This window comes from Athene noctua, chromosome 8, assembly GCF_965140245.1.
Source record: "Athene noctua chromosome 8, bAthNoc1.hap1.1, whole genome shotgun sequence".
Classification (NCBI taxonomy): Eukaryota; Metazoa; Chordata; class Aves; order Strigiformes; family Strigidae; genus Athene; species Athene noctua.
In genome coordinates, this window is record NC_134044.1 from 6,648,295 (window position 1) to 6,770,190 (window position 121,896).

Here is a 121,896-nt window from a genome sequence, read left to right on the forward strand (position 1 = left end):
AGACCAGCACCAGCCCCTGTACAATGTCCTTTCAGGTAGTTGTAGAGAGTGATGAGGTCTCCCCTGAGTCTTCTCCTCCTTCCTTCTCCTGGAATTAAACAGTCCCAGCTCCTTCAGTCGCTCCTCATAAGATTTATTCTCCAGGCCCTTCACCAGCTTCGTTGCCCTCCTCTGCACTCGCTCCAGCACCTCAATACCTCTCTTGTATTGTGGTGCCCAAAACTGGACACAATACTCAAGGTATGGCCTCACCAGTACAGAGTACAGGGGGACTGTCACCTCCCTACTCCTGCTGGTCACACTATTTCCAATACAAACCAGGATGCCGTTGGCTTTCTTGGCCACCTGGGCACACTGCTGGCTCATGTTTAGCTGCTTGTCACTTAGAACCCCCAGATCCTTCTCTTCCAGACAGCTCCAGCCACACCTCCCCAAGCCTGTAGCCATTCAAGGGGTTGAATCATAAGGTATTTAAATTTTTTCAAATTATTAAAGATTTGAACTACACTCTTTTTCTGTGATGTGATTGCACACTTCTTTAACACAAGCACAGCGTAGAGAGCAGCACTAAAGTTGGGGCATGTTGAAAGCCGGTCCCTAAAGGACAGAGCATGTAACGCACACTCACTGCATGACAAGACCTGGCACATAGCTTCAGTCCAATTCCTTTGCAAAGGTCAGTAAGACAGAAAAATACATGTATTATAAAACAATATAAATAAACCACTGTCTGTTCCCCATCACCACAGGCAGCCGAGCTACCAGCACACACTGGTAGAGTGATCCCAGGAGCACTTTCAGTCTCTCAGCAACTGCAGAGTTTCCTATGGGACAAATGCTGGGCTAGCTGTGCTCTTCAACCAAATTTCTTTTCATTTAAGTGGCTGTGCCATCTAGAGTACCAAATACATCATAATCCTCTTCCAGGTCCTAAGGTAATACCAATTACTCCAAATTTTCACATTCTGGGCAATATGTTTCTGTCCCTGGGCATGGCCTCAGCTGAAATGCAAACCCTCTTCCATTCCTGAGCCTTGCACATTTGCCTCCTTAACCTTACATTTCAGTTCTCAAAACGGGTTTGTGGCTCGGTTGCTTAAACTGAATAAGGTTCCTTACCAAATTTTCCCACTTTGCTTGTCCTCTAACCTCCATCTATAGTAACCTCCATCCCCCGGGCCAGGGAAAAGCAGAGCCATCCCTCCAGCACCACGGTGGTCACCCCGAGCAACCATACCCCTCATCCTGCCTTGCAGGCGTCCTCTGCCTTCTTCCACCTTGTGGTGCCCATTCAGGGAGTCACATGTCCGCAGAGCTCTTAACCCAGGCTTGATATGTGATAGAAAGCCACAGCTGGGACTCTTCAGAGAATCTGCCCCAGATTTCCCTCAGCAGTGAGAAAAGGCTGCTTTTTCCTGTACATTGAAAAGTGTGGGATTGAGTCACCATTCTTCTCATTTCTGTGAGCTGGGAGACCTGAAGATCTTGTGTATGCCTGGGGGTGGAGAACATGGTGCTAAGTAAAAAGTGAAGAACTGGGGTAGTGAAATGACTGGCATGCAACATGAAACAACATGAACATGAAAACCCTGCCTAGGTTTCCTTCTTGCTGGGAGGTTCGCTGCACAGCACCAAGACCCTTCTCAATTACTCACCCAGGTTCACCTTCAGCAGCATGATGCAGCCCAAGTGTCTTCCGTGCCTTGGTAAGAGAGACAGACCCGTCCAAAATGAAATGAAACACCTTTAAATAATGAAAACACCTTAAAACACAGCACTTCACCACAGGCAGAGAGATTTCTGAAGAGGAGATCACCCATCTCCGAGTGTGGCCCACCAGGAGTAAGCTGCAAGGTGGCAATATTTATGTTCCCTCAGAGCCAGCACTGGGGGCCTACCTGCTTTTCCTACCCTTCTGTTGGGCAGCAACTGGTCCTTGGACCCCCTACAAGCTGGAGCGGGGCTAAAAGCAAGCTGTGCTTCCTCCATGCCTGCGCACCACAGCAACGCACGACCTGGCTGTGAAAACTCAGCTGAACGCAAAATAAAACCCAGCACTCACATTCGCTCGTGGTTCCAGTATGTACAAAAAGAAATGTCATGGTATAACTATCATCAAGTTAACAAATACAAATCATTTTACCACAGCATCATGTACTCTTTTTTTTTTTCCTAGCCTGTTGCTTACGTGTTGTTAGGACCAGGCTGTAAATCTCTGTCCTGCTGAGTAACAGCTTCCTCTACCAGGGGTCGCTTGGACATTGGTGTGGAAAGTGCTATTGAGCAGAAGAGTGCTAAGCCACAATTACATAGTGTGTCCATTTGTTGGGGGAGGAATTACAATTAAATTGGCATGTGTGAGTTTTCCTCCAAACATATATCATCTCCTCAATCCAGAATCATAAACAAGAATTCCTCTACACAGAAACGGTCAATATTTCTTAGTTTGATGAACCAGATCAGGTTAAAAGAGGAAGAAAGAAAGCACAACAAATACTTACTTTAGGATTGTTACTCTCTTTTTCTACTCAAGAGGAACAAATTTTAAACCCCTATTTATAGTTCCAGGAAGAGATTTGCCTGAAATGTGGCAGGCTATGTACATGCTATTAAACTGCAGTTTTAGAAGCTTGGACTCATTGTGATCTCAAATTTGATCTAACTTTTCACAAGTTTATGAGATACAGAAGGAATAGAAGAAACAATGTCCTGGAGCCTAGAATAATTTACTCAGAGAACCAGGTGTCAACACTGCAAAACATGAACCAAGCACCAACTCTGCAAAACCTGAATTATGGTAGGAATATTAAAAAACCCAACAAACTATAGTTGAAGATATTCTAACACTTTCTCCCCCTCCCCCCTTAATTCAGATCACAAGTCTGACTGCTAAATCAGCAACAAAGGTATAGCCCTAGTTAGTTTTGCTTCAGTGGTTGTGGTTATTTACAAAGAAATGCTCCAGACCAAAGAAATTTTATGCTAAAATGTTTAAATACTTGACTTTAGAACTGCTTACCAGGAAAACAACAGGAAAAGGATGTGGCCTGATAAATGCTTGTGACAACTTCATCAGTGTTATATTTATTCATATGTATTTGATTTCACTAAGAATTAGTAGGTGTGAGAAGCCTGAAGTGTAGACATACCATGATACAAAATTACAGTTAAATAATCTCCATTTTCAGGCAGGAAGACAGACATTTTTAAACTCACAGCAAATGCTGTCCACTAAAAGCCCTTTAAATCTTTCAATGAAGGTGCAGGAAAAAAGAAAAGGTACAGAAAGGTGCATCCTCAGCCCTTGCTTACCAACCCTCTGAGGAAAGCAAGAGATGGCCAGTGGAAAGTGGAGGGGGGAGATGCCATGAAGGAGAGGGCAAGAGCCGGGGCTCTCACTTCATTTGGTTGAAACCCAGGCTGTGGTGCCATCTGGGTCCCTTTCTATAGGGACTACGTATCTAACTATGCATACATACTGTAGCATATAGTTACATATAGATGTAAGGCTACCTTAGAGTACAGGTGGAATGAATTTCTCCCTTCCCTAGTTCTGCAGGGCAGGAACACCCTGCACACACCTGCAACGAGAACAGATGGAAAAAAACTTAAAGAAAGCCCATAAGGACAAAAATCCTTCACAATTTCAGTTGAATCCCTGTGAAAAGGTGAAAGGCCATCATACTCCTTTCCTCCATCTTTCCTCTCCCTCCCATTGTGTCCTGTCTCTCCACACAAGTATGTGCAGGCAGACAGCAAGCTATCTTAGAGAGAACAAAGTAAAAAATGACCCTAAATTTGACTGAACATTTAGGAGTGCAAGAAAGCATAATGGAAATATTAGCATAAGCAATAATATGGAAAGCCTTTACTTGCAAACGTGACCGAAAGCCACCACAGTGTAAGAAAAGCCCAAACCACCACACAAAAAAACAAACACCAAAAAAACAACCTATTCTATTAAATCACATTTCTTCTTGTCTCAAAGCCGTGAACTTAGTGATTCTTTCCAACCCAAACAATTCTATGATTCTAACTTAGTAGGATTCAATGGAACAATTCAAAGATGCAAAACAACGGGTATTAGGAAGAACTGCTTCCCTAAAATCAAGTTATTTTATAGATTTGAGACACTGCTTGAACCCCGGACTCAATAGTATGAAGTGCTCAGAGGATTAAACATGCCACTTGCTGAGTGCTTTTCTGAACATACTTTTACATCTGTTATGTTCTGAACATGCTTCAACAAATGCTTTCCTAAGGACAAACAAAAGCAAAACTATTCTGTATGCATCACCCCACAAACATTAAACCTCGCACGTTTCTCATTTTACAGGTAAACCAACACTGAGGGGATTATTCATATTGCTGAACCATAGGTTGACCAGCTTTTTCAGGCACTTTCATCCGCTGCTTTAGTTTACAACAAGCACTGGTGGTGGCCTGCAGGACAGGATCAAGGTAACTGCTCAAACTGCCTTTCAAAGTCCCGGACAACACATTTGCCAGGGTCCCAGCAGAAGAGCCCCTCTGTGCCCCATCCCACGAGGAGCTCTCCTTCCATCAGCCTTGATGCCAGGCAATGGAAAGATGTCCATGAGGTCATTGGTAGCCAAGAGGTCAAAACGCATCCTGGAGTTCATCAAACAGTATAAACAGACAGTCAAAAGAGGTTATTCTTCTGCTGTATTCAGCATTGGTGAGGCCTTACCTTGAATACTGTGTGCAGTTCTGGGCCCGACAATTTAAGAAGGATGTGAAGGCCCTTGAATGCATCCAGAGGAGGGCAACAAAGCTGGTGAAAGGGCTGGGAGGAATGTCCTATGAGGAGCCGCTAAGGACTTTGGGCTTGTCTAGTTTGGAGAGAAGGAAGCTGAGGGGTGACCTCATCACTCTCTGCAGCTTACCGAGGAGAGAAAGTGGAGAGGGTCTCTTCTCCTTGGGATGCCCAGACACATGGGAATGGTTTAAAGCTGCCCCAGGAGAGGTTTAGACTGGATCTTAGGGAACATTTCTTTACTGAGAGGGTGGTCAAACACTGGAACAGGCTTCCTAGAGAGGCAGTCGATGCTCCAAGCTTGTCAGTGTTTAAGAGGCATTTGGACAAGGCCCTGAATAATGTGCTTTAACTTGGTTAGCCCTGAAGTGGTCAGGCAGTTGAACTAGATGATCATCGTAGGTCCTTCCAACTGAAATTGTCTATTCTATCAGTCAACGGCTTTTAAAGGGATTGGTGTTAAAAATAGGGCTGGAAATGCAGAGTTCCCTTTCTGCACCCAAATGTAGTTATTGCACAGTAGCTCTTCTGAGAAGAGAGAGCAGTTCAGAAGCTGGGTCTTGCAAAGGTATCTAATGCCAGAAGGTAACAATGACAGGGGACACAAAGCTATCACAAGTCTTCCTCTTCCTTTCATCTGAACATGAAAGGAATGAGGGAATGAACTTCCTTTTGCACAAATTTCTCACTGTGAGCATATTATAAATAACATCTCCCCAGGAAAAAAAAAAATGTAAAAAATACTGTATCAAAGGTAAGCGAATTACAAAAGTGTGAAAAGGAAACAAAAATGTGCAGACTATTTACTATGGTTGGGAGACGTGGGATGCTGCACGCATGTTTCACATAGAAGAAAGCAAATGCTCAACACCACTGCTTAACAGTAATCTAAAAACCATCAGCAGCACTGCAATAGGCTTTAGCGTAACCAAACTGGTGTTTCAACACCTGTACTCTTTGTAAGAAAAATTGTGCTAGCAAGGCAAGGTGGAAAAAAAAAAATCCTTCTGCTAAATGCACAAGAGATGCTTGGCCAAAGAAACCAAGTATTTAGAAGTACAAATTCTTTTTCTAAGCTGAATCATCTTAAAAGGAATAATAACGGAAAAATAAATTATGAATTAGGAGTGCTCAGCAAATTTCCATAATTTAGGTGACTAAATGGTAAGTGCTTCTGCAGACACCATACCACCAACACACAACAGCACAAGATCTGCTTGAAGGCCACCACTTCCTGAGTTCAGCTACAAAGAAAGGAGGGAAAGAAAGATATTCTTCTCCTAATCCTTGCTGAAATCTGCACAGAGCATACCTGCAGAGACGTTATGTTTTTATCACATGTACACAGCCTCACTCTAACTAAAATGTTATGGAAATTAAATACAAAGACTGAAAGATTCAAATTAAGTGATCACATGTATATGGAAAATTACATTAAATACACATCATCATATTCTTTATTACTCCTTTTGCATGTTACTACATAGCTTCAACACAGTTTCAACACTTACCAACTGAGAACAGTTAATTCTGAATATGAAAGGGCAGACATACAAATTATTTCTGAAGAATGTAGGACTTCTAGAAGGGGTGTGAACATCCAGACCCGATTGATGCAATGCTGTCTCTCCTGGGTTGCAGACAGGGAGCCAGGAAGGAACTGACTAAAACCAGAGTGTTGGCACCGGGAGGGAGGCATCTGAATTTGGGAAACCACATTCCTCTGATGGTGTCTTGTATCACCTCTGGAAAGTAATTTTGCTTATCTCTGCTTTAATTCCCCACATGTAAAATGGAAAAGATAACAGACCCTCCCTACACCACCAGATTGACTCCAGAACTGTTACATTTTAGAGAGGATGGAAAACCCCAGACCTGAGAGCATCAAGCAGGCAAGCCTGCCATGGTGCATTGCAATGTTTTGTGTAGACACACAAATCACCCTAAAAGCGGTGTGGTTAGGCACAGCAAATACCGCACCTCATCAGCACAATGCTCGCAGAGCTAACAGGTTGTAAGGCCAGTGAAGCACCAAACTGACATGTCCAACTATGCCTGTAACAAGAAAAGAGATTTTCATTAACAGCCAAATCACCTGTGCACTCTACCTCTGGTGATAGCAAAGTTAAATCATACTAGCATGTCATGATATAATAAACATATGCATTGCTGCTGGCCTGTTAATATTATAGTAGACCATGAGATGACGTTTGCCACAACAATGGTACACAGTTTACCTAATGAATTAATAGAGCTGAACACAGAGAAAGCAAAATGAATTCCAAGAATAAATTATTTTTTTTTAAGTTTCCTTTTTTCTCCCCCAAGTAAATCTTTTGAAAATGTATCATTTTGGAAAAATATTTTCTTTGAGGAATATGCTATCAATATAAATTCAGGGAAAAGTAGCGTTGCCAAATTCTGACTGCTGTCAGTGCATCTATAACTAATTCATCTCCTCACACTAATTATCTAAACTCAGAAGTTTTCTGTCTTTCAGTTCCTGCTACCTTAGGAAGACCAGAAACCATGATTCAGCAACCTACCTGCTTTTTCTGTTGAGCAGTTGTAACAAATAAACTACCTCTACTAAACACTGGAAAATTTAAGTTGTAGGATCACACAACTTGTTTGGGTTTCCTTTTAAGAAGCAGCAGCAGTTGTTAGGTAATACAGTTCATCAATATCCAACTGGTTTCCTAAAATACTCAAGATACATGGATAAAACACTTTGGCATTTTCAGTATAAAGATGCTAGAATTGTCTGCTAAACAGACACATCAGATCTGTTCAATCCATGGCACTTATCTGTATGGCCTCAGCAGAAAAACACTTTGGGATACAGGAAGAGGAAAGTCGGGAACCTAAGGGACGCTTTATGATCGAACTTTCCTCATTTTCTAAACCGCTTATTACTGAAAGCATTATCAGCAATGGGAATGCAGTTTCTTATGCTCTTCCCCTAAACATCCACTGCTGGCTTCAGCCTAAGGATGCTGTATTAGATGAACTTTTTCTCTTGCCTAAAATGGCTCTTATGTTCTTCTCCAATTCATCTTTTTTTCTCGTAATGAAATTCAATGAACTTCCCTCCCTGCCATGAGAGCTGCCATAAAAATATGCCTAACAATTTCTCACAGACACACTCTGGACCATTACACAGGCTCCAGAAACAAGGCAAGGAAAACTGACCTTTCCCATTAAGAAGGAATGGACCAGTGAGCCATGTGTGCTCTCCCAGTCACCATGGGGTGCACCCCAGAAGGACACTTTTCCTCAGCCATATGCGTAGCCCAGTTGGCTCACAATGTGTATGAGTGCTTTTGGAAAGAATATCTAGTTATGCAGTTACTTTCCTAGAGTTATACATGCATTTCATGTGAAAAATAAAATGAGATCTTCTTGATCATCTTCAGTAACTTTTTTTTTTCCCACCTTGCAAAATTACAGCTGAAGTTCCTGTCTCATCATGTCAGGGGCGCGGGGGTGTCATGGTTTGGAGGTTTGTATGACCTGTTGGGAAATAGTTGATTTACGAAAATGCTGTCTCAGGTCTTTCAAAAGTAATTATGAGTTGGAGATCAGTGTAGCTAATGATTTGAGTAGGAAAAAAAATATAAAAATACCTTAGAAGTGTCAGAATGACTCAGTCATTAGGCTGGAAAGAGGCATACACTGTGATGTGGTATGTAAGGCTCTCAGCCAGGGTGCATGAGCCCCGCTTGAAGGTCCTGGTCTGCAGAGTTGGAGAATAACTAGAAGCACAAAAGCTGCAACTCAAGAGACAGATCTCCACCAAGTTGTTGCTGTCAGTGCTGCAGCTTGGGAGATAACAGAATAAGGACATAGGGACATAGGAATGAATTGCCTGGGCCTTAGATCAGAACGTAGAAGATTTGGGAAAAAGAGTTTATTTTCCTTTAGGTTCATTCACACACATTTCACCAGTTTCAAATTTCACCACTCTCAGGACCACTGACACAGAAAATACCCACCCTGCTGACCTGGCCTCAGGAGTCCCACAAGAACATCCCCAACTGATTTCTCTGTGGAAACTGAGACGCATCTCTCAGCAAATACTAGATCACTTCAAAGCTAAACCTGTCAGGGCTCAAAGAGAGAGATCAAGTTCACCAGCTCTCCCAAGATGCATATTTAGCTCCTCCAGCATTGAAAGAACCCTTCTTCGCAGGGACACTCGGCCCTGGTGCACAGCCAAGGTTTGCTGGTGCCTCCCTCAAGCTGTAGGGTCCCTTCAGAGGACACTAAACACCCGTGAAAAAGCCATGGCCTGGGGTCAGACCTCTGTACTGGCACAGCAGCTTCCCAGCCCTGGCCTCTCAGCCTCGCAGCAGCCCACAGGCAGTGCTTATGGTCACTTGCTCTGCAGAGAACCTTCATGTCAGCTGTTCCTCTCCAGCCATCACCATGAGAGCTTTTGGCTCTCCCTTTTCTCATCACCCCCGGGATGTCCATGGTGTAGATGCTGGAGCAAACACAGAGGCCGGTGAAGACAAGTCTGGTGCGCGGGCTGGTGAAGGCAGGTTGTGGGATAAACTGAGCTACAGGATAAGCTGTTCCTCCTGGTGATCAACCACAGAGACAGAGACATCGCAGGGCTGAAGCTGCTTCTCATTTTCCCTGTAGCCACGAGGTGGAGCAGCTCAATAACAAACAGCTCTATGGAGCCACTGGATTTACGGGACGGGACATTTCCTCGCAGTTCTGTCTCACCCAGAGGCTGCCGGCAGCCCTGGTGGGATGCTGCAATGGCCCGAGGCGAGTACACGGCCCATGGTAGGCAGAAGCAAGCTCCAATAGCTTTCTGGCCCATGTCCCAGGTGGGACACCAGGAGAGGTTGGTGTTCCTGGGTGCCACACAGTGAGGCCTCATGGCAAGGCCAAAATGCTCAGAGATGCTCTCAGCCCTCCATGGCAATCCCAGCTAAGCACATTCTAGCAGTAAAGGCTTGTCTGGGACCATCCCATCTGGTTGAGGCCTCTGTTGCCCAACCTCATGCTGTTTCCTTCTGGCTGGCTTCCAAAGCCTCCTCCCCAGCACAGAGCTAGAGCAGCCCTTCAAAAAAGAGAAAATCCAGGGACCTTGGGATATGGGAGGGCAGGGGGCAGGTGAATGAAACTGAGAAGTGGAGAAGACCTGAAGGACATCTGGGGGAAATCAAGGGAGAAAGCACAGGGATCACAGCAGTGGATGCTCTCTTTTCTCAAGCAGAGCAAATATTTTTCTCACTGGTTAGACTCTGATTTAGGTCAAGAAAAAACCACCATGTCTCCACTGCACAACCCTGTGTGGTGCAACAGTTACTGATTTAGCTCCTAAACTGGAAAGATGTCAGCAGCACCCATACTGACACTCTTCCTGGGAGCCAGGACTGGCAGCTGAAGAGCCAGGACCACGACACTGCAGTCTGCAGTGTGGTCCGGTGTCAGGGCACAGCAGCAGACTGGCAGTGCCTTGGGATGGCTGGCACAACCTGGCACTGCAAGGAGAAGGTCAGCCCCACGGGCAGGCACAGGGAGTCAGCAGAGCTTCACTGGCTGCCACCCAGGGATGCGTGCATGGCCTGAAGGGGAGGGCTGTGTGGCAGCGACCATACGGCAAAGTCCTCAATACCAGCAAAAAAAAAGTGTGTGAAACAGCTTCTTCATCAGGAAAAAGGAACAAGATGATGCACTCAGCATCTGAAATAGCAGGAAGCAGCAGGTGCTTTGCGTGCTGGTGGCATCAGTGGCACACACAGAGGTGCCAAGGGCAGAGCAGAGTTTGCAGCATGTGGCCCTCTTCTCCCTGGTCTGCAAGAAAAGGGACAGCACACTTGGTCTTGAGGGCTTCATGAAGAATCATGTCCCATTAGCACAAAGTAGGGCCTGTGTCAAGAAAAGAAAGCTACCTTGGCTGCCCACAGGTTTCTCACCCCTGTATCACAAGTTACACTATTAATCAACAGTCTGAAAGTCCTTCATGGACTATCCCAGCCTTTCCATTATGCTGCTCACTCGGTTTCAGTTTCCCCTTTCCATCAGCCCTCAGCATCATCCTTTTTCACCCTTTTGATCTTGAAGGGAGAGGAGGCTTCACACCTTGTCCCAAGTACATCTGCACACCCTGCAGGCCTTCCTGACCATTTCTCCTCAGATCCCCCCCTAAAAAATTCATGAGGATGTTTGCTGGAAAAAAAAAAAGATCAACTGCTGGTGGTGGCTAGACTATGACGTGCCAACCCTGGCATTGCTGCTTCCTCATCCTCCCCTTTCCAAAGCATCTTTCTCCAGACACGTAGCCACACAGGGCTTTGTGTAGCAAGCATGCTCAGGGGGGCATGATTCTGGGCAGCCTCTGCCGAGGTAGGCAGTGCTTAGGTGGCATGCAAATATGAGTATCAAAGAGAAAATGAGGAAGAAGAGAAAGCTCCAAGTTTGTGAGTGGAAAACCTTGAACGGGGAAGAGAACATATCTGCTCCGACCATTGGTGGCAGTATCAGAACTGGCACGTGCAAAGCCCGGACCAGGGCAGGAGCACAGAGAGCACTCTGGCAGCTGGGCTTACATCCCACGCTGACAGCAGCCTCCATTCCTGCCACCCAGGCTGGCTCAGGCCCCAAATGCCTCTCCATGGTAGTGGTACTTTCCCATGTTGTGTGGGTTTTTTTGTTAATATCCAAAATGCAGTCATGGTCCCAAGATCAGTACTGGATACACAGAAGTGAAACCTAGGTGAAGAATGCGATGAGGTATTGTTCACTCAGACCTTCTGTCATGATTTTTCCCCTTGGTGGTATTTCTTTTTTTTTTTTCTAAAGTAATTTCAACTGAAATACCATGGGGAAACCCCAAGTACTATTTTTTCTCTCATCTATCCCCCACCTCTTTCACAGATGCACAGTTTGAATTCAGCCAATATAATCCTCACTTTTGATATTTAAGGGGTATGCAGAGGACCAAGCAAAACTACCCCTCTGGCCTTTCTTTCCCCCTTTGGTAAGAAGATTGCAAACATGCATACAACAGGCAAAAAATCTTTTTTTTCCCCTTTCCCCCTGAACAAAATCAGCACCTGACACTCTCCATGTGTATATTCCCTGCTCCCAAGGAGTATAAACAGATTGAAGAGTAACTCTTGTCTTCTTTTAAAATACCAGCTTGAAATGAACATATCAGATGACCACTGAAAATCAACGATCTCCTTTTCCTTTTTGGTGTCATGAAAAGTAAGGGAAACAATGACAGTGATAGCTCAGGATTTAGCTTAAATTTTTGACAGCTAACACTCTACCCACAGATGTTACATACAATCAATAAAATCATGTCTTGTAGAAAAAAAAAATAAAGAGAGAAAGGTCTGTAGGGCCTTCTCTGTTACTGGAGACTATTTTGAATGGGTGACTCAGAGAGACGCTGGCCCCACAAAGCCATGTATTTACATCCTTAAATGAGCTCTGTGTGACATACTACGTACATAGTGCGTGTATGCAGACACAGTGTGGGGAGCCCAATGTTGTAATGGAAATACGTGTTGAAACAAAAAGCAGCAGCACTTCATGCTTTATGACATCCTGACCAGCAGTTACTTTGCATGCAGCTTACTCCACCGCCTTAAAAGAAAACACAGGACTTGAGAATTCTACAAGCTGAGGAGAAGAAGTCAACAACCAGAGCTAGGTACAGCCCAAAGGTAAGATGACAAGAGAGAATATTCCATTGTAGCAAAACCTTGCCTTAAAAGCTTGCTTCTTGCTACAGGATCTGAAAACTAAGTATATTTTACATAACTTGTTTTGCTTATAGCATATCTACTTTTTTTTTTTAAGAATGAACAGAGCTACCCTTTGCATTTATGCTTTAAATAATATTTTTTTTTCCTGTTTAGTTTATAAATCTACACAACAGACTAGTCTAAAATGCCTTTTTATCATAACTAGATTTTTCTTAGGTAAAAATTTTGGTTAGAAGGTGAAATTCTATTTCTCTAGACCCAGAAATTCCTAGATACATTATCAAACAAACAAATAAACAAAAGACTAATGAAATCTCCTACAGAGTCAATGAGGTAAGAACTTTGTCAATATTTATTACTTTTCAGTAATTCTTAAATTAACTTTTGATCATTTTGGCTCTCAGTAATGGTCCCCTCCTGGCGTTAGACTCACACTGCTTCGCTTAATGAAGGGAACTCAACAGGAGAGCAGTATATTGGGTTAAGCCTAGGCCATCCTCCTGTACCAGGCAGTATCTCTGCCCAGGTCATCAGTGTAACCCCTCGTCTGCCATGGCCCACCTGAATTCAGAGGTTCAGGGACCCAACCCAGCTCCCAACAAACTCCCCAGCCCCGTGGCTGTGAGAGGGTTTAACTCCCAGGCAGTGAACAACCTGCAGCATAACAAGGAGTGCTTCTCCCCTCCAGCCACTCCGATCCCCAAGCACTTCAAAACTCAGGCTTTTCTGTCCTTTTCTATTTGAGCGAGCGAATTTCATTATTTCCCCTCAAACAATCCCTTGCAGACAACAGCAGAGCAGGTGCTGGTGACAGGGTTGCTGCCCCCTCGGCCATGTCCCCCCACACCTTAGGGGCAGCAAGGAAGAAGGCTGTTCAGTGCTGTACACAGCCAGCAGCACTGCCTTCTGGGGGGAACTGAAGAAAACCTGTACCTGCTACAGCAGGACAGAAGCTGCAGATGGATCCCTGAACCTGACCCTGCCAGAGGTATGCTCTCCTGCACCCACAGCCCTGCCAGCACCCCACTCTCCTCATCAGACTGGGTTTCTGGAGCTGGTTTTCTCACTTCTGCAACAGAAACTAGTAACTTACAGAATCATTTGCCAGGCATCACTGTGTCCTTAAGGAGCAAACAGCCAACCTGCTCTGGCTTCCTAACAATAATTGCTAGGTTTTTCTTAAGTAAGAAATTTCCTTTTTTTGCTAATCCTAATCTCTCTCGGTTCGCAGTGTGGGAGAGCTTACCTCTGAAACACTGTGGGAGCGACTTGGTTTACAGAATGGGAACTTTTACTGCACAGCTGAAAACTGGTTGACAAATCTGAAATGAAACAGCATCAAGATCAGTAACTCGTGTAGGAGGGGCACTAGGTCGAAGTAATAACAATTAGAGAACAGCAGACAAAAGTAATTTCTAGGTGCTGACGAAGATCTCTGACAGGCTTTATTTACAGGTTACATTTGCTGTGACGGAACTGGCTGGAAGAAAGGACGAAGTATTCCTGTGCTTTTGCATTTGTAAGCAATTCTGGCTGAGACCAGCATTGCAGAAACCAATGAGAGCTTTCCTGGTCCTTATCAGGAGAGTGTGAGGGCAGGATCAAGCCAGCACCCTCCCTCTAAAGAGAATTACTTCATGACCCCTGCTCAGAGGGTGTCTACCTCAACATTTTTAGCCCCCTCTTTGCAGAGGAGAAACCAGCTGCATGTTTTCTGAAACCCCTGTCTGCAGATACAAATTTATCCACTGTGGTAAGTCTGGCTGATTTAGACAAAAGCTTGGGTTCTTAAATCTCATTCTTCTTCTAAAGACTTAACCTCTGCTAGAAATAGCCTGCTTGAAACTTCCGCCTGCTGCTTTTAGCCAGCTTGTCAGAAGGGCCAGAGGTAACCAGAGCCCCTCTTCGTTCAGTGGTGGTGGGACAGTGTGCAGGTTGGCAGTGACTCCTTGGGATCTTCACATTAATAAACACGGGCAACCCTTATGCTCTTGGGTCCCCAAAGTGTCCTACGATAGCTTGATTCAGGAAACCTGATCCAATTAATTGCCTCCATCCCCACAATCCAAATAACCCTAAAATCAGGGGCTACTCCCCTGCCTCTGCAGAGATCACATCATTCCAAGGGGATGGAGCAGTGACATCTATACTCTTCTGAGCCTAAATTATAGGGCAGCACAGTTTGGGGTAACAGGTAACAGTGCAGGTGAGGCTTGGACCCCAAAAAGCCTCAGTCCTCCTTGAGGCACCACTTTGCCCCAAGATCCCTTAGTGCTGAGCCACTCCATGTTAGCGGGAGCTGCAATTCAGCACACAGCAACCTGAGAGGAAAAAGCGTCTCCAGGCCTGTGGACACATAGAGACCTCACTGGCCTTTATACCGTGTCTTAAACGTGATCTTCATCCTTCCCTGTGGTGAAGGTGATTTCCTTCTCTTCCAGCATACCCGGAGATATGAATGACACCCGTGTCAAGAGCAATATCAGCACTACCGTGGAACTGTTCCAGCTCATCATGTACACCCCCACATTTACCCTGGGATTGCTGTTCAATGTGATGGCTCTGTCATTCCTGTTTTTTAAGGTTAAAAAGCTCTCTGAATCTACAGTCTACATGATAGCTCTTATTTTCCTGGATACTTTGCTGTTGTTTACTCTTCCTTTTAAAATCATTTCCTACCACCTTCAGGATAACTGGAACTTAGGGTCTCTGTTTTGCTCCACCTTGGAGAGTCTTTACTTTGTAAACATGTATGGCAGCATCCTGATCTCCCTCTGCACCTGTGTAGACCGGTACCTTGCTATCCGACACCCTTTCAGAGCTTCTGCCCTGCGATCCACCAAGAAAGCTGCTATGGTCTGTGCTGTCATCTGCCTGGGCACCTCAGCTGGGACAATCTCTACTTTCCAACTGCATGGAGAGGGTCACAACATCTCATCCTGCTTCCATAACTTCTCCAAGAGCACATGGGAAAACACAGGCCTGTTGAGCACCTTGGAGATTACCTTCTTTGGCAGCATGGCAGCCATGACCTTCTGCACTGTTCAGACCATCAGGTGTTTGAGAAAGCACAGAAGACCAGACAACCCACAGACAGACACCACCAGAGCAGAGAAGATAGTGGTGACAAACCTTGCGGCGTTTTTGGTCTGTTTCACGCCTTACCACGTGGCATACTTCGTGTACTTTTTGGTGAAGAATAACATCATTCACACCAGTTCTCAGCAAGTGCTCCGAGACATTGTTCAGGTCACCCTCTGCTGGGCAAACCTGAACTGCTGTCTTGATGGGGTGTGTTATTATTTCGTTTTAAAGGAGTCCTTGGAAGACACAAAACAGTGAAAAAACAGCCACGAGAAAGCCTTGATTCATGTGCTACGTATTAGTTACTTGGGATGATGTGTGGAGATGATTTCATGGAAAGTGCAGGGTCCTGAACTACTTATCTAAGCAATTTATTTTAAATATTCAGATCTGAAAATAGTTCATAAAACCAAACCTAAGTCCATTACCAGGGGACTGCTCCTAACTTTTTTTATTTCCGTCCATAATGTCTTGTGTTAGCATTTATGGGTAAAGAGAAATGGAAATATTTCCTATAAATGATGATGCATATCTCTTTGGATGTGATTCCTCCTTACATTGAAACAAAATTTGTTCACTTATATGCGATAGCATCTTTCAGCCTCCCCATCTGTATGGCACCTGCAAACCTCCCCAGGCATTTAGTTAGTACAGACTTCAGCTCCTGAAAGACTCAGAGTTTATGGTAAAAAACTTCAGACTAAGTTCTATTGCTTCCCCTGCCCTGATCATGTACAGTCATGATCACATACATAAACACCTGTCAGGTTTAGTTTTGCACATGCTACTTCAAATAATAAACTTATTGTAGCTCTAAGTCCAAAGGTAGTTTTAGGTTAACATAGGTACAGCAAGATCTCCATGCCACTCTTCCACTGGCTGACTTGCTCTGCAAGGTACAACTCTTGTTCTAGCAACAGGTCCTGTGCCTACCACATTGCACTTCCAATATTTCCACTGGCTCAAGTGACCAGATAGCTCAGATTAATTGACTATTCCAGTTCCAGGCTTCCTCACCAGGTCCATTCCTGCTCACAGGCTTTTCATTTATCTGTTCCTTCCAGCTTGGTTACGAACCTAGTTTCATGAACAGAGCCAAACAAAACAAGAGCATGGAAAAAAAAAAAGCCTGAGTCCAATGTAGTAGCAAACACATTAATCTGAAGAAGCAACCCCCACCTTACTGGGGGATAAGATAAGAGCAGCCCTGATCCCTAAAGCAGCAGCCGGCAACACAGGATCCCAAGGGGAAAGCAACTTTTTGGACCTCGGAGCAAGCTGAGCACTACCATTTCCCAAACAAAAAAGGCAATAAAAAATAATCCACCAGCAGGAGCCTAACATGCCTGTAAGTTACTTCTTATCAATGCTCACAGGCATCTAGATAAACTGAATGACAACACGCTCCCAGCCTGAAGAGAGGTAGCTCACTGCTGGGGAGGAGCCCCATTGCTGCCTACCGCTACCCTAGCAGCCAGCTGCCACTTTCCTGAGCAACGAGGATGATGACAACCAAAGCAATTGTTTTCATATTCATGTTGAGCTAGAACCTTGCAGTATATCTTCTAGGCAGAAAATGCCAAAGTATATCAGGAAACTGGTCTCAGTTGCATTTTTATAGCCCAGGGCATCTCCATTAGTCTTATTGACATGACTTTGGGCTTACACTGCTATGATTGAGACTAGAAGCTCACCTGTAGTTTTATGCTTCCTGTTGCTCAGCATTTTTTCCATTTTTAAGTATGCCTGTTCTTATTAATTTATTATCCTGCTGTCCTTGATCCCACAGATCATAAAGTAACTTACATTGTCATTAATTTAGAGCACTGGTAAACAGAAAACTTAGGAATTTTTGGCTTGACTACCTCCTTCAGCAACAACACACTGCTTAGAAGAGGCAGGGATGTTGACCAAATTAAGCATAGTTAAAACTGTATGAAGGACAAGTTAAAAGCATTTGAGGCATTTCTTCTTCTCCCAAGCCTCTCACCTAGGTTTTTCCATCATTTCTGGCCACCGATTTTTTCCTAGAGACAGACTGATGTGTGGAAAAGCTACTACCTCCCCACAGACAGGATACAGCCCAACACCATCTGAGGTCCCTGACGCTACACATGGCTCACAGTGCCTCTGCCAGCTCTAGAGAACACTATCAGAGCAGGGTAACAACTTTCATTCTAGATTTCTGGGAGAAATTATAATTTGCAAAGGCAACATTTTCTACTTAAAAGCTCTCTGCTGGATCTTACTGCTTCTAGGCCTCTCATCATTTACTTTCCAGGTCAAATCAGGTGTGGTCTGATCCATTCTCTTTGCTCAGGTGGATCGCTGTAACAGTTTTTTCATGGGCTTTATATACAAATCATGGCACTGGGTGTCTAGTGAGACTAGTGAGATTTCTGTTTGTACCAAGAGAATTTATTAAAGACAGAGTGCTGAGAAATAAAAAGAAAAAAAATCTGAAAATATGCAATCTAAAGCCATCACAGGTTTTCCAGAATACAGGTAATGAATCATCCGAGGGAAAAAAGAAAGCAAAACCCTGGATTCAGGATTTGTTTGGAAATTATTCACCCCTAAGAACAGAGGACTTATTCCTAGCACATACAGTTCTTAGTTAAAAATCATTAGTTTGTTCTGAAAGAATGAGAATGGGGGCTAGAGAGATGTTATGGAGTACTTTTCCCACTTGTGCTTGTTTCTGCATTTGGATAGTTAAAGTGTTTAAACGAGCACTGAAAGCATAGTGGGTCATGGGGGGTGGTGAAGCTTCTCTGCCAGGGAACTTCACCCTTTGGGCCAACCAACCCATTTCATCTGCCAAGGCCTGTCTTGCAGACATTTATGCATGTGTCATATTCACATAAGTGACTTTCCTATTCCTACTCACTTATTTGCAGGTTTCACTAAAAGACTGGGCATGTGTTTGTTTCAGCAGCTTTGAAGCCACACTTAAAACAAGCCAAATGTCCTATTTCCTGCAGACTCACCCAGGAAAGCAGTGAAGCTCAAACTTAAGTATCCACTAACTGCACATCTGTCCTTTGCTTTTCAAATTTCTTCTAGTACAGCTATTATTTTCTGTTTCAGGCTCAGGAAGTATCTGTTTGGATTGGGAAGGAAAAAGCTTTATAAGAAAACAACACTGATGATATTTGCATATAACCATGGAAATCTCAACCAGAGCATTCATCTCCCAAAAAGAAAGAATCAGCACAGGTACCTGGCATCCAGCATCTCCTGCAGATTTCACTATTGCCTTTTATGTTTTATGAAAGATGTCCACATACAATGAATGGAACAAAATATTTACCATGAGCAATACTACATCTGTGGTCAATGATAATGAGAAAAACCTCAGAAAAGCAAGTCCCAAGAGAAATGCGTAGGCTTTTATAGAAATTTTCATATGTATATGCTCCTCTCAAAGTGTTTTTAGCATTTCTGTTGCCACTAGAGAGGGTTAAAATTGTCCTTTGTTTTCTCTGCTGAAACCTCTGCACCACGAGCTAAAGATGAATTTATAGCACTCTAGATGCTAGAGGGAAGCCCTCTGAGAAAACTCACATAGACAAGAACTGTGGAATAGTTAATTTTGCTGTAGAGTACTACAAATAGGCACATACGGAAATCGCACCCCAGCTCATTTCACAGTTATTTATTTCCCCACACAGCAAAGCTGTTTGTGTGCTCTTTTCATCTGCTGTATTTACTGGTAGTATGAGATGGAAGTCTCAGACACAAGTAAAAATGTCTTAATTGACACAATCAAGTGACAGAGCACTCCCATTGCTGACCTTGATGCAACAGAGACAGACAGAGTCCTGGGCGTGTCCAGTTTTGGTGGGAGGATACTCTGACTCTCAAACTCGACGTGTGCAGTTTGCTCCTAGATTTGCAACTGCAAAGCTACAGTTCAAATCAAGTGCTGCAGCCCACCTTACTCAGCCCTGTCTTCATCCTTCCTTCCCTTTCATATGCCTCTGTCTTCAGCTTTTTGGAGACATCGCATTCTCCAGAAAAGCTGAGACTTTATCAGGTTTCTTGCTCACCGAGAAACTTCTACCATAGCAACAAACTCTAATGAATCAGTGTCTTTAGCTACTGTGAAAGGCAAAGGACACCTACAACCTCCTTATCTCATTAATTCATTTTATTCTGATTTTTATACACTGTCACTCCATAAGAATGACATTTACCATATCACCTAATGTAATAAAAAGTGTTACTGTGGGATACTGATACAACCAAAAATCTATGAGGAACAGAAATACTTCCCAAGAAGAAAAGCTGAATCAGTGCCATTTACAGACACCAAAGGATGTGAAACCTAACGTCTGCTGTATGCTACAGATTCCTATTAATCCTCTCTATTCCAAGACAAAAAAGGCATTAAACTTGGATTTATTTGAGACCAAGTATCAGCAGTTTAGAGTTATAAACACTGTCAGGCAATTGTTAATCCAAACCAAAGCATTACAAACCCAGGAAATCCAGTTTAGATTACACTTCAGTGTACACCAACACAATCCTGACCATTCCCTGTTAAGCATTAACTTTGTGACTACAAGTAAAGCCACCTTCTAGAGACCATAATCTAACCTGGTCCCACTCAGCCAGTCGTAGTGTCTGAGACAATGAAGGACACTGAAATAGCTTTACTCAGTTTAAAGAGGAGCTTAGGAAAGCATGAGAAGTTGCAGACAGCAGAGACTAGTCTGACTTCATTCGTGCTAATAGGAAGTGCAGTGGCTCGAAAACATTGGAGCTGGAAGGGACCAGAAATAAAGGAATGGGACTTTCGACAGACCAAGGTTGGCATGGTTGTAAAAACCCTGCAGATAGATTTGTTTCCCTAATGCAGTGTAAAATAATGATATTAATATGTTTATGTAGACCATTTTATATGAGTAGTGAGAAGGTAAATGAAAGCCTGAGCTATGAAATGCTCTTCATCTCACTCTGAGCTCAGGCTCTTGGTGCCGCTCCTGCGTGCAGCTGCACAGAGACCTGTTGGGACCTTGGGGCAGGACTCTGCTGTGCAATGAGGGGTGTTTGCTCCCATTTGAGATGTCCTGGGGTATCCCACGCAGCCTCCAATGCCGAATTGAATGGGGATGGGCTATTCCAGGCCCTTCCCACCTCTGCCTGTCTCTCACTGCAAAAATCATATGAAAGGAACCAGATCACACTTCATTCAAACCCACAGCCTGACACACCTTGCCTTATGGTTCCTCAGAAAAAACACACTTAGGCTATCAGGAGCGGGAGGAGGTAAAGCGATGGGCTGGACACATTTGCATTTGTAACCAACTCCATGCTATAACAACAAGACAAAACTTAACCCTACACTCAAAAGCAGTAGTGAGACCTTTAATGCCCCTCACCTTTGCAACACAAAATACAGAAGCAAAAATAATATGTCCCTTGCTTTGGAACAATTAGGCAGAAATCAAGCAGTATCACTGAGTCTTATTCTAGATTTTGTTTCTGGACATAATCACATCATTCACATTGTTATTATTCTTCATGCCATTATGGGTTATTGCTCTCTCAAATTAGCCTGTGTCACTTGCCTTGGGATGCCCACATACACCTATCACAACATGTCTTTAAGACACCTCCCAAATCTCTCTCCTACTTTTTGACAATCAAAAATCTGATCCTGTGTGTAAATTTACCCATTCTAATATTTAGTCCATCAGGCTGTCTAACCTGCACAACAGAGCAGTCAGCCTCCCATACCAAGAACTCTTTTGTTTGCATCAGATTGTTTGTTTTTCTAGAACTCCACTGCATACCTCCAAGAATCTTGTTTTCAACATTCTTCCTAGACACATTAGGGTTACAATCCAGCTCCCACCTCATGTTTACATGTCCTTTAAACACAGATGTAAACAGGACCACATAGTTTACAATCTCTCTTACCAACGTTTTGGCAAAACTGTTCAGGATACAAGTTATTTTGATGGGGGGTGTGTGTATGTGTGTGTATGTGTGTGTGTGTGTGTGTGTGTGTGTGTGTGTGTGTGTAATACAAAATGTCAAAGCATCAAAGCTTGAAGGTCATCCTGGCAGGGAGACAAGAGGAAGGAAGCACTTTGCTGGTCAGTTTGAGGACACCTAGAAAAGTCTTGTTACATTTTGATTACATTTTGAGTATTAATGAAGACAGCACAAAGTATCATTAGGCAAGTTTCCCAAATCGAGATGAAGAAGCAGCACCATAAGCCTATGGCAGGTGACAAACCAGCCGTGAAGCAGAGCTCTGTTGCATTTGGCCCACTGGAGCGAAGGGAACAGCAGATCAGGCACCTGTGGCTCAGACTCCAGGGAAGAAGTAGAGTTTCAAACATGGCTGGAAACAGCACATGCAAATTTCAATTTTTTGAAAAGCTACATTTTCCCCTTGGAGGACTCTGGGGAAGTATACATGTCAGAAAAGTACTTCACAGATATAACTTACATTTTCTGTATTACTGCACCCCACTCTTCATTATAACCCTGTTCGCTCAGCTTCTGCTGCATACTTAATCCACCTGAAGTTAGAAACCTTTTTCTATATCACAATCAGTTGCTGCGGAAATGAGCCCAGTATCCCAGACAATTAGAGTCTGGAGGGTCTGATTTAATTGCACTCCCTGGACAGACTCAGACTCTAATGGTCAATGTCCAAATGAGGAATAAGTAATAGGGATGGATCAACTCCTGAGAAACAAAAGATCTCGTTTTCATGCAAATAGCATTCACTAGGAAGAACAATGAAGGAGAAATAAAGAAAAGTCAGAGACAAAGCAACAGAATCCTTCTGGGCTGAAGGTTTTTCAAGAGGCATCAGCTGCTCCTTAAACTGTAAACAGAATTTCAGAGCTTTTTTAGATTTGCTTTTGCATCCCTAGGTGGAAGTTAATAGATGCAACCAAAAGCAAGGGTCTGATTTGCTTTAACTTTCTTTTTATCGCTTAAATCCTATTCACAACCTTAGATGGGAACAATTTTCAACATCTGTTACCAAACTTTTAAAGGAGAAAGAAACTCCAAGAAAAAAATAATTTAAAAAAGAAGGAAAGAAATGCAGTAAAAAGAAGAGTGGTGGCAAACAACAGCAACTCTCCTCAGCAGGTGCCAGCTGTGAAAAGCTCTTTTTGGAAGATCTTGGCAACAGCATCCCTGCCCCAAGGCGAGCTAGTGCTGGCGAAGGCTGCAGTGGGCGATGGGCTCAGGGTGCATCTCGGAGCAGGCACGTGAGCTGACAAGCAGCGGGGCAGCAGACGGGGACCCCTGCAGCAGAAGGTGGAGAGCATTCCAGACCTTGTGCAAAGCATCATCCATGGGGAAAACTCCAGCCTTAAGCTGCCACAGAGAGAAAATACCAAGAAAAGGCATATAGAGTGACAGTTCTTCGTGTATTTTGCATGTATTTCTCTCAACAGCTTTGCAATTTTTTTTCATGTTAAGCCCTGGTGACATGAGACAGCATTTTTCCTTCGCCTTTTTTTTTTTTTTTTTTTCAAACTACACCATTGACATCAGAGCACAGCAAGAGCAAGTCACACTCAACACCCACATTGATGACGCCCAGCGTTTCACTCTGACCATACCAGCTACTTCTTTTACATTTTTAAAAATGACAAAGTAACGACAAATTACAAAGAAATGCCGACCCTGGTGGGGTCGCACTTCCCCCAAGAGCAGGGTGCAGCGCCAGCCCTTTCTCCTCTTGCTGCCCTCTAAACCAGCTGGTTTGCTTTGTTTTAAAAAAATAAGACAAAACAACCCCAACCACCCTCAAATACTTTCCTAACTACACTATGACATATGGGATTTTGTCTCCACAAGATCCTGTTTTTGCAATGGCCCCTGACAAGAGACCAAGGGACCAGGAAGGCAAGTCCAGCTGTGGGCAGACTACCCCTCGAGGGTTCGTTTTAAATACTGACAGCAAAGGATTTAACTTCTTTCTCCTCAAAGCCATTTGCCAAATTCAAAACTAGTTTCAGACAGAAAAGCAGTAATACTTTAAAAGTTTCCTATACCCTGGGACGACTTTGCATAGAAATGCTCACAGCCCCAGTGACAAAATGCTGCCCATGGGGCCATGTTTCTGTGAGGAAACAATGTGGTTTTCAACATTAAACGGCTTGTTTAAGCTTCCCCCACTTCGAATATAAAACCGTGCGAGGAGGATTGAGGTGCGAGGTGTGCGGACCTGAGACGGCAGCTCCTGCCTTCCCTCAGCACTGCCACCGCAGCACATCCCTCAGCCAGCTGAGGCGAGTCACACCACCACAGCCAGGAAACCTGTTGAATCATGGCGGGTCATTCGATGAGCTAATGACATGCTAATTTATGCAAGCAGCCCCATATGCTATGGCACAGGTGCCAAGCAGCCCTCAGCCCCACTTGCTGTCTGGGACTGGAGCCATGGTGCCGGTGGCTGCTGAACCCTCAGAGGCAGGTGTTGAACACAGAGAGCCTTCTTTACTCAGAAAATCCATTTTTTGGCCAAACTGGTGGCCACAAGCAGTGGCCACCCTGCCCTGTTACAGCTGCAGACTAAGGTTACACTGCCCACAGGTTTCACAGAAAACAAACTGAACGCACTGAGAGGTGCGAATATTAGAAGGCATTATTCGATTTTACAGCTTCTGCAAACAGCCCCACATGGAGCTGCCCTTCCAACAGTCATAACTTAAAAATAGTCGAGCACTTGCTGCTAACGAAAAATCTGGGGAAAGAAGTGAACTGAGAATGTAAAACCCACCAAGTCCACAGAAGCAAGCACAAAGCACTGCTCCGGCAACGAGGCAGGCGTTTCAGAAACAGCTACGCTGGATGAATTCAGATTGTCAAGAAGATTAATACCAAATATTTACCTTTTAGTGCAATTAAACAACTTCATCAAAAGTACTGAATGAAAGCAAAGTGCATTTCCTTTGCAAACCTCATTACAGAATTGACATGCCTTCCTCTCCCCACTTAACATTTCAACCAATTCAATATTCGGTACTCACTGTTATAAAGGCCACTAGGTCTGACTTCATTTGTTGTTTGCTCATGCATTTCATGGCCTAACACTAAAATACTGGGGCGGGGAGAAAGAAAAAGTATTTATATCCATGACATCTTAATTGAATCTTTTTTTAAAAGCTGTAACAAAGCTCAGAGAGAGATGGTCTAAAAGCTTATTATTGCAAACCTGTCTTTGTGTTTCAGAGGGGCCCAAGCTACATTACAACTGTTTGTACTTTTGTAGCACTCATGTTCATTGGAGAACTGGATGAGTATCAGTTTTAAAGGCCTCCTGTCTTTTCAAAACCATAACATGTTTCTCAAAGCAATTTTACCAGGCAATTTTTTTTTCAGCAACCCAGCCTACTGCTGCCGGGTGAAGAGCACCTCCTGGCAGTGCAGGGGACAACTGTATGGAGAGAAGTGACCAAAATAGGGCAGGAGACAGAATACGCTTAGTTGGCCCTTATTTCCTTCTCAGGTCCCGGGCCCAAGCAGAGGCAAGACTGACAGCTGTGACCCCTTGAATATGCAGCTGTCCCCCAAATACAACTAAGCACCTGATAAGCACCTTGGGCTGTCTCTGTGGCTGGCGGGCCAGGGAGGGAGCACGCAGCCGGCCAAGGCACGGGGGCTTTGGATGAGCGCAGCGCTCATTCCCAACAGGTCGTCATCTGACATGACAGAGGCAAATGTCACAGTCTGCCCCCAAAGGCTGCCATTTCACTGTGACCGTCCAAGCCCATCCCAGGGGCTAACTGCATTTGCCCTGACCCAGACCCTGGACTTAGGGGACAGTTTAAGCAATGACCTTGCCCACAAAGGAAAACACAGCACATTTAAACAGAGTTACTGCCAGTGGTGGAGTGGGAAATCACCCGTCTTCTGTTCCCAGCCACATTCATTGCCCCAGGGAGGAGCAGGTGATCCCTCCCGCTCCACGTCTCCCTCATTTACACTGCAGGGACCTGTGCACAGACAGGTGCTGTGTGTGGTGCCGTGGGATTTTTCCAGCATTGCTCAATAACTGGGTGTGCTGTTAGTTTTTAAGGAGGAGGCTGCATTAGCACCTCAGACCCCAGCAGGCAGCCTCGTAGGCAGCACGCTGCAAGCCCTTTGCTGTATGGGGACGTTAGACTGCCAGCAAACTGCATGCAGCCAAGGGGGTATTTGAAATACATATTAAAAGCTCCTTATAATGCAGGGAGTCTTCAATAGCACTGGGGAAGGCCCAGGATGGGAAGCGTGTTCTAAAGTTTCGAGCCCATACACTGAACACCCTACTCCCTTCCCCCACAGCTAGTCTGACAGCCCTGACTTACTCTGAGATCTTGCTAAGATCATTGCAAAATCAAAACCCATCAGCTGCACAACCTGCGACACGAGCGAGCCGGCAGCGTGGGGCTGCCAACCCACACAGACCCGCCTGCTTCACCCACCAGGAGCTGGGGCTGCAGGTGGCCACACAAAGATAGTCACAGATAATTTTAAAGCCAGCCTGCAGATTAGATGTAGGTGCCTGTGCATGGTTTACTCCACCCTGGGCATTTTTTTTTTTTTTTTTGGACATTTTTATGGTGACCTCCGGTGCTTATTTTCAGCTTATATAACAACACATTGTCGTGACTGCTCCCAGTGTTCAACCTATGAAATGATGTTCATGTGAGGACCAAACTGAACTCAGCCAAGTCATATAAAATGCTGCCTAAAGTTGCTACTTTCAGTACTCAAAACTGAAAACAACAGCTCTGTCAGGTCCAAACCTTTCTCTAAAGGGTAATTCTATTGGTCTGTATTTTCCAATACTCCCTCACGGAGACCATTAACATGGTGCTGATCGTATAATTACCACAAAGGCCACGATATGTTCAAAAACACTGAGCTGTAATTTTCCCTCATTTTGCAAATCCAGCTTGCCAAATTTCTTAATGATGTGCATTGCTAAATCACTGCACCCTTGCCCAGGGCACTTCCGCAGCGCCCTTGGCACTGTCAGACCCAGCCACACTGCAGGAGGAGGTACCTGGGGGCCAGCGGTAGGCTGCACCTCCCCGAAACCTCTGCAGGCTTTGCAGAGGGCAGTGCTCTAACAACGCTGCTGACAGAGGGCCGTTTTCAGAAGGCAGCCCCATGTATCCACAGTGCCAAATCAAGTAAGTTTATAGCTTCTTTAGAGTTTTAACATGCAACAATTTCTGGAGAATGGTCCATGAGGATTGACTGTCGTTCTAGCAGTCAGAACCACAAAATCACCACCTGAAAAGAGCGAGAAATGAGTTAGGGCCTGATCCAAATCTTTACTATTACTTTACTGAGAACAAGTTGCTCCATGAATAACAAATGGGGGAAGAGTGTGACATCCTAGAGAAATCTCTTTAAAAGATGACAAATTTTAATGAGAGGTTGATTTCAACATTAACTTGTCTTCTTTTTTGAAACTTCTTTCCCTGCTCAGAATACAAGAATATTTCAATCATTGCGTAACATGATATCAATTAAATTCAAATACAGATCTAAAAATTCAAGTATGAAACTACACACTTGGCCTTTTCACATTAATTAATCCAAATGAACAGAATAACATACTGGCTTCCACTGGAGAACATCTTTGTGCTAGCGAGAACAGTTAATTAGAGCTGGCACGAACACCTTCCACATTCACTATGAATAATAAAATTCCCAGAGCAAATATTCTCAGCAAATTTAAGGAAACAGCTGATTCTTGATTCTTCAACCCATCCATTTCTTTTAAGATTTTAGCAAGAGTGAAGGAGTTAGAGTACTGGTAATTGTCCAGCAATCTCTGCATCATGTGCTCTTCCTGCTTGAGTAATGCACCCAGCTCCAGCCCATCCTCTGACATGATCTGCCTACAGAAGAGGCATCTAAGTCTATATAATCAGTCCCAGTGGCAATGCTGCCTTGCATGTTACATCGTCTCTGCAGTATCCTCCCCTTGCCTCCAGCAGGCCATCAGTCGCAGCCCAGTGATGGATAGGTGAGGGCAGGGGCTAAGGCTCTGGGCTGTGCTGCACCGCTCCCATCTGCAGGGGTTTTGTAAGGAGATGCCTCTTGGGGACCATCCCCTGCAATGGGACATGCAGCATGTGCCACCTCGATGGGAGAGCTCAGCCCCACAAGACCCACCTGCGAGCTGTGGGCACCCCGTGGAAAAGGGACTATATGAAAGGAGACTATGGGGATGGGAAGGTCACTTAGTGAAGTCACTTAGCTGAAGCTGTTGGGGAGGCAGCTCCAAGCTAAATGAAGACATTTCCCTTTAATACAACAGAGGCTGAAAGCAGCAGCCACAAGCCAGCATGCAGGGACACCCAACTGGTATTTCTGCTCAGCACTTACCTCCTTACCTGCAGACACATCAAGTCAGAGACAGCTGCCTTTCAGAGTAAGCAGGTCTAGTCCTCACGCAGAGAAGCGGAAGCATCCAATGTACAAGGGGTTGTGTACACAGCAGCCAGGAGAAGCAACAGCCAGTACCCCCTGTCCTAAAGTCAGTCTCGTTTTAAAAAATACCAGTCATTAAAAATATCTGACACACAAGGGTATTCATATGGTCTAACTTAGAAGACTAAGGTATGCAGAAACTCCTAAACTGAGCACTCAAAATCATCCTCAAGAGATGCCCTTACTCTCTAGGAAGCAAAGGCTCCTAATTTTAGTACAACAAGTGGGATGGTCCAAATGTCACTTCAAGCTCCAGTTCCCTTTTCAGTCTCACTGAGCCCTGGTGGCAAGTAAGGCTGGCTACTGGATAGAAAATAAGGGACTTTTCCTGTTGCAGTATGATGCAAATTAAGAAATAAAAATAAATTGAAAAAAAAGATTCAGATCAAATCAAAATTAGGTTCTTTATCTCAGGTTTTTCCAGCACAAAAAAAAAAAAAAAAGTCATATTTTGTTGACATTCTGGTCAACATGTTTCTTTTAACACAAAATGAAGTGTTAAGTGTTTCTTTTGTTCCCATGTTACTTGACCATTTTAATTCAGCATTTTTACATAAAAATTGTTTCAAAGCAAGAAACAATAACTCAGTTACCAAAATAATAAATCAAATACTTCAGCTTCACATCAGGAAGTTTAGCTACTCCCACCCACCTTTTTGTGCTTTTATTTTATTTTTCTTCAGCTGAAAATTTTTGCTAAAACTCAGTCCCTATTTGTTAGCTACTTTCTCCCCTCAAAGTCTTTCTTTCTGTTCTCCCTCCAATAGAGCTGCAGCACCTCATCGATTTCACTGGGACATGAGTGCTCCCATCAAGGATTGTACTTACCAAAATGGAAAGAAGTTAGCTTCTACCTGAGACCTGGGACACTAACCTGGGAAGCTATTTTTGTTAGATTATACAGTTGCCCAAACATGCCTTCTTTTTCTCTGGAAAGCTGTGACAGCATCCACAATACTTACTTTCATAATGTCCTGGCCGGAATTCTGACTAGCAGCAGCAAAATGCTCAGGAACAACTTGTACATCCTAAGGCACATACTTAGTATGTGTAAGAGTGATAACAGGCTTTCATTAGCTTGGCATCAGCATAGCTGACAGCTGGTCGAGCTAAATAGGCTGTAGACAATACCTAGTAAGGACAACTAAAAGTCCTATAAGCCATAATAAAAGGGGGACTGCTCAGTTTTCAGATACGTGCATCAGGGAGCCATTCCACAGGGTAACACTTGAGAGATATTTTCATTCTTCACATCATAAAAGTGGCCCAACAATCCCTCTTCATCCCCAGAACCACAAGGTGATGTGTGGAGAGCAGCTTCCTGCTGCCCACACCAAGCCAGCATGGGCAGCACGGCCGTCCAGGCACTCCAGCACACCCTGAGGACCAGGCGCTCCACATCCATGTGCTGGCAGTGGGCGGTCAGCCCCCGGCTGAGCTGCTGCGTGGGCTGCCTGAGAGCACAGAGCTCCCTGTGCCTCGTGGCGTCACCAGAGTGGTGGTGGCCAAGTACACACACTGCCTGCGCTTCGCTGCCCCTTCCCGAGGGACCTAGCAAGCCCTCCTGCCACCTGCCCAGAAGCATGTGTGACACATCAACAAGATGCAGCCATTCTCCCCACCAAAAACGGGCTCCTCATCATGCTGGTGGAAAAAACAGGCCCTTCAGTCTCCTTGCTGGAGTCTACATGGTCCATTGCAGCCAAAACACTCCTTGTCCCAGGGCTGCAGAAATCCCAGGGGACTGCATTTCATAGGATGGCAGTCGACTGTAAATGCAGCTGTAGGAGACGTAACAAATAAAGAGCTCACATATGAGTTCCTCTCAACTGCTAACAGGCTTCCAACACGTTTTAAAAATCCACCAGAGCCTGAAGTGGATGTGCCTAGAGTTAAACCAAAACTTTGACTTACTGAGCACTGCCTGGCAAAGCAAAACTACCACTGAGTCGTACTGCAGTATGCAACTATTAAAAGGTAACTTATATTAGGTGCTAGCTGCTATTACAGTGACCCATATCGTAGGATTTCAACTGCATCTCTGCCATACAGTCCTCCTAAAGCAGGCTTTATTGCCAAGCTTTTATATGTGCCATCGTTCAATCAAATAAAGCAGCCTTCTGCCAGAGTGTGAGCAAGATTAGGAAGTAGGACTGATTATTTCAAGTCTCCTCAGAGCAAATGGCAATGAACACAACCTCAGGAAATGAAAAACTGAACCAAGAGTGAATGTTAAAAAGAAAATGCAAAATTTCACAATACAAGCCGGTTCTCTTTGCACTGGACGAGTCTCAAGGTGGATGACTTACTGGTAGCTAGATGCACGGAAATCCATCAGTCATGTTCTTAATAGCAATGTTTCAGCCTTCAAAAGGGGAACATGTCGAAGGGGTCAGGTTCCCCATGGGGTGATGCAGAGTTGGTTCCTCAGCCCAGTGCTGCTGGAAGGTGAGGGCCATCATGCAGAGCTGGCTGGGCCAGCTCAGGAGAAGAGGCTTTGGCAAACATAATTACTGTAAGATGCAGGTCTCTTCTGCAGAACCCAAATAATGGAAAAAGTATCCAGATACTGATGACATAAATGCAAAATGCAGCAAAAATGACTGTAACAAGTAAAACATGAAGTTCCTCACCGACTGACCAAAAACTAATTGTGGAAAGAGGAACAGCTGAGTTCAGGGACAACGTTCTGACACTTCCCTACCAGAAGGGATGGAAGAGAGCAAGAGAAATCTTGCGAGAGCATTAAGGGACCCACACCGCTATAACGAGGAGAGAAGGGAAGCCCTCCGAAGGCCTGCCCCGCAGAGCCTCACAGAAAGCAAGAGCAGGCTTAGGTCACATGTAAACAGACAAATTTCTATGTGGAAGTCTGGTAGCTGGAGAAGCAAGGCTGAGCGTGACAATCAGACACCCACCAGCCACCCAGAGGTATCTCGCCGCTTCACAGACCTCAGTTTGCCAGCAACCTGCCCACCATGGGCTGCCCTTGGGGCTCCCAGGGAAGTGCAAGGACAGGGGAAAAGCCCTGCAGAGCCTTGCAGGCATGGGCAGGCTCCACAGTAGGCTGCTCAGCCACATCCCCACACAGCTCCCATCACCATGGGGAAGGGCTGCAGCATCCACCCACTACCTGCCCCCGAGATGCCGCCGGGCCAGCCCCTCCAGAGCGATCTGGCTGCTGCCTCCCACGAGTGACAACTTCATGGAGGGCATGTGCTTTTCATTCGGAACAAACACACGTTTTACATATCAGAGGTAAAAGATTTTATTATCCCATGGATTTTTCCTAAGAAGTAAGAGTCCTACCAGACAAAATATACAAAGCATCTTATGTTTTCTTTCTAGACAACTGCATTCTCATCCTATGAAACAGTGACCACATTAGTTCACCTTAAAGAACCAAAGTTTGTCCTTAGAGCTGCAGGATTGCACAGAGTTAGCATATTCAATGACCAGTTAATTCATGCAGAATCAGAAGCAAGGGTAAAAAGGTCTGTATGCTCACCTGAGTGCAGGCTTAGGTTCCTAGAAATGAAGAGAAATGCAGGGCTTAAATTTACTCGTTTGTGGCACTTCCATTAAACAAACCAATTCTCTGACCCACTTCTTGTCATCCACTCCTCAGTGAAAGCTTAGGGCTAGCAGCAAGTTATCGCTGGAAGAACAATGCTAGAAAAGCAAATAACCCTCTGGCAGTGGGAAAATTTCCTTACCAACCTGCATGAAGTGCACATAATTCTTCATTTTACATCAAGCTTAAAGCAGAATGAAACCAAAGTGTCCTCCTCTAATTGTTAAAACAATGTTTATAGTTGACTATGTTTATATAAAAAAATAAATTTTCAGCCTCTAAGGCTAATTTCTATTGCACTACATGACCATTTTGAGATCCTGTTTTGTTTTCACATAATTAATTCACAGTATTATTACTTTAAAGTTTTACTGTAAAATATATTAACTTTTTCTTGGTTTTGCCGAGTTAATGATTGTACTTGCATTTACTTGATCCTTCCTCTTCTAAAACAACAAGCTCATTTCAACAGATGGTGAACAAGTCCAGATTTGCTGGAAACCAATTAACAAGAACGTGCCAAGCTGAAACTCAACCCATTCTTTCAAGCCAAAAAACTGCCTGCATTTCAAGAACCTAATTAACTATATTTATGGAACAGAGGGAAGAATATTTAATTACCCTGCAATTCTTCTGTCTGATGATCAATAGAAATGCAGTTTCGTTCACACAATTTCTCTGCAGTATATTGATCAGATGAATCTTGCCTTGTATCAATATCTGTACTCCAATGGTGCCTGCAGATAATGTGATACATGGCTGGACTACAATAATTACTCTCAAAACAGCTTTCATCAGAGGAGTTATACAAGAATACACACTCTGTTTAAAAAAAAAAAAAAATTCTGCTTCTGCACTTGCCAGTTCTGCTGCTGCCACCACTTCGTACGTAGGCACGGCACCCCATCCGCACACAGATGGGTTCTCAACAACTCAGGAAGACAGACCCATGTGAACATAACTCATCTCCCCAAGCAAGCAGACCTGGCCAGGACAGGCACAAGCTGGAGTAAACCACTCGCAGCCATGGCCTATAGATGGGACATCAGTGGAGCTTTGCCACCTTGGGCAAAGTGACAGCAGATCTGCCCAGGATCCACAGCAGCTGCAACTGTGTGTTAAAGAAAAGGCTACATAGCCTTGCACTTCACCCTCTGCTTTGTGGCCGGGGAGCAGGGACACGCTGTGTCGTTCGTGTCATTTCCAGCCTGCCTCATTGCCCCTTGCCCTGGCCTCCCACCCACCCTGAACACCCACCAGGATACCCTGCATTACTCAGTGGGTCACACCGAGCCATGATGCATTCAGGAGACGTGGGGAGGGGTGAGTCCAGGAGCCAGTCATAAAAACAACACATAGTGGTTGCTTTTGATGTTTGAAAATCTGATCTCCAGGGGAACAGCACAGAGCAAGCTGGGACCACCACAGCATGGTCACAGAAACCCTTCTTCTGCCGAGCCTTCTGAACCACCCTGTCTGTAGCCTCACAGCTATTCTTTTCCTAAGTGCATCTGGTTATGTATTTCTGGTCATTATATCAGCATCAAAATGGTAACCCTCCTCTTGTGCATACACCTTCTGACCCTGGCAGCCTCAAAGTACTATACCAGCCTGAAATTGTTCAGCCAGGAAAAGAGCACCTATTGCCAGCACTCCTATTTCTCGGCCACCCCTTCTACCCCAAACCTGCTCCCAAAATAGATTATTGTCCTGTGGTGTGTAAGAAGCTGCATCTACTCCCAAGTTATCTTTAACTACTGTGTAAATTTAAGCCCAGCAAACGTCTCAGGTAGGTAGCAGGGAGAGAAGGGAATCCATTGTCAGGCCACAATGGACCCAAGAGGTTAGAGCTGCACAAGCACGGGAGAGAGTAAAAAAGACAGATTACCATGACTAAAGAGAAGGCTGAGAGCATGTGTGTGCACATGTATGCAAGCAAAGCCAAGGAAGGTTACATCGGACAGTGGCTTCAGGACTTTTTGCAGATAACAGTTTCGACCACAAAAGTGTTTTCAAAGTGACGAATACGATGACAGTTTCCAGCCTCACGTCGACTGATACCTAGAAGTGATTGAAAGAGAGGAGAGGGGAAATTCAACAAATGATAATCTATCAGAGCTGCAGCAAGTGGGGGAAGGAAAGCAAATAAGATGCAACTGCTGAACACTGAAATGCAGGAACACAGCCCATATGAAGACCTACGTAATCTGGCCTTTGGAAGAATAATCATATTCTCTAGGCCATGGTCCTGCAGTAAGAGCTGCCATGAGCTGGGGGAGCCACCTGGAAGCCGCTGGTTTCCGCTGACAGCATCTCAGTGTTATCTCAGAGACCAGAAAACCTCACAAACCAGCAGAAGCCACAGGCTGGTATGGAGCACAGCTCTGAATGCAGCCAAGAAGGGCTTGAAATAGCCACCCTCCAGCTGTTTGTATCTCCACATGCACTGATCCTGCGATGGCCACAGCCTCTCTGGGAAACAAGTAATGCTCCCCATGCCCTTTAACTGCAGGACCTCAACTCTGGGCAGCTCTGCCAGGCAACTACTCCCCTCTCACAGCACACCCGGCAGTGCCCTGCTGACAAACAGGACCATGCCAGAGCTCCACGAGAGCAGCAGCCAGCATGCCAGCAGCGACGTGCACAATTGTGCAGCTCCTGTTGGGAAAACAGCCACGAACTACAGCCATGGTGACTTCTGCACCTGAACGCTCTCAGCACCCTGCGGCTTTCACAGAGATCCAAACCCAAACTGCCTATAGGTTCATGTTTCAGGTGAACCTTTTAAGTATATCAGTATCTAAAAACAAATAAATGCAAATGCTAAAATTAAAGATACTTTTTGCAGCAATATTACCATTTGTATATAAGTTACATATTGCTGATTTTCATTAAATCATTTTAAGGTAGTCCAATGATCCCTCTTCACAACTTTTTCTGTATTATTAGGAACTTAATTCCTTAAAGGCAATTTGCAGATCTAATCTGCTCTGAATAGCTGCCACTGAAGCGGGTGTCTCCATTAGGGAAATTTTCCAAACAGTTCCCAACAGCACTGCTATTCGTTCAGCCCCAGGAGCCCACATGTAAATGAATTGCTGGCTCCTGCAACCATTTTCTCAACGTTTCTATTAGGCTCATAGATGACAGCAACACAGCAGCCAGCACCCATTTGCAGCAGCATCATCCCAGATTTGGGTTTAGATGAATCCGATGAGAAACACCATGAAAGATCTCCTGTGCTCTTACACCCACAGGGAAACCCCCCCTCTCGCTAAGAGGCCAGCATGGCTGCAATAGCAAAAGTAACTTTGATGCGGGGGGAAAGCAAGTTAGGACAGCTGAACACAGCAAGGCTCTCACGTCTCCTTGCGCTCCTCCGCTTCAGCCTGTAGGTCTCCTTGCCACTGCAGAGGCGGTAGATGAAAGAGCCAAGCTGCTCCATGTCACTGACGTGCTCTGTTGCAATCATCTCCTCTTGGATTATGTATGTCTGAGGCAGGTATGTCCCTTTCTGAAATGACAGTTTTCACCAAAATAAAGCACAAACAATCTCCTCCTCAAATAGAACTGTCTTATACAGAGCACCAAGAACAGACAAGCTGCAGAAAATTCACCGTTAGAAGGCTCAAACTCCAGTTACTGCAGCCTGTTAACATGCTTCCCTGTCCTTGTGATAAACTGTCCCATGCTCCTAGCACAGGGCACACAAAACAGATTAGATCCAGAAATTGAATGTTCACACAGGGGATGAAGCCAGTGCAGGATCGACCCTGTTACAAATTCACCCCAGTTTTAAAGGAGGACATGCAAAGCTGTAACTGACAGCACAATTAACTCATCTGGAGAGGGATCAAGGTTCAACCTTGCCAAAATGCCAGGAACTCAACTGAAAATGTGCATTTTCCATTTACTTCAAAAGGCAAAAAAACAAAAACGCAAGCCCTGCTCTGATTCCAACAGTTTCCCGAGTTCTCCATAATTCCCTCTCCTCCTTGGTCCCTTCAGGACAGCCACAAGAGTCTCCTGCCCTGATAGCCCACAGAACGGGGACTAGAGATGGGCCACGGGCTCCACATTCAGAAACACCACCCTGCATGGTAGTGGTGGGCACTTGGGGAAAAGCGAGCTCTCTTCCATCACCCCAGGGACATCGTCCAGTGACTCTGGGGCACCACAGGAAAGCAGCTCACACCAGGGACCAAGCCGAGGCAAAGCAGTACGCGTGAGTTCCCTGCTGCTGGGGTGGAGGCTGCTATGAAGACCAGGGTGATGAGTGGGGTGCCTGATGGGAGACATGGCAGAAAGCCAGCAGGGGCTATAAAAAATGGGGCAAGAGAAAATGGGGGACTTGGGAGTGCCCCAGGTACAGGGGCAGCCTCTTCCCCTGCAGGAGAGACTTTCTCAGCAATGATGACTCTCTGCAAGCTGATCCCTGGATACTCAGGGCATCTCACAGCTGCCTGGGCATCGCTGCAGCAATAAGCAGCTGTGTTACAAGCACAGCTTGGGCTGGGGGTTACTTCTGAGCAGACTGGATGCAAACTAGGCCATGAAGCAAAGACTCATTGGTGGTCCTTTTGCTTAAGCAGAGTCAAAGAAATAAATGAGCCAACAGATCCTGGGTCCAATATAATCAGGAGAAAAAGCAACCAACAACAGCACAATTTCAAATATCACCTCTTCAGTTTTCACAACAGGACTGGTTATCTCCATAGAGATGTACCTGGAAACACGCTGCCTTAACTTAGCACCATGCTGTTGGGCTGGCATAGCCTACTGGATCAATAAAGCTCTCCTCTAATGCTGGAGGACTAAACGATTAGTGGAAGTTTGTGCTACACTAACACAACAGTTCTGCAAGAAATTCAATTATTGATTCTCAGCGGGAGAGCGTAGGAGAGGGCATGTGATACGTGCAGTTACTGTCAGGAACCGTCATGTTAACACCCAGGGCTGAGGCTCTGCATCTGCCATATCCTTGACATGGCAACAGGGCTTAGAGAGAGACACACATACACACAATCCAGTTTCTTCATTGTTTTATATTTAAATAGCTGCAGCAGCTGAAGCAGTAAGGGATCATTGCTCCTCCACTGCAGGAATGTGCAACAAGCATGATACCTTCAATTCTCCACTAAAGAGTTTTAAGAAAACTAGAGCACTGAGCATCTTGGGATCGGCAAAAGATGTGGACTCTCCACCATTTAACTGGGTCATCTCCAACTTCCTGCTGCTGCACAGGGGGAGCATCCCTCCATCCTTTTCTCTCAGATGCTTATGCAGCCCTGTTCACTAAACCGTTACACCTATACATAGTGAAGTCTGCAAAAAGTAGCAGAGCTGCCATTTACAGGTGATAAATCAGACACAAGAGGCCTGGTAACACGTGTATGTGGTGACAGCAGGGCCTGGTACAGCCGTGCCTGCACACAGCAGGGACTGCAGAGCAGGCACTGAGCACGCAGCAAGCACAGTGCAAAGGGGCACCCCAGCAGCAGGCTGGCTGGGGAGGGAAAGGCAAAGGGGCTTTGCTCAGTCCCTGTGCTGCCACAGTCTGCTGGCACAAACTGCCACCTTTACTTGCCTGGACTAAGGCTTGGTCCTCAAACCAGGACTGAAGCCACTGAACATCTTCAAAACTAAACTTTCAGCTGGAAACTAGTCTCATTCATTAGGGACTTGACTGAATTCAGAAGAGTGGACAAGGTAAAAGGAGGCACAAGAAGAGCAAGGCAAAAGTCTCCAAGTTCAAGGACCAGTGCAGCTCATCCAGCATCCAAACAGGAGCACTTCAGAGCAGGGGGCTAAGTCATCAGGTGATGAAGGTCCCCTGCAGTGGGTCAGCAATCTGCCCTCTCTGCCCGACACAGGCCACCAGCAAGGCTGCACCTGTGGGCATGAGGATCACAGGCTCACAGGATAATTCAGCTAGGAAGGGACCTCAGGAGGTCTCCAGTCACACCTCTTGCTCAAAGCAGGGGCATCTACGAGATCAGACCAGGTTCCTCAGGGCTTCATCCAGTCTGGCCTTGAAAATCTCCAATGGTTTCAAGGAGGCAGCACAACCTCCCTGGTCAATCTGTTCCACTGCTTCTGTCCTCATAGTGAAAAACCTTTTCTGAGCCCACAACTAAGCTAAACACTTAAAAACAATAGCTCTAAGGTGCATGTTAAAAGACAGGTTGGACACTCACTCATCTCAATAATCAGAAAGTTATTTAAATACACATCTGCTTTGTAGTCTTTAACGAATCAAACGGGTAAGACCATTCTAACTGCATTTTTATCCCCTTTTTAATTAAATTTCTGATAAAGTATCATTTTCATGACTGTGATTATGCCTCCCTTCTTTTAGGATGTGACCAGCATTCCCAGTCTCTCAAGTTTTTTTCTGGGGCTCTGCTGTCAGCTTGTGCAGTCTTGCCTTTTCCATTTCGCTCTGCCTCAAGGACTGGTCACCTGCCATGGTCAGAAGCTGTGGCTGGTTTGGAGCGAACTGTAAGTAAACACGTGTTGTACCCCAGCAGGGTTCCCAGCACATTTGCCAGACACCCACAATGCATGAAATTGTGAGGACTGCTAGGAAAAGAACTGGGAGTTTGATAAGGTCTGGAGATCAGGCATCTCTTGAGGCACAACATTTTGCCTCTGAGCTTAACCCCTACAAAGTTCATCACGCTGCATGTAGCAGCAAGTGAGCAAAGGGAATTTAAGAATGAGTTAGATTGGTGGGTTTTTTTCTTTTCTTTTAAATAGACCTTCACAGAAGGGAGTAAGAGACCAAGGTTCAGTGCTTTGCTTTGCCTGCAAGACTGAGATAGATATGCACCTTCTGTAGTCTTAAAAATCCTGGGTTTTTTTCCTGCTGTTAAGATTAAACAGTACTCTATTTTAAGAAGACTGCTTTCAGTCACTGCAATAGTGGCACGGACTTCTGAACTGAAAAAAACTGCTGGTACTAAACCCAATTAATGCCGGCTGTGAGCAAAACTGCATGAGCCCAATTTCAGTGTTGCAGCCCACAGCACAGTGGGGAGGGCAGCACAGATTCCACCCCCAAAAGGGTGAAAGCTGAAGGCCTGGGACTGTCCAAGGGACACTGAGAGCTCTGCAAATGGCAAACCACAGCAGGTACCACAGCAAGAATGAAAGGAGGGAAATTTTTCTTTTTTTCCTTGATTCCTAGAATCAGTAAACACTAGAAGGAAGCAATCTGCTGCTTCTCTGTGTCACCCTGGTCAGGTTAATTTATCATGCCAGAGTTACCATGCTATCTGCAAAATTAATATTTCAGCTAAACCCACTGAAGCCTTCACTCTACGTGAAGGCTCACTCTGTCAGGGCCAAGGCTTGCTCCCATAGACACAGCAGTTTTGATTTCCCACAAGCTTCCAGCCAGTACCTATAAGTCAACTCAAGAAAAGCATGCAAAATCAGCAGGATTACAGGTGTACCTTCACGTTAACCAGCAGCTCCCACAGGTTGCGAGGAGGCATCACGATAGTGGTGTTGAGCTCGATGACGTAGCATTTATCCAGCGTTATGTCATGATAAGCTGTCAGACCCTGCATTCCAAGCACAGAAATTAAGGAAATGAGCCCTCTGCAATGAAATGTGGCTGTGAAAATGGGTGAAAAGAGGGAATTCAGGGAAGACAGTAAATTGCTTTAAACAACAAACCTGTGCGAGGACCTCCCTACCAAGCAAGATGAGCAGGTTAAAAAAAATCTCAGAGGGCCTTGGGAAAGATGACAGCTCAATAGTAAGATCATTGTAGACATATGTGATGACAGTGATAGTGCCAGGCCATAAGTACCATGCTGGTGCACCCCAGCTCAGCCACATGCTACACCCCCAAAGGCCCCAAGAGCTCCTTACTCGCTGGAAATCATGGATGATATCCGCAGGGTCGCTCCCTCCAAACTGGGGCACCGGGACGTTGATTTGCTCGTAGTTCTCCTCAATGTAAATCTTGACATCTTCATGCAACTCGAGCTGCCCTTTGAATGGTGAATACAGCGAGTCTTCGTAAAGGACACCGCAGTGAAACACACTCTCACGGGGCAGCTGTGGAGATGAGATCCAGGTGGAGGTACAACACTCATACGCCCCACACCTCATTAAGAGCTACAGCAAACACGTGAAGAAATGGACCCATACTGGGTAAAAACACTCTTTTCAAAAAGATGCTTGAAGATATTTCAAGACCAGTCTTTTTACCAGAAAAATGTTCTTGATGAAGATAGTGCAAAACACTCTCGTGAAATAACCACATCTCTCTTCCTGCTAGCCAGGCCCAAAGGGAATAAAGGATTCCCTCTGTGATTTCACAAAGAGTAATCCAGGAAGGCAAACTGACTGCCTGTCAGCTCTTAAATTTCATAACCAGGCTGTTCATACCCCTCCATAGATACAGCTTCTAGTAACTTCATTTTTCTACATAAGGCATGTAAGATTGGGGTAAGCAAAACATGATTTCTAAAGGCACTTGTAGCTTGGATATAGCAAATGAATGAAAACAAAGCAGCTCTGTCTCACAGCAAAACAGGAACAGCTGCTCTCCAGGGCTCCAGAAGCACAAGGTATGGGGCAAGAGAGCTCATGCAGGGTGAGTGATCAAGTTTGAGCACGAGGATCACAGGGACAAACTGCAGCCACTGGAGACTGAGACAAAAAGGCCCTGTTGCTTTGATCTCTCTGCAGCATTTCTGGCCACGTTGAAGGGGTTTTGCTGTGTAATTGGATATGAGCTGTCATTTGGTATTGCAGGCAGGCAGTGGGGATGACAACAGGTGGCCCCAAATGGACCGGGGGGCACTTCTCAGTGCCCTTCAGCACGTGCCAAGGGTAGGTTATTGACTGGCTGATGGACAGAACGCTGCCCATAACCTGACTGATAACCTTTCCTCAGTGCTGGGGGCTTCTTCTCATAAGGAAGTGTCTACACCAAAGGCCCTGCAACAAGGTGCCATCATGCCACCACAGCAGCATGTGGGAGGGTTGAGCAGCCCTACAGTTATCACAGGGTTTCCAGATCAGGTATAAATGAGCGTGGGTAATAAAGATGTATCTTAAATCAAAGATTGCAATTTAATTTGACAGCAAGAAAATTTATGGAGCAAGGGAGTGTATAAAAAGACTATATTGCTGAATGGATAAGTGCTGGCAGCAGAGTCAAAGGTGGTCCTGGGAGAACTCATTCACTAATAGCTGCTCTGCAGCAAAATGAGGGCTTCAGCACAAATCGATGCTCTGGGGTTTCTTGGCTAAAGACTCAGCAAGCTACAGAGCTCAGCAGTTACTCCCTTAAAAAGCAGCTCTGCCCTGTCTCATCCCCTATGCTCTGACCCACCACAATGCTGGAGCCCAGTGCCTCAGCTAGGCCAGGCTTTGCAAAGACTATGTGGAAGAAAAGATGCTGAATTTAATGGAGGTCAAGGGCTCACCTTCCATCTCCCACTTACTTTACACTTCTCCACTTGCTTTATTAATAGTAGCACCTATTTTTGTTACACTTAACAGAATTTTGCTGTGCTAGGGTCTAAAAAACCTACTGCAAAAAGCTGTTCCCTTGCCTGTACCTCCCTACTCTCTCCAGGGCTTGCTCTCGCCTCACAACAAGCCACAGTTTCAGACTGCCGTATCCCTGGCAGCAGTGACACTGGGTTTAAAAGGTAGAACTAGTAGGACATTTTCATGGAGTTAAAAAACCCCAAAAAAACTCCCACAAAGCCACAAGGGAGGGGAAGAGGATGGTTTCTGGAAAGCCCTTCCTAGCAGTCAGGATGGAGGTAAGCCCGAGCCTACCTCTTAAGACATGCCTCATCTGCAGTGCTGAAAGGACTGGCTCCCGATTTACTGCAGTGCAAAGCAATAAATAAAAACACCACCTCTTTCAAAGGTTGAAGAAGCTTGTCTGGCTGCTCTGTGAAGAGCCAGCAGTCCTTCCTGACTCACCCCTACCTGGGTGATGAAGAAGTATCTGTACACATACATCGATGCAAAGACCAAGCCCAGGAGCAGTACGAGGAGACCCATGGTCAGGTAGCACACCCCGCTGAGCGATGACCTCCGGCCCTGCACCGCAGGAGCTGGCTCCTCCTATGACACAAAGATGAGAGCACTCGTCAGTTGCTCCTGCAAGGGATCAGAAAACTAAGTCTATTTTATACAAAGGCCACCCACGGGTTTGTGGTGTGTGACTAAAGAAGGCAGGCACTGTCCTGCAAAGGACTTCACATCTGACAGCATTTGGCAAGAGAAAAACACTTCTTGTGCATTTTGCTCTCCCACCCTCCATATATATTTATTTTTATACATATATATAAAAATATGTGTGTGTGTGTGAACATATACACATATCTGCATACTCTGCTTCCCACCAACTGCTCAGAACAAAGTCAAGCTTTGTTTCAGTGGACAATAAGGATCAACCCAAGAAAAGGAAATCAGGAACTAACAGTTCCTGGCTACTGAATGTAACAGCATTTATGTATTCATACTCAAAAATTTTTCTTGAAATGCTGCCACTCTTGCAGAAATTTTCAGGGGAAATTTTTTAGGTGGAAATTACTGGTCTCAGAGAGGTAACTCCTGGCCCTGGGGAGAGCCTACCCAAACAGCTGTCTTGATCTCAACTTCATTTTCAAACAGATTCCTGCACACCTTCCAGGAATACAGTCAGAGCATCAAAAGAAAACATATCTGCCATTTTTAGAGTGCTGCCCAATCTATATAGACAGCAGCCAGCTCACCTTGCTAGAGCCCTCGAAAAGCAGAGCAGCGCAAAGGGTTGCCTCCTGGGGACCACTCATCCCAGCCCACAATGCTCTTGTTTTTACTACAAAAATACCCTCCAAAATGTTGAGGCAGATGTAAGGCCTTTCAGAAGCAGATGAAAGAAGCTGGATCAGAGATGCCCCAGTTTCTGCACAGAAGAGCTGAAAGCAGCCCCCACCTGAGCAGGCAGGCAGGGAAGAGAGGCGCCAGGGAGGGCTCCTGCAGATTAACTCCCTCTGCGCAGTACGTGGTCTGACACATTTGATTAGGAAAAACACCCTCTCCATGGCTAGCCAGAGAGGGACCGGAGGAACAGATTTAAAAGCAAACAACAGCCTCTCATTTCTAAGATGCATCACTTTTTAAAGGAAGAGATGTTTCTCCAGGGTAGCATGACCAAAACCTGCAGGGTGGTGCAGGTGCTGAAGCTCCAAGGGGCGATGGCCCTGGGTTCCTGCCACTCTCCAGTGGCTTGAGACCAGCCCTGCCCAGCAGAGCTGGCAGCAAACACCTCCTCCCCCTTTCCCTGCCATGGAACAGCCCTCAAGAGAGCAGCAGTTCAGTCCCAGGCTTGGGAGCATCAGGTCAACCCTGCCCCGAGACTTGAGCACCCCAGCATCCCTGGGACAGCTGTGGGGAGCCCACCAGATGAGGATACCCCACCTCCCCGGCACCTGAGCTCCATCAAGGGGCAGAACAGGGGCAGAGACAGGGTCCTGCAACCCCTCTGCTACCTGCTCCACTCCCAGCCAACACATACTGCTCTAGCTATCGACTTTTTCCTTTTCTAGGTACATTCAGAGTGGTAACTGCAATGACTAAATTGCTTTGGGAGAGCCACAATTCCAGCACAGCTCCAGGAGAAAGTAATCTATATTTATTTCTCCTTCATCCCAGCTGTTGAAAGACCTGCAGCACCTCTATTCATCGCCAGCTCCCTACACTGAAGGATCAGTGTAATCAGTTTGTTGCTGCTCCTTCAGCAAATAAAGGGATGAGCAAACTCAAACCCACCACATTTTAAGTTCACTTCCAATCTTTGCCTTCCTCTCCTTCTGGAGACAAGGGGTAGCAACTGTGCCAAGCCACAAAGAAAAGAAAAAAAAAATCATCACATTACTAGAGGAAGTTTAAAGGCTCTCTGACATGAACTGCTAGGACAAGAAAGTCATGCTGCATGTCAAGTGTTTCACAAAACCAGATTTCCTCAGATACTTGTCATCACAGAAAGAGTGCAGGCAGTGGGGTTGAAGAGGAATGGAAAGATCTCCTGCTACTGACATTGCAGCATGGCTGAGAAAAAGTTTAACACTCTGCAAGTGCATTACATCCGAAGGGTGCCAGGTGCCAGTGATGGATAATGCACTGCTCGCTTCCTTGGTGAGCTGCAAGTGCTAACTCCATGGAGAGGCTGAGGAGAGGGTTCAGAAGGACACAGCAACTCAAACAGAAAAAAGAAATTACACTAAACAGAAAAAATGTGTTCAAATAGGGGGGGGGGGGCAAATAAACGCTCAGTGGTTCGCTATCTGCTAGAGCAGCTCTGTGCTCTTTGCACAGCCAGCGACACAGCGAGACATCCCACCTCTCATCGCCAAAGGAGATGAGTTCAGCTCACTACCAAGCATTCCTAGCTTCAGGAAAAACGCCTAAGTTTTGCATCTGGGAGAAAGTGGGGGAAGCAAAGCAGAGCTTTGCCCTGGGAGAAGTTACAAAACACCAAGAAAAATGAAAACAAACTCTCAAATTCTGAGGGGGGAGAGAAAAACTCAACAGCAACCATTCTGATGGAGCGGAGATTAAGGCAGTGAGGTTAAAAGTGCTGCCAGACAGGCCAAGGGGAACAATTAACCACTGTCCTGCAAAATATTGCATAAAAATCACCAGAGCAAACCCTCACTAAAATAAGCATCTCCATACCCAAGCCCATCAGATTAAAAGGCCACTAGCCTTTGTCACTGTGAATGAATTACAATTTAAAAGCAACTGCATGTCAGTCAGCACCTTGGCTTGGGGCTGGAGGCGTTCTCAGTGCTGACAGCCTGTGGATGGAGCAATGCACAACCTGCTTTAACAGCATTTCACTCAGGGTAACAAATCTTCACTAGGGTGGAAAAATCCAAGAAACTTCTTCCACAGGCTGCTGCCCCACTCATGCCGCAATGTACCTCCTTCCCACAGGACTGCCACTGCCTGCAGCAGAAATGTGGCTATATTAAAAAATGGGAAATTCACTTCAGCTGATTTCCATCTGTTCTCGACGCTGGAATGCCTGCACTCCCAGCAAGACAGCAGCTTTCCCCTAAGCTAACCTTATCATAAAGAGAACCAGGTGGTCCCAGCAGCAAGCTGCAGGAAAGCCAACCCTGCCAGAAAGGCCCCCAGGACCAACCAGCAAGTCACACCATGCACCACGCTCATACCACGGCAGACTTTGCACATCTGGCAGCACTGCTGGTCTCCATGAATTTCAGTGGTGGAGAAGAGAAACAGATTTAGCAGCAGGGTTCTCCTGAAGAGCAGATCACGCCTTCAAGATATGTGTTTCCCAAGAAGAAAAATCAAAATATTAACATGCAAAAATGCTGTACATTCACTAGATGTTTAACAATATTCTGTAAGAATTCATCAACCAGACATTCTTCTTACAACAAGCCATCCTACTAATTTTCTGCCTTAAACAACTATGGGGTTTTTTGGCCAAGAGAACTGGAACAGCTTGGGATCAAAACCACCCATGGGCACAGGCAAGAACAGGTATTTCAGGTCAGCAAATGGGCCTTCCATTTCTTTTTTCATTGTTTTAAACATGGTTTCCCAACAGATGGGCATATTTTACACAAAAATCAGTATAAGGCTCTTCCTCCCTTCTCTGGGCTGTGCAGAGGACAAACATTCATCTGCTTTTCCATGAATGAACAGATGGAAAAGCAAAGCAGTGGAAGAAGAGCACAATGCTCACAGTCCAGGTACTATGGATGTGCATGCAAGGAGGATGCACGGACAGATCCACAGCTCCGCAGAGTATCCCACTGTGATTTCAGGGCAGGAAAACGCTGCTGCTCCGTGCCACGATCCTTTCTTTGCTCTGATTTTCTTGGCACCACCACATGCTTCAGCACCAGTACAGGCAGCAGAAGCTGCCACTTTGCAGGCCCTACAGAAAGGGCTGGGCCAGCTCCCTTTCCAGTGGGAAAAGTAGAAGAGGCTGTGGGCAGAGCTCCTTCCCCTGTGCAACCCGAGGAGAAGGCACACCTCACTTCCTTCACACTGGTAGTGGGGGAAAGCATCCATCTTCCCTAGGAGAGTGCCTGTGCATCTTGGTTTTCTGCCAGGCATTGTCCTGCTAATACTTCATCCCACCAGGCGAGAGACAGAGGTAGCTCCAGCACAAAAGCCTGAATAACCAGACATGCTGACTCGGCTCCAGTTCACAGGCACAATTGCTTTGCAGACACAACCCAGGGCTCAGCAGCAGACAGGATATTGGAATACAAAAAGGAATTCCTTTCCTCGAATAAAACAGACTCTTCACTACGCTTCAGTGCCCTGCCTGCTCACAGGGCCGGCGCAGGAACAGAGCACAGGCAGCAGATACCCAGATGGGAGAGGATGAAGTTATGATACAGACCATTTGGTAGAGGAGGCTTGCAATTAGCCTCAGGAGGGAAAAAAGTCCTAATTCAGTCTTTGCAGATTTTCTTCAGAATTTCAGGTCTTGCTGAGGACATGATGAAAATGGCTGGTGTCCTATTATCCCTATTTGCTACTGAATGGCTAAGGAACATCTCTCCTACAAGGCTGTGGGGGACAGAAGCCTGGCTGTGCTTTACCAGGCGCAATGTCTACTCCATAGCATGGAAATCAAGTCCAAAGGCCAGAGTAAGACAGAGCAGAGAAAGCATCAACAACCTGCCGGGCACTGCCAAGGGCACCTATGGCTGAGCTAACCCTCCCAGCTTCACAGCGCTGAGCCTTTGGACACACAAGGCTAGCAGGAGGTGTTGCCTTTAGTGTTTCTCATAAATGCAGTACAGGATTATGAAAAACAGATATTTGATTCTATCACTCCATCACCAACGTCTTGCTGAAAATGACAGAAACGAGGAAATTAAAGGCATCGTGTCATGCCTTGTTCCTTCCCAAGTTGCACACAGCAGAGACGGACTCGGCTCACACCCTTTCCCTATTCTTCAGCTTTGGAAACAGCTCTGAGATCTCCACAAACCATTTTTCCTGCATTTCTGAAACACAAAGGTTTGAAATCTTTCATCTTAGGTGTAGCAGGGCCTGACAAACAGGGGACACAGCTCAGCAAGTGTCTAAATATACACTCCCAACAGGCAAAGAAGCTTGGGGTGACTAAAAATAGTAGATATGATTTTGATGACTGACAAAGGAGGAGAGAAATGTGATGCAGAGTAAACACTCAAAGGGATGTGGTTTGGACAGGAGTGCTATCTGAAACGTAGCAAAATATATCATCCTTCTCTGGGAGGTTGCTTGTTTCAAGGGAGCAGCATCCTGAGCTCTCGACGTAGAAGATGTACTGACGTAACTACAGACGCTGCCACAGGCAGCCACCGCTTCCTCAGAGGACACATGCTCGAAACCTAAGAAACCCACATCAGAAAATCTAACCGATCTTGCCATTTATTCATTTCTGGTAACCAAAGGCCAACAGGGAAAAAAAAAATCAGTTCAAGGTCTCTACCTCTAGCACACAAAGTCCCACATTCACTGCTTTACCAAACATAAGGACTTGCAATAGTGGCACCTCCACTGACTTCAGATGGAAAAGCCCCACAGCTGACTGCTGGAAAATTGCAGTGTTGCTGCAGTGGGTGTAAGCTGGTATGGACTGACCTTTCCTCTGATGTGCTCAGCTTTGAGCGTCACCTCTCAGAAAAACGATCCCCATGTCCACACTGACGCAGCTTGCTCTTCCTGCACGTGAAGCAAAGCCACCCCACAGAAAGCATCCCTACTACCTGCAGGTGCCGGACACTGCTGGCACTTACTGCCTCTGCTCTGGGTGATAAAAAACACTGGAAGGTTTGTGGGACAAATTATAGGGCAAGGAGATCCAGACCTGCCTCCCAGAGACAACCCCTCCTGTAGTGAGGCATTCAGACCCAGAGGAGCACGGTGGTGAAGAGCACCTGGGGACAGCCTGAGTGAGCAAGGGCGGCCAGCCAGCGTTCAAGACTGGACCACTTGCCAAGCTAGAGCTCTGGAGAAGCAGAGCAAGAGACTACACACAGGCAAAAGGCAGACAAATGAAGACAAGAAGGAGAAGAGGAACAGAGAGAGATAAACCATCACAGCAAAGGCAGTTAGTTCATCCTTGCATCCACCAAAGCATCTCCCACGCTCCAAAAAAGGTTCCTCTGCCAGATGAACAAAAAATAAGTCTTGTCCTCAAAAACATTTATGCTTGGAGAGAGGAGAGGGAGTGAAATGAGGAGAAATACCAGGTGACACCAAAGGGGGAACAGTGCCTGGGCCATCACCCTGGCAGAGAGTCACAGTGGTCAGTGCTCAGCACTAGCGATAAGAGGCCTCTGAATGAGCCCGTCACCTGGAAAGAGAGTCTGTCCAGGCTGAAGAGCATTTCTACTGCTTCAGGTCAGAAAAGAAAATAATGTGAGCATGCATGGAGGGAGAGATACACACACACACACACATATATATATGGCACAGTTTCCAAGGCAACTGAACTCCCTGCACAAAGTACTTGAGCAGCGCTTGTGCAGGGCACGCAGCAGCATTTCCAGAACACAGCTGATGGCTTTTGGACTCAAAGATGCCTGGAAACAAACAAACAAACAAAAACCCAACAAAAAATCTCAAAAAAGCCTGTAATTAAGAGACTATCACAGCCCAAGGTAAAAAGGTTGCAATAAATGAATCCAATCACATCTTTAAACAACACCACGCCACGTGACTAGCAAAAAAGCCACCTGCCTCAGGAGTCACTTTGCAGCACTGGAAATTAGAATATCAAAAACAACCACTGGCTAATTAAAACCCCCAGCTTTGTTGCTATACAACAAAGACAGCAGGATGTTAAAAATGCAGCCTAGCATGCAGAAGCTCCTAAGAGCTCAGTGATCATATTTTCCTTCTCTCTTGTCAGCAAGAGAGATATAAACCCCTGTCTTTTCTCCTTTTTCCATCCCCTTCTGGAACTAAGGGGCTGTTTCTCCTCCCTCTTTGCACTGGGGTGAGGAATACATTTCCATACGTTTTTTAATTTTATTTTTTGGCAGAGGCACAACAACTTCCAGCTGGAGTTTTTCCAGCCTCCCTCTCTTTCCCAGGAGTAAAACCATTCAGAGCATTAGGAGCCAATAAAGCCCCTTGTAAAAATAAGGCTATTCTTACCAGGCACATAGCTAAAGCCCCAAGTGTCACACTGAACAGTCAGGCAGGCAGAGAGAAAATAAATAGCTGTGATAAAGAGGCAAAAACCGTCCCAACCTGGGTGTTTAACAGCCTGAGGGCCAAAATACGGTCTGATAAACATGGCCTGATTTCCAGAAACCAACAGGAGCTGCAACCACTCACTGCAACTATGGGGAAAATCCGTCCCTGCCCCAGGGCAGCTCCACCACCACAGCTAAAAGGCTCTGGAGCACCTGGGCAGACCTCACCTGGGAGAGGGAAGGAGCAAGCACAGCCCAGTGAAGGCCCAGGGGTTTTTTTGCAAGCCTGAGGTGGAAAGTGTCATTAAAAGACTGGGAATTTTCCCCAGGAGAAGAACGAAGGTTAAGCTTTGGCACTGGGTCTCAAAACCTATCTAGAGCAATTAAAGACAAAAGGCAGCCCAAGCAAGAGTGAAGCAGAGCGGCTGCTCTGGAAACAGGGGAAGCTCTTAAAACGAGGGGTTGGCAAAGTTAAAGAGAGAGACTTGATGCAAAGGTAAAGGCATATGCAGGTGGGTAGACACCAGACTCCTTAAAAGACCTTTGACCAATGCCAAAAATATCCCAGAACATTGAGAAACTGAGGCAAGGAAACACCAACAGCTTTCCTTCTCCTCCCAGGTGAAGCTGCTACCGGCTGCTCACAAAACCAGTCCGCTTGCTTCCACCTTCACACGCGGCTTGGGAGGAAGCCAGCTACGAGCCTGACTGCCCACCAAAGTGACAAGCTATCCTGTGGCAGGACAGCAGGACCACGCACTTGGGAAGGAGCTGGACAGACTTCCCTTTCGACAGCCGCACACTCACCTTTTCCCAGACTAAAAGTGTACAGTTATTCCAATATAAAACAAACACACCTACCAACCTGTGCAACAGGCCCAGGGAGTCATGGGCACAAGCCAAGAGAGCTAGCGACTGATTTGCAAAAGGTGCAAAAGATCGGATGCTATCTCAATACATTTGAAAGCAGAACACATTGACAGGGAAAACACCTCCACACTCATCAAAAGGTTTCACACGATTTCACCTGGTGTTGTTCACTGTCAGTGGTGGCTTTGGATCCTAATGAAGCACCGGAGCAGAGCAACAGCTGGGCACTCAGGAACATGCTGCTGGGCTCTAGCCCACTGCTTCCCCCCAGAGAGCTCCATGTCCAGATAGTACGGGGTCTGAACAAATGTGCAGTTTATAACTACAGCACCCACCTCTGAGCTTCTTCAGTCAGGCTGGCACAGACGGTCGAGAGCAAATTCACCATTTTGCATGCCACCAAGGGCAAACCAAACACCACTGATCTAGCTGTGGCAAATTAAGCCATCACTGTGTCACTAGAGGAGACTGATTCCTAAAAGGCTGATAGAAAGGAAGACACAGCCGTGCCCAAGACACTTACAAGCTAGAACTGCCAAGGTACTGCCTTCTGATGGTTCTGCAGATGAGAGGGAGCGGAGCCCTAAACACACGCTGTTCACTCTGAGCAGAGGGAGAGTCCTGCGTTTCCTGGAGTTGAAGCCGAAGCATCTTAACAAGGAACTAGATTTCAGGTTCCAACATCCGTGTCTTCCCTGAAAATCAGGACTTACACAGAGTAACACCATAAAATTAAGTCACTGCTCCCTTTCAGAACACTGACAGCAATTACCTCTTCTCCCAGCAGCAGCACAGGAAAACCCTGACAGTCAGTCTTACACTCAAAAATTCACCACAAAGAAACAGTGTCTGGTTTAACAGCAGCAAAAGAGAGGAGGCAAATTTACCCTTATCAGCTTTATTGTTCAAACTGACTTCAACAGTAGGGCATCGCAGCAAGGAAGACAACTCTGCAAAGCAAGTGCAGAGGGATGAATTTAAAAAAACCCCAAAACCCTCACACTGTCCTCCCTCAATGGTAACACTGGCATTAAACACCAAACACGTCTAGGTTCCCACACATCACCTGGGAAGAAAATACCTGCCTAGAAGGAAAAATGCCTTTTCCATCTCCTGTAAACCCATTAATGAGCAAAGATTTGATAGCGCAAAAGCAGGAGTTGCAAAACTGTGCTCAAGGACAACTCATCCTCCCTAAACACTCCATCTCTCCAGACCTAGAAGCGCTGCTCTGCTGCGTGGGAGCTCCCCTCCTCTGCGCAGCCGTACACGACACCTGCCAGGCCACCTCTCCCCACACAGCACGGTGTGACAAGGTGAAACCAAGCGCTCTGCTTATCGCTGCACAGCACAGGGCTTCTCACAGCAGAGCAAGGAGGGCTCCTGGCCTACCGATGGGACCTACAGTGCTGCAGTATTAATACATGCGGCGTATGCAGCAAAGCTTCCCCTCATACTTACATTTGGTTCATTCGTACCCTTTAAAGCTGCTTCTTTTTAAAGGTATTTCTTGGTTTTGTGTGTTTTGTCAATGAAATTGCTGTACCTAAAGCAGGTAAACGCAACAAGTTCTTCCAATGTAAATAGCACCTACATGCAAATCTGCATTGGCTTCGGCCCTCTTCCAGCTTTGGGGGAATGCACACCTCTAGGCAGACATTTCAAGTTTCTGCATCTCCAGCTCTTCAGTCTACATCTCTCTGGTGAAAGAGAGGTCCGTGTTTCCAAATTCAGTCACATTTATAACATTTCTGCCAGAAAGTGTTATTCTCTCTCCTAATATCCCCACCAGTTTTAGCCAGATCCTTTGTCATGCTCTGCTGGAATATCAAATATTCATGTCCGGAGTCTGGTAAGATACTCAAGTTTAGTATTTCACTTAGAGCGGATCCTGTGAGGGTCTGAAGACATTTTTTCCAATTCAGACCTTTTCCTCCACTTCCAAGGCATCCCCAAACTACGGAGAACGAAGACCCAGTGACAATCCTTCTTTTTAAGCTGCTGACTCTATACAGGACACAAAAAGAAGTCATCCCTTCAGGCCACATGTATATGGGAGGGTTGGGCAAAGGCCAGGAATAATCTTCTATTACAGGAGGCAGCTTCTTCAAACTAATATCTATCATGTGTAGATCCCTAAATCAAGACCTCAAAATGGTGAAAATACCCGCAGCTCAGAAGCATCAAACCTGGACTCAAGCCTGTAAATATGTCAATGAGCATAATCAATCCACATCGCTGCCAGCTAGTTTTTCTCCCTCTCTCTGGATTTACAGCTTGCTGTGTGAAAAAGACTGTTTAAAAGACTTTTCCTCACATCCCCTTCCCTTGCCATATGTCTGCCACCTCACAGCATCCTGCAAGGCAGTCGCTCACAAAACCCAGCATTGCACTGGCACAGCAGCTTCCACCAAGCTGGCATGACTCCACTTTACAGGGCCAGCAGAGATGCCTTCATGGCCAACAAGAACCACTGCTCCACCCGCTCCGTGCCCAGCAAAGCAGTCACAGCTCACCAAGCCCACCTGAGTGCAAGAAAAGGCAGGAGAGCAGGGGCACAGCAACAGCCCCAGCAGCGAGACACTGTCTGTCTGCTAAGAGCTCTGTATCCACAGTGGACCTGCTCCTCACTGGGGACTTTTGCAGTAGCAGTCACAGGAAAGAGCTTCCCAGGCACCAGAGAGGCAGACAGCCCCTGAGGGAACACGCTCTCCGGGGTTTTAGGGCTTTTCCCTGCTATTTCTGTACGAACAGGGCAACCACGCTGTGTGCGGGATCTGCTGCTGGCTCGCGGGGGGCGCAGCCCTGCAGCCAGGAGGCTGAGGCACCCCGCTGGACGGTCATGCTGATGTGCAGCCTACACATCGCAAAAGACCACACAGACAGACAAGGGTTTGGAGGATCCAGCACTGGACAGCAAGCTGCTCCTTGGGGGAAGCTTTTCCATACAACCAGGAAGAGCACGATCCACAGCCCACCAAAAGGAAGAGTCTTGGGGAATGCAGAGGAGATGAAAGGCACAAAACCAAAGCCTGGCATTACTGCAACCAACAGCAAAACATCAGTCATACCCACAGGACACCACTGTGTGCACCCTGGAGAGCCCCTTGCAGCCCCTGGGCCACTGCCAAGGTGTTTCCAGGGGGCTTGCCAGGCCTGCAGGTATGGAGAGAGCTCTCCCAGTCCTCCTGCTTTGCCCGTAAAGCCCTTCTCTCCCACCAGCCAGACCTAGCAGTCATGGCCTGAGCAGACACCGTCCTCCCCTCAACTTTCATCCTTCTCGCAAGCCAAAGATGAACATGATCACACGCATCATCTCACCACAGCCTCTCCCAGATGCAGGACAACAAGTTTTGCTTTCTGCTTCCTCTCTCCAAAGGTTTCTGTGAAAGCAACCCGCGGCACACACAGATAGATGTCTTCACATCATCTGCAAACCGCCCCAGTCCCCACGGACACCCATCTGTGCTGCAGCGTTTGCTGTAAGGCACGATTCACCCCGTGCCAGCACGGAGGAGTGTCTGGCAGAGCCCTTGGCCAGGGCAGCTGAGCAGCCCATCTCCACTACATACAGAGCGAGGGGGATGAGAGGCACCTCTTCCCTCCAACACTTATCGTTTACACCTCGTGAAGCAGAAGATTTTAATGAAATACCTTCTCCTCTGGTTCTTGTGCTGTCTCTGCAGAGTAACTAGCTGCAAGTATTAGAGGGGTTTACGAGAATCAACAAAAACACCCCAAACCAAATTCTGACTGGAGAACTTCAGCCATCAGTTTTACTTGGTTCCTGTGGATTTCAACATGCATCATAAACATGAGAAGCATATTTCCCAAAGCAAGTAAAGACACAGCGTATGTACTTCCATTCCAGACTATAAATCCAGAGTTCAATTAAAACTCACTGAATACTATTTTGCACCTGAGAAGATATTTTCCAACAAACACAACAAATTATTTTACTGACTGCATAACTTCAAACTGCCTTCTACTCAAGGCTGCTACATCCTCCCAGCTCCCGCCAATAACAAGATTGTTTCTTTTATAAGGCCTTAAAATGTTGCTATTGCCTCAAAATTATGTGGATTTTTCTGACAAATTGCATATCCTTTTCGATTCAAACGGAGCTGCACAGAGGAGAAACAAGGCTCAGAACATGTGAGCTTGCTGTCAGGACTCCTCACCTACTACTTTTCAGGACACATTAGCATCACAGACATCTGCCTGCCTGCCACATCTTTGCATTCACGAAGCACCTGCCAAAATTCACAGGCTGCAGAAGCTGCTGCTGAATCATTTCCCAGCTCTGGCTCCTATCACTGGGATTGAAGTTTTGAGATCAAAGAGGAAAAAAACCGCAGAGTATCATGTTTGCATGTCACCAATGCCATTTTGCTGCAAGGCAGCTAGAGAAAGACACACATAGACAGGAATTACTGGCAGCAAGAGAGCGAGCATGGCAAGAAAGCCTGGCTACAGAAAGACCAACCCCACAAATTGGGTGTTTTACAAAGAGCACACACCCTCAGTCCATCTAAGTACAAACCATCAAAGAATCTAGTGTCATAGATACCCTGAAAAACAGCATCAGGAAAAGGCCATCTTCTTGTCAGTGGACATGCTGCTCCCTGGACACCCCCATGCTGCACTGACTCACCGCAACCTGCTCCTGCCCTTCTGTCATGGGTCTTACGCCAATTTTCTTACAGGTTTGTCTGCTGGAATTAAGAGAATGTTGAAGAGTCTTTGTTCTAAATTCATGTTTTTAAGTTCCTTTGCAGCTCACGTAGGCTTAAAAGAACATTATCATCCTCCCCAGGAGTCAGAGAAAGTCCCCAGGCTGTGTAAAAAATCCAAAATTTATTATTTGCTACCTAAGCCAATTTCACCCATCTGGCAGGACCTGAATGAGAGTAATTTTGATTGCTGAGATCTGGAAGTGCTAATGATGAAAATAACCTTCTGTTAATTTTTTTATTAATTTTTGAACTCCTTTTCTCACAGTGCTTGTGAGATGGATACAGATCATGCCCGAGCTCGTGCAAGATCAGCAGAACAAGTGACTTCCCAGCAGTGGAAATACGGTTTAATGGCCCCATGAGCTAGAAGTCCAGCGTGATAGTCAACTTTCAGGGTTCAATATTAAAGGTGGACATCAACCTACCACCTTCTTTTGTTCATAATTAGGAAGGATGAAGTCTGGAAATCACCGAGAGATGACAGTGGGCCGCGTTCCTCCATTACAGGTTGCTATACAGCTCCTGGGCATTAGATTAATAGATGCAAGCATGACAGGCTGAGCACATTCAGAAGCTGACAGCACAGCTGAGAGCTGTGAGCACATCCGTGCGTGATGTGAGAGATCATTACGATATAAGCGACTCCCTGAACTCTCTGCAGAACTGAGCAACCTCCTGAAGCCCCTACAGCAGAGCAACCCTCTGGGGCAGGTAATTCCCACTCGCTCGATAAGGCACATGAGGAGGCACACTCTGCATTGCTGCTGGAACAGAGCAAACCACAGCTCCCCCATAGATTTTTTTAGTCAGGGAGATACCAGGGTTCAATAAATGATCAAACTGCACACACAGTCTGAGGGAGGTGTTTATGAGAAATGCAAAAATGCCATTTAAGTCCCCTGCTCTGACACAGAAGCATTGTAACAAGGCAGAATTGATGCTGTGGGTGATGCCCACCTCGCTGAACACCCTCCCACTAGGCGCTGACATTTAGCCCGGCGGGTCCACCCTCGCAGAAGAGCTTGCAAGCTGGGGGTTCTCTAGCACAAGAGACTTCAAACCACTCAACTCCTGGCCAAAGAAAACTGTGCCCATTTCACCTTCCCCTCCTCGAGAGGGGCACCAGCCATGGTGCCACTGGTACCTGCCCAGCACTGCCTGCCAGCGACTTGCAGAGTCTGGACGGGACTGGGCATAACCCACCCCAAGGCCCCAGCCATGCTCTGCATCTGCTAGGGACGCCCCAACACCTTCATTCACCTCGTGCCGGGCAGGATCCCAACCTCTGCGGGCACAAACACTCCTTCCCCTCCGATACCATCACCTGAAGCCAGCAGAGCAATTCAACTTCAGCATGTCAACTCCCATCCTGAAAACTGCAAAGCATCTAGAGAGCCACGTGTGCTCTCATCCCTTTGCTTCTCATCTTGCTCCAGCACCAGCTGGTTTGTTCCTCTCGTCTCTTTTCAGTGCCAACCCTCAGCCTTCAGAGGTGTTAGAATTTAAAATACACCCGTGAACGATCAATCCCAAATTACATCCCCCCTGGCAAAACCACCGAGACCACAGGGATGACTTCTGATGCCACTTGTCCGTGCTGGCCGTTTACTTCAGTGCCCAAGGGCGGCCTCTCCCTGCGGTGGCGCAGCCCCCTGCCCCATGCCCTCCCCAAACTTCAGGTGCCTGCGCGCCCCCCGGGGCGGGAGCCAAGGCCCGGACGCTTTTCTCTCTCCCAGCGCTGGCCCCTCCGAATAGGGTCGAGCTCCGAGCTGACCCCCGGCCCCACCTTCCAGCTCTCCCCAGCTCCAACTCCGCAGACAAGGGACCGACCCCGGCGGCACCCGCGGGGCCCCTCCCGCCCGCCCAGCACTCACGGCGCCCGGGGGCAGCAGCACGGCGCCCGCCGCCCCATCGCCCCCAGCCGCCTTCTCCTTCTCCTTCTCCGGCTTGAGCGCCGCCGGCGGCTGCTGGACGCCGATCTTCACCATGGCCCCGCGCCGCCGCCGCTGCCCGCGCCGCCGCCGCCACCGGCACCGCCCCGGGGAGGGGCCGCCGCCGCCGCCCCCGCCCCCGGCAGACCCCCGGGCCGCTCCGCGCCGCCGCCGGTGGGAGCGGGGAGGGGGGCGGCCCCCGCGTCGGGGGCGACCGGGGCTTTGCGGCCGCCAGGGCTGCGCCCGGGGAACTGCGGGGGGCTCCGGGGGGCGAGTGCGCGACCGCGCCCCGGGCGGTTAAGCCCGAACGGGGAGACAGCCCGCCAGCAGCCCCCACCGCGTCCCGCTTGCTCAGCTTTAGGCTGCGCCCGGCCAGCCCCTCCTCGGGTCTGGGACACGGAGGGTGCAGCAGCAGAGCCCCCCCCACCCCCAGGAAGCCCCGGCACTGCTGAAATGGGGGCAAAAAAAAACCCCCAACTAAACTAAACAAGCCCCCTAGCCTGAGGATGCATCAGCCTGGAGCAGATGCACACTGAGAGCAGGGGTTACGCTCTGGGGAGCTGGGGAAACCCAAGTGCCCTTTGTTTAGAGGCCTGAGACCAGGATCTGTGGATGAACCAAGAGCGTTCAGGCGGTCTCTGGCCCAGGATCAGCTCTGGGCAGCAGAACAGATGGGTTCCCTTCAGCACGGGATCAAGGATCTAGAAAAGCCCTCCCTGAGAGAAGCAGACTGGGGCACACAGAAGGGCATTTGGGGGGGTTGCTTTTGTGCCACTGACTCTGGTCTCACGCCGGGGGCCGCTGGCGGGGGGTGGCGGGAACAGCGGGGCAGTACCTGGCTGTATGCAGGATTCACTGGAGCACCTGCACAGCATGGGGTAAAGAACACACACTGACAGTTTTGTTAAGGTAACAAAATGGAAAAAACAACATTAACCAAACCCTCTATGCCAGCCGTGGGCAGTACAGAAAATAGCAGTCAGTGGAGAAACACAGTGATACCCTTACATTGATTTGGTCCACTTAAACATAGTATTTATTTATAATAAAGTAGTTATGGGCATTTTCTTTCGATCCAGAAGGATTCATTATGTACTGAATGCTTTACATCATGTTATGAACTAACCCATTGATAAATTAGGGCTAAATTTTATTTGCAAAAGGCATCTATAGCAGGGATTCAGCGTTGACTCACAACAATTGCTCACAGTGCTGACTTGCCATTGTTCAATATTCAGAGCTGCTCAGTCTTCCCGGCATCCTGCTGTGTGGGTAAAAGTTACATCAGGATCACAAGTTTTATCTCACACAGAGATAAGAGGCAGCATGTCCAAAACAGCCCCTAATTTTAGGAGCTCAAACTGAAACAAGATGGTCCTGTGTTTCTGGCAACAGGAGGGTTACAGCCAGATCCAAATATCTCACGCTCAACATGCAAGCAGAGTCACCATCAGGATCTTCCATGACAAAAGTTCTAAGGCAATTGCCAACTATTCTAATAATGTTTATCCTAAGTCACATGTAGCCTTAGAGCAAGGAAGTGTCCAGAAAGGGAGCAGAGGGCCAGAAATCCCTGTGCCCCGGTCCTCTCAATCCACCAGATTATCCTGCTTTCTACCCCCACCATCACTCCTGGGCATTGATTTGGCACAGCCTTTTTTTAGGTTGTTTGGCTACACTGTTCCTCATGTGCAGCTCTCCGTATGAGAAACGCTACGTTACCTCCTGTGCCTCTGTCCAATGGTCCACTGGGCAGCTCTCCTCACAGAGGAAATCTAAAGCTGGGATGCCAGCTGGGGAAAAGTTGTATGAAATCTCTCAGTACACCTGAAAAATGGCAGAAAAATCTTTGGTTTAAAGGCAGAAGTTGCAGAAAATTGGGGATTTTTTCTTCTCGTTTGTGGCAAACATGCCTCCACACCCATCCCCACTCAGTCAGTCTGCAGGACTGGTGGGACAAACCTGCAGTCAGGAGAGCAAAGTATCCTCTTCAAATATTTAGGTCCTTTGTGAAATAATGTCAAAGATACTGAGAGAAATAATCATGAGGCTCCTGATGTTCATCTGGTCTCCTGACAGAACCAGTCTATCAATTTTTGCAGAGGCAAACATACTGAAAGGCATCATCACACCACGCCAAGCAGCAGCAGAGCACCAAGCAGCAGTGACAGTGGCTCTGCCTTTTCTGGCCAAGTCAAGTGCTGGCCTGTCAACTACTGCATCAGCCAGATCTCCTGGAGTACAACAGGAAATTAGTAGTTGTGAGTGGAAAGTAGCATTGATCAAATATGCGAGACCAACATCAGAGCATGTGTGTTGGAGGAGTCCCCTGCTCACAGCTCAGAAGCAGCCTGCTTGGACCAGTCTGGCTATTCTCCATCGGGAAGCCCCCCTGACAGCCCACCGCCCTACCTGGCTGCTGGTTCTGCAACTTATGCCCAGGCACAGCTTAAACAACATCACCCCGTAAAACATCAACTGGCCCCAAAAGCACCCACAGAGCAAAAACGGCTCACCATGGCGTCAGGAGTCCTGCAGGATGCTGTTAATATTAACATATGCTTTTAAAAAACTATCTTTAAAAATAATTTTTTTTTTTTTTTAATGGAAATATGAACAAGTGCCTTGAACAATCTACCAGTTTGCAGTATTTGTGAATACAAATGGAATACCTGTATTAATTTTACTCTTATGACAAAAAATTTTGCAGGAGTGGCAAGGAAAGCAAGTTATTCTCAGCATAACAATGAACCCAAACCAGATAATTAAAAAACTTACCATCCAAATGATTATAAAATGGGTCAACGTTAAAGGTCTGAAATTTTAAGCATCTTTACTTATTTAACATTTCAAAATTTAGTCACAGCCATGTCACTCCAAGGCATCTCCTGATTTCAATTAAATGTCTGAATAAATGGCTTTGCAAGCATTAAGAAAAATCACCCTAGTCATCATATGCCAAGTTTCAGACTAAAAGAATTTTTCAATAAGAAATCTCCTCCAGCTATAGGCTCTTCAGTCTGAGGCTTAGGGGATAAACACTGACAATGAACTTAACGTTTCTCACTAACACAGCTTAAAAAATGTGTCTCTTGCCTTGCAGTGAAGTGACATGCTGCTTAGAAAAACATCTTGCTCAAATCTGTCTTTTCTATTATTAAGCAAGCAGCCTTCTGTTTAAAACTGCCACCTTACTGACTTTATTAAAGCCACCTGATATTTTATTAGTCTTCCATCCCTAGCATATAATTAAGTTGAATCCCAGGAACAATTTATTTGACTGATCTTTCATTAAGCATAGCAGCACAATAGCACTTTTCAAGTAATGGTTCAGTAGAAACTTTGTAAACCTTTATTAGAGAAACTGTCCACTACCTTGCCACTTTTCACCTTTCAAAAAAGTACCACTTTATGTAGAAAGTAAATATTACAGAGAGAGCACAAGATAACTGCCTTAATATATTCTGAGCCAACCAAAATGTGTTTGTCATTTACTGAGCTGCATCTATTTCAGAGGTCTGCCTGGTGTATTAATAGTCCCTCACTGTATCAGGCTGGAAGAAAATGTGAATTTTAGAGTCCTTAAATCATTCTGCTTTTCCACTGCAGTTCCAATAAGGGCTTGTACTAGATAGCATGCTGTAAAAATGAGCAGAACTCAGCCAAAACCAGGACACTCAGTAATGTGCTGAAAGTATACTTTTATTTTTCCTTCCTATGCCATACTGATCAGGTGGGTAGAAAGCAAGAGATAGGCTGGGCTAAAAAAAAGTTAAAAAACCCATAATCACTCTTAAATGAACAGACCACAAATGCAGAGGATGCACTGATGGTTTTTGCTATTCCTTGTATAGTCTACTTCTAATTACCCCCCATAATTGCATAAGGCAAAGCAATTGCCTGTAGCCAAAGGTAGAGAATCAATCTAGTAGTTTCCATGGAAAATTACAGCATTCATCTGCAGCTGAACTGAGATGAATTTCCTGTCACTCCTGGGTGTGCACGCCACACCAGCTGGGGTAACATCTCTATCCCTACTACAGCTATTATGGATCGAGTCTTCTGCTCCTTTTTTCTTCTTTGAAACAAAACTGATGGTTAGGCAGCAGCAGGAATCCATGGGCCACCTAGGAAGGTAAGTGGAAACCTGTTACCATTATGTATTTCAAAAATAACAAGTGAATAATTTTCTCCTAATAGTAAGAATTATCCTAGATTAGTCTCCCTCCTGGAAACTGGTGAACTCCAGGTATCTCAGTTATCTCTCTTTTATAAACTCTAGTCTATAAAAGGCTAATACTTGGCCTTTGGTCAGTATTTAAAAAAAATAAAGTATCCTCATTTCCAAAAGTATGCACAGACCAGATGTACAACGGATTTGACCTGAACCACTATGTTCAGTTAACCGCAAGTAGCAGGACTGCTGTAAGCCAGAGCCAGTATGCTTGGCAACATTTGGTTGTCTGCTGTGGCACCAAAACCTCCTAACAGGTACATGTGAAAAAGTGGGGAGGGATTGTGAGAAACGGAAGGAAAAAGGTGGCTTGGAGACAGCACCCCAAATACCCATTCTGTATTTTTATGTCATAGGGTAAGCAGGGAGCATACCAGAGACCACAAAACTACCAGAATTGTTGTACAGTTTATACTTTTTATGATTTAGGAGTTTTTCTATAGAGGTATCCACAATTTAACTGGAAACATGTTAGGGGTTCCACAAATCAAAATACTTTGGAAAACTCCAGACTGAGTACTTCGTATCACTTCTGGAAAGGCTGTGACCAGCAGGGAGGGCATTTGAGTCGGTGGGAAAGCACTAGTGAAAAGAACGGGATACAAGCCTAAAAACCAAGAAAGCTCGGGAAGTGGGAAGGGCGCTATTCCCTCTCCCTTTACATATGAATGCAAGTGTTAAAATACAGATTAGGAACAAAAGCAGGAGACCGGGAATGTAGGGCAGATGCTGGTTTAAGACGATAAAAAGCCTAGGACTAGATTTTGTAGTTGTGGGAGAAGGTGGGTGGGAGGTCTGAGCCCCACAGAGTTTAGCTGCATCTTTCCCCAGTTCCCAGAGAGTTCTACAGGGAGACCCCCAAGTACAAGAGAAGACATAATCTGAGCTCTGGCTTTCCTTTTGTCCACCTCATTTCTAGTTCTGCATTCAAGAACTGGACTTTTTGCTCTACCTGCACCAACGCTGTAATATTCTGCTTGTCTGATGTTGAAAGAGGTCAACTGATGCAGAAAAGCCTAGGGCATGCATCTTCTGGGGAAGCAACAAACTGAACCAAAGCTCTCTTGCCAGGGACCTGCAAACCAGAAGGGAAGGGATTTGGGAGGCTGTCTGATACCCCCTCACCATAAGGACTAATATCATGATGTCATCAGACCTGGCAAAAACCTGACAGGTGCAGGCAAGTGCTCCCTCATCATAAGCTCTGCCAAAGCAGTGTTTGAACCAACAGGCTCATCACATGAAGTTACCTGGTGCAGATGCAGCTTAGTATCAGTCTTAGATGTGGGGAGTCAAGCACCACTGACTCCAGTTTCTATAGTGTCCAAAAAGTGCCTTCAATTACAGTTCTGAGCGCAACACATATTTTAGTCAGATGCAGAAAAGCTTGGTAGTTTCAAGAGGTGCCTATTAGCTTACACCAGAAGCTGCCAGTTTTCACCAGTCCATGCCCATCCATCATGCTAAGAATGAGGGAGCACACTCAGCCTGAATAAAACACTTTCTGACGCGAGCAGAACACACTGAAGAGAAAGGAACACAACACTGAAGACCAGCACCAGTTCTCCAGCACATTTTATGCAGGGAAGGAGAAAAGAAAATGTCATCTCTTTCCAAAAGTTTCACTGTTGAAGAACTGGTTTTCAAAGCACAGAGATAACTGCTGTGGTGTTTTGTGACAGCCACATCCTCATTTAGAGGTATCCACAATTTAACTGGAAACATGTTAGGGGATCCATAATTCAAAGTCTGCTGTCTCTTTAATTAGCAGATCTTGATGAACATCTCAGTTTTATGTTACATGCTTAGAAAACTACCATTACCTTGAACTCAAGAGGGATGAAGTGTCACAGGACACCATAATAATACTAATAATCTTTGGGAGATGGAGACTTCAATGTTAAGTGACTGTAGGATTGAACAAGAGCCTGAATCTCTTCTCCCCTCTTTCGCCTCTTCTGTCTTTATTGAAATTTTTGCCTGGCGTCTGGTCATTGTGCAAAATGTTTGCACAGCAGGCAGCTTTCCTCTTGTCCTGGTTCCTTAGATTTGGAACTTCTCTTCGGTACCTTGCCTTTGAACGCAGTACTGAAAATACACACCAAACAGATGAGAAAAAACAAGAACAAAGCCACAGCCAGCATGTTAGACAGATATGCAGACAAAAATGTGTTATGATGAACCCAAGCCAAACACCTGCTTGGATATCCTCAGTTTTGCCTTCTTTTTGGGAGGGTGACTCAGTGAACAACCCTTTTGTTCAAACACTGTCACACCCAAACTACTGCAAATTGGGTCACATGGAAAGAACCTGCCATCGCTCCTAGCAACACAGGGCATCCTATACATACCTGTAACTTACTTAATACCTAACAAATTCTCAGAATTGCATGGCTGATGAAGAGTTTTCGGCACAAGAGACAGAACTGCTTTTATTTATAGCATCAGCACACGCTATACAAATTCAAGCAAGCTCGGCATCAGCAATTGGCAGAAATCGATCTAGCCTTTGCTATATAAGTATTCTCTGCTTTGCAGCCCAAATGAAATAAAAGCCAAAGCAAGCAAATTCAACCACACCTAGTAATTGCCATGCTCCCGTTCAGAAGGTCCCAGGGACAAGGGAGCAAAGATGACATCTAAGACCACCTTGATCAAAACCAGTTTTTGTTCAAACCCTGAGCGTAGGCATATCTATCTAGGACAGCTGACTTCTCTAACCTCAGAAGCCTGAGGCCAGCTACCTTTACAGAGCACTGAGCATGGCCTAATCAGCTCCATCTTCACCCTCAATTGCTCCCACCAATTTGGCTGGCTTGGCCCACGCCCCATCAGCTTTTCTGGTGAATAAAACTGCTTTGAGGCAGATCTGCCCATGAGCCACTACTCCTCAACTCTGAGAGAGGAAAATTATTGAGAAGAAAAAGGGTACCAAAATTTATTCTTAGTCTTAAGCCATGGGAATGATCTGTCCACTTCCCCTTGCACTCACCACCTGAAACACATTCAAGCATTAAAGAAGCTGAAGGGAAACACCTGGTCTAGGAGCCTTCAGCTTTTCTTTGCTTCAGCCCTACGAAAGTATAAGAAATTCAATATAGGGCTAAAAGCATTACCTATTCCTACCTATTATATTTGCTCCCTCTTCACTTAGTACTACTATTAACTATCCTTGACCACTTTAAAATGAGAGGTAAACCTGAAATTCAGCTGATGACATGGAAATTGGGTTTATCTTCCAAGGGATTGAGGAAAAGCAGCTGGCTTTCCTTTGGGTAAAAAAAAGGGTCGTAGTTACTCCTGTTTACAGTGTCTGATACACTCACATGACAGGGCTCTATCTTCATGGCAGCAGCACTTTAACCTGGTGATCTTACAGACCAGGGATTGAGATCAGGGTCCCTTGCAGAATTCAGTCATGAAGGCTATTTTTCCAGGACTTTTATCTTCACATAGCTTATCAGCCATAGGCAAATTCTTTCTGCCATTGTCTGACTCCTAAGGGACTGAGAAGAAATAATATTTAATCGTGAAACACTTAGAAGAACAAGCTTACAATCACAGAACCCTTTAAGTTGGAAAAGACCTTTGAGATCATCAAGTCCACCACTAATCCATGTCCCTAAGTGCCACATCTATACATCTCCACCACTTCCCTGGCAGCCTGTTCCAATTCAGTGTTCCCTTCAGTGAATACATTTTTCCTAATATCCAAGCTAAACCTCCCCTGGTGCAACCTGAGGCCAGTTCCTCTTGGGAGAAGAGACCAACACCCCCCTTGCTACAACCTCCTTTCAGATAGGTGTAGAGAGCAGTAAGGTCTCTCCTGAGCCTCCTCTTCTTCAAACTAAACCCCCCCAGTTCCCTCAGCCGCTCCTCGTACGACCTGTGCTCCAGACCCTGCACCAGCTCCGTTGCCCTTCTCTGGACACGCTCGAGTCATTCAATGTCCTTTTTGTAGTGAGGGGCCCAAAACTGAACACAGGAATCGAGGGGCAGCCTCACCAGTGCCGAGTACAGGGGTAAGATCCCTTCCCTGTCCCTGCTGGCCACGCCATTGCTGACACAAGCCAGGATGCCATTGGCCTTCTTGGCCACCTGGGCACACTGCTGGCTCCTGTTCAACCTGCTGTTGACTGAAAGGCTTCTATAAAACCTCTCTCAAACACACACACTCTTCACTGTTTGTTGTTGTTTCTTTGAAAACTGGCCTAGTCTCACATGACATGGAAGGCACCTGCTCACTGATTAGAGAAGACTGCTTCATAGGGTCAGCTGGACTTCATGACAGTTATAAGCCAATAGTGCAAATGGACAAGCAATGAAAAATGTAATGAGATTAGCTCTAATCCAGCTAATTACATGGGCCCAATAGTTATGCAACTACAGCAAGCTCTCTACACCCTCTTCTTGTCCCCCTCCACTGCTTGACACCTTTCTGCCCAGGAACAAGGGCAACCCAAATTATAAGTAGATGCCCAAACTACACAGCAGTCTTTCTCTATCCACCCTCGCTTTGTAGTGTAGACATAGCAAATCCAGATGAATTTATGTATGCAGCATCTTCCAATGGCAGCCTCCACTCCCCCATGTTTCTATCTTCAAAGCCTATTAAACTGTATCCCTCCCCACCAATTACTCTTATTCCCAAGAATATGTATAATCTGCTATAATCCTAAATATAAGAAACCATCAGGTAAATCATGAAGAAACATCTAGTCGCTGTTCTGTCAGTGAAGATGCTGGTCAGTAGAGCACTTGAAGACTCTTGTTAATGCCCAGAAGCAATATTTTCAGGTTTAGATTACAGCTGGAGCCCCACAAACATATATTCTTCTTAGGCTTTTTCAAAACATCTAATACAGCTGTGTCAACAGCCACGCAGTTGGCTGTGCCAGGAGCAGGCAAAGCTTCAGTACTGTAGGGTGGGACATCAGAGCACCCTCTTGGACATTTCAAGCATGACTGCGGTTACCCTTTGGAGTATTTCCACAGATTTGCTTCTGATGAATGGGCTGCCATATTCTATGGCTCCCTATTTACACTGAGATTTTCTTGGTAAAGTCCTGGGGTGCATGTACTGGCCCTGCTCCATCTTCATGGTAAGTCTAGAGTGCCCTGCCTTAGACTGGACAGACAGTTAGCAGTCTTATTTTTAATCACTCATGTTTTTGATTTCATTAGTGTTTTTTTTCCAGATTTTTATTCATCCCCTGTAAAATTTTCCAGAAAGCAGAAGGTCTAGTCAGCCAGGTCAGATTGTGGAGGATATACCAGTTTGTCCCTCCACAAGTCACCAGGACATACCCTCCCCTAGTTCCATCCTGCTCTGCCAAAATGAACCTAAAAATCTCTCTTGCATTAAGTACCACTATACAGGAATTAAGAACAAAAAATTCTATCTTTATTGTGCAAGTGAAAAAGACGACACACTGTGGGTAGTAGAGAGCATACACTGTGGGACTCCTGAAAACACACAGACAATTTTTATATAGTCATCAAAAAGAAATATCAGTAGTCTTATGAGCTATCTCCCACTCTGAGCTCTTGTGATTCCTGAATCATTTTTCACAGATCTCAGCGAGACACACCAAAACATGCTGGTGTCTGAATCCATGAAAATCTTACCCAGCAGCATATAGGGTTGCTGAATGAACATACTACGCTGTTAATGAGCTGAAAGCACCTCATGTATTAAAATAACTTCTTTTATGGGTCAAGAAAGAGAAGTTACAGACAATGTGCCACAATCTACCACAAGGCATACACAGAATATCCACCTTCCTGACATGACCCTGGAACAGCACATGGCTGCAGGTATCCATGATGACACAAGCATATGAAAAGTCCCTATGGATGCCTAAAGATAGATGTATTGAGTTGGCTCAAACTCCTCTGGATATGAGTCAGAATATCAGCTTTCCTAGTGAGGGACGGTACTAAGAGGCAAGAGTTCAGAAGGGGATAAGCAATAAGTCTGATGCTTGGGCATAAACATCATGTCTTTTTCAGGACACAATTCCAAGAAACAACAACAACAAAAAAAGAGGAATAAAACCTCTACTTAAAAGTCTCATTTTACAATTCTTGTAAATATTTTTAAAGGGCAGCAAACAATTACAGGGGACACAAGATACAAACACCTTAAAACATTCCTTTTTGTTAAAATTCCTATTTGATGAGTAATGTAGCCTCCAGGTTACTATAGCAGCAAGATCCATCACCTAGGTGACCAAGCACTAATGATGTCAACATTAACCTATCTCCCTATCTCTACACACACTCTCACAGTGCACATTATCAGAATTTCATTTCTCACAAGATGTTTGTCTTCATACCAACAGACAGATAAGTAACAGACCATATGGACAGTCTCCATGAGGAGTGAGCTCTCCTGAGAGCATCAGCCTGCCTTGTTAAGGAGGATTGTTTTGAAGGCCATCACCTGTGTAAGGTCAGGGCACCTTAAGCATCCAACACATGCAGCCTGATTTATACCAGAGCAATACGAAGTAACAGAACTTGCATAAAAGCTCTTAGGAGAACCCTCTGATGGGCAAAGAGCTCACCCAGCATACTAGAGGGTCTGAAGTATAAATCCATACAAACCATGTCTTGGAAAATGCATTGGCAAGGTCTCCCCCCAAACAAGCATTCCTCCTGGGAAGACAAACTTTCACTAAGGAACATCAAATAAATAAATTCCCAAATCAATACATTTCCTGTTACATGGGGATGATCTATTCCAAAGAAACCTGTGATTTCTATCTGTTTAAGGCCTTGCAAGCAAGTCCTCATGGTAAACAGCAGAGCAGTTCTTGAGGTTGCTCTGAACCACCAGCTGGGTAACAGACCACGAGAGCTGCACAAGGTCATCAGACTGATGATATAATGTGGAGAAAGTCTGGGTGTCTTATACAGCACTGCATACAGTTGAGAACATGCCCTCAACTATGCTGGTTTCACTGATGTTGTTTAACCCTGGATATTTGAGAAACACTCACGAGTACAGATGTGTTTGTTTACAACCAAGCAACATATTGCTCTGATTATAAATAAAGATTAAACCCAAGACTCCTGAAAAATACTGATTTTTTTGGTAACAACACTACATAATTGGTAACTTACATAGTCCAAAGGGATTTTGGATGGTTGGGTTAAAGGGAATGAAACTGAATTGGGATTTTTTTTCCCCCCTTTTGTTAAAGGCTGCCTTTATATCCCATAGAGAAATTAATTGAGGCAGAAATCTCTTTCCCTCCACTTTAACAAATGGGGATGACTCATTATTTCCCCATTTTTCTTTAAATATCCTGTCATCGTTGTGGTTTGCTTTGTTCAGCTATCCTCTCAACTCCATACAGCACCTGCTGTAATGACGCAGGAAGTTCTCTGTGGTTCTTTTGCCCTTTCAATATGTCTTTCTTATCAACAGAGCACTCTGACCTTTAAACATCACTTACTTTACTTGCCCAGCAGATACCTGCAACCCCCAGACAGTGTTTCTTGATCTTTCCTAGATAGTGGATTACACTGTCTTGACAGAACCAAAAAAATATGCAGTACCTTTTCAAGCCTTCACCCTTACCGAAGCACATTCATATTCTGTGCTGCAGTTTAAATTTTCACAAGTAAGAGTGTGCTGCTACAGCTTCACCAACACTTCAGTAGGCAGGGAAACCTCTTGAATCAAATTCATTTGTTTGAAACCTAAAGCGTTTGCTTCCTTATCTTCTGACCATCTTTCAGTGCCTATTGCCCCATGTTCCTTACGCTGAGTAAAGACCATGGTGACTTTTACCTGCATATCCACGCATAGGTTGAACAAAGACCATTAGAAGCCAAGCCCTTTGTAATTCTGGAGAACAAAATAACAACTCTGTTGCTGATTAAGCCAGGTTTTTTGTCTGTCTCTCACTGACAGACAACGGAATAACAACAGCAGAGGAAAACAAGATCAAACTAGTGTTGGATTTGAGAAGATAAAAGACAAAATTCAGATAAAAAGGAACCTTGGTCAGATGAGAGAAATAAGAAATACATTTCTACAGCAGAGGATATTTTACACTGAGGCTAGACAAGGGCAAAAGATGCTAGGAGAAAACAGGGCACCTCTGTTTCAGGACAGAAGACATGTGATGGCAGAGGGATACTGGGCCCTGAAAGATTCACCCTGAACACAGAGAACACTTGAGCAGTGTAAAACAAAAAATAAGAGCATGGAAATGAATGTTTTATTGTTTGATGAGAACTGTGCATTCTTTGTTGTGGATAAATGCAGCTTGAATTTTGCAAAGCTTTTGTATCTGCTTGCTTCCATCATGAAAAAGCCCTTCAGAGGTGAGCCACTAACCAGGAACACCCAAGGGCACCCACCCTGGTCAAAGGAGAGGCTGGAGCTGTCAGAGGGGCCGAGGCTCAGCCCCAGCCCCAAGAGCAGACTGACAGCAGCAAAGTCCAGGTTCTGTGAGAAAGAAACCGAAGGACACACACACCCTGATCCACTTGTATCAGTGAACAGTGTCACGCTGAAACTGTCAGATGAACTAGCCGAGGGGAACGGTATACATCTAGGTAGTTAACTAGCTGAGAAGGTCTCCATGGTTTTTCATGTGTGAATTTTCATACCCCTAACAGTCCTCTTCCAAGGATTGTATATCCAGGGTCAGCATGGCTTTCTGGACAACTGGGTACCTTTAATGAATAACTGAACTTTAAATGATGAATTTAATTAAAATGTGTCCCTTTGCTAGAGAAAATATTCGGCGCTTGTGATATCAAGCAATACTGCACTCAGTGCAAAGATACAAGATAAATAAGGAGCATTTGGGCTTTGCGTATCACCCTGCATGACTTCTTATTACTTTCTACTTTTTTCTTTTTAAAGATGTATTTATAGATTTAGAAGAGATAACAGACTAACTGAACATTTCAGAACTGCCAACAGCTCCTCAGGTGGAAATCTTGCCAATGTGACATTGCAGCCATGCTCAACATTTCAGAAACAAAGACTTCATTAAGTGTTTGGTTGGTCTTTCCTGCAGAGTGGTGAAATGCTGAGTGCTTCTAACTCTGTAACTGACAAATGACACAGGTCTTAAATGCTGTCATCCCATTTTGACTTTCATTTTTATCACTCTCAAAATAAGATGCAGCAACAGGAAAAGGCAGTAGGACTTTTGTCTGTTGTTTCAAAGTGCAGGAGCAGCTCATGATGATACCTGAAAGGCAGTAAAGTTTCGTATTTTACATAATGACAAACAAGAGATACGTTATTAATCTGTTTCTTTGTGGGGAAGGCTTACACTAGAGAAAACCCAAAAAACAGGACAAAACTGCTTCAACAAATCATGAAAGCAGACCTTCAAAGGAAGGGGGCACAGAACCTTTGGACTACTCTTTTTTCTCCCCCTTTTTATAATGCACAGAGGATATGAAAGCAGTTTTTTGTTAGTTTTTTTTTTTATTCTAAAAGGATTTTTTTTCTCTTGCTTCTCTTTTACATTAAAAATTGAAGTCTTGCCTTGAATAGAAGGCTCTAAGGCAAACAGCATCAAAGACATGCCCAAGTCAGGATCCAGCACATTGGTAAGGACATTTGCTTAGTGCCCATCTCCCATTGTATTCTCAAGGCTGCAGATGAAAGTCAACAAATTTGAAGATTCGAAAACCAAACTAAACCAAATTTAGTTGAGCTGCAGCAAATACTTTTAAAAGTGAAAAAAGTTTACATCTTTAAACTGCTAATAGTTTAGCTTGAAAAAAGTAATGCCCTCCCAAAGTTCACAGCTATCTCTGGGCAGAGAAAACCTATCCTTCATACTTGAAATTAGTGATAAATCAAATGCCTCTGTCATTGCCTCTGACAACCATTTATATTGATGGGTCTGCGGCTGGATATTTACTGCAATTTGGTCCATAGACAGTCTCTCTAGGTCTGTTTGGCAGAAATCCCTCTTAAGGAAAAGAGAATCGAAACATAGTATTTAATTTTGAATTGACTTGGATTAACCAACCTGTGCAACACCCCACAGGACCCACATCAATTTTGGATACTTTCAGATGAAAGTCTCAGAGAAAGCAAGGGCTCTGACTACAGTTTTCAGATGGCCCTGTGTGACTGCTTCATTTCTGCCTGCCACAGCCACAAGTGTCACAGGCACCTGCTGTGCAGGGCAGGGGATGGTGTTCAGTAATCCTCCTCAGTTACAGAACTGGGTAAAAGGTTAATGCAGCCCCATGCAGGGATCTCCACCTGCAAGACACAGGCCCAGACAAGTTTTCCAGTGAAGGAGAAGGCACTTCCCAGTAATCAGGTGCCTTCTGAACTAGCAGTTCCACCTCCATCTCCTTTCTGCCCTGCTGGAACCACCTCCTTCACTGGAGGGGAGCATCCTTATCTCTCTCAGGTCTCATCCCTGCTCCCTCACCCCTCATACCCTGGTGCCCACTCCAGAGGGGTGCTACTCACCAGATCCACACTGACACTGGGAACAGTCGCAGCTGTCCCTCCTCCCCACCCAACTCTGTTGCTGGCTGCCTTCACCCCCCAGAGGCACAAACACTGCTTGGCACCAGTAAACTGGGCAATGCACACATGTGGAGCCACAGCAGCCACTGCCATGCTGCTTCCCGCCTGGTAAGCATGTCACAGGAAACACGAATGGGAGACAAATCCATTGGAAAGGAGACTCCCTCCATTCCTTTGTTCATAAACCAAAAGTTTCTCCTACAGCTGTGTAATGCTCCTGAAGGTTGGTTTTCATTAGTTTCTTTATGTATTATAAACAAAAACACCTAAAAGGAGGTTGCCCTCTGCCCATTGAGTATTGATCAGGAATGCCTTGAGACCTGGACTATCCTAGAGGCCAGCTCTAAGCCACCAGTAAGCTTCTCCAAGCCACCAGTAATCTTTATGTTTCAGTGGGCTCTGGATCAGGCCACAGTATGCACAGAAACATCAAGGAAGCCAGATCCAAAGCCTGAAACTGATCTCACCATGAACAACCAGTGGCTGGCCCGGATCTGCTTCTATGGAAGCAAAAAGGGACAGAGAACTACCCACTTTGGCACAGGAGTTTTCTTTGAGGTGTGAATAGCCTCAGATCAGAACTGCCAGTACTCTATTTGGGTAGAGATACCTTCTCACTTACTTTCTGCCTCCTGAGGTTAAAGGCCACACTGTAAGATAAGAACAATCAAATTAAAACCATCTCCTGGCTGTCACAGGGCTTTTAACCCTTGATCTGTACTGTGGATTACTTTTTTTCTCCCGCCAAGTAAAGCAAAACCTCCCTGTACAGTGAATGTAAACCTGCAGACATTGCAGACCTCTCAGATGCAGACCACACACATCCAGATGCTCAGCATCCATAGGCTGAAGGACCTCACTCCAGAAGTGTTCCAGAAAGCATTATTTTCAGCAGCCTTCAAACAGCCCTACTCTGTGCCTGAGGATAAGGTTGGAGAGGTGTGGAAATACTGGTACTAAACGCAGTTTCACTCAAGCAACAAGCAACAGTGACATGGGTATCAACACCCAGTGCTCTCCTGAGAACACCCTTCATGTCCTGCCATGAAGCTGTTGTCTGGGCAATGTTTTGAGCTCATTTGTCCCTTTGGTGCACCAATTTAAATGCCATTTGATTTGGAATTGTTTTTCTTATCTTGAGAGTGCTAATGAGTAATACAGCAGTAGAAAGAAACAGGGTCCGGTCGAGCTATTGACACTGCACGCATATTGCAGGGGTCGGTCTGAACCTGGGCACTAGGGGCACAGATTAGTCCTTAACCAGTCACTTCTGGTAGCAGCACAGCAAATCAAACTGCTGCAGCAGAAGCAGTCTTTTTAGGACTAATGGACCAAGAGAATAGGAAACCAAAGATCTGATCTCTGCTGAGTTCAGTCAGTGCCGACTGCTGTCTAGTCACAGGATAATACAGATACCATTTACCTGTTTGGAGAGCAAAGTTCACCTCTAATAACACCCTGCCAGGTAGCTTGAGATCAGGATACTGTCCCAGCCACCTACCTACAGCACTGAAGGGACAGAAAAGACTGCAAAAGCTCACTCACTGACAGGGCCCATCACTGACACCAGAAACCCAAATATAAGGGTTTATGCAAACAGGGCAGCATTTTGAAAGCAGGGGTAAAACACTGGCTGCTTTATAAATCTGTTATCAACTCCAGGTATTTAGTGTCCCACACAGCTATGTGTGGTTGTTGGTACCACCTGGCTTCCTAACATTATCTGGTTAATCAACCCCCATGCCAAACCTCCAGTACCTCAACCATTAGTAGGGTTGACCCTGGTCAAACTACACTAGTGCTGCATCCATCCCTCTCCCCATTCCCATCTAAATTCTCATGTGCCTCTCACTCTGCCTATTCACTATTTTCTAATGATATACAAAGAGCAGCCTATAAGGAAACCACATGTTGCCTGCAGCAATGATACTGAATGATAAACTCTTTACAACTGGAGAAAAAGTGATTAAACATAAATAACTGTACTTCTTACATGAGGTTCAACAATTAAAGAACAGTACTCAAAATATCCAAAAGAGTCCCTTCAAAAAAGGACTGAAAAGACAAATGACAGAACTTGGAAAGTGAAAAGGAAGAGTGGAAAGAAGTGTTTTACCAAGAGGACTGATTTTGTAGGTAAAGAATCAGATTCAGTAAGGGAGGGATTAGCTAACAGAAAACAGAACTGCAGAAAAAATCCTTTATGGGCCTTGAAGTTCAGAAACAAGGAGTGGATAAGATTTACAAACCATATCCCCAGACTAGAGACAGTTCTGCTCATGTGGCTGACTAAACATGGTTATCTCAGTCAAAGACAGGTAACACGAAAGTGCTGTGTCACAAGAATGCTGACAGCTCTGCTGCAAACCCGGATCTCTTCTGATCCTTTGCTTCACTGCCCTATCTTGTTCCATGTTCTTTTTCCTTGAGATTTTTATCTAATGTGAAAGGAGTCTGTGGGATGAGGTCAGCCAGGTCAGCCAGGAGACTGCAGAAAGCTAACTCCAGAGCAAGGGGCAGCTGTACTGGCAGCAGTGCCAACTCTGTCTTGCCCAGGAGCTGGCAGCAGAGCCTACACAGCTGGTGGAAACAAGTGCAAACCACAAGCCACACAATATTTCACCTTGGGTGTTACCTGTCTAGCAGATGTTTTTCAAAAGTAGATTGTAGTTTACTGGTCATTCTGAAGAGCCAACATGAATACCAATACAATTATTCGAAATTCCTAGGTTTTGTACATCTTTTAGTAAAACAAGGACTTTCTTTTTGGAACTGGGATGTTGAAAACTGTCAGCAATTCACTGTACTTATCAATTTGGCCTACTTGCTTTTTCCCATATGAACCATATACCAGAGCAAGCTACAAACTGTAACACCACCTATACACAGCTGTCATGTGTTACTAATTACCAAAAGTGCAATGTGTAGTCAAGGGAAATTTAACTCACACCAGTCAAGGCTAAAAGAAAAAACATAGCTCAGAAGAAACATTCAGCTAAAAGAAATGAACTCACAAGTTCATGCTTTTTTGAAAGTTTCTGTACAAAAGTTTAAATTACCCCATGCTAGCTTTTAGTTTATTCTGGTATCAAAGATATAAAGGGGAAGCATTTTAAAAATGTAAAGTAGCAGTAAGGAGTGAGACTTGTGATCTTCCCTGATATTTTAATAATTTTGGTTTTGTTACCATGCCTCTGTCCCTTTCACCTGCAGGTTTCACCCAAACTGTGTGAATACACAAGAGAAGGGAAGACTGGCATTAAACTGGAGAGCTTGGCAAGTAACACCAAGAAGCAAGAATACTTGCAGCCACTGTCCATTGTATCTCTTTTGCATTTTGTTCTTTGTAAAGTATCTGTTTCTTACATTAGATAAACTGAAGCCAAAATTCCAATCCTGTCTGTATAGTGTGTACCATATTACAGATACTGCACTCTGATGGCCTACAACCTAGTATGGCAAACCATTTCACCTTTTAAATTAAATAACAGATATTTACAAGCTATTCACAACCTCCAATGAACTCAACTTATACTTCTCTGTGGGTTTTCCTGCTATGTTAGCTTTACCCGTGTTTTTTCTCTAACACTGCTCTGATATGACTCCCAACTGCATGCCTCTGTTTTGCAGGGGCTCCTCGAACATGAAGCATGTGCACCATCACAAAGTTAAGCCTAAAGGATTTCCCTACTGTTCCAATAGCCTGAAGAAACATTACAAAAACCTAGCTCTGCCAATACACTGGTTTTGTTTGTGACATTGTTCTCCTACTTCTTTAAAAAACAATTTCTAAGGCAAAAACATTTTATGTAAAAATGTAATATTATTGTAAATCCTTAAATGCTGTTTTCATGTAACTGGATATTAGCTGGCATGACCCAGCACTCTGTAATTCCAGAGATGGAAAAAGATGAGGAAATTCAGCTGTTGCAAGTTAAGTTTTACATCCAGGTGAACTTTTGCACCTTTCAGTCTCTCCAGACTTTATTTCTTAACCTGTCTAAATGCCTAGAGGCCTACAATACAGTCTGATTTCTCTTAGTGACACATTTTCTTTTAATTCTGTACAATCTGTAAATGCTGTTAAAGAGCTGAAGACAAAACTTGGTTTGCTCACACCTCAGTAGTTTAAACACTGTACTACACATGCTGCATGCTTTATTTAGATGCCCCAAATTACAGTTATAAAGGCTTATTTATTCAAGTTAGAATACACAACATTCTTAAACTTACCAAAACAGCCCTTAAAATTGTTTCTTGCTCAGATTGATTAGGTTTGCATTTCTCTCTTGCAAGTCTCTAAATAACACTAAGCAATATTAAATTCAGTTCAACATCTGTTTTAGTAGCAGAACCTTGTTAAGCACACTCACATTTTTATCACCCTGAGTTTCTTCATGATGGGATGCGAGGTATTCCCAAAGGTTGCCACGAGAGGAAGAAACAAGAACTGTAATGGAATCCTCCATGACAGCTCAGTAACAAGGAATTTGCTGGGGAAGAAATGGAAAAACACCTACTGTTGATTTAATTTTAGGCAAGGAGAGCAGACAACTCGAGTCACAATCATTTATCTTAATCGTACATACGTAGCTGTTCCAATAGATATAAAAAGTAGCATACATATTTATCACTCGTTTTTTCCAAACAGATCCACCCTCCCTGAAACATATCTAAACTGTATCTTTATATTACTGCACACAATTTATCTTCCTTCACTCCAAAGATGCGCTCTTGATCAAATCCTTCAGCGCTACCATTATCAGGCACACATAAGGCAATTCAGCTAGCGTCACCTCCAGACGTGCGACACACACCCTCCCTTGGCAGATGTAATCTTGCGTACCAGAGTTACACTCAGCCCACCACAACACAGCTGGAAAACTCTCCTGCGAGAGATGGCAAGGAAACCTTTCGCATGAAGGGTCCATTTATGAAAAGTGACAGAAAGCCAGTTCTGGTCAGGGCGTTTCTGAGCAAGGAAACAAGACATCCTTACTTGTGTTGTGTAAACCAGAAACTCCAGTATGAGCCCTCTAAAAAAGAGCTTGCCTTTGTATTTCATTGTGAATACAAGACACATACCAAAAATCTAATTATACGTTGGCTGTATAACTCAGGGGTTTGTGGTGGTGTTTTTTAACTAGAGGTGAGTCAACACATCTTTAAATAGGAAGCAGAATAGGTCTTCTCTCTCATGAAACAGCCCATTTTCTCCAAAGAATGTAATATATTGAAATGTCTCTCTCCTCCCTCCTTTTAACTTCTTTCCACATTTTTTTTTTGATGTTTTGACCTGCCTCCAGTCACATGGGATTTAAAATGGACCTACCCAGGTACACTTGTAAATACAGATTACATATGTGTTATCAAATACAGATTACATTGGAAACAACTTTTCACAAATTCAGTGTGCTCAGATTAAGTCGAACACTGATTTAAAGAGATAACATGCAAAAGAACAGGGTTGTTTTTTTCCTCACTATGATCCTAATCATCAACTTGAATTACAATATGGTGAAAAGCTTTAAGAAGCACCATTTAAAAATGCCCTACAAAGGCCAAAACCTTTGGAGAAAGGAGTACTGATGTATCACAAGAAATAACAAAAATGATTACACAAAATACAGGTACTGCACCCAAGATGGCACCACCTCAACTGAACAGCCGTGTAAGCAAAAGCAATACGAACAGGAAAATTACTTAACGAAGCAGCCAGCAAAGGTCTAGAATAAAGGGGGGAAAAAAAGGGTAACAACAAAAGGAAAACCGCTGGAAGTTGCATGCTAGGAATGACCTGACAGGCCACAAACTTACTGAAAGTGGCTTTGTCCATGACCTGCTCCCAGGGGCTCTGAGGGCAACTTTTACTCTGGTTCCTAGTGATGTCAGCTCATAAGGCAAGTCCTGCTGATCAACTCTGCAGGAAAAACACATTTTAAGAAGTCAGTGCAACATCTCCTTGCATTTCCCACGCCTCCTCCCGCTGAGGCCGTTTCATCCAAACACCCAGTCAAGAACCCAACTTGACCACTTTAATTAAAATTTGCAATTTGTTGGACTTCACGTATTAATTACTCCTTCCCCTTGTAATCTGCAATCTTACTGTCAGTGAGGGAGAAAAATACTAACATTTTATATAAAGGCTCAAACAGATGTAGACTCTAGTGGGGGGCTATAAAAAAGACCAAATATTTTTGCCTGCAAGGGAAGTATGTTCCTGGCAGGAAACCAGATTTTATAGTAATTTTGCTGAACAAGAACAAAACCATTTGAAGAATGTGCATGAGACTCCTGAATGTTATGGTGGTTATTTTTTTAAAAGTTTTTTTAATGTCTTGACATTTGCCACCCTGCATAAGTTGGGGTGTTACCTGTGAAAAACAGAGGCAGACAGCTTCAAAGGCAGAGACACCCTAGGATTTCTTAAGAAAAGACCTATCTATTGCATATTTTCATCTCCTGAAATTTAGAGAAAAGGGAAGGGCCAAAAATTATTGAAGATTCACTTCCATTAATCCTATCAGGTCCTGTCTCTAGATGTGACACAGGATACTGCATCTCCTCTCTTTGACCACTGGTCATGCAAATAACAAATAGAATCAGCAAATAATGCTACAAATAGGCAAGAGTCTACCAACAATGAAAACTGATTACATCTCTAATACAGCACTGTCCTAATTCCTTCAAAATATTTTGCAAGCCAAAGTTTATCATGATTTTAAATTAATTCACATTTAAAAGGGAGAAAGCTGGACCCATCTAAGGCAATAAAGAACAGATACACAGACAAGAAACTCATCCTCTTCAGTAACACAGTAAAGAACACACGTTTTTCTTCAAAATTTTATTTCAATTTAAATTATGGGGCCAGCCAGATTTTTTTCGATAAGAAACGCATTTTCCTCAGGAGAAATGAAATGCTACCATGGAAGTAGAATTACAATTGTATACACCTCTTATTTAAAAAAAAAAAAAAAAAAAAAAAAGCACGAAACCAAAACCTGCTCACATTTAAATAAAACTTTTAGTAATACCCTTAAGCCTTCAAGCAGATAAGAAACCACTTCCAGAACAATAGGGTTTTTTAATACGAAGAGCACGTCAAATGAGCTTTAATTTAAATACAACTTCTTTTCGAAAGCCAACATTCAAATGTTTCCACATATTAAAAAAAGTCACCATAGCCATTGTTTCCAAGGCCTAATATCGAGTAACCTCTATCCCAGTCCAAATGGTTTCACTTCTTTACATATATAAATCTTTAGCACATCTACATTTTTCTAAAGAGGAAGCCTTATATGTTATGGTGAGTAACTTGGCAAATAATGTTTTCGTCCACTCAGCTATGATAAACCAAAATACAACAGACTGTTAGTACTGAACTGTAATACCATCTCATGGCCAATTCTGCCTGCCTGTGATCGTCAGTAAGAACAAGGTATTTTCCTTCCTGTAGGTAAAATGATTCCGTTTACAAAGGACACGTTAAGAACCTTTAAAAGACCAATTATAATGTTAAAAGCAATTTTAAACAACTGAGTGAAACCACTCAAGTTTTCTGGGGCTGACTTCCCTTGTGAAGGCTTTTCAAATTAGCTTAAACATCACTTAGGAGTTTCATCTTGCTGATTGCGAAATATTTTAATTAGGAAGAGGACAGGAAGCAACAAACATTTTCTATAGCATTTGCAATCAGATTCAGCCATGCAGAATTTGAACTTTCAGACTCCAATCTGTAAGTTTGCTTGGTTGTGATCTTAGCATTACTATATGATGGATAGATACAATTTTAATAACATCATTTAGCTATATTTAGTAGATTCCTTTTGCATGGTCACAGTAACAAAAAACATGGTGCAAAATCAGTTGGGTTTTTTGTTTTTATAAATACTGATAGTTTGCAGCATTAAACAACAAAATCAACAAAATTAAATCATTTTGTTAACCTAGGACATTTATGAAATTGTTTCTTGAAGTTGGAGGGAATTAAATCATTCACACAACTACTGTACTGAGTTATTTACTGTAAGAAATAAATGATGCACTGTAGGCTCCCCAGAAGTAAGAGGAACCAATATTAATTTAGCATAATCTTTGCCATTTGCAGAGCTGGTGAGCATAATGCTATTTAATTGAATAAGGCCAATATTATCCAGTAAGAACAGAGTATAAAGGGTTCCAGTTCTCATTTCAGCCTACCCTAATTGATGGCACCCCATTAGGTAAGTGAATACAAAGAATTTGTTTGAGTTTGTTTTTTTTTTTTCCTTTTAATGCTGCAGTACTTAAGATCGTTAAATCAGCATTTCCATGTGATCTGAAGTATTCAATTACATATGAGCATTCATTTTGCAAAACTCAATATTAGGTAATAGTTACAGACTAATACAATAACATTCCTCTGCTGTACAAATTAAATCATACTTTAAAGAAATGAGCAGCCTAGGAGTTATATACAAAAGAAACCAGCAAGCATTGTTGAAATGAAATGCAAAATGTCACTGCTAGGTCTACTGCCTGAAATACCTTTAAAGTAAAATTAACAAAAACCCTCAGAACATATTTCCAAGTTTACAAGTCAATTCTCAGAAAAATCATGTCAAAAAAAAAATTCTATAAAGCAGTGAAAGGCATATATACATTTTCCTTATGAACCTTGAGATTTCACTCTTTTAAAAGTCGCTAAGTTTCAATATCAGTTTATTTGCAAGACAACTGTTTATCCCAATAAGCTCACATCTTAGATACATTTCCCCTTTGATTACAAATAAAGCACTGCACAGGTTTTTTTTTTTAAATCAAGGCATATAATCTTATACTATGGTGCCAGGTATGCACAGGTCATGTTGTGCTCGTATCTCAAACAAGGTAAGTGCAAACATACAGATTTATTCAGATTTGCAAGCATGCAACCTGTACTTAACTACATTAATACCTTCTCTCCTAAACCAAACTAGTATCTATATGTTTGCTTTCACGAACCTAGAATCTTTCTTTTCAGGACTCCTAAAACAAGCAGTGTCTTTGAATTCTGAAATGACACAAATATCAAGAAAGTCCACATTGTGCAAGAAAGCAGCAGCTATGTTTTTCAACTTGGACTAAAAAAGAAAAAAACAAAAACCGTTCACTGAACAGCAGATTAGCAGTAATGTTCCTCATGAATCGATAAGAGCGCCTGATGCTGAATATCTAACAGCAAATGCTGAATTTGGGTTTAATATTTTAAGGGTTTATTGGAGATTAAGCTTCTTGCTGTGCTGGTCTCTTCAAATCCCTGATCTGTTTAACTAAATAGGTCTTCTCATCATTAAATTGTTCATCCTCGGTCCTGTCATTCTGAAACTTGCTGAGGAACTCAATAAGTTTGGTCTGGTTCTTTAGAAGGATGTCTAATATAGGCTGTGTCTTGTTAGGATTGGCTACAAACACCTGCAAGAAAATTAAAAGGCATTTAGCATAATAGCAGGAAACAGAAGGCTAAATTAAAAAACAAACCTAGCCAACAAAACAGTGACGACAGTAACTTAAAATTATGTTTTAATTATTCTGTATTCCAGTATCTCTACAGAAAAAATAATGGAGTAAATGCAAGCTTTAAAATAAAATTATACTCCTTTTTTTTATTAGAAAAGAAGCTGAACACCAGTACCAAAATAAATTAAATTTGCAGCAGGTGACTAGACAATACCCTCTGCAGAAACCACTGAAGACACCTCATAGCTGAATTCTGTAGCAAATACATGGTTTCATATAACATACAGAATCAGATGGGTATCTTAAAGCTCACTGAAAACTTTTATACCTCGAGTTGTATCTCCAAGCTCTTAGCTATTTGTTTGTCTGCTGCAAAGTCAGAAGGTATCTGCTATAAGGTGTCTATTACAGTTTAGGCTTTGAAATTTTAGGTGACTTGACTAAAATACCACTACCCTTCATACCCATGCATCACATATAGATCAAGCACCAGGATGCTTCATGATTTCATACGAAATCATGCATTCCTCCTTATCTTACTGCACTTCATCTTTCTTAATTAAAAAATTTTCTAAAAAAGGGACTTTCATGTGATTGTCAGTGTAATCTAAGTGGTTTCTAAACAGAATTCTGAAGATGCAAAGATAGCTATTTGTAAAGATGGATCATCATAAAGACAAACGTTGGCTCTCTCTTTATTTAACCTTTAAGTAGACATTAAGATAAGCTCCATTTGGGCACAGCTAACTGGTTTACTCAACTAAACAACTTCTGGTGCGGTTCTTTTGTTGTTTCTTTTATTGTGGGATTTTTTTAAACATACCTTAAACACATGAAAGGCCTCAAACTGAATGTTACGACTCTTGTCTCGTAGAAGGTTCATCATTAGTTTGAGATTTTCAGGTTTACTGATGTACTTTGTCATAATTGTGAAGTTGTGTCTGTCCAATAACAATTCACCAAGAAGCTAAGTGGAAACAAGCACAAATGGAAAAAAAGACTGACGTTGGACATAAGAAACAACTTTTTTCATAAGTGCTTTCAAACACACTGAGGAGTTGACACTGGTCTGTAATATTGTAAAAATGGAACTCAAATGTCCAGAATTTCTAAGTGCAGGGTGCATTTTCCTCTTATTTCAATGATGCAGTTCCTCCTTTTTCTCAACATGTGAAAAATAACCTTTTGATCCTCCCTTGTTATGAACTGGAATTTAAAAGAGAAGTCTTTCATTCTTATTTCTCCATTATTTCATTTTTTCTTTTTCATTTATACAGAAGCTATACATCACTAATAAGAATGTGGGACACTTTTTTTTTTTTTTTAAAAAAAAAAAAGCACTTCAAATGAGAAATATTTAAGACTTCTTTTGCTACCTTCTTTGTCCAGAAGGGAGTAGAAGAGTACCCCCCACAAGTAACACTCTTGCTACAAGTTATGTATTATATTTATGTTCACTATTTTTCACCTACTTGAACGTAAGATTAGTACTGCTCTAGTCACATCATGTGAACCTTTATTAAATTATTTAAATGTGTCCAGATTTGCTGAACGAAAAAAAAATAATCAACAAAAATGAACATACTTGCATATAGCCATTTCTACACAGGGAAATGACTTTGGTGTGTGCTGGATACTAAATAACGGAAGGACTGGGCTAAAGAGAAGTAGCTGATCCCAAGAATTAAAACATGAAAAATGAAAATAAACACTATCCAAGGCAGTTACTGAAGCCATTTCAATTCCAATCAACCCACCCTGAAATTAAAGGAATTCTCTAACTCTGCATTTAAGAAGAAAATAAAATTGCCTTACCTTAAGTGACTGCCTCTTTGTCACATAATTTTCTGAATGAAGTAACTTCTCATATTCACTGAAGAACTAAGCACACAATAAAGAGAAGGGTTAGGACCTTTCCAAGTGTTACACACAACTCTTCCAAATTATTGTAACAAACTGGAGGAGATGCAAATCCATAATAAAAAAGTTAATAAAATCTGAAATCTCAGTAGGTTCCTGTAAGTCACTATTATTTAAACATTTTATATGCTTAAAAAAAAAGTACTTACTCTTTCAGGAGCCTTTAATGTTTAGATTACAATGTGGTAGAAGTAGTTATCTCATTATTTCTAAGCTATAATAGTTCCTGGCACTGAACACTGTTCATTGATTTCAGGAGTCCCCAGTGGGTGGAGGAGGGCTATCTTGAATGCTTTGGTTGTTATGGGTTAATAGAGACAAAAGAAAAAGACAAGGAAAGGGTTCCCTCTAGCGGAAAAATCAGACCTAGTTTTCACAAACTAGATTTCTGCCACCTCCACTTGTTTTCACACCTTTCTACAAACAACAATAAGTTCTCGATCTTAATTTTACTGCTTGGTAGAAATTACTTTTTCAATTAGTTTAATATTGTGTGCAAATTTCCAAAAGCAAATCTAATCAACGAATTAAAATACTGATTTCTTCAAATAAGATACACAGAACTAGAAAATTCAGAATATTTAGCTCACCCTATCATAATGTTGCTCCAAAAATTCTGCACTTAGCAACTTGTGTCTTGTAAGTAAATCCTGTAAAAAAAAAAAAAAAAGCACAAAACCAATATTTCCATTAAAATATTTAAATAGTATGTTTTTATTTGAACAGTGAGTACACATAAGACACCCAAGAGAAAATGTTGCTATTTCATTAAACAAAGACATTTAGGACATGAATGCAGTTACCTGGACACTGCTAAGGATCTTGGCATCACTTAGGAAAGGTCTGCGATGTGTTATGTTAATTCACACAGGTAAACAGCCTGTGGAATTACCACTGAAGAATGACATTTATGGATCAAGGCTATGCTCTGCACAGAACTACACACAGCTAAGGTTAAGACCCACTGTTTAATACTGAACAATATTATGCTTACAGTCCCAGAACTGGTTGTTTTAGGGCAACAAAAAATTTCCCCAGACAAAGCATCAGCATCAAATATACTCAGGTTCATAACAGGAAGAGGAGGAGTTTGCTCACTTGAGAAGTTGAGACACACAAATTTAAAAGCCCCTGACATGGAAGTGTACATGTATTCAGCTAATGTGTGACAGTTTAAATCTTGCTTTTTAGAATAAAAGTTATCAGGAACACAGTAAATATATATTTAAAGGTATGTCTTACATTCTGAGAAATAAGGAAGAAACCAGTGTCCAGCTTACCCATTTGCACCACAACTCTTTTTTTCCCCTCTCTAGGTTTGTTTTGCGCAAGAATGTTATACACATCATCTGGGTTCACACAGCAGAGAGATACAGAAATAGTAATTCCAATGTTGTATGTAAATTACCTTGAAAGTGGCAAATGCATCCGAAGCAATGTCAAATGTTGACATTTCCACGTATCTGAAGAAATCATAGAATTGTTCTGACCACAAGATTATTTTAGCAAGTGGTTCATGCCTGATGCATTCTCTAAGCATTATTCCACAATTTAGGGCAATTTCTGGAGATTCGTACCTATTAAAAAAAAAACCCAACAAAGATTCTTTATACATACCTCACAAGTTAGCACTGCACCGCACTGCTAGTTACAGTTTTCAATGCTATCAAGCAAACAAAAATTCAAGAAGTTATTTCAGCATTAAGCTCCACTTTTAAACACGTCTATGAAATATTGCTGAAATAATTACCAGTTAAATGTCAAATTATAGCAAATACTAATGACTTTCACAAACTGAGAAACAAGACTGAATATTTTCATCATACTCAAAATCAGGTTGGGGTTTTTTTTCATATTGGTGGGATCAGAGACATCTGCAAAAGCTGTAAGCAATTTCTGTCTTGAAAGCTGGCTGCTTCAACATGACAGCAATTTACATAAAGCTATCCATGATATGAGCATGAAGGATTAATAATACTGGACATAAATTCATGTCTCCTCTTTCATTAAACCATTTTTCAGCAGCACCAGCTACTCTACACATCACAGGCTTCAAGCCTGAAATGCTTGGCAACAGTGTCCTCTAATTCTAAGGACAATACTGAACACCTCCTCTGAGCCTGAATCTTCATTGCCTCCAGCAAAGTATTTGCAACTTCTGAAAAGAGACCTCTGGAACATGTCCATCACTGATTTGATGGAAGTGATGAAGCTGTCTCTGATGGCTTCATTTAGAAATTGTTGCTACACTTCCTTGGCAGGCTTTCTTGCTCAAATATTACAGGGTTCTCTCAGCTGATTTTAGCATACACCACCAGCAGCTGTCAAAATCTCACAACGGTTTAAGACACTTTTGATAGAAATACACCTTTGTACTTGCTACTATCTCCTCGTTTTCCCAAGTAAGCTAGTAATAGTACCCTGGCTGAAAATGGAACTGTCTCTGCACACCAGCATGTTGCAATATAAACTATCCCAGTCTACAGAAAAGTTATGTCTGTTGTTACCTAACTGGTTCTGGAGCAGTCAAAGCCTCTTATATATCTTCCTGCCTCTCACCTAAATAATCCTTTGTCCTATAACATTGGAAGCTAATTTAAATGCACCAGAATAATTCAGGAGCAAAGTATCATTGTGCATATTAAGCACCAACTCTATTACCATTTAAAAAAAAAAAAGTCTTCTGAATTAATTTTCATGTTAAACCCTGCAATACTTCCCCATTTAGCCTGTCATGGAGATTTGAAATCTACTGAACTTTTTGCAACTCATCCCATAGTTTACATTTACATAAATTTGTCTCAGTTGGATACAAGATAGAACATTTAAGTCACTAAATGCCCATTTCAAACATCCTGACATGAATATGTGTTTCAGCAATCCCTGTCAGAATAATGCTCTCTGAAGAGTGACAACACAAACTAAAAATTAGGACGAATGTGTTACATCCCTCATTCAGTCACATATCAATGAGAGCATGCTGAGAAAGTAGTTTCATCTCTCTGCACCTCAGATGTCTTTGCCTTCTTATGTAAATTATTTTGAAATAGTGCTGAATCAATATTTTCTTCCATGTTATGCCACAATTAGTAATCCTTTTGTCCCTCTAACATTTAAATCTCACTTCCCCCCTCAGAATCAGGGCTGTGATGCAGGGGGAAAAAAAAGGCACTTCTGGCAGACGGGTGTAGATCTTACACTTGTATGAGTTGAAGCAAATATTGCATACTGCTTCTGGCGCTAAACCTTTGGAGTCAGCATGAAACTAAAAGATGTAGAACTCCTGCTTTGTCTTTTCCGGTGGCTTACACAAATGACAAAGATGAGGTAAACGTAGAGATGTTACAATAAATAAAATAGCCTAATATGCCATGTATGTGGCAGGTTAGTCAGCATCTCTAATGACGACTATGAACTATGAAAAAGGAAAAACAAAATAAATCTTCCTGTTTTAATGTTTAAAATATACTTGATTATCCTCATATCTCAATGCTACCAACATAACACAGGCAAGTATCTTACTGAGAAGCACAGCCTTTTCATACATCCTCTAGCTATCCCCGTAGGTCGAGTAAGTACTCATTAAGTGCAGTAAGCTCACCCAGCAGCTTTAACACAAACTTTAAAACTAGTACTTGAAACAGCTACATTTTAAAAATGGTTTATTAATGTTTGATGAGCTTTTCTGTCCTAAAATAACACACTGGAATTGCAATTTTCAGAACTTTCTTAATGTATGTTATTAGAAATGTGAGCAATTCTTTTTAAATAGAGACATCACATTCTCAATTTGTTAAAATCTTATTTTAACATTAAAATGTTAAACACAACTTTCTACTTTCATATTTGAGATCCACAGCTTTACATGTGCAACCACATATTCAATATGGCACGATTCTCCAAAATCCAGCACACCAGATAACACAAGAATAGAGGAAGAAACAGCCATCTGCATGTACCATATGCCCCAAATCATTCTTTCTCTGGTCAAGTTTGAGTTGGTGCATTTCTCGCTACAGGAATATAAATTGCTACGAATAAAAAGTCTAAGACCAAACTAAGACCAGGGGATAGCAGAGCAAAATGGGTATGAGAGCAGTTAAAGGAAAGAAACAGCCTTCAACTCTTGATTAATGAGTAAGTTCACAAGGAAATAGTTTAAATAGGATCAAACAGTATACTGAAAGGAAAATGTCTGTACTACTCCAGTAAGAATATTCTAGGTTACTAACTGTTCTCAATTTTCAGTCATATTTCATATGACCCAAATTTTCCTTTACTTAGAGGAATTACTGGCCCCCAAACAAACAAAAAATTAAAAATCCAAACAAATCAAGTGTACCGTAAAGGAAGAAAAAACATTTCAGAACTCACTGCTTCTTCATGAATTTAAAAACTTCTTCATGTAAAAGCATATTTATGCTACACAGTCTACATACCCTTTTAATAGCATGAACAATATATTCTGTTGAGTGCAGATGTATTCAACTGTGGGAGTTCTTGTACCAATTTGCCTTCTGAGAATGTTGTTGAAAATTTGCGCAACATCTTTTTTGCCCTGTCAAAAACATTAGCAGTTAAACACATAATATTCAAGTCCACTAGGCAAGTTAACAATTAAACATTAGCATCATCTCATGCATTCACACCATGTGAATTCTGCAGTTCAGTCAGCCTCTGTACTCTGATCTTAAACAGATCAAATATGCTGTTTCTTTATCCCCATTTCAAATATGCCAAAGCACTCAAAACATTACATCAAGTTGCAGCCAGATCACAGGTAAATTACATTAGCAAGTAAAGCCAGTTGATGTTTCATCTGATAATTCTACGTAGGATCAATCTCCTGGGCTTGTTTAATACTTCTTTTTGTTAATAACATACCAGTTTTTAATTGTGCTCTTGCCTGAAATTGTGTTTCTTCAGTATTCCATTATCAGAGCTCTCCTCTTGTCTAAGAGCACATAATCACACACAGAATCATCTAGGTTGGAAAAGACCTTGAAGATCATCCAGCCCAACCATTAACCTAACACTGACAGTTCCCAACTACACCAGATCCCTCAGCGCTATGTCAACTCTACTCTTAAACCCCTCCAGGGATGGGGACTCCACCACCTCCCTGGGCAGCCCATTCCAACACCCAACAACCCCTTCTATAAAGAAATGCTTCCTAATATGTAGTCTAAACCTTCCCTGGTGCAACTTGAGGCCATTACCTCTTGTTCTATCACTTACTACTAGGCTAAAGAGACTCATCCCCAGCTCTCTGCAAACTCCTTTCAGGGAGCTGTAGAGGGCGATGAGGTCTCCCCTCAGCCTCCTCTTCTCCAGACTAAACTCCCCCAGTTCCCTCAGCCGCTCCTCATACAACATATGCTCCAGACCCTGCACCAGCTTTGTTGCCCTTCTCTGGACACACTTGGGTAATTTAATGTCCTTTTTGTAGTAAGGGACCCCATTAAGAGCATGCAGAGCATTTCTGACTGCAGTGTTAACATCCAACATAAAACTATAACTTACAGAAGCTAAATAAATAAATAAATCTACAAAGAGAAATCATCCATTGACCTAAAATGCAAGTCTCACATTTTTCAATGCACAAATGAAGTACACATAAAACCAGGATGCTGGAATTCAGCACAGATTATACACAAGAAAATGCACAAGGATAGCAGCAGACTGTATAAAAGGAGCTGGGAATGTTCTCCGTGGAATATATATGCATCTCCTATTTATTTCTTCTGTCAGACCATAGCTAAAGATGACGAATTGGTAGGGACATCTAACAAAAAGCTGATTATAAATATAAGCACTTCTCACTGTCATTCACATGCACCATTTAAAAGCCAGATTTCTGCAATTAACCTTCTAATTTGGATTGCCATAAAGACAACTTCAGGAATACGTGTTATCAGATCTAATCTAGAAAAAGCATAGGCAAATTTATACTAAACCTGGACTTGCAAATAAAGGCCTGTTAAGCAACTTCACCTGAAGGTTCCCTGAATGTTATACACAAAAACCATATGCAGATAATGTTTCTGGAGAACAGCTGTACTATAAATGCCCTGAGTAACATCATCAAGATTTTGAGAAAAAATGCAAGGCATATTTAATTAACAAGAATTTTAAAGACAACAGCAATTATTCAAAATTATTTCAGTTTTCTAATAAACAACAATAAGCTGCATAAGCAAAAAAAAAAAAAAATCAAATGTTTATAAAAATGTAGGAGGACTGTAGTTTTACAAATGGCATGTTTGTGAATCACCATGGATGGTTTTGTAGAGTGTTGTTTACAGGATATAAGAGTTTGTTTGTAAATGCTTGTTTTCTCAATTACAATTCCATTGAAAGCCAGCCCAAAGCAACACCAGAACTCTTTGTTCTGAAATGAGTAGAGCAGTGTTTCCAGAAACCGCTTTAGTCAAACTCCACATAATATAGTCATCAAGTCTCATTCACTAACATTGCCAATTTTGCACTGGATCTGACAATTTGCTTTGGATTCACCAGCAAGAACAGCATTTCCTTATTACGCACATAATTGAACTGATAGTGGTACACAGTAATACCAAAGCTAGTTATTGTTAGGAGGATGTATTGCTAAGTGATCTCATGGCCTAACAAGAGCAAACAGACACTGAACCCTGTGCCAATAGTCACGACTACGAGAGGTGAGAGGGAGACTGTGCTAGTATTGTCTTTCGAGCAGAAGGATTCAGGCTCCCTTGTGCAAAAGAAATTTTGGGGGTTTTGTTCTTCATTTAAAAAAAACAAGAACAAAAAGAACAGTTCCACAAGGGATACCATCTCTCCTAGAGACACACTACCACAAATCAGCAGGCAGATACCAGTCTTACGAACTTACTGGTTAAGTAGATGGTTGTGTTGACTGCTTTACTTGGAAAGAAAGCTTCCAGATAAGGATACCATTTTAAACAGGTCTTTACATACAGCAAGGTCTGGACAGGCAGACAGTTTTTTAATCGAAACATCAAAACATTAAATTTGTAACTCTTCTGGTTTTTACACTGTTATTTTTCTGAGGGTTTTTAACACACTATTCAGATTCAAATACATTTGAGACAGTTCAAGGGTCAGAGTGAACAGTCCCCGTCTATTAATTAGCTGTCTATTCCTGTTCTACAAGGAAACCTTCTTCAGGAGTAAGAGTAAAGTTCTTGACAAAATAAAAAGACCTTTACTTCATTATTGAATGACCTCAAGCTGTAATGGGGCACCAGAAGGAATAAATGCTAGACCTCCTCTTCAAGTTTAAGAATCAACAGGAAATTAAATTCTTATCTCCATCAGTAATGGAAACATCATTTCAAATGCAGTAAACCCCCACTACAGAGATCTGGAGTATCAAAGCAAACATCTGATTGACTTTGTAACAGCTGGGAAGCTAGTGTAGGTTTGGAGCACAGGTGTGTTGATATCAATTCTAGGTCACAATAGCTGGACAGTCTGCCAGATCCCATCCTTAAAAAGCAGACATGGTCCAGTCTAGAAAGCAGTGTAAGTGACGTGTTCTCTCTCTAAGAGGAACCGTCATATCCTCATGTAACAAAGCAGCAGAAAGTCTGCAAGCAGGAAACTACCCGCAACCTTTTCAGGTCCCCTTAGAATAAAATGAATAGTTCTCCTTAATGACAGCAAGCTTGTACGAATTGTTATCATTCTTCATTACCAGGAGAGAATGAAGGTTTCCTTCACTAATAACCAGGCTGAGTAAACATCAAGCTGATAAGAATCTAGAGGTCAGCAGAATCCCAATGACGTTTCATGATTTCCTTTCTTCAGCAATTAAAGGCCATCACATGTCAGCATTCCCCCTCAGCTTTCCCAGGTCTCCTTGCTTATTTAACAATCTGAATGCTTGGTATAAACAGTTGTGTGGGTAGGGAAAAAATACCACTGTATTACAGTTAAACACAAATCAGAGGGAGTTAGGGGTAGGGTGGAGGGGAGAGAAGAAAGAACAAGGAAGAAAGCCATTGTTTTTGGAATGTCACACTACAATAGGACTTTAAACTGTTGTGTTTGCATTGTGAACAAGTTGTTTATGAACAATCTCATTTTTAAGTAACCTTAGCAGGATGGTCTTTATTGTCAAGGCTGTGAGATACATGGGATCTGGCTCCTTTCCTAGACAATCACATGCTTCTTGTGGGATATCAGGGAAAATAGGCAAATCCAAATGTCCTGCAATTTCTTGTAACTAAATAGGGCAATTTTTCACTGTTGCATTGGGAAGCAAAATTATTCTATGTGATGTAGTGACAAATGTCAGGTAGAGGTTTGTATAAAGATACATTTGAATATAAATATGTATTGCTATTTTGAAGTAATCAATAAAAACTTGGGTTTGGTTTTTTTTAATAAATTTTAAAAATGAGGAAAACAAAAAATCTCCATCACTTGCTTCTTAAAGAGAGTGAAATAGTGGACTGTTAACAAAACTGCTTTAAATATTTAAAATTCTTCATAAATGTTATGATAATTCTCTTTAGTAAGTAATTTAACAAGATCAGAATATACACACGACTGCAGTATAACTTTTTCTCACTATGGTATTACTACGAAGAGATTAACCCTTCTGTGTACCCAACAATTAAGAATTATTCCCTAATTTTAACAGAACTGTATCACCAGGATTAGAGGTTTGCCTACTTCAATTTTGTGTTGTTTATGTGCCCAAATTCACAGATTTCATATTCTGTATTTGCTTAATTTTCTAGGTAGTTTGGAACAATGAGTTCTCTTTCTAATGGTTTTGTCCCAGCCAGGAAAAAATAAAAGCTGAAGATCAAAGATGTCTTACCCAATTTAAGTGGCAGGAATTTAGATGTGTTTATTTTAACATATACAATATAAGAAATTCTTACCTCAAAATCAATTAGCTGCAAGTCGGCTACTAGGGTACTAAGAAGACCGCTGTTGTACAGCTCTTGAGCAAGCTGTGCCACAGCTTCTGTCTGTGGCTCTTTTTCGTTTGTGCCATACAAGATTTCTTTCATGGCAACGAGGTTTTTTGAGACCTCCTCAGTGGCCTAAAGAAAATGTGAAAAGAATACAGTTAGAGAACAATGTCATTTGCCTTTGTAACTACACATTCTATTATTCTTAACATCTGTAAACTTCCATTGAGGAAAAAAAAAAACAGGGCATGACAACCTGTTAAAAAAACAACAGATAATCTTTCTGCAAATTAGACTGTTACATGTTATTAAAAAAAAAAAGAGGCAAGATACACGCAATTTATTTGACAAGTTACCAAAAGTAAAAATCTCTTCCTTTTTACTGCCTTTAAACTTCCTGTTCAAAAAATCCCCTAAATAGCAATGGGATGAAAAGAACCCAATAAAATTTCCATTCTGTAGAACAGGTACGCAGGATCAGATTGGAAAACATGACATGGAGACACATGCCTGATTCTAGTGAACTGCTCAGAAAGCCCAAATGTATCCCTCCTACAGACTTTGCACTCATCAGGTTTTGTCAAATACCAGCGTCCTACTCCAGTCAGTGGGGATGAAATTTTTCCTTTCCAACTAACAAAACCTCATAGAGAACCTCCTTTAATTTTCAGGTCATCTCAGTATTCAAGAACAAAGTAGCAAACAGACCCAGAAAGAGGTGTGCTCAGAAGAACATATCCATACAGGAGATAATTAAAAGTCTAAGATGCTTCCCATTTGAAGTCCATCTTACAGAAGACAGACAGGTCTGACCTCTCACTTGAGAAGGCCAGCGTAAGGAGTTCCTAAATTGCTGTGATGGGCTGGAGCAGCATTTGACAGTGGAAACAGTAATCTCATGAGTTTAAAAAAAAAAAAATCGACCAGAACACTTCTAAAAACTCACTTCTGAATACAGTTATCTTGGAGAAAAATGAAGAATTACTCCCTTCAAGATATATGTTTATGTAGCTTGGGGGCAAAACACTTAAAATGATCATCATAAAATAGCTGATTTAATTATATTGTTATAACTCTTCATGTGCCTAAAAAGTATCAGTAGTTTTCAAATGCACTAGTTTTTAGTAATCAGATGAACCTGCAAACAAGGTACACATACATTTTAATGTTAACTATTTATGATTGGTAGCACATGGAAAATTAATGAAGTGAAAAAATCATCACTTTCTGGACATTGCCTGTCTTATAAGGGTATATAAAGAGATTTCTCATTTGTGCATTATATCTAGAGAGGCTTGAGATCAGCATGACCCATGCACTATTCAAGTCAAAGCCATTCCAGCTTTATTAGGTATGCAAGCAAGCATTCCATAACCTTTAAGGAGGCTCCATATCACTTTTAGCTCCTCTGCAACTTTCCACTCCCCGACGCCTCCCTCTTCTTCCTAACTTCAGTTCCTAGTGCCAGTTGTCTCCTCCTTAATTGAAATACCAAAGGATTTTCTGTGCACTGTTAGTAAGACAGCAAGAAGCAGGTGCTCAATAAGACTGCTTAGATTCATGACAGCTCCTGAAGATGTCAAATGAGAAAGGCAGCTCACCATATTATAGTAGTATTACTTCACACAACTGTTCTATTTCTTTAAAATACAGAAGAAATATCTCTTTATTAGGAAAAGAACAGGAACATCTGTCAAACATGAGAGATATGAAGAGATGCTTTTGATGCATGGCTACCAAGAAAAGAGGAAGCAGCAATAAAAACTCTATTGCAGTTTGTTCCTGCACACTAATTTAAAAAGCAAGACGAAAGAGGAAGAAAGGCAGACATTCAAGTAGCTACATATTTTAAGTAAGGTGGTGTCAATACTAAGGACTTGCCTGCAGTTAAGAACACCAGTGGAGAAGTGTCTCATAACAAAACCCCAGGAAACAGAACAACCCTCCCCAAACTTTAAAAATCACACTTGAAGGCTGCCCCTCACCACCACCCCAAGAAAGACAGTAGTAATGGAAATGCTTACAAACCAGACAGAAAAACCCCACAGTGTTTCCAAACACAGCGTACTATTTTTAAGGAAAAAAAAAAAAAAAAAGCCTTCTGGCTTCTGGACCTCAAAGTCCTATCTGGTTGCAGGTCCATGGCCAGCCCCACTCTGAACAGCTCCATGGATGGACACTCCACCACCTCTCTAGGCAACCTGTACCAATGTCTGACCACCTTCATCATGAAGAGACTTGCTTGTATCACTTCAGCTTAGGCCAAACTATCATTTCTGGATACATACTACAGATACAGAAATATGAGGTTTTCTGAAAGTGTTGTATCAATTACCAAGGTCTTTTGATGCAATACAATGCCATAAGACATGACGTTTCTATACTCCCCTCTCTTCTAAAAATCAACACCAAAAGGACTAGAAAAACTCTTACAAACTTGTTCTAGAATCTCTCCACTCTTCTATATTCCTTGAACTCTCTAACATATTCCAAATACATGATGTGCAGAGCTATTTTTGCCATTGCAGATGCAGAATGAAATTTAGATAGCTACACCAAAAAATACAACTGCTACATTGAATATCAATGTTAAGAGCTAAGTGAAAAACTAGTAAAAAAATTCAAGACAGACAAGAGAAGGCTAGCTAGCATTACTTGCAAGATTTTGTAAGATACTAAGATCTAAATAACTGCCTAATGCACTAACAGGAAAAAAAAAAAATCTCTAGAGAAAAAAAGTCAAAATGCACAGTGAAGTTCATCCCAAAACACACGATCAAAAGTGCAATTAACAATCAGACACCGTGTATTTTTTTATATATACATTCTATTACAATATATAAGCAGGGTATATTTTATATATACAGAATATATATACACTCTACATATTATTGTCTATTAATATGCCTGGTTTATGTATTAAAATTACATATAATGTATTTATATATATTAAAATTTATTTTTATGTATATATTATCAACACTAAGAAGGAGCAATCATGGAGCAACCAGAGCTTTAGAGAAAAATTCTTTGATAAGTCACATTTCAATGGTGCCAGATAATCAATACTGTTTGGGGACAAGTCAAACTATAAAGTAAAATGTAAAGTAAGGAAAATGAAGAAAGTACTTATTTCTCTATTTTTATCAAAGACAGGAAGATAGTATTTAAAATAAAAACAGACACCATGAAGTCACATGTATGACTGTCACACCAAAATAGCTGCATGTCTTTATAGCTATGAACCATTATGATTTATTCCTGTCTCTAGGGTATTTCACTGATACTTCCAAAACGTACTATTTCCTTAAATGCTAAGCAGTGCAAATACCAAATACTTCATTTAGACTTGCACAGCTGGAGTATCTGAGTTATAGGAAGCAACACTTGCCTTTACTTAGAGAAACAGTAGAAAAAGATAAAGAACACAGTCAATCCTGAAGTGTTTGAGTTCAGCAGGCTCTGTGTCTATGGCTAGGGGTTCTATCCACATCAATAATGCAGTTACATAAATTTCACTATTAATTAAAACATCCATCAAAAAACCCTAACTATAGCTTTGAACCTGGACTTGGTGAGTATTTTTACCAGCCTATAGTAGTATCTATCATAAGTAACAAACACCATTTTAATAATTCCATTTAAATTGACTGGATTTCAAAACACTAAAACATACAATCCTGTAATCATATTATTATCTACATCAGTGCCACTAATTTATTTTAAAGGCCAAAAAGGATTACATTATTTTTCAGTAGAAATTTAGCGTGAACATTAAAGAGCTAAGCTCAATTAGAAGACAAGCACGTCTTCTCACCCATTACTCCCAGAAGAAGCTCCATCTTTATCCCTTGAGTAACGGCCCCATACCATAGGCAAGGCAAATTATTTAATCTTTAGCCTTCTTTCAACCACAAATTAACTGTATACATGTGCACAATACATTTTAAATTTTACTGCTTTGCAAATGACAGCATTAACTCACTGAAAGAAATCTGATCTATGGCAACATGACTAAAATTACATTTGGACAGGTGAATCAAAACAGCATATTGCATTGTCCTGTACACGTAGTATACCCTCCATTTGTATAAAGCTCGTAACTTAAGAGAGATCGACCATGTCTGGCAAGTCAACTCGCACGGGTTAACAACACGTCTGAAACAATTATCTGAAAGCCAAAACTGGAGCTGTTATGAGCGTGTTAACCCAAGGTCAGAGAGTAGGGAAGAACAAGTTTATTACATGAGTAAATATTTACCTTCGCAACAGTAAATGTGTGCCACAAACCAAGTGAACTGGTAGTATAAAAATAAATGCTGATGGCAGCCAAAGAGGAGGAAGAGATGTCAATAAAAGACTAATGGGCTAGATCAAGGGTAAGACCCATTCATATGAAAATTTTCCTTCCCCATCCCTTTAGCCCCCCTTTATGAAAAAAAACAAGTAATGAAACAATACCAGCATATGTGATGAACGTGGTTTCTGTTATAAAGCACTTGACATTTCAAGTTTCCGTTCCAAAATACTAACAAACAGCAAGTCATTGCCACTATCCAAAGTGCAACAAGACTGCAGCCAACAAGCATCCAGAGCCGTGGTACACGAGTCAGACTGTCAGAACCAAGACACAGCCCAGTTTTTACAGCCATTTCAGATATCACTTCCTAAGCAGGTACCACAAATTTAAAGAACATTTCAAACTCACCTGGAGAATTACCTGGTTAATTTTTCTCCAGTATTCACAGGGCTCACAAAATTAATACGCATTAATATGCAACTAGAATTCACTTTTTTCAGATTTTTGTTTATAAAACAAATATTCCAGTATTATAGGGCAGATTGTTTCATAATTGAACAAGATGCATCATGACCACTACTGTTGTGTTACATCTTTTGAAGAATCTCTTCCATTTTGATTACAGGAATACAACACTGTCCAGGCTTTAAAAAAATCTTCCTTAACTCCTTTGCTTTTTCTTCCTCTCAGAAAACATTAAAATTTTAAACTTTCAGCCTAAGCAGTGAAAAAAATCTGAGGTATTTTGTTCAAACATAATTAATTACGCTTTTAATTTCTAGGGAAAATGATTTGTCTAATTTTCTAACAAATCTGAATTTCCAAGTGTGCCAGGAAACTGTCAAAGAACATCTTTCTACATAGCATCAAACTCGGTATTTTCGTAACAACATTGTGCTGCCACTGCATCATGGTAGGAACTACAGTCAACTATGTATTCAAAACAAACCCACTGTGGTACCGCAGTAGAGAAGTAATGGTTTACCTTTGGAACCTCAGCCAGACATAAGGTACAAAGCAAAAGGACATTTATCATTATTTTCATTTTCTGGAAGAAATATTGAAAACTAATTTTGAAACATTCAGTTCGCTTCAACATGCTGAATTTTTTTTAGTCTAATCTACATATACATTCCAAATTCCGTATGTTCAAAGAAAATATGCAACTATGTACTTAATTTTAAGAAACAAAGTTGTGTAGGAAAAGTATTTCCTGCACCCAAGAGTGTCTTTATCACAAACAGTAATCAACACCAAATATGTACCATACTGTTTAGCCTTGGAAGTTCATTGTTGTTGTCTGAGAGGCTACAAAAGCACACCTCTGTGTGAAACAGCATCGATGAAGCAGAAATTACAGGGTGGGGGGAGGGGGAAGAGAGACTGTATTTCATACAAGTCTAATCACTAATAAAATGGAGTTACAAAGAAAGAACAACTCCGGCATTCTTCTCCCCTCTTCCTAAAAGGATAATAATGTTTGTGCTTTATGTGCAGCATTTTTCTATTTCTGTTCCACTACTACGCACAGAACTCACCCTTTCATCAGCACAGAATTCTCCAAAGGAGGCTGGAAAGTTACAATGCAGAAAGGAACATAATAAAAGGGGCAGTGTGAGATAAAAAGATGCCTCAATACTGAGATACGGGCATGCAGAAATTTTTCTTCTTTTTTAATGATACTGCTCAGACCCTTGCTGTCTTTTAACTCCAAAGCTACTCCTGTCATTTCTATAGATTGGATAGGAAGAGGGCACGAATTCAGGGTGCTTAATCAGAGCTGTACCCTCAAAGATGTGATGACTGGTCCACAAGGTATTGAAGAACTCTTATCAAACCAGCAAACAACTTGAGAATCTGAGAAACTGCCACAACCAGTCACCTTTATGGAAGTCTTAGCTTGCCAATGAAACTACTCCATACAGAGATTCTTCAGGAAGATGCAGACACTGGTGTTGTGAATGTTCAGATTCATCAACTGGTCTCCTTTGCAAATAATGAGGATGACAGAGGCCAGCACTACTACCATACCCACCTCAGTCCTGTGAATGTCAGTATTTAACTCTCCTCACATTTAACCTAGTGAACCTAGGGTTGCCTTCTTTTCTCTGTCAAGCTGAACATGTTGCTTTATGACACAGGAGAAACAACTCTAAAGGCTTAGCATATTATTTCTTATCAAAGGAGCAGCCTCACAGAAATTAGGTCTTTGAAGAAGACAGAGGTATGGGACTAAAGGCCAGCAAGAAACAAATGGTACATAATCTTCAGCTACAGCATCACGAACACAGGCATGTGATACAGTGCATAGCTATGCACAGTGGAATGAAGCTGGCCTGCTCCCCATTAGAGGTCTAAGCAAAAGGAAAAGATGACACAGAAGAGCACAGATTTTAAGATCAAGCCACATCTCCAGGAATTAGTAATGAGGCTGAGATGAAGGAGGCAGCACCGTGTCTCATCACAAACTCTTCAGAATACACCTATCCTGACAGGTATCCTTATTAGAGAAGGAAGAAAAGCAGCAGCAAATTAAAATCCTCCCAGCCTCCACAGGCTCGCATAACAGGCCGTAAAACTCTTCTCTCCAGCAAGAGAGAAAAAGCATCAGGGAAAAATACTATGATATACTGCAAGAGACCAATACCATGTGCTGGCACTGGGGTAGATGATGTTGATTTTAAAGAATATCAAGATAATGACCGCAAGTCAGTCAAGACCCAGATTCTCCTGCATTTAATGTAGTAGTGCGAAATCTAGGTGAACCTGGATGTAGAGAAGCTGGCTGTGCACACTCTGCTTAAAAATACCAATGAACATGAAAAAGATTGTTGACTAACTCCTACACGTGGCCCTGTAAAGATGCCAAGAATGGCACAGAACGGTTAAATAATGCTGGGGGAGGATCCAAGGAGGGTATCATAGCCTGCTTCAAAAGCTAGTAGATTGGAGAGGGAGATGTTTGTTTGGTTTGGTTTTGCAGGTTTTTTGGAAGTATTGAAATCTATGCCCTTGTTCTGAGTTTATCAGGAAAAACTTCATCTAAACAGTAAATACCCCTGCCATACAAGTCACTAGATGGGATGCATGTGCACACAGGCTGAACTTTTAGTAAGGCTATCAAGACTACCAGCTGAGAAGTAAATTACCATTGACAGGTACAGATCCTGGACTAGCAAACCATCCTACCTAAAGGAAACTGCACCAGCACAGGAACTTTTCACCACATCTTCCTGCGGGCTGAAGAAAAGGCAAGGCAAGGTAAAAGTATATCCTCTACTGACATTCATGGAGACACAAGGTTCCTTGGTTTCAGCAACAGACACTCTGCTCTGTGAATATTTGCACGGACAAGCACAGACAGTACAGTAGTAAAGCCACTATGGTAGACACAAGCAGCAGAACACTGTATGGCTCCGAGCTGCTTAAAGAATGTGATGTCCTACAGTTACAAACCAGATTATTTTAAGTATCATATCAGATGCCAGTGGCATAAAAGTGCAAAGTTAACCAACATGAGACACATCTGTTCAAAAGTATATAACTTACCCTTTATCAGAGTATAAAACCTCAAAATAATTCCTAATGTATTGTTTCAACAGCTGTATATTTCTTTTTTTTCCCCCTTTCAATTACTGTTTAGCAATTGGAAAGTCCCAACTGTACCTTTTCTGCCTTTTTGTCAGAGATATCTTGCTTTTCTAGAACTGCCATACTTTCCTTCAGGTTCTTCACTATGTCTGCAGGAGACTTGTGCGACTTGCCAAAAGGGAATGGCATGATTGCAAGCCAAAAGGTCTTCCTTCTACAACTCCTGCTTCACCTGGAAAAGAAAAAAAAAAAAAGCACGTCAAAAATAGAAACATGAAGCCAATATAACAATACACATGAAGATCAAGAGAGAGTAACAAAGGTATTCGTATGTGGAATAACCATCCTTGACAGCTGAACTAGAGCTTGTCATGATGAACTTCGATGCTTGTGTTCCTAATTCTTTTAAAACACAAGACACAGAATCTAAGAACTCACATTACGATCATTATCTTACGCTACGAGAACAAATTAAAGGGTACATTAATTATATCCAAGGCCACATACTGTATAAATGCCACATACAGTCAAGACAAGGATAAATTATTCCAACTGATGCTATCAAGCAAAATGCCTTCTCATATTAGGTCTTTGACACACAAGTCACTCAGTGGCTCTGCAGTGACTGTCCAGGTACATGCTTTTATGCATATTCATTCCATAACAAATGCAAAGCAGACTGCAAAGCCTGCGCCTTAGTGCAGGAGCTATGAGCACGATGCAGATGAGGCTACAGACAGCAGCTTATTCTTACATCACAACCCTTGGTATGTCCTGGCTTTTTCGTATCAATATTATAATAACTTAATACTGAAATAGTCTCATCCCACTCATTTTATGGAAAACAAAATTGGTCACCAATAACAAGGACATATATAAGCCACCTGAAAACAATACAACCAAACACCCAATACGTATCTTTTTCAAAAAGATAAAACTTGTCTTACAGGAACAATTTTCCTTCCCTAAAAATGCCTGGCTCTTGAATCCAAATACATTCACTTCTCTGTATATTTACATATATTTGCTTTTACACACGCACACATATATACACTTCTGTATACCAAACAGAAAAGCATGACTACTGTAAATGAGTATACAAAAGCTTTTGTTACTGAACACATACACCCCCATTTAAACAATAATAAAAACTTCTTACAAGTGAATTCCATAAAGTGTACTTCTAGAACTCTAATCTAGACAAAAAAGAACAGGAAATCCTGCATTAAAAATGCTGACAGTGCTACTTCTGCTAGACACAAAAAGACAGCTGAAGCTGACAGAGCAGAGATTACACTGTCATTACAAAGGAGGGATATTACCCTGGAAGTTAGTAATTTCTATCTCCATACAATGTCTGTGGAGTTAGCAACAAGTCAACTATAACCAGTACATGTTGAAGTTTCTTATCTAATACCATGCACTTTGATCCTTGATTAAAAGACCACCTCATTCAGCATGAAGTCCAAAGGGTTAATCCTGATCTTACTCAATCATGTTTTGATCAAGGATTTAAAATATCAATTTGATACTATTTTTGAGTTATTTTGATTTTTAACACAAAGAAGTTGGCTGGCCCAAGGGCAACAATTTAAAGGTGAAGAACAGAAGCACTTAGATCTTTAGCCAAGAAAATCTCCATAAATAGGTATTTTGGGTAATCAGCTACAGAGATCATACCTTCACTATTCCGTGCCTGCAACTGACCTAACACAGCTCATAAAATGCATAAGGTAGGTAATTTTTAATCAGACTACTTTCAGATAAAAGTATCAGCATACACGTTGAAACAAGACCCTCCACAAGCCATTTCCATTCTTTAACAGATCACAAGGACTTTCTGTTGCTTTTATTTTGTAGTATAAAAATTGTCTCATTATAGTAATCTCTCGTTCATGGTCTGCACAAAGAAGGGGTTGTAACACTGAAATTACAAATGTGGGACTGGTACCCTAAAAGATTTTTTAACGTGCCCACAGGTCAAAGAATTTTACATCTCAACTTTGTCACATATAGTGGAACAGAAACCTACCTTCAAGAAAAGCATGACTACTCACTGTTATTTAACGAAAATGTAATGGCATTTAAAAGTGTTTAATGAAAATGATGGTATTTTCACACTACACAGGAATTTCTTCTCTAGAAAGAGACAGATGTGAAAATAAGTACCATTTCCCCACAACATAGATGACATAACCACAAGCATCACAGCAACATTTGAAATGTTCCCTTTATCTCTCCCTTCGATTACTACTCCTGACAAATGAACCCTGAAAACAAAGCTGGATTCTTTCATGTTTGCATATCATCACGGGTCATAATAGTATTTAACAACTACTCATCGTACTCATTCTGGAAGATGGTTATGCCCATGTAATAGAGCAGGACTGGCTCAAAAAACTGCTAGTCTTAATTCCCTGGATTACATGTTAAAACAGAATAAAATCCTGCAGGAATCAAAACAGTTCTTTCAAAAAATAAATATATTATATGGAAACACAGAATCTGGTATGACAGCATTCTACAAAGAAAAGAAATCAAACCCAAGAAAATATCTGCACACTGATTTTCTGGATTACTGTGTTACTTCTGAACTAGAAGACTACGTGGATAACATATACAACATAAAGAAATATGGGATAATGACAAACAATTATCCTCATGGTGTGTCCAGTGTCTAGTTTTGCAGAAACTGCTTTCCCTCCAATAGTGCTCAATTTCTTCTTTAAATTAAAAATCATCTACCATTTTGACATATTCATGAAACTTTCCAGGTTCTGCATAAATCAGATACACAAGTCATGCATACACAAGTCATACACAAGGTTTATTGTATGTACCAGCGTATCTAGTAGGAAATAATCAATTGTTAACAGTTCACTACCACATATATTTATACTAAACATTTTTTCCCAATTCAGTTAAGTTCCTGTATGAATTTCTCTCTCATAAGCAATTTACAAAAATCAGGAAAGACTGCCAGCACCAGCAAGAAGGAAATCCACATCCTTGATTACTGAAGGTGACATTTTGCTTCAAGGTATTTCATTTATTATATAAAATTGAATAAATGCATTGTTCCTGCTATTTCAGTTTTATTACTGGAAGGAATGCAGTGGCACTGCCAGGAAGATCATCTGGGGCCTCAAGACTGAAGAACCCACCAATCCTGAAGCAAAACTCTATTACTGAAGAACCTGTGTCACATCCTGCAAACAAAAAGCAGGAGCAGTCCTTTGTCTCTCAGAGCTGTACTTCATGCAGTGAGGAGAATATAGACAGGCTGTTCCCTTTTCAACCCAGCAAAACTACCCCAAGCAGCACTCTGTGCACAATAGACAATGACATCTGTGCGAGATCGGAAAGAACTGCAACCACCCACATCTGCAAAACGAGACAAAAAAGGAAACAACATCAAATGACATTTTCTGTAAATAAGAAAAGACCTTAACCATGTCAAATGATAACTGTTTCACATTACTAGCACCTGGCTGCCTTGCATATTCATGATAAAATTCTGATTGTGACTTAAGAAAGGGTTCGCAGGACTCAAGAGTTGCACTGCAATAAGTACATGGACAGCTCTGTGCTCTGATGGGCTGCTTTGCTTTATCTTACCTTCCCAGAAACCTCACTGCGTTTATCCATTTCTTAAAAGAGACCATGAACGATACTATAGAAAACTCAGGCTTAGGCATGCATTTTATTTCACCAATACTCAAGCATGTCAAACCTAACAAAATCTAAGGTCCTCAAAGTATCGGTGTCGCAGCCACATTTAGAAATCTTAAATGACATTATAAATCCAGATGGACCGTCAAACAACAATACAATATGTAGCCAAATACCCAGAGATTTAAGCACGACTGACACACAGCGAATGACACACACTCAGGCACACTGGGACATTTGGGCTTTTGTGATAACAAGAGACAGTAGTCCCACTGTTTCCGATAGTATATAATTTCCAGCTCTGCCAACGCAGCATGCATCCATGCACAGTTTACTTTATGTATAAGGCTTTACATTTTTCTATTCGCTACACTGATCACACAATCAATGTCCAATTTAAAACTAATGCCTTGCATATACAAGATTACTTTTTTAACTAAGCAGGCAACACTTCAAAGTGTTTCTCTGTGAGAACAGCCCTCTTGCAGAAAAAAAATGCTGCAAGAACAAATACAGAAATACAGTAAACAAATCCCTCTCAATTCTCTAAAAAATGGATTTACTAGCCTGGAATATGCTCTCTTGTAAACTTTTTCTTATTTGAAGGGTGAAAAAATGTGCTACCTATGTAACAGTAGAAATGCATGCTACAGTGTAAAACCTGATTACCTAGTAGAAGAGTGGTTTTGGGATTGTAGGTGGTGTGGTTTTTTAAATAAAGCATATTGTAAGATGCCTGCATGACTATTTTCAAGGAAAAAACACTGGTACAAGAAATAGTACAATAATGCTTATGACTGCAGCGACATGTGCAAAGAGTTACTCCACGTACAAATGAATTACTGGCACTGAAGTCTCAGCAATGCAAGCTTTCAAAGCTACAATGAAGGTAAAGGAATACTAGCTGTATAAGCAAAGACACAAAAGCAAACTCAGCCTTTCTGCTTATCACATACCAAGAATTACCACAACATTAACAAGTTGTAACTTCTTTTCTCTGCATAGAAGTATAATCCATAAATAAAGCATCACATGAATTCAAGTATTCACACTGTTCCAGCTCAGAGAAGCAAATGTCCACCTTTCCCCCATGCAAAATACAACTTTAAATAATGTACAAAAACCCCACACTCCCAATTTTGTGAAACCACCAGGTATAATAAACTCGATTTTTTTTTATGGTATATATGCACAGATTAATTGCAATATATTAAGTCATCAGCTAGATCCTGTTGCCTTGTTTACACACCGAGTTTAAGGTGACTGCTTTTAGTAAGCTCCTAAAGGGGGAGGAAAAAACCCCTTCAGCTACTTTCTGGCTAGAATTGCACAAGTTAAAAAAATTCAGGCCTAGTGAAAAAGCACATGTAACTTCCAGTTAGCATGCACATAAGAAAACTACTGGAGATCAAACAAAATCAACATAATTTTAATAAGGCCAAATAATTAATGGTAAGGTTCCCCAAGACAAATGAGCCAGCCCAACAGTGGGCTGTCGCCAAAGGGGCAGTTTCATTCCCCCTCCAGCACTGCACTCCTTCCCCTGCTTTTAGGTCAGGGCCAGCTGACACAGCCCTGAGCTGATTCAACTGACTAAGCTACCAGAAAACTAACACGCCAAAGGAGAGTAAGCAATGAGGAGTATGGGGAATGTAGAAAAAACATCCGTTTGACCAGCAAGTAGCTATGAATCAGCTCCCTCATCTCATGATCTCACCGTAGGGGCACTAACCACATGGTAAGGCCGGAGCTGAATCAACAACAAGACTGAAGGTGGGAGCTCACTCTCCATCAGTTATTTTGAGTGGTCTGACGTTTGTCCGAATGCCCAGTGTGCCGACTTAACTCACCAAAATGGCAGAAGACAAACCCAACAAAAATGAGGGGAAAAAAAATGTTTTCTTAAAGGTTCTTAAGACAAACCAGTACAAGGAGCACTCAGCTGTTAGCCAAAGCCAGCTCAAGAGAGGAAGGAGGAGAGGAGGCGCCTGGGGCAGGCAGGAAGGGAGGACACACCACCTCCTCCTCCTCCAGGTAGACAGAAGCTGCCAACCTCTGTTCTGAAATTGTTACCGTGTGTCAATTACATTCAGCAGCGTTAATAACACGTGGGAGATTGACTCAAGCAAACACAAGTAAGTCGATGAGTCTACAAAGGCAAAATACCTAGATTCACAATAAACAATTCTACTCTGTATACAGATTTTTAATTGACAATTTATCGGTCTATTACTGAAGAAACATGCTGCATCTTGCTAGAGAGGCATGTTTGTATTAAAAATATAATGCCGTGAACACGTGGTTTGCCCTGATAGAACTGATGTCCCCCCCTTCGAACCTGCTCTTTTGTTATATGCCTCTTGGATTAACAAAGATCATTAAGCCAGTATTGAAAACAGTAACGTAAATCAGTTTTCATCTGGTCTTATTGTTACAAGCAGCTATTAGTTCAGCCAGAATCCACCACTGTGAAGGCTGGTTGGAATGATAAAACCAGAAATAGATCAAGAAATTACGCATTTTTAAAAGTACTGCCTCACTCCCAGACATGCCCAGCATCCGGAAGGAAGACTGACAGCCTTTGATCCAAGAATCAATTTTTATGCAAGCTACCACGCTCCTTGGGAAAAGAATATTCAAGTTCTTCAAAGACAGAAGCAGACACCGTATTAGCTGTTCAGCCCTCTTGTACAAGAATACAGAATTTTACTGGTTATCAGAGTATTTAGCCGTACTTAAGTTACTGACTCTACTTTCTCTAAGTACCATTAGGGAGGAGAGCAGCAGCTGCCCTGCACTGCAGCAGGGCACGTGCAGCCGCTGGCATGGCCCCACAGCAGCCAGGTGCCACTGAAGCATCCGAAATACCACCACCGGCTCATCACTGCAAATTCCTGGCTACAGCACGTCTTCCTGAAAGGCCTCACCACTTCTAATTGCAAAAGTATAGCTGACCGAAGGCAGCATCCATCATTTCCTTCAGTATATTATTTAAATGGAGTACTCACATTCATCGTTAAAACATTAAAACATTCTTCCACATTTTTCACATGCTGTTGTCTACTACATCTTTCAGTACCCTGGTTCTGGATATGTGGTTTCCCACTAGATTTTCTAGAGCCTCAACATACTACCAAAACCATTTTTCAATTTTCTTTTTGATATGCTAAAGAAATTGAAACATAACAGCCTCGCATCCAAAATATAGGTCTAAATAGCATAGTTTATTAATACAACCTCACACACAAAGCCTTCCTATCAGGAGGAAATGAGACTGATGAAGAGCAGAAGCCACACCTCAATCTATTTCAGGGCTCCAGCATAAAGCACTTAGTATAACCATGGCTTTACCTGCATAGGCATGCCATTAATAGAATGGCTATGGTTGCTCATGGTAATTACTGGCACTATCAGCTGGCAAAATTTAAGAGTATACTCCAGCTCCAAGGCATTTTTCTATCCTCTAAATACTTCGACACAACTTTTTAGCATTTCTTTCAACATGAGTTTAAAATGTTGATAGGACCGCATCAACTATCACGCACGTAAGAAGGAAAACCATTTAGCCATTGATGGCTAAAGCAACCAATGACCTGTTTGGATCTGTTGTGATATTCTGTGAAGAACATAATTTACATGTAGATGTTTTCTGCAAGACAGGCATGTTCACCTTGTACCTGGCACATCCCACCCACCACTGAACACTAGCATCTTCCTTAAAATTCACTATTAACTTGTTCTATCAAGTCCACAGCACACAAAAGCTTTAATCTGATTCAAAAGCAGTTTCACAACTCTGCGTCATAGAATTATTCGTGGTGTGACCCACTTAAAAGATTTACATGGTGAAAAAAATCCCCTAAGAACGGTAACTTAATTCAGAGAAAAACTAAAATCATGAAGAAAATTCTCTGCTGTAACACAGATGAACAATTAAGTGAACAAAAAAGATCAATGTATTTCAAAAAAAGGAAAATTAGAAAATAAATTTCTACATAAAAATGAAGTACATAATGTGAAATAGCTTCTCGCTTTCTGAAAATTTCAAAGCAATTAAGTCCCCAGCAGTTCACAGCCCTGCTTGTTTCTTTAGCACCAAATGCCAGTTGATTCCTTTCATTATGCAGGCTTCTCTCTTACCATTACTGATCCTTCTGCCTCTTCAAGAGCTGCCTCCTCCAGCAGACACCTGCACCACGTTCAGGGAGAAGGGCAGCTACATGCCATTGGCTCTGCTAGCTCACTGCAGTCTCCTAAAACTACATTATACCTTGTGACTTGTACATTATTATAGTCATTGCAGTTTAACACACAGCTACAGAGCTTTTGCCGAAACTTTTTTGCAATAACTTAAGATTTTAAGTAAGGCTGCTGCTTAAGGGGCTTCAGAGATCCAATATAAGCACAAAAGCTTGTTAATACTAATGCTTAGTATCAGAGATCCCAGCTCTTTCTCCATAGTCAAGGAAATCTTATGACTCAGCTTCTTTCCCTAGTGTACTGTTCAGTTACCCCACCCATGCGTTTCCCCACAAACCTTACTACTACACTGCAATATGGTATACAGACTAGCATGTAAACGCCTCACCCATTCCTTGGTAAATATATTTATTAAAAAAACAATAATCACAAGTTTCACCACAAAAAGTAACTATCTCTAACACACTGCACACAAAAAAGAACATACTTTAAGCTTCAAGAATAGTTGTCAGACGATATGCTCACTTCTGGCCAGGTTGAAGCTCAAATAATTTTCTCATAGCCTGGCATTACAGTCAATCCCCCCCATTGGCTCTGATGCCTTTACTGCATCATCATAAAACCCAGAATATTTGTTACATGACAAAAACCACTGCAATTATGTATGTGCCATTCTACCCACCCTTGGAAGCAAAAATGCAAACAAGAGAGTCTGCTTTGTAACTATGTCTATTCCTTGGTATATATTATTCCCATTCCTTGCCAGGTGTTTTCTCTTTGCATTAGATTTCTGATATACTTCTAAGAGTTAATTTTGAAAGCAAAGAAGTGTCAAAAGGGGACACAGAAAGTACACTGCAGTTTAATCTCTGACTTCATTTCACATAGTGCAATATGGCCTAGAGTTAACATGTTCCAGTAACTAAAGACAGCTGTATGAATATCAGAAACCACACAGGCGAAGGACAGGAAACCCCACTAGTACCACAACATCAGCATTTAGTTTTAACCAGAAAGCTGGTGCAATAGATTATCAAAAACATGAATCAGTCACCTAAGGAAGGAGGATGAGAATCTTAAGTAGTAGCACAAGATAGGAAGAGAAATGAATGTGTGGGTTTTGGGCATTTTGTTTTGAAGAGAAGTTGAGAACAATTAAACTGGGAGAATGGTCCTGGGATTGCTCCAGGTGCTATCCTCTAAGGTGCAATTTTCTTTAGAGCGTATTCTCTCAACAAAAAAACTACATTCAGTAAAGCCATTCTCTAGAAGCACAAGAAACAAAGCTAGGGAAAACAATTCAAAATGGATAAAGTATTTACCCAAATGTAGTTTCAATAAGGACTGTATCATAGTATTACTTTTTAAAATAACAGTTAAGAAAATCAACAGTATTTTTCCCATGGTTCTTTTACTTCCTTTGGAGACCAAATTTTGCGGTCTGCTAGAAACTTCTAAGTTTATCTAAGTTCAGCAGACCACAGCTTTCCATCTAATTTATCTGAAGAACAACAGATCTTTAATAAACATAACCTACAAAGGAACAAGATCACTTAAGCAACAGCAACATTCTAGCATGAAGTTAATGAGCTACAGGACAGCGATCCTGGCATAGCTCAGGAACATCCTAAAAACACTGACTTAAGAACTGGGAAAATATATATTAAGGAGTATCCATCTTCCCTAACTGATTACTACTGGCTCCTGCCATAGGCAGACTATAATGAACTACATCAGTCTCTGCTTTGACATATTAAACCTGTGAAGGCTTCCTTCCAAAACAATCAATTTGGGCGTTCAGAATTACAGACTATTTATGTTAGACTACTGTACAATTCACCTTAGTCCCAACAGCCCTTTACAAACTAGCTGAGATGACATGCAATCAAGCACAGCTTACTGTCTCTGGGTTTACTTTTGTGCATTAGCTTGACCTAACTATGGCTGAAACCCAAAACTAACAGGCACAGCAAGCTATGCTACAAAAAGATGTTGAGTCAGTTGGTCAGACTCCTGAGAGGTAATTCTGAGACCACAGATGACTCCTCAATTCTGCCACTTTTACCTCTATTGAGAGATCTTATTGGTGTGACACAGATGAAAATGTTAATTATTCTGAGATAACTCTCATGAATCCAAGCTGATTCTTGCTACACGAAACTGAGAGAACTTGGCACATTATTCAGTAATTACGTATCTCCTCTGCAAAAGGGAGTTCCTGACAAATAACCTATGAGAGTTATGTACTGACTCACAGAGAAAGCAGGAGAGGGCAATCAATAAACAACTCAGAATCATGACCCCACCATTACCGTGAACCCTTTCCTTGTAGTTCATTACATCCTCACTCTTTAAAGGGAAAAAGTTTTTCAATTATTTTCTTCCTTAAATGATTTCTTACCTAGTACTAAAAGCTGATGTATAGGCAATACCTAAGCTGATACATAAGGTCATTATCCATTTGACAAACTTGCTTTCTGTCAAACTATTTTTTTGCCATGGTCCCTGGCACTTAAAACAGAGTTTTGATGACAGTACAAAGGGTTTACTGACACAGCTCTGTTGGTAAATCCTACTAGTGCAGATACAGCTTATATTAGTAAAAAAACACAACCTCTGATCATGGTAACTGCTACTGTGCTAGAGCTTTACTAAGTACCTTTATAAAGACTGCTCTTTCCTTCACACTGCCAACCAACATCAGTACCATCATAAATCAAGCATCTGATTTTCCCAAGCTAGCTGTGTGGAGGTGTCATTTAGCATGGAACTTTCACCCAGTTTACCCTCAGATGAAAACCCCTGCTTCCTCTTGAGTATGCTGTACCAAGGACAATGTAGCAGATGGGAAAACAGCACAAAGATCAGCAAAATCAGAGGCTGGCCAGGAGAAGTTTTTCTTTTTCCCCCTATATACTCAATATCGACAACTAGTTTTGTGGGCATCACTTGAAATAGAAAAAAAACTAACACATCTGTGATACTCAGATGTACATCTTGTTGCTACCAAGATACCAGTGTGTTTGTAAGAAATGAACTTATGAGAAGTAGCTGGCTGAAACTTAGCTTGAACAAAACTGTCATGGATTCAGGAAAGAGGTAATATATTGATAATATTATCTCCCTTTTCAACTAAACTGGAAGTCATTACCGAATTGATGATCAAACTCTGTGCCATGATAATAAAAAAATAAACTAACACGCAAACAAAACAAAACAATATTTCATTCTCCCAAGAAAAGAACCAGCCACAAAGAACCAGCCACAGTGATATAGAATTTCCACATAAATAATTTCAAGACCACAATATACCTAAAGCAGCTGTAAGAAGTGTCCTTTTCACAGTTCCCTCAAACCACCTCTGTTTCGCCTGCTAGTTAACATGTTTGGTCTAAATCTTCAAAGTCACTAATGGATTCGATTTCTGATACATAAACCACATTGCACCTCAACTGCCAAGACAGGTGTGTTCCTTTGGGGCAAGGCAGATCACAGAAAGATATATGTAAGGGTAGAGATGATGCATACCAGAGTTAGGAGAACTATCTGCACAAACCTTCAGGAGAGATGAAGTGAGATCCAGAACTTTTAATACCATGCCACTGTGTCTTCCTTTTGTAAGAGTTTGAACTTAATCCTGAACTCCACTTCATGCTACAAAATGCTCTGCAACACAGGAATCAGGAAGGGGGAATGATCTTGGCTGCTCCCCCAAAATGTGCCCAAACTCTTGCCATGCCAACATAAGTAAGAGTCCTTCTGAAGACTCACATGATACCAGTCCAAAGATCTAAGACACAGCAGGATACATCAGCACACACACTCTGAAAAGCCAGATATTCCCCAAAAAACCCACATGAAATTCCTTTTCCCTCTTGACACCGCCTGAGAGTTCCTTAAAGATACTTGTACATTAAACAGAAATAGAATAGAAACAATGTGCCAGATGCCTGTGGTAATCTACCAGTTATACATACATGCTACATTTATTTTGTTTTTCCCTTCTGGGGACATCGAGTTATCTTTCCAGGCAGACCCCATCATGGTAAGTAAACATCTCTTCTTCCATAAGAGAATAATAATATTCCATAATAAACACAAGAAAATAACAACCTTGGAACAGGCGGGTAGAAGGTCCTCATAAAGTTTTACATTTATATGTTAATTTATATGGTATGAGCCAAAATTCACAAGAAAATACCTTATAATTCTGGATTGCTAGAACTTAGTAGCCCCAAAGTTTCAAAAACCATTTTTGCATTAAAAAAAAATGGGAGGGGAGGGGGGGAATACCACAGCAGGAAGGTACTTTTCCAAAAGGAAGACTTCCCAACTGATTTTACTTCAAAGCAGCTAGCAATAGCTGCTATGGATGTGATTCTCCAAGGCAGAACAGCGCAGAGGGTTCACAAAATGTAACTAAAATCAGCACTGTTGATATTTTCTAAACAAGAGTCAGCATCTCTCCTGCAACATACCTAGAGGTCCACAAATGAAAAATGTTTGAGAGCTACCAGTCTAGAGACAGCAAATAAAAAATGAGGCTTGTAACAAGAAGCGACTAATATTAGGCCAACTAACACAGTGGAACTGTGAACTGAACTGAAGCAAGCATCTCTGAGTGACAGCTCCCATATCTGATCTGCTAAGAAGAGTTAGACTGGAAAAGGGAACTATGAAAATGTTTTGCAATACTAAAATAAGAGCTCCCAACTTTCCTCTAATGCAATTACTGTGTAACACTACCAAGAGAAACTTAAGCACTATCAGAAGTTATCATCTCTACAAGTTTACCCAAGGAACAATCATCTCTGTAACTACTGAGAAAATCATTCCAAAGGACAGCAGGTCTTCCAAAGGGCTGACATCAAGCTTGAGTGGAACTGCTTGCATTTTAGCTGATATTTATACTCCTACATTGTGTATTACTAATTATTTCAGCTACAACAGTATCCTGTCAACCTCTTCTCTTCCTTAGGGCTATGTGGAAAAAAAACCCAAAACAAAACAAAAAAAACCAACCAACATTTAAAATTAATCAGTGCACCAGCTTGGCACTAATCTTATTTAAATAAGGGATTATAAAAATTACTTTGATAGGAATTTACAACAGTATAATGTCATTGCTTTCTACAACCAAGAGGCTCCAACCAAACAAGAGCCCTTAAACAAATACACTAGAAATAAAAATTTGCAGCTAGCAACATTCACAACCTTGGTAACTCTGAAGTTACTCAAAAGCTTTAATTGTTTAAAATAATATATCTTTTCTATACTAAAGACTTGTTCTAATTACAAAAGGGAGCCTAAAGAAATAATAATTCTCAAATTTTCTATACTGTAGTTCCATTTTCAACAGCAGAAGTAATCAACATGTTAGGAAAATGCTAAATTAAGGAGAAAGTAAGGTTATGCTTTCAAGACACTGGTTTAAAACTATAACCTAAGGTTTGACTGCAGCCAAAATGTACTATTGGTTATAAACTCTGTAAAGTAATCTGTAATGGTATCTTTAAAATTTCTGAAAACAACAAAAGTAAAATGCCTGCAGTGACAATTTTGCAATCTGATCAACCATGCATTCAATATAGAAATAAATCAGGGGACTTCGGAGAATTCAGATAACTATTAATTTATTTTTTTTTCACCAAGTCAAACAAGATTTAAATAAGCAATGTGAAAGACACTACACTTTCTTGCTTTTCAAACTATTCAGATTTCCCTTTTAGATCCTAAAATAGAGATTTTAATTTCCCCATTCACAATAATTTTAAAATTAGTTTAGTTTGGTTATCTAATTTATGGACTTGATGAAAGTCCACATTTTCTCAGTTTTGGTATAAATCTCAGAGGCATGAATCCACAACACTGAAAGTTAGAGTACCACAATAAATAGAAGCTACAAGTTGTAGAAACTTCTGTTGTAACTAAGACTTTTCAATGCTTGCAAGTAATTCTGAAAGTTAAAAATAACCCATTTAGAGCGGAAAGATTCTGTATTTCTGGCCAACAATCCTTCTCCTTGTTTGCTAAGGAGCTCAAGAACAGCTAATTCTGAAACAGATTTGACATTTCTTCCTAGATTTGATACTGTTAAGTCCTCAACCTGCGTAAATACGTGAGGGGCAACTGCTAATGTCAGAGGGAGAGCAGAACTACTCTTCAGACTCCAACAACTCGACTGCAGCAATGCTGATATCTTATTCGGTGCAATTCCTAAGGGAAACAAAAAGCCTTGCACGGACAGTCTCAAAGGAAAAAACATAATTCATCTTCTGTTGGATGTACACTATAAATCCACGCCTATATGGCTGTTAACATTTTTTATTTGTAAGTATGCAGACATGCATATGTACATATGTACACAAACAAGAATGAAAGCTCAAAGATAGTTAATGTCTCCTTAAGATAAATAAAAACGTATATATACAGGTAAGAAGGAATAACTACAATCATCATTTAGAAAGTTAGGGGGTTGCAGGCTGTTTGTTTTTTCCAAGTTACAGGAATGAAGAAAAATTACATGTAGTTCTTTCACAGAATTTAAAGCTTCAATACATTCATAAATTTGTCACCACACACAAATACCCTTAAGATTTTGTGACATTTTTGGAAAATATTCCATAACCCTGAAATAAAGCACTTCTTTTGGATCTAAAGGCATCAATCCCCTGACACACGGGTTAAGAGTAACACCAGTCAGACTGCACAGCTATGCCAGGACTCTGCCCAAAATGCTCTGTGAATGGATGTGGTTCCTAACAGAAAAACTGTTTACTCCAGCTCCACCCTATTACAGAGTTAGCAGAGTTTAAATATTGCTCAATGTCAATTACAGATGTAAAACGGAACTCTGTTAGTCAATACTGATGAGTCAATATCTGCTTTATTAGAGATTACAAATTAATCACGTTCAGAACAGCACATATTTAGAAAAATAAGAATATTTTCAAGAAGCTTCCTTCATTATCAATCATTAGTCATGAAATCCATTGAGAAAGACTACTGATCTAGTCACTGGAGCTTGTGTTTACTTTCAGACTGTATTTTAAGACAATCTGAATTTCTCATGTTCAAGTAGCAAGGACCCAACACTTTAAGATTTAAGCTTCTCTAATTATCTTGATTGTTTTAGTTTTCCTCAATTGTGCTTTTTTTTAAGAGATGCCTTCATTCATTCCATTGGCAACCAGGTCCCTCAGTCAACACTCTCAGGTATTGCCCCAAACAGCAGAATTCTACTCCGAATCTTCCTTTGTCATTAGGCAACACATAACCCAAGTGCCTAACATGTGGTCATTACTTAGGTGCTCATCCTCTTCTGGGAGCCCAAAATGAAATCCTGAGACTAACAACTAATACTATGGCAGCAGTTCAGGTCCCTGAATGATGAATGCCACTGCAAATGCACTAGAATAGCACGGCTGGTGTCCAAGTGCCCCTTCAGAAAATCACAGATCTCCTACCAGTCCTGGGCAGATGACTGGAGCATCTAAACTAAAACTAGATCTCTATGTTTAGGCAACTGAATCTCACATCACAAATGGATGCCACTGAGGAGAAAGTCTTGGAACTGTAAGCTCTCAAATGCTCAACCAAACACACATAACTTCATGCACTCAAACAAAGGGGAAAATTCTCTGTGCATAAGCATTGTTACCTGAAAAAAAGGAGGAGAATCACCATGCTGCTGAAGAACACTCTGAGATGTACTTCCGTTAGCATCTGTGAACCAATGAAAAACCCACAAGGACCCGAGTCCTCCTGTCTTCAGAGAACTGAGTTTTATGCAATAAAGCCAAAGATCAAATACCACATCGTGACTGAACAATACCACATGCAAAGGATGCTCCTTCACTGAGCAATCTCTTGTGCCCTGACAGAACAAAAGGTCCTGCTGAAATAAAACACAAAACAATCATGTAATCAAACTTTCTGTACTAAATCAGTATAAGCGAAGTGAGGTTCTGAATATCTGTTAACTTTCGAGATATTAACTTCACTTTCTCAACATTTTTCTAATATAATAATGAGCATATGCAAAGTCTTTATCAAGAACTGTGCCTCAACTCTCTCCCCTACAAGGTATCCCTTTAAATTCCACCATAAAGTTCATCACTACCAACCTCTGGTCAGAAGAAACTTAAGACTTGAACAGCAGGTGTTACAGGTTAGAAGAACGATACATTCATAAACTGTGTGGGAGAGACTTCTCAGTGCTCACCTGCGTTATGCTCAGTCCATGTCTGTATCACTAAGGTCTCATTTAGCTAGAATGAAAAGCCCTACATTTTCTTTTCTAAAATCTTACTTCTTCGTGAACAAACTTTTCTTTTGTATTTCCTTGTCTATATGTGGTATTCAATAAAGTAAAAGTATTATATGCTGGTTAATGTTATAAACTATTACAATACATCAGGGAAAAAAAAAAAAAATTGACATATATTACAAAAAGTATCCTTTGCCAAAGCAGTAAAGGGCATACTTCACACCTAACAGTCAAAGTAAAATAGAACGACACAAGTAACTCTTGCCTTATTTCTACAACTGTAGCAAAAACTCTTGAAACTTGCTTACCCAGAGGAAAAGATCAGAGACTCCATTGAAGCAGCATGCCCTGAATGCATGCTATCAGCACACACATCTACCACACCACACCATACAAGATGCTGTTGATAATTCAATGTCCACAGACTTTTTTTTTTTTTTTTTTAAAGCAACCTCCTCAGCAGATCAGGTGGGAAGCTGGCAGGACTCTGAACAAATACCTGAAGAAGAGGTATCCATCCATGGTAAGCTTTCCCAGGTGAGCTCTTAGCCAGGGAAGTAAAAAGAAAAACAATAGGAAAAGTCACATAGTCCGCTTCTGCCTGGCAAAATTTGAGCGGCAGCAGACGTGAGAGCTGGCCAGCAAGATGGAGGGGCCTTCCACAACTGCCTGTTCAACAGGCTTTCTTCATATTTCTATGCACTAGCATGTTTTACTTAAAAGTCAGTAAATAAAACAACAAAAACTTTTCAGAACAGTTATTTCTTCAGATGTCAGCTGTTTGCCTGGGCACCGCTAGCAGCCAGAAAAAAGATTACGCACTCCACATTTCTGGAAACACTTCTCTATTTTTTCATTGTATGTTTTAACACAGATAACTTCAAAGGAGATAAGGCATTTCACAGACACAAATGACTGAACATACTTGGAGTGCTTCTCTCACAATCACACATATTCAACTCCCTGAAAAGTTGACATACTTAATTCAATTTATAGCCAAGTTCTATCTTAGCTATTTTTAAGTGTCACATTTCAAATATTGCAGGGTTTGCAGTTAAACGTCTAGTTACATTCTTTTAGTAAGAAAAATGAATTTGTTATCAATACAAATTGATTGAAAAAAATACACAACAGGGTAAGGATCAAAAGCAGCACACAGCAATTTTTCACTGACGCAGCCATTTCACTGTGCGACACTTGACAGTACACCTGAACATTTTAAAATAATTCCAAGTAGTTACTCCTAAACAACTTCATCTGAACTTGGAGAAACATGTTACACTCTTACTACAGTTCTGTACTAATTATAACTTCTCAATTTTTGAACTGTCTTGATAAATTTAACTTAAACGATGAATTCTCTAAGCGCTTGAAGGGGAAGGAAGAATTACAGAGCAAAGGGATCTTTAGAAAGGAACTACGTATTTTATTAGAAGTAGCAGATTTCCAACAAACAGAAAGATTAGCTACAATATCCAGCGATTTCCCCCAGAATTTTATGCCCTTGTGGATAGGATTAAAATTTGCTTCCTTCTAGTGTATTTGAAGTCCACAGTCAGGAACTTTTTATAGTGTGTTTTGACTATATGAAGTATTAGCTAGAATACTCAAAACAAGGGAGTTAGAAAAGATATTTATTTAAATCTAAGCTATTTACTTTCTAAATCAATGTTGTCTGAAAAAAAACACAGGACATGAAGGCTGCTGAGGAAGGACCACAGTTACTCCTGTAAACACACAGTATTTTGGCTGCTTCCAGTCTGGATCAATCCTGAATTCAATCCTTTGTAAGAGTACTTAAACAGGGACAAATGAATGTGCCGTTTTATCACAAGGTAGAATACCAAAAGCACATAAATCTGCTCAGGCTAATGAAAGACCAAACTCACATGACACCAGTTTAAGCCGTAGGTGCTCCTGAAGCATGCGTTTAAAAGCCTAGCTCAAGTCCGTTAAAATAATTCAAGACAGCCTCATCTTCTAATTTAACCTTTGTGTTTGCATTTGGGGGTGGGGAGGGATCTGAGCATAAAGTTTCACCTTCTAACTGAAGACATTCAGTTTCCGTCAGGCTCTCACCTCTACATCTTGTGCTGCAAGAAGCACGATACTGGGAGAAAACATGGGGAAAGAGAGCATCCAGACGGAAGGGAACAAGAGCTGAACTTGCAAACAATCCAGACTAATAAACACTCCAAATCAGACAACAAATTGGGGAAGTAGCATTTTTAAACTTCTGTTAGAACAGCACAATCTTGAGCACTAACAGCAAAAGGGATTTTTCGTCTTACTTGACATTTATCTACAGCTACAAAAATACCGTTAAAGTGAACACTATGGCTTAGGACCAGTGAACAGCTAAAAAGATTTTTCTCCAATGTGATTAATATCTGGCTTCAACTTGCAGCTAAGAAGTAGTGGTAAAAGTGCATGTAGCCCACTGCTTCCTTACCAGAAATTGCTAAATTTACAAGATTTCAACTGTACAATGTAGATAATACAATATTTGAAATTCAACTCATATTTTTTGCTTTGCGTATTATTCACATAAATAGCTGCAGGCTGTTGTGGTACTATTAATTTTGAAGGAGCAGATGAGTTAAATTTTAGTTTTGATAGAAAGCTGCCTTCAATTAAACAAAGGTAATCATACTTTAATAGCTGCTCTTGTAATTAACCATACTATAAGGTGTCAGAAGTACAGAGAAACTGGGCCAGAAGGGAATTCAAAAGGTCATCTAGGCTCCTTCCTGCCCCCTGCTCCAAACCAGCTCTGATTGTCAGTGCGCCATTTCAAAACTCTACACGCAGCACAAAACACAACATTTTAACAAGTGTCTAAAGCCTCTAAGCATATTACAGAGATTATCAAAGCTTCTAGAAAGATTTTACACAAAAATTAAGGTTGCAAACATCTCAGTAAAAAAATCTGCAGAAACTCAACACAGAAGTGATTCAGCAGTGAGGACATTGGTCGGTAATTCCGATATTCAAAAAAATACCATAAAAACGCTAGAAAGTGCAGCATGTACAACACAACAGTAAGGTCTCATTTGACTACCACCCATTAATTAGTAAGAGACTAACGCATCAGCTTCCCTGATAGAATGCAAAATACCATTCCATCCTGAATAAATGTTTCATAAAAGCAATCAAGGAATTCCAAGAGGTTGAGTTTTCTTAATATTATCACACCCCACTGGGAATATGCATTTGTCTACGCGTGATAATATCCAAAGAGCATAATTATCTCTCAATGACATATTGTCACAAAGTATTACTTAACTGGCAGTTTTATTTAGTCTTCCTTATTTGTATAAACACATATATCGTAGAAAAATTTGAATTGTTTTATAGTTCTACATCTACAACCATACATTAAATACCTACAGAACATATCAAAGTTTCAGAACTCCACGTAAACATAGATAAGAGAATGCAAGCAACTTCCAAAAAACCAATGTTATCAGCATTTAGAAATATCCAGCAGCACGTTAGCCCATACATACAAACTTACACTGCAAGACCTTTACTCTGCTTGCTCCCAACACCACCAGACACAAGCCCCTCCTGTACTAAGATACTTTTTCCCATCTGACCAAGGAAAGTCCCAAACATGCATTATCGCACCACCATCGAGATTACAATTTAAATACAAATAAATTTAAACCAAGCATATACTAACTGACTGACTCAATAGTCTCTCATGTCACAAGACAGCCACAAAGCTAACTGTAAAATACAATATTCTTAAAACAACAAGTCCATGACAGACAGAATCCTACCAAGACACGGTGCCATGGGGCATCATGCCACTCTTACAGATCAGGTAAGCTGCCAATTCATACAGGGCAACTAAAAAAAAAAAAAAAGAACAAGTTATTTCTCACCCCAAAACAGGCTCCATGCTTATTCTACTTCACAGAGTATTTCTCACCCTTTCTTTCCTCTGCAGCTAAAGGCATGTGCCACATCAACAGGTATTAGGTAACAGGTATTAACTAAAGGTACACAGTGTTTTAAATAGTAAAAAAATCTATTATTTAAAAGTTTAGATGCCAAGGCGCAAGCCCAAGATGTTAGATTTCCTCTGACAGTATACGATTTCATGAGCTCTTCATGTTAAAAAGGAAGACACATTTCCTGGTGGTGAACTACACCGCTGAAAGAAAAACACAGGGCCTTGAATGAGAGTTTCTGACAGGTAAATTTAAAAAACCTTACAATATTTTGATGCTAATCAAATTTCATATCTGATCTACATTTAAACTGTTCTTTCAAGCACTGTTACTTGCCTCACTGAAACTAAAGAGCCTAGGTCATGTAATTTAATATTTGACTCATCATGCAAATTAAATCACACCATTCCCATAAGACAGCATATAGGTTTTAAATAAATCCTACGCACCTAGATGATCACTTACCAAAAATTAAATTTTCTTTTTGAAATAAATCTAAAAAGCTCTCAAAACACTACATACATCCTAGTTTCAATACTAGGAGTATTTTACAGATTTGCATGAAAAAACAATGGAAAAAACTTTTTTCTTTTATGGAACACAGAGATCATGCTGTGTTAGCTTTCTGTGGGTTAGTCTGAGAAGAAATTAGGATCTGACAGCCCTCACATAGTTATTTCTGCACAGAGGCCTATTAGAACACGAGTAACAATTGTAGGAAGAGGCCTTAGACCCGGACACCGAGAGTACTGCGTAAATTGGTGCCTGCTCCGCACCTCCCATCAACTCACGTAATAAAGGGCATAACAAAGAAGAGATTTTCACCGGGTGTCTCCTGACCAAAAGGCCAACTCGGGTGACGACTGCCCACCTGCATTTCCCCCTGCCGCCCGGCTGGGACGGAGTGCTCCCCCCCACAGCCTGTCCCACGAGGGGCCGGGCAGCAGCGGCTCTGCTTCTGCGGGCTGAGGTAAACCCTGCGCAGTTCTGCATGTTAATTCGTTACCCAGCTACGGCATTTGAAGAACTTCGGGATAAAAGGCGCTGCCGCACCAGCGAAACACAGTCCGTTCCCTTCCCCTTCGGGCCGCCTCCCGCTTTGACACACCAGCACAGAGGCACCCCCCGCGACCCCAAAGGGCGCAGACCCCCCCGGTGAAGCCCGCACCAGCCGGGAACTGCCCCGCTCCCCAGGCCGCCAGCGGGACTCCCCAGCCAGCGCCGCTTCCGAGGCCAACCCGGCCGGCAGGGCTCGGCCTGCCCCCGCCCGGCGCCGGCAAGCGGCGGTCACCGGCCGGGCCAGGCCGCGCTCCCCGGCGGCCTCCGCGGCCCGCAGGGCACGGCCCGGCCCTGCCCCGAGCGGTCGCCCCGCACGCACCGGCCGCGGCGCCGCCTCCCGGCCCGACCCGGCCACGCGCCGGTGGCAGGGAGCGGGGGGGGGGGGGGGGCAGCGGCGGACAATGCACGCCGGGCCCGGCGGCCTTCGCCCCCCCCCCCCCCCCCAGCCCACGCACCGCCCACCGGGCCCGGGCCCGACCCGCCGCCGGCCTCCCCCCGCCCCGCCGCGCCGCCTGCGGTACCTCGGTGCGGAGCGCGGCCTGGCGCCTCCTCGGCGGCGTGTCCGGCGGGGCCTGCCCCTGGCGGCCCGACCGCCCCGGCTCCGGCGGCTGGCGGCGCGGCTCCGGCGGCTGCAGGCAAGAGGCGCGGCGCGGCCCCGGCTCGCCCGGCCCCCTCCCCCCCCCCGCCCCGCGCGCTGCTGCGTCGCAGCGGCCCTTCCCTCGCCCGGCGGCGGCGGCGGCGGCGGCGGGCGGCGGGGCGCGGCGACGCTTCCGCCCGCCGCCGAGCGCCACCGCCCCCTGCCGGCGCGGAGGACCGAGGGCGGCGGCCGCGCGGGAGCGGGAGCGGGAGCGGGAGCGGGAGCGGGAGCGGGAGCGGGAGCGGGAGCGGGAGCGGGAGCGGGAGCGCCGCGGGGACACGCGGCCTCAGGCCGCGCCGCGGCTGCGCCTCGGAGGCCTCCCGCGCCATCGCCCCCCGGCCCGCGGGTGGGTGCGAAGCACCCCCGCCCCCGGGGCGTGTATTACTAATATTTACCTTTAGTTATTATTCCCTTTATCAGTTATTAGCATGTAAAAATTGTTATTATTTTGTTCTTTATTAGTATTTCGTATTTTTATTATTTAGATTTTTTATTTAGTATTTATTGGCTTATAATTTTTATTTATTATTATTATCATTCCCCCCTCCCCTCTTTGCTCTAACCTCCTGCAGACCCTTTGCACCCTCTGCACTGTCAGAAAGCTGGTTTTTTCCACGCCGCAAACTTCAGGGCTCAGATGTGGGGCTGTGACGCAGCATCGTGCCTTGGACTTGGACTTCAGCCGGCCCCGCACATCAGGTTGCAGGTGATTTATAGTC

General features: G+C 42.6%; 3 protein-coding genes across 4 annotated transcripts; 1 reads left to right on the plus strand and 2 right to left on the minus strand.

Moving 5' to 3' along the window:
* The first annotated feature begins 14,961 nt into the window (after window positions 1-14,961).
* LOC141963430 (G-protein coupled receptor 55-like) lies at window positions 14,962-15,855 on the plus strand. Its single transcript, XM_074912789.1, has one exon. The coding sequence runs from the start codon at window positions 14,968-14,970 to the stop codon at window positions 15,853-15,855; it is 888 nt and encodes a 295-aa protein (XP_074768890.1). The 5' UTR covers window positions 14,962-14,967.
* Window positions 15,856-31,355: 15,500 nt separating this feature from the next.
* ITM2C (integral membrane protein 2C) lies at window positions 31,356-56,452 on the minus strand. The gene is made up of 6 exons (XM_074911930.1): window positions 56,339-56,452; window positions 41,615-41,752; window positions 39,530-39,718; window positions 39,106-39,216; window positions 35,012-35,162; window positions 31,356-33,709 (listed from the first exon to the last, which is right to left on the minus strand). The coding sequence occupies exons 1-6, from the start codon at window positions 56,450-56,452 to the stop codon at window positions 33,618-33,620; spliced, it is 795 nt and encodes a 264-aa protein (XP_074768031.1). The 3' UTR covers window positions 31,356-33,617.
* Window positions 56,453-78,168: 21,716 nt separating this feature from the next.
* Window positions 78,169-121,198, minus strand: CAB39 (calcium binding protein 39). 2 transcript variants are annotated; one of them, XM_074912398.1, is made up of 10 exons: window positions 121,062-121,198; window positions 119,308-119,377; window positions 99,457-99,613; window positions 91,458-91,622; window positions 87,000-87,118; window positions 83,969-84,137; window positions 83,151-83,210; window positions 82,456-82,521; window positions 81,464-81,607; window positions 78,169-80,595 (listed from the first exon to the last, which is right to left on the minus strand). In XM_074912398.1, the coding sequence occupies exons 3-10, from the start codon at window positions 99,568-99,570 to the stop codon at window positions 80,407-80,409; spliced, it is 1,026 nt and encodes a 341-aa protein (XP_074768499.1). In that variant the 5' UTR covers window positions 99,571-99,613; window positions 119,308-119,377; window positions 121,062-121,198; the 3' UTR covers window positions 78,169-80,406. The 2 variants fall into 2 exon arrangements, with proteins under 2 accessions (XP_074768499.1, XP_074768498.1); XM_074912397.1 differs by lacking the exon at window positions 119,308-119,377.
* Between the last annotated feature and the right edge of the window lie 698 nt (window positions 121,199-121,896).

Bases quoted from the DNA above. Each gene is read 5' to 3' on its own strand.
- LOC141963430 (XM_074912789.1), top strand. From the start codon at position 14,968: ATGAATGACACCCGTGTCAAGAGCAATATCAGCACTACCGTGGAACTG.
- ITM2C (XM_074911930.1), bottom strand. From the start codon at position 56,452: ATGGTGAAGATCGGCGTCCAGCAGCCGCCGGCGGCGCTCAAGCCGGAG. The intron at 41,753-56,338 runs GTGAGTGCTGGG...TTTGTGTCATAG, and splicing joins TGCTGCTGCCCCCGGGCGCC to GAGGAGCCAGCTCCTGCGGT. The intron at 39,217-39,529 runs GTAAGGAGCTCT...CTTGGAATGCAG, and splicing joins TCATCCATGATTTCCAGCGA to GGTCTGACAGCTTATCATGA.
- CAB39 (XM_074912397.1), bottom strand. From the start codon at position 99,570: ATGCCATTCCCTTTTGGCAAGTCGCACAAGTCTCCTGCAGACATAGTG. The intron at 91,623-99,456 runs GTACAGTTGGGA...CATTTTCTTTAG, and splicing joins CTGACAAAAAGGCAGAAAAG to GCCACTGAGGAGGTCTCAAA. The intron at 83,211-83,968 runs GTAATTTACATA...TTTTTTTTACAG, and splicing joins ATGCATTTGCCACTTTCAAG to GATTTACTTACAAGACACAA.